The 129,294-nt window shown below is 42.1% G+C and overlaps 1 protein-coding gene across 1 annotated transcript; it reads right to left on the reverse strand.

The window, feature by feature from the left end:
• Positions 1–35,151: 35,151 nt before the first annotated feature.
• Positions 35,152–93,530, reverse strand: LOC121434749 (origin recognition complex subunit 5-like). Its single transcript, XM_041633703.1, has 14 exons — positions 93,336–93,530; positions 90,283–90,375; positions 87,369–87,569; positions 83,250–83,324; positions 78,721–78,832; positions 75,134–75,264; positions 69,272–69,320; positions 69,101–69,191; positions 67,481–67,533; positions 65,716–65,828; positions 64,124–64,171; positions 61,366–61,476; positions 44,252–44,364; positions 35,152–36,004 (listed from the first exon to the last, which is right to left on the reverse strand). The coding sequence occupies exons 1-14, from the start codon at positions 93,405–93,407 to the stop codon at positions 35,959–35,961; spliced, it is 1,308 nt and encodes a 435-aa protein (XP_041489637.1). The 5' UTR covers positions 93,408–93,530; the 3' UTR covers positions 35,152–35,958.
• Positions 93,531–129,294: the final 35,764 nt, after the last annotated feature.

The following is a 129,294-nucleotide window of genomic DNA, read 5'->3' on the forward strand; positions in this document are numbered from 1 at the left end:
ATACCCAAGGGAAGTGGTTTCTGATCACCTCACAAAGAAAATCCCTGACCCCGAAGCCTGGCAACAAGAGAACTCCGAGGTTACTCACAGGCTCCACTCAGCTCCTTGACCCCATTCTGAGAAACAGAATGAACTACAATGCACTTTACTGGGCACACGAATTTGAAGTCAGAAACCAGAGCAGCTGAAAAATATTACTTGTTGGAGCCTCATGTGTTACCTGACCATAAACTCACTTAATCACCCATTCATTCAATAGCTACTTTTAATGCACAGGCCTGGTTCTGTACTCCGGGAATTCATAGGTGAATCAGAGAGAGGCCGGGCTCAGCCCTGATATTCAGCCTGGTGGCAGAAATGAACAAGCTTTCCCAATACCCAGAAAGACCTTAAATGGGAGCTTCTTTCTCAATGTTTAAGTTATATTTTTACTGTAACCTCTTCAGAGAGGCCTTTCCTAGGGATTATATCTAATCGCAGAGTGCTGCTGGTTTCTTCTGAAATACACATTGCTGTCCCTGTGTGTTCATTGATTTGCTCTGATCAATGCCTAAAGTTTTCAGTTGAGAAACTGAAGTCCAGGGCATAGCTGAGCACCCCAGAAATCATCATCGAAATTAAAACTCAAACTACCGAACTAATGAAAGACTTCAGATATTGTCCTTGGAACTCAGTTGACATGTATAAACTGTGGTCAATAATCTTTCCTGATATAGAGAATATGCAAGAAAAAGAAAGAAAGAGCATCCAGACAATGAAACTCTCTGTATGCTATAATGTACAGATAGCATATATATGCAAAGAATCTATATTCAGAAATAAAAACCAATAATTATAAATAATAAGCTCAATAAGATTTCAGGATCCAAGGTCAACTTTCAGAAATCAGCTGTATTCCTATCCACCAGTGAATACTCTGAAAAATAAGTCAGTGAATCATCCCATTTACAAAGTGAAGACATCCTGACCCTTACAATGGAAACGGTCCAGTAAACTGTTAGGCTAAGTTAAGGAAGCCATATACAAAAGGCAGCACAGTATTCACTTCCATGTGTATGCATGGAGATGGGAAACGTGTGATGGGGCCCACAGAGGAAGACCAGCAAGTAACTGCTGAAAGATTTGTCTAGGGAGTGATAAGGGGATCAAGAATGAGCACTTTGATGTTTTCCCGATTCTACAGATACACTAGAATCCATTGAATTACGTGACAGGGTGAGTTTCTGACGTGAAAAGATGGACAGACAGACAGACAGACAGACCCTCCCCGCTGTGATGAATACCCACTTTTCACTCCAGCAGCCTTGATCTTCCTCTCTTCTCCCTCTTATTCTCCACCATCATGGTGGAGCCGGACGGCCACGTCTCTATAAAGCTCTCTTTCCTGGCAGTACTGGTCAATGTTCTCATCCCTGTTACCAAATACAGAGCAAGAAGTGAGGAAAAATCAGGGACAGATTTGCTGGTGCTCTGTTTGAAGGGAACCAGTCCATCATGGCAGGGTTGGCATGGTAGCATATGGCTCCATGGTGAGAAAAACTTGTTACAGCTTCTCTCAGCAGACAAGACACAGAGGACACGGTAGGACCACACAGTAGGACCAGAAATAAACATGAAGGCTTGCTCTCCACAGTGGCTCAAATCATCCAGCCAGGACCCATCTGCCAAAGGGGCCACAACTGCCCCACACAGCCCCCTCAGCCTGGGACCAAGAGTTCAAACAATGGCAGACTTTTTACATCTCACCTTAATAACACCCTCTCTCTCTCTCTGGCCCCCTACACATTTCTGCAAGTCAGTTCTCTCTTACCAGGAGCTCCAGCCTGGTAACAGATGAAGCAGACAGTCTTGCTTCCTGAGGTCTGAAAGAGCAGATGTATCTGGGTCTTTTTCACGAGTTGTACTTTTTGGCCTTTTCTGGGGTTTCAGAAGTCAATGCATCGATTCTCTTTTTATCACGGGCAGATACACTAACAAACTTTAATCATGCAAAGTTTACTTTCAGTAACAAATTAAAAAGCAGCCAGGAACTGGAGCCAAGAGCTGTCTGCTGTCCTCAGTCCTTGTCAGGCTTTTCTCTACCTGTTTTATGTGACAATTCACTTAGCCCTATGGCAGTCCTATGGGGTGTGGATCGTTCTCATTGCTGCCTTCCAAATGAGGCAACTATAGCTCAGAGTGCATAGCAGCTTCTCCGAGACCACAGAGTTAGTTTGTAACCTTGAGTAAGTGGCCATGAAAGCAGCAGGATTTGAGAGGAATTGACCTGGGAAGTTTCTGGTACTGTGATTAAATTCCTATTCTAAGGAGTGAGTTTTCTTTAAAAGGCAATATACTACAGAAACATTGAAGAACCATCCAGTGCATTCAATGCTTTTAATCTCTGATGTCGGTTTTCTGCCTTTAAATACTTCTGTTTATTGCCTGAATCCAAGCTGATGTGCACACTGCCCCCGTTATTCTGGGTGATTGACTACAGCACTTCAGCTCCCACAGTCACGGAGTTAGTTACATACACTGTCTGTCTGTTATGCTCTCACAGGAGAAATGTGCATATTTTGACGTGTTTATCATCAGAATAGTCGGTGAATGGGCCACACAATGTTCACACAAGAGCATTTAGTTTGCAGAATATGATCACATCGTCTGGAGTGCATGTAGGTCAGGTGACTGCAGCTGTAAATCAGAGACATATCTGTACTACCTGGTTCTCTTTGTGAGGAACCTCTAAATTCATGCTAAACCCACACGCTGCTCTCTTGACGTGATTAGAAAGCCAGGGTTGGCTGAATCTCAATGCTTACTCGGTTTATCCCCCGGCTGGAAAGCTGAGTGTTCTCTTCCTGGTCCACCCTCTCTGTGGAAAGATGCACCAACATTTTCTCAGAAGAAAGCGTCAGAGACTGGTGGGTGAAGTTGGGCGGCAGTGTGTTTGCTTGGGGTGCGGAGACCTTGGCTTCAGTCCCCAAACAACAGCAAGCAACAACTCCTAGGGAGAAGTATTTTCCACTAGATTTTTCAGTCCCTCCTGTTTGATTTCCTACGGGGTGCTAATTATTGGTAGAAACCCGAGGGATGAAGCCTATTCACTGGGGAATCTTTGCAGAGCATCAAGAAGTGAAGTTACTATTCCATCACACAGAAAACTCAAGCAGTCACCAGTAGGGAAGATTGCACTTGCAGCTTCAAATACAGACGGGCTGCCTGTAAGGAACCATGCTGACTTTAGATAAAAGCTAAGTGTGTGTTGGGATGGGTGAGGAGTCAGCCTAGCCAGAAAAGACCCAGCCCTCTGGAGCCTCTTAGTTCTACTTCCCCAGATGCTGAACTATAATAAACTTAAAGATAGGAGACTTTTTAAAGCAAGCTACTTGGACCTTGTTGTGAATGAATTTTAGACCTTATCCTGTGAGTTGGGTTTTTAAAATGTATTCTAGATAATTTTCATTGTCCACCTGCCTGGATTTACAATCACCCAGGACACACACCCCAGGCGTCCGGGTGAGGATGTTTCTGGAGAGGCTTACCTAAGGCGGGAGGAATCAGTCTGGATGTGGGTGGTGCCATCCCACAGGCTGTGGTCCCAGACAGAAAAAAAAAAAAAAGGAGACAGCTAAATGCCTGCACTCATCCGCGAGTCCCTGGACACGACATGATCAGCCTCACGTGCCTGCCAACGCTTTTCTGCCATGATGGGTTCTACTTCCTTAAACCCTTAGCCATATAAACTCTCCCTCAGTTAGGGTGCTTCTGTCAAACAGCTCTGAGGAACGTGACTGGCACAGACGGGAAGAAAGAGAGTACAGTCTCGGAAAGAAAGTTGTCCGGGACCCAGCTCTGGTACCTCTTCTGACCCACCAGCCTCTCCCTGGGCTGTTTGTCACCAGAGGCAAGGAGGGCTCATCAGGGCCACTTTAAAGGAGGCACTGGGGAGACTTGCATCATAGAAAGAAATGGTTGGTAACCATTGTCTAGAGGTAACTAATTGTTAAGAGCAAACTTTTGATCAGCCACAGGAACTCATAGCTTGGGGCACAGGTCTATTTGAAGCCCAGAAGAAGCTTGAAAAGAAGCAGAAACAGAAGGGCTGGCTGTCCTCATCCTTTGAAAGTTCAGATTTGATGATACGTTTAATCCTGGCATTCTGGAGGCAAAGTCGGGTGAGTCTCTGAGTTCATAGCTGTGTAAACCAGGCTGGTTTTGAACTCACAGAGTTCAACCTGACTTTGCCACTGGAGTGCTAGGATTAAAGATTTATGCTTCCATATCTGGTTCCGAGAGTTTTGTACCTTACATTTAAGCCTGTCATTATTTTGGGGTGGTTTTTGTATGATGTGTGATGTTCAACTTTTCATCCTTTTGCATATGAATATCCAGAAATCTCAACACTAAGTGTTTGAAAAGATTATTCTTTCCTCGTTGAATTTTCCTGGCACCCTTGCCAAGATCGGTTTTGCAGAGATGTGTGGGTTTATTCCTGGATGCCCAGCTCCGTTGCATTGATTTATATACATCTATATTCGTGCCATTTTATGCTGGTCTTGATTACTGTGGCTTTGCAGCAAGTTTGAAATTCATAAGCGTGTGACCTTCAGGGTTGCTCTGTTTTTTTCGAGACCATTTTGTTATTTATCCCCACATGAATTTTAAGATCAACTTGCCAACTTCCTTTTTAAAGGATTCTGATAAGAACTTTTTGGCATTTTTTAGCTAAGAGCCAGTAGGCTCCTCTACGCAGGGGCCTTCAAGAAACCCACCTGTAACTGCCTGAATTGTTCCGAAGAACTGAATTCAGGCTCTCCATTATCATTTTAAAATAACTTCATTCATTTTTGCAGAAAAAAAATGACATTAAACAGATGCGAAACCGAATTTCAAAGTGTTCATGAATAAAGATGTGGGCTGTCAAGTAATCCATCGCGCTCTTCTCAAGAAACGGGGTTGTTTAATCAGCAAATTGAGAAAAAAAAAATCTTTGCAAGGGAATTTTTTTTCTTTTGAAGAAATCTGATTGCTAATTATTAAACAGAGAACTACACAGAGTAACAACTGAGCTCACGAGGAACAGAAACGATGAATCTTTAGTGAATGAAATTCAAAACGCAGCAACCACACTTCAGGTCGCAGCCCTGACGGCCCTCTGGCCTTTCTCCAGAGAGGCCTGACTGCAAAGGGCTTCAGAAGGATGCTCCCCTTTGTGAGTTTTCATGTCCGATGTTTGCAAATGTTCCCCCTGCCACTGATTTTTCTTCTTATCACTTGCCCTACTTCCTTTTGACACGTTTCTCAGTTACCTTGAGAAAGTGCAGAGACCTGGCTGATGGGTATATGGATGAGATATGATGGGGTACAATGTTTCTACCAACTGTATTCTTACGTAGACTTAGATATATTGTTTTCTAGTAAAAATGAGTCTAAGACACTCATTTCCATCAGAATCAAGATTGAAATAGGCCAAAGGAAATTCTGCTTTGATGATTACCTGACACTAAAGGCACATGGATGAGATAAGATGGGTTGCAATATGTCTACCAACTGTATACTTACATAGACTTAGATGTACAATTTCCTGTTGATGGGTATATGGATGAGATAAGATGGGGTACAATATGTCTACCAACTGTATACTTACATAGACTTAGATGTACAATTCCTGTTGATGGTTATATGGATGAGATAAGATGGGGTACAATATGTCTACCAACTGTATACTTACATAGACTTAGATGTACAATTTCCTGTTGATGAGTATATGGATGAGATAAGATGGGGTACAATATGTCTACCAACTGTATACTTACATAGACTTAGATGTACAATTTCCTGTTGATGGGTATATGGATGAGATAAGATGGGGTGCAATGTGTCTACCAAAAACTGTATACTTACATAGACTTAGATGTACAATTTCCTGTTGATGGGTATATGGATGAGATAAGATGGGGTGCAATATGTCTACTAACAACTGGATACTTACATAGACTTAGATGTACAATTTCCTGTTGATGGGTATATGGATGAGATAAGATGGGGTACAATATGTCTACCAACTGTATACTTACATAGACTTAGATGTACAATTTTCAGTAAAAATGAGTCTAAGACACTCATTTCCATCAGACTCAAGATTGAAATAGGCCAATGGAAATTCTGCTTTGACGATTACCAGACACTAAAGGAGATCACACTGCAATATGTGCACTGTGAATGTGAGTTTTGGCAGCTGCCACATCCCTTAGGAATAATGCCTACTTTGTGTATTATCTTAAGGAGAGTCCAGTACGGCAGTGGCAACCTTCAGTTATCTGGGTCCTTTCTGTGTCAGGCATCTTCCACCACAGAGAATGTGTTCAGAGAAGAACAGCACCCTGATAAAGCTGCATACACATTATAGAGCAAGAAGCATTTTCTAAAGCTAAGATGTGGTGTACAAAAGCTACAAGTTCAACACATGCAGATCTACTGTATTTGAGCTTTCGGAAAGGGTTACATGTGAAGTCAAATACAGTCGCACACAGATGCTTTCTGTCTGAGGTGTAGATCCTAGGAGACCCCAGGGATGAGCCTTCTTGCTTTCCCCATGCAGAATGGTTGGTTTTAAAGTCATATATGTTTGTGCTGTTTGCACAAACAGCAAAAATACACTCAGCATGTTCTATTCATATATATTTGTGCACACACACATAGCAAGTATAATCGAAGAAAAAGATACTATCAACTTGAGGGGACACAGAAGGGGCTTGAGGGAAGGAAATTGGGGGAGGTTGGATAGAGGAAAAAGAGGGTAAAGAGATGTAACTCTAGTTCAACTATATGTATGTATGTATGAATGTATGTATGTGTATATACATATAGCCTTGTGCTTAATGCACACACTTGGATATAAACATACACATAAAATAACAGAAGTTTTATGAAATAATTTGTATTTTACTACCTTCATTTCACTGCAGATGATATTTTCTATTCTGTCTTTTATTTGTATGAGTCGTCTGCCCAACTGCCTTCCTAACTGTGACGGTACGCAAGCTGTAGCTGGACCAACACTGTTCGTATCGGAGGAACTAACGCAAGCAAGGCAATTCAGCTGCCACCTGCTGACCCCGCTTGCACTCAGCTCCACCTTGAGTGAACCCTACACTTTGTATTCCTCTGATTCTTCTTTCCCCCGTGACAGCCACCAATGCCAGCTGTTGCAGACAAGCAGAAGCACACGAAGATAAGACAGCAGCGCTGGAGTATGGTGTGGGCTTTTCAAAACAAAACAAAACAAAAAGCATCTTTTTGAGCACAGCAATCCTTAAATTGGTGGTGGTCAAATCAGCAATCAAAACAAGGGCGAATCTTGGATAAGCAGTTCTACAAAAAGGAAACGCATGCCAAGTTTCCGTTTTACTGCCCCCCTTTCTCTCGACTCTTTCCCCCGTGTCCTCCCTAATGTCAGATTTTATGCTCAGTGGGTGGAATATGGTTGCCTTCTTTACCCAAATGTCTGCTTTCTTTCCCAGAGAGTGGCTTTTCTTTCAGGCCGATGGCAGCCTTCCATGCTGTCTCTCCCATCTTTCTCTAGTCCTCTGAAGAATGGGAGCTCTTTTATTCAACCCTGGGCAGCAGCTCTCTTGACTCCTCACCCACCAATCAATCACCAAGTGCCCAAGGATTCCCAGTAAACTCTGGCTCCCCTTCCTTTCCAGCCAGAACATCTTTTCAGCTTTCATCAAACAAGGACCTAGATACCACAGCCAAGCTAGACAGCGAGGTTTGTACAAAAAAAAATGTCGGCTTCATTTCACACGGCATAGGAGCTGTCGGGTATTGATGTCATTGTATCTACTTAGCATTAGGATAAAGGTTGAGTTTAACTGGAGGTTAGGTGGAATTATTTAGCAACAGGAATCCCCTGCCCTTGCTCTAACTGGAGGAAAGTCCCCTTTAGCAGCCGTGGCCCTTTATCTTTCTGGTTAGCTGCATCTGTGTAGATTTAGTAGCGAGGCGGTGCCACCTCGAACCATCAGTCTTAAAACTTATTGTAAACCACCCCTACCTTTCCTGTGATGCATCTTTCTCCATGTCTCTGTTCAGATGACTGAACTAAATCTGCATTAAATCTGCGGTATCAGGAATAGAACTCCAACACTAGTTTTTTTTAATTTATTTATTTATTAAAGATTTCTGTCTCTTCCCCGCCACTGCCTCCCATTTCCCTCCCCCTCCCCTAATTAAGTCCCCCCCCCTCAGCCCGAAAAGCAATCAGGGTTCCCTGTCCTGTGGGAAGTCCAAGGAACCCCCACCTCCATCCAGGTCTAGTAGGTTGAGCATCCAAACTGCCTAGACTCCCACAAAGCCAGTGCGTGCAGTAGGATCAGAAATCCATTGCCATTGTTCTTGAGTTCTCAGTAGTCCTCATTGTCCGCTATGTTCAGAGAATCCGGTTTTATCCCAGGCTTTTCCAGACCCATGGTTCATCACAGACGCAAAATGACAGTTATGACGTAGCAATGAAAATAATTTCATGGCTGGGGGTCCCCACAACATGAGGAGCTGTATTAAAGGGTCGCAGCAGCAGGGAGGTTGGGAGTCACTGCTCTAGTAGGCTTGTTTACCTGTTGTTACACGTTTCAGGATTTTTACTAAAGTTAGTATTCAAAACACATTGCCAATGCTTTGGTACACAACCATGAAGACTGTCTCTCTCTTTCTCTCTCTCTCTCTCTCTCTCTCTCTCTCTTTCTCTCTCTCTCTCTCTCCGTGTGTGTGTGTGTGTGTGTGTGCATGTGAGTATTCATTTGTGTTACAAACACACTTATTAATGCAATGTTTTTAAAAGCCTTATGAACAGCTGCCTGTAGGTGATTTTAGTAAGCTCTGTCTTTCCATTTTCTTACTTCACTGCTGTGTGTGTGCTGCTGCAGGCCTGTGGAAGTCAGAGGACAACCTTTCCAGAACCAGTTCTCTTTTCTGCCTTCTCTTTTTCATGGCTGTTGCACTGAGTACTCCAGACAAGCAAGCATACTAGCTGCCTCCTGGTGGTGCTCATCTCCCTCTCCTACCTCTCTGTGGTGCTCCTCTCTCCCTCTCCCACCTCTCTGTGGTGCTCCTCTCTCCCTCTCCCACCTCTCTGTGGTGCTCCTCTCTCCATCTCTCACCTCTCTGTGGTGCTCCTCTCTCCACCTCTCACTTCTCTGTGGTGCTCCTCTTGCCACCTCCCACCTCCCTGTGGTGCTCCTCTCTCTGTGGTGCTCCTCTCGCCACCTCCCATCTCTCCGTGGTGCTCCTCTCTCCACCTCCCACATCCCTGTTGTGCTCCTCTCTCCCTCTCCCACCTCTCTGTGGTGCTCCTCTCTCCCTCTCCCACCTCTCTGTGGTGCTCCTCTCTCCACCTCCCACATCCCTGTTGTGCTCCTCTCTCCACCTCCCACATCCCTGTTGTGCTCCTCTCTCCCTCTCCCACCTCTCTGTAGAAGACTGGGATCACAGATGTGAGCACCACATCTTGCATTTTTGCATGGGTCCTAGGAATCAGACTCAGGTCCGTGGCTTGCATGACAATCACTGCTCCTCTCGGGGCTTTCCCTGTTCACCTCCTCCCCATTTGTACCCTCTGTGGTCTATGTCATAGATAATCATCACATTACATGGATGAGGTGCTGGAACATGGGCACAGAAAGGGAAGGGTGGGTGGGGAAGGTTTCCGGAGGAAAAGCCACTGCTAATTGTGCCTAGCTCACAGTGCCGTTGCAGTTCTCTTAGGGCTGCCACGTTTGTGTGCACCCTCATACGCATTTTCAAAGATATGTTTACAAGTTCCTGCGCTTCACCAAGCACTGGTAAAAAGTCACCTAGGCCACATCAAGAAGTGAGGGATAATTTATAGTGATTTCCTTAACTTCCGCTGCTTGGATCATTATGAAAAATCCCACTCATATCTAGGATGTAGCTCGCAGGAAAGATGTTATTACTATCTGAGCTCCTGCCACCAGGCACTGCAAGAAGGAAGTGTGTGTATCTCTGCATGATGAGAACTGACTCCCCACGGACCAGTATTTCAGCCCAACTCTATTAAATTACAGGCCTTGGCCAATCCCAGAAAACTCCCCTCTTCCCAACAAAGCATCTATCACCATCTAGACAAGAAATCTATGGCCCACCCTCTCCTGTACCTTCATATTCCAGCCTATCCATCTCCTCCCTTTGTTTTACTTTGGGAGGGAGGCTTGTTATATATTGTTGGTATCACATTTTAATCACGGGCTATGGCTCACTTTATAGCTCCCCGAATGCCTTGGCGAGGTCTCTATATAAATAAAATGATTATTATTAAAGTCAATTAATCAGAGGCACAATTCACTTTTCAGTACCTGACATCTTGAGTGTTTATTGACTCACAGAAATCTTTTTGTTCTCTCCCAGCATATATTTTAAGGAGTCAATAGCATCCAACATGATACTGTAGATTTCTTTAATTAGACTGTAATTTGTACATGCGTACGAATGTGTTGATCTGTTGAGGATGAATGATTGATGAAGCGTGCAATAAAATGTGCTACGGAGTAATGATGTTTGGGGAATGCTGGTGAGGCTTGTTGCACAATTTGCAAGTGATTTTAATTCATACTCAGCAAAAGAAAAAAGACAGAAGCAACTCCTTATGTAATTAGAATCTCCCATCCACTTCAGTTTCTTTTGGTAGGTCTTGAGTAGCTAATTCTTTTTTTCCTTTCCTTTTTTTCTCTTAGTAACTTTTAATTGAATATATATGTATATATATACATATATGTGTGCACGCATGCGTGTATGTGGATACATATACATCATAAGTATATAGCTCCATAATTTTTCTATAGAAAACAGGCAAAATGGACTTAGGAATCCAGGTGTGTTTTCAGTGATGGGATGGAACCCGGAGGTTCAAATATAAGAGGCAAAGACTTTTCTGTGAAGCTACTTCCCTGGTTCCAAAGGACCACTTAGTTCAAGATACAGAACATTTCTACTCTGAGCACCTACCTCCTGTCAGGTCTCTGTTATCACTTCTGTTCCCCAGACTTATCTAGCCTTTTGTATGTATGCAGTCACAGAAGCTCGGTGTCTCTCTCTACCCAGTGACTTACCTTTTTTTTTTTTTTTTTTCGAGACAGGGTTTCTCCGTAGTTTTTGGTTCCTGTCCTGGAACTAGCTCTTGTAGACCAGGCTGGCCTGGAACTCACAGAGATCTGCCTGCCTCTGCCTCCTGAGTGCTGGGATTAAAGGCGTGCGCCACCACCGCCCGGCCCCCAGTGACTTACTCTATGATACTTTGGTTTTTTATTTACTATCTATGAAGTATTGGCCATGAGGCAGGAATAGAAAGAACTGTTAGAGATGATAGTCTTTCAGTCTAGGGGTAAGAGGAGACAGACAAATGGGAATTGGTAGATGTTAGGGGTTCAGTGTCACTGGGGATTAATAAAAAGACTTCCCAGATGACTACCTTGAAGCCTATTATATATCTTAAAATTCCCTAAGTGCTAAGGACATGGAAATAGGAGAGGATTAGCTGGACCAAATTATTCTTAAACTGTGGTTGAGAGTTTGCATTATTTCCCCATTTTCACTGCTCCCCACCCTTTTTTTTTTGTGACAGTGTTTCTCTGTGTGTCCTGGAACTCACTCTGTAGACCAGGCTGGCCTCGAACTCACAGAGATCTGCCTGCCTCTGCCTCCTTAGTCCTGGATTAAAGGCGTGCACCACCGCTGCCCAACAATTTTCTACTTTTTAATGTTTTCTACCTCTGACCCATCTCTTGTTTCTCCCATTTCCTCCTTCCTTTTCCCCTTTGATCTCCTTTCCCTCTGAAGTTGGAAACCTGCCTGAAATGTGTTCTGGATCCTTCTCTCAGGACAGATTCTTGTTCTAGGGCAGAAGAGATCTGACATGTGGCCCCAACTCCCTTGGGTTTTCTCAGGATTGAAGGGTCCATGACATTCCCAGTAGCTAAGAGTTGATAAAAGAACCCATGGCTGAGGATGGTGATGGACACAGGAGACAGACAAAACCCTTCCAGACAATTAGCTTTGGTGTTCCTCTTTGAGTCCCACAGTTGAACAAATTGATTTTGGTTGAGTTAGTATTTACTGTGCTCCCGGTACCAGTGCCAAGCACTATTATGATGTCGAGGTGGAACGGATACAACTTTGCTCAATTTTGGCTGCAGAAACTCTATCCTTCTATCTGAAAACCCAAAAGGTGGCTTGTGATGATAGACTGTCCACCTAGCACATTGTTCTAGTGAGTTCTGCCAGGAAGGTGCTTTTGTTGTCTCAATAAGAGACCACTAACAACACCAGCAAGGGACTTGGAACCCCTGTTCCGTCATTATGCCAAGAATCCCCAGTTGTATTTCATCTGATTCTGGCAGGGTGATGTTTGTATCTTCCACTTTGGCTGTCCAGATGGGAGATTTGGCTGGAAATTAGCTGTTTGAAGTTCACTGCAGACTGGACAAATTTGCCCAAGGTTGGTCAACTATAGAAACTGGGTAAGATACTCTGTCCTCATCTTTCTTTCCACGGGGTTTTGTACAAGGGGAAGCTGGAAACATGGGAGACAAAATGTGATTATCATTGGGCAAGTTAGACTAAGAGGCAGAGTAGCAAGATGATGAACACCCAAGAGGTTTAGATCCAGCAATTGGAGCTGAAACCCCGCTGAATTGGCCTGGATGACTTGGGCCAGGTGCATAAACTCAACAGTGTTCACCTGACCATCATTTGCAGGCCTCAGGATATTGTGCCAGGGAGCAAGGAGGTACTGCATAAGAAGAGCCCTGAGTTCTGATTTCATGGCTTCTTGATAGAATTACGTTAAGATCAGAGAACCCTCCAGTGCAAAACGCAAGAGCTTGCACACATCAGGGATCAAGAGATAAATGGCGTTCTTAAGTTCAGACTTTGGGGAGGCATAGTTAAAATAAAAGGCGCATTTCTGGTGGAGTGTGGCTCTGTAGGTGTGCTTACTCCCTTGGCTCTTCAGGCAGTTGTTGCTTCAGAACAATTTGGCATCAATCACCAGGGTTTGCCCCTTGAATTATGGGTATTTACTGTTAAATAAGGCGGGCTATGTTTCTGTTATTGGGACACACCTAAAGAAAAACCTTGAACTTCTCAGAAGTGGGTTTTCTAACAAAGTCACAATTAACCAAAAATAATAATTAAATCAGAAGGGCAGGTCAAATTCAAGTCCCACTCTGAGGTAAAAATCAACGGCCAATAATATTATTTATATTGACATAGATATTGAACGGATAGTAAATAGGGTGCTAGAGTTGATTGATGTCCAAGACAACGTATGGGAAGATTATGCACACATCCTGTGTGTAAATGAAGGCATACAATCCCTTTTTATAGCGTGTTTAAAGATTGTCATATATACAGATGTATGTCCTGGGATCAGGCATAGGCAAATTCACAACCTCTGCTCCAAAGAAGGCCACAGTTCATTATTAGAATTCTGGCTTCTTCCATGTACTATTCATACATGACAGAGTATTTTCTCTGAGAAAACACATCTCAGAAGCCGTCAGGATAGAAAATATGACTTGAGCGTCAGTACAGCAGAGGAAATAGCAAACAGTGAAGGGGTGGCGTACAGAAAGAACAGGAGACAAGCTTGGCCAGCTACTCATCTGACGGGGAGCTATTGTCCAGAATATGCAAGAACTCAGAAACTTAACGACCAAAAGAATTAATGGAGTAGAAAATTTGTGAAAGAAGAAACACAAATTTTCAATAAATACATGAAAAAAAGTATTCAACCTCCTTAGACAGCATAGAAATACAAATCAAGGTCTCTGAGACCCCATATCAGCCCTGTTGGATCTATAATAACACAAACTCTCCACAATGCTAGTGAGAGTTCAGGGGTAAGGAACCCTTTATACTGCAGTGGGGACATAGAGCACCACAGCCACATGAAATCAACTGAAAATATAACCATCACGTGGTTAAAAACCCACCCCTATGATAACCCTGGAGGAATCACAGTCAGCATTGCACACTTGCACATCCATGTTTACGGTGACCGTTCGCGACAGCAGAGTCACGAGCAAACGAGATCAGCCCTGATGTTCACCCGCCAATGAGACATGGATGCAGAAAGCATGGCATGTATGGGTTATTTTTCAGCCGGAAAGGAAAACGTAGCAAAACCATTCTCAGGAACAGCGAATGGAGCCCGAGAATGTCATATCAAGCAAAATGAGCCAGACTCAAAGTCAGAATCCCATGATTTATCTCATGCATACGATCAAACCAAACCAAAATCATAAAATTCAAAGAGAAATAACTAGGGAGTAAATTTGCTCCAAGAACTTTGTATGAAAATGCTATCATGAAACCCACTGTATAGAACAATGAATATAACTAAGTATGCATATAAAAGAACATGAGACTCTAGAACAGATTCCTTTCTTTTCCATGTTATATGCAGTGGGTCCTGAAGTCCACTATGAAAACACCCACTCCACCCGCTCCTCACCTCCTGACCATGGTAAATCATACCGTATCACTTCTCTCTCAGAACTAGGCCCCCACCGTCTTATAAAAAGGGCACTTGGAGAGACCATCTTACAGAGACCACCCTGTGCTTAGGCCTCTACTCTCTGGTGCCCTAATTCATTTGGAATAGAGGTCAACTCCTTGCCATGGGAAGTTCTAAGACATCAGGGCTCCTTTTTTGTGTTCTGATTTCATCTCCTCTTGTCTCTTCTTGCTACACTACCTTACCACACTGGCCTCATCTTCCTAGACATGGTGTCCCAGGGCCTTTGCACTGGGCTTTCCTCTTAGCCTGGACTAGTCTTCCTTCATTAAGCCATGTAACTAATCCTTCATGACCGTCAAACTTTTATTCAAAGGTCACTTTTGCTATGAGACCTACCGCAGGATTTGATACCACCGTTTTGTTCTGACTCTGGCACTCTGGTGCTTCTACTGGGTTCTTTAATGTGCTCACCATGGTTTTTACTTATTCTAGGTCTCCTCCTAGAAGAACGTTAATGTTGACTCTGCTGCTTTAGTTACTGAATTCTGCCTCTCCCCCACCCCCTGAACCATTTAATACTACAAATTCATTAAGTAAAGGAGTGGCATAGCGGGCTGGGAAGATAATTTAGAAATGATCTGACCCCCAGTGTAATGTTTCAGAACGTGGAGATGTGTAACATGACATTGGGGTTTATGTCCTGCACAGTTCCCACAGCCAGTAAGCCCCCAAAGAAAATCACACAGAGTCTACATTAGATATAAACTGATTGGCCCATTAGCTCAGGCTTCTTATCAACTCTTGTAACTTATAGTAACCCATTTTTCTTATCTATGTCAGCCACACGGCTCAGTACATTTTTCAGTGGGGTAGGTCACATCTTCCTTCTTCGGTGTCTGGGGAGGACTGGGAGGAATGGGCTTCCTCCTTCCTAGAATTCTCCTGTTCTCATCGCCCCACCTCTACTTTCTGTCTGGTTGACCTGCCTATACTTCCTGCCTGGCCAATCAGTGTTTATTTAAGACATGATTGACAGACTACAGACAATTCTCCCACACCAGAGATGCTTCTGCATGAACTGTGCACTTGCAGGTTGCACTCTTTGTCAGGGCTGCTAAGAGCACACGCTTTGGGTAGAGTTATTTGCATAGCTGCTTAATGTCCCAAAAAGTGAATACAGACGTTATAGTGTTTATTCAATGCTTCTCAACTTATTTATGATGAAGGACAAGTCGGGGCTTTTCCACACTTTTGTAGCAAGCAGTGACTAGAGAAACATATAAATAGACATGCTAAAGAATGAGCAGAAGGGTGTGCTGCGTTCAGCAGAAATGCACTGTTGAACTTCTGTGACAAGTGACACTAGTTCTGTTTTCTATTCTGTGTCCGTATGCCCTGGACTCTCCATGTCCCTCCTAGGTCTGCCTGTTCTTCCTGTCACCCGCATTCTTTGTTACCTTGCTGGTCCCAGCATCCTTCACGGGAAGGCATGCAGAAAGCTCGGCTGTCCACAGGCTCACTGACCTTTGGCACAAGAAATAGAACTCTTCAAAGATCTCTTCAAAGTCTTCTTTCTGCTCTTCCACTGGGGACCAGCAAGACCCCTGCTTTTTAGCTTGTATCTTATATTTATTAAAATGCAACATGGCTAATGAAGTTCATGTGTGTGATAGCTGGGCACATCGGAAACAAATCTAAAATTGTATCAATATGTATGAACACAGTAGAAATATCTCCTTTGCTTCATAGCAATCGAGTCTAGTGCCTGGATATAGGAGCAACAAGTACCATATTCATAGAGTAGATACAGACACCTGATATTTTGTGGGAGGAAAATAAAATATAACTTGGAGAATAAGAAAAGCAGTAAACTCCTATATTTTGTTAAAAATACAGTGCATGGAACAGAGCTCACATTTCGATGTGCTGCAGTTTCCCTATTTACAGCATCCTGCCTGAGCGTCTGTAGAGTTCCCAGGCAGTTGTCAGTTTATGTATGAATTCTCCATGGAGATGCACCCATAAAACGCAGGCATCCGATATAGAAAATGACATGCAATGTCTTTCTTCTTCCAGTTTAATTAGTGATGTGACAACTGACAGGCTCTACAGTGGAGCCGAGGCCTCTGTAGGCACCGCAGGCTACAAGCCATAAGGTAACTGTGAAGCCGCTCCTGGATACAACTTAGCAAAACCCAAAACTGCACAATGGAGTGTGTGCATGGCAGGGAGGTGCTGCAGGCTACAAGCCATAAGGTAACTGTGAAGCTGCTCCTGGATACAACTTAGCAAAACCCAAAACTGCACAATGGAGTGTATGTGTGTGTGTGTGGGGGGGAGCTCTGTAGGTGCTGCAGGCTACAAGCCATAAGGTTACTGTGAAGCTGCTCCTGGATATAACTTAGCAAAGCCCAAAACTGCCTTGCCGCTTCAATGGGGAGAAGACCCAGGAAGAACAGCAACTCAAATGTGGGTTGTTTCACACCAAAATATGCTGGTCATGGCAAAATCTGGGACAGCCAGTATAAAGAAAGTAATCTGGCCATAGCAAACCTGAAATACTGACAAAAAGAAAGGAAGCTGGACATGGATAGCTCTGGAGTATTTTTGTAAATCAACAATATTTTAAGTTTTATTTTTTTATTCATTGTACTGGAATATTTAATGTATCTGAGTATCATAAAAGGTGTTCTCTTCTCTTTAGAGGAAAGTCAGTCTTAGTATCTATCCATGTTATACGTGTTCCTAACATCTTAAATATGTTGTTTGAAGATTTCAAGATTCCTTCCCATCTGAATGGTGATTTATGTGTTGGGGTAGGATAGGTGCTTGTGTGTTTGTGACTCAGAGGTTGACACTGGGTGTCTTAATTGCTCTCCACCATATTTTCTCGTAACACGGTTTATCACTGGACCCAGAACTCACTAATCAGCTAGACTAGCTTGGCAGCAAGTCCTGGGGACCCTCCTGTCTCTGCCCTCCGCCCGCCAGCACTGGGGTGACAGGCACACATTGTTACAGGTGGCTTTTACATGTGGTTGCTCGGAGTCAAACTCAGGTCATCACGTCTGCATGGCAAGTGCTTATTTGACCAGGTCATCTCTTCAGAGCACCACACCTGTGCGTCTACTCTGGGCCTCACGGTGAACAAGGCAAAGTCTTTGCTGTGTGGAGAAAGCCAAGGAGAAAAACAGCAAGTGGCTCTTCAGACTCAGTGCAGACTGTGTGAGAGAAGCTGGGGCGAGGGATGAAGGATTTGAGGCTGGAGAGTGAAGGAGGCATGGGAGAGAGTGGGAGAGGGGTCTGTCAAGTGGAAGGAAAGACTGAGCCCACGAGGAAATCGGTGTTCCAGGCAGGGAACAGTGAGCAAGCAGGACTGAAAAGGGAGCTTGTTTATTTTCTGGGCCTCAGAGGGAGCAAAAGGCCAGTGGGGAGAGGTCGAGGCAGCAGGTGAGAGGGGAAGACTCCTCTGCGCAGGGCCTCAGGGGAACTCCCTGTTCAATGGGACGAGGTCCTTCTAAACAAATATTTTCTAATGGCCCCTTCTTGTCTTGTAATTAAAATGGATAGGTGATATAATCTTCAGCAACAATTTAAATAAAATAATATAATGCCTTAATATATAATATAAAAATAATATAATGCCTTAATTCCAGGAAAAAATAGAAAGGGTTACTATACTATGCGTCTTTCAGCTGTACCAAAAACTTAGGATGGATTAGTTGGATACTTGTATACCGCCACGTAAGATCATTGTATATCAGTAAACCAGTACCTTATTGGCAATTTAAATGGGGACCATCACTGTGGATGTCATAATTTCTGCAATGGTGAGTGGCACTTGAGGAGTTCTGAGCAGAAAAGTACAAGCATCACACAAGGCTGGAAACAGCCGGATGATTCTGTATCTAGTAAAACCTTCAAATATCACTTAACATGTGAAACAGTTATGATTTCATCTGAGGCTACAATGACTAGGTTTCTAGTAATAGAATTACTAAATTTTAGGACTTTGAAAAACCTTGCTGGACATGGGGTAATCCTACGTCATGAGAGACTCCCCCATCCCCATGTGCAGCTCCTGTAAGTCTCAGAAGACAGCCATCCTGTGGTGGTCTCAATGTAACTGACCCTCATAAGCTCATAATCTCAGAGGGAGTGGCACTATTTTGAGGTATGGCTTTGCTGGAGTGGGTGTGGCCTTGTTGGAGGAAGTGCGTCACTGTGGGGGTGGAGTTTGAGGTTTCCTATGCTCAGGATGCTGCCCAGTGTCTCAGCTGACTTCCTGTTGCCTGCAAGATGTAGGACTCTCAGCCATTTCTCCAGTACCACGTCTACCTGCACACCACCATGTTCTCCATCATGATAATAATGGACTCACCCTCTGAAACTGTAAGCAAGTCCCCTCAATTAAATGTTTTCCTTATGAGTTTCCACAGTCACAGTGCCTTTGCACAGCACTAGGAACACTAAGACACACCTCTTCACACTGCCAGGGAGACTGTGACCATGGCAGCTCTGTCTATCAACCCATTTTGTTCTGTGTGTTATGTGCTAATGAAAATGTTTTCCATATACTCTGTCTAATGGAGTTGTGGGGTCCACTGGTCACCAGGCTAGGAGAACACAGTCAGTGTGCAGGGCTTCATGTGGTCTGTGCTTAGGATGGAAATAGCCCTCCAGCAGTCTGCTGTAGTGAGACAGCTCGGCTCTGTTTGGGATCTATAATGGGAATATATAGGATGGGGCAGAAGCTGATTCCTCTAATGTTATCACATTTGAGCAATGGACTTCTTAGAAACGTTGGACTGGAAGTGATGTGTCAAGGCCAAACAAGGTAGCATATAATAGAGGCAGGACCCGTCTGGTCACCATTGAGAAGGAGACTGGTTATACGAGTCAGTTACCCTGAGACCAGGTGTCGGAATGGAAAGGCACGTGTCACCCAAAAGGGGCACTGCAAATGAGAGAAGACACAGCAATTGAGAAAGTTAGAGAGACGAAGAGAGGGATGACACAGAGCAGGGCAGGGGGTGCCTGGAGCATCGCCACAGTAACGTGAGGGGGCATGAGATACAAACCCAGGCAAGGGATGCCCTGAGCGTCTCTACAGTAATGTGAGGGCATGAGATACCAACCGGGGCAAGGGATGTCTTGAGTGTCTCTACAGTAATGTGGGGGCATGAGAGATATGAAACTGGAAACAGAATTCCAGTTGGCAGAAGTTCCCCCTCCCCAAAACCTTCCCTTTACAATTTCTGGACAAGGATACCGTCCTCCACACACTGCTCAACTGCTAGTTCTGGGGAGAAGGCACAATGGTTGAGAGTGTGCACTGTGTGCACTGGTGTTGTCCTCGTCCAGGTCATTGTTCAGGCAGCCACGCTGGTGAGACTTCTAGGAGACACAGTCTCACAGCAAACTCCCTCTTCCGCTGGCTCTTACAGTCTTCCCATCCCTTCTTCTGAAATGACCCCTGAACTTTGGGTGCAGGAGTTATGTTGTAGATGTATTAATCAGAGCGAAGAAAGGAAACACGATGTACCTAGACTATAATCTCAAAAAATTATTTTAAAAAATCAACTAAATAAATATCCTTAGGACATGAAAACAACAATCAAGGGGCACACACTGCTCTACTAAAAGACCCAAGTTCAGATCCCATCACCCGTGTTAGGTGGCTTACAGATGCCTGTGACTCTAGGTCCAGGGGGACCAAACATATTTGAGTTTCTTGAGTGCCTACACTCAGGTACACATACCCACAAACAGAGACAGACACACACACACACACACACACACACACACACACACAGACACACACACAGATACACACACACACACACAGAGACAGAGAAGACAGACACACACAGACACACACATACACAAAGACAGAGAGAGGAGAGAGAGACAGACAGAAACAGACAGACAGACAGACACACACACACAGAAAGAGAGAGGGGGGAGAGAGAGACAGACAGAGAAGACAGACACACAGACACACACAAAGAGAGAGAGAGAGAGAGAGAGAGAGAGAGAGAGAGAGAGAGAGAAGACAGACACACACAGAGACAGAGAGACAGAGACATAAACTCTTACTAGTTCTTCGGTCCTAGGCTGCATGGTACCAAATCCCCATTTCCACACCCCTCAGCCCTGTGTCCCTCTTTCATAGTATTGCCCAACCAGAATCCAACCAGAAGCAACAACGCCCGTCTCCTGGACCACTGGGACTTTGTTTGATGGTGATACAGCACAAGTGTGCACTTCCTGCATCCGCCTCCATCACTAGAAGACTTATCAGGAAAGGACAAAGCTCACTCACCTTGGTATCAAATGCAGAATGCCTTAGGGACCAGGTGAGGTCCTTGACGAACGTTGGTGTTTTAGAAACTAGTTACTTTGCTCTACAAAGAGGGTAGACATCACATTCCCTCACCCCAGGATGAACACAGGGGTTCCCTCACCTGGACAGATGAACTTTGCAGGTGTGACTAAATCAAAGATAGAAAAATAGGGAAAGTACCTTGGGTTATTCAGGTGAGTTCAATATAATTCCGAGTCTTCTAAACAGGTAAAGGAGGCCCAGCGAGGCAGTAAGAAGGAATTTACCTTTTGTAGCAACTGGAGCTTTGAAGATGCTGTGCAGGGGACTTTGAAAATACAAAAAAAGGTGCCAAGGCAAGGGATGCAGGGACCCTCTAGGACACAGAAAAGGAAAGGAAAACAGCTTTCTCCCTAAAGCTCAAAGAACTCAGGTCTACAGACATGTTGATTTTAGCATAGTGTAGTATGGTGCAGATTCCTTCCTGCCATAGTAGCCGATCCCTGTGGCTTTATGCCACTGACTAGTGCATGCTATCTGCTTCTCAGCAGACGGGGCTTGCTCAGGGCACCCTCAAGGAGCACAGTTCTGAATATCCTCACTAGTGTGTGCTGGGCCCTGAAACATGTTTGCATTGGGGTGGGAAGGCTCCTTTTGAGAGTGACAGCCTTTTTCTTACTTGTATCGATGAGACCAGAGACATCTCTTATACCATGTATTGACATAATTGATTTTAACCAGAATTTCACCTTTCTTTTATTTTGTGGAGTATATATTATGTTAAATAGTCATTTGCATTTTCCATTAACTTCCATCTTACTTTTAATTGTATTACAAACAGGAAGAGTAGGTGAAACTTAGTATAAATTATGCACATACAGAGTGCATGCAGCCATGCTGTAACATGCTATCTTACTGAAAGTGCATGAAGCATGCTATCTTACTGGGAGTTGCTGACTATGAGCTTAAGAACCCCTGGCTATAGAGGCTAGACAGATAGACTAGAGGTTAAAAACACCTCGTGCTCCTGCAGAGAACAGGTCCCCAGCATCCACACCATAGCGCACAAACATCTGTAACCCACAAAATACTCATAGTTACCACTCCTGGCTAAAGCTTATTCCCTGCAGCTCCGTGTCCCCTCCACCACCGCGGACTCAGGGTGGTGTGACTATGCTCTGGTCTTCTTTATCCTCCCCTTCTCTTCTTTCATTCTTAAAATGAAAATACATTCAATGTCTTCTCCCTTTGAAGAGACTGGCACTTCTCAACCCTCTGTTTTTCTCAGTATCTTCTTCACCGCTGTATTTATTCCCTGGGACTGCAGGTAAGGTTAAGCAATGGCTCTGCAGCAGGAGTTGCAGTGGGAGTCTGCTGTGGAGCCAGGGCAGGCAGCTCTTTATGGTGCTCTGGGAACATGCCCGGGCCTCCCTCCTTGGGGTGCTGGCTGCCAACTTTACGTTCATACAACATTCCCCTTAATTCTTGCTTATGCCTTAATTTCTCCTTGTATAAAAGCACTAGTCATGTCGGGCTGCACTTCCCTCTAAAGACCTTAACTACTTGTATCTGAATAGCTCAATTTCCAAATAAAGTTATAATTCTGAGGTACTCGGGAATTTGATGTATGACTCGTTTGGATGAGACATGGGAGCTGATAGCAGCTGTGTTCCTCTTGGAGTTAAAATTCTGGAATGTGAAATCAATCTTTACTATTTATTCCCTTATCTGGAATTAATCCTTCAAATCACTGCAGTCTGTCTTTTAACCAACTTAAACTCAGAATGTTCTCAAGTTCCTCTAACCTACTTGCTAGATTTAATATATGCATTTTGTCTTTATTAACACAGAGAGGGGAGGAGGGAAGGAGGAAGGGAGAGACAGACAGGGAGAGGGAGAGGGAAGGGAGGAGGAGTCAGAGACAACAAAGGCAGAAACAGAGACAGACAGGGTATCTGTTTGTAGGCTAGCCTCAAGTTTGGGATATTTCTGCCTAAGCCTTCTGTGGCAGTTTGAGTGAAATTGGCCACCATAAGTTCATAGGGAGTGGTACTATTAGGAGTGGCTCTTTTGAAGTGGGTATGGCCTTGTTTGAGGAAGCAAAGTCACTGTGGGGGTGAGTTTTGAGGTTTTATATATGCCCAAGCTATACCCAGTGCCTCAGACCACTTCCTGATGCCTGTGAATCAAGATGTCTCAACTACCTCTCCAGCACCACGACTACCTGCATACTCCCTTGTTTTCCGCCATAATGATAATAGACCAAACTTCTAAACTGTAAGTGAGCCACCACAATTAAACGTGGTAGCTCACAAGGACTGCCCTATTAGGAGGTGTGGCTTTTGCTGGCGTAAGTATGGCCTTGTTGGAAGTCTGTTACTGAGGGAGTGGGCTTTGAGATGTCATATGTGCCCAAGCCATACCTAGTGCCGTGGTCTACTTCCTGTTGTCTGGATACCACCAAGTAGCAGCTCCCTCTCCAGCACCATGTTGGCCTGCATGCTGCCATTCAAGTTCCACTGTGATGATAAGGGACTGGACCACCAAAACGGTAAGCTACAACCTCAATTTAATGTTTTCCTTTATAAGAGTTTCTGTGGTCGTGGTGTCTCTCCACAACAACAGAAACCCTAAGACAGAAGTTGGTATCAGGAGTGGGGTATTGTTGTGAAAGGCCTTACCATGCTTTTAAATTTGGAGGAATTTGAACTTTGGGACTATGCATTAGGAAAGCAGTGAAATTCTTTAAGCTCTACTTATGGGTCATACTAGTAGAACATGGAAGACGGTAGTGCCAAGTGAGTCTTGAACTGTGGGGGTCTCACTCAAGAGGTTTTAGAGAAGAATTTTAGTACATTGCCTAGAAATTGTTCTTGTGATATTTTGGTGAAGAATGTGGCTACTTTTTGCCTTTGTACAAAATGTTTGTCTGAGGTTAAAGTATAGAGTTTTGGATTAACTCCCTTGGCAGAGGAAATCTCAAAACAGCCTAGTGTAGACTCTGTGCTGTGGTTACCAATGTTACCTCTATTGAGGATACTTAATGAAAAGGAGCAAGCTGAGCAGGGAAAGTATTTCAGGAAAAAAGGAGCACCAGAAAGTAAAATGGTGCTAAGTCCTGTATTCAAGAAGATAAGCAGACTAAGAACTGAAAAATATTGTAAAGAAAGTGGTAACCTCAGGGCAAGATCCCACCCAGCTAAATTTCCAACTTGTAAAAAGGGATTAAAGAGAAGCTTAGAATCAGGTGTGGCGGCACACATGTCTTTAATCCTAGCACTCAGAAGGCAGAGGCTGGTGAATCTCTGAATTGGAGGCCAGCCTGGCCTATAGATCCAGCTGAGGACAGACAAGCTTAGGCAGTGAATGGAGAAAACAGAAAACTGGTGATGTAATTGAATGAGGGGGCCATGTCCCATTCCCAGCAGCAGAACTTGGCAGCTTTGGCCATGTGGTTCTGGCTATAGAGTTAAGAACAGAAGAAAGGGGCTGTGGAGTTTGCCCCCATGACTAAGGAAAGCCACTGAGGCCAAGAAAGGCCATTGCATGAAGCTGGAAGTTGAAGCCTGGGTTGCACTGGAGAACCCAAGAGATGCCAGAGCCACGGAATACCTGCCAAGGAAAGCTGCCAAGAGGGACTGGAACCAGCCCAAGAAAGAAGTGTGCTGCAGTCAACAAAGCTGAACAGAGTAGATCTGAAGAACACTTTGACATCAGACATGAAGATGCAGAGTTTAGAGTTTGCCCAGCTGGTTTTCTGTCTTGGTTTGGTCCAGTGTTTCCTCACTATGCTCCCTTCCCTACATTATGGAATGGTAATGTATGTCCTTGCCATTATATGTTGGAAGTACGTGATAAGCTTTTTGATTTTGATTTTATAGGGGATTACAGTTAAGGGATTGCTTGAATATCAGAAGAGACCTTGAACTTTGCAACATTGTTGAGACTGTGATATACTATGGGGACTTTTCAAGTTGGACTAAATGCATTTTGCATTATGATATTGTTACAAGCTTATGAGGACCAGGGAATGGAGTGTGGTAGTTTGGATGTAATTGGCCCCTATAAGCTCATAGGGAATGGCACTATTAGGAGTATGGCCTTGTTGGAGGAAGTGTGTCACTGTGGAGAGGACTTTAGGGTCTCATATATGCCCAAGCCACACCCAGTGCCTCAGTCTACTTCTGTTGCCTGGATAGCAACATGTAGCAGTTCCCTCTCCAGCACCACGTCTGCCTGCAAGTTGCCCCTTCCCCTGCCAAGGTGGTAATGGATTAAACCTCTGAAACTGTAAACTGCCACCTCAATTCATTGTTTTCCTTTATAAGTGTTGTTGTGATCATGGTATCTATCACCCTATGCAAGAAGCCTTCCAAGTGCTGGGATTACCACCTGTGCACATGCCTGCCTTGAGAGACAGATCTCTTCATTGTTTTCCATGGTCTACCTCTGGAAATACCTTGGTATTTCACGACTTCCTTCTGCAGAATGAAACTGGTGGCCATTACTGTCCTACACCCCACAAATGACAATTCCCCAGTCTATTGCTGGCTCCCAATTTTGCCAGCAGCAATACCACTGTAAAGAAGACACAGTGTGGTAAGGCCAAGTCAAACACAGAGGGACCCAGACCTGACAAATCCCAAATCATAACGGAGCCCTATGCTGTTTGACAATATCAGATTGCTTTCAGGCCCTGTCACCTAATGTGACTGATTTTTCTAAGCAATCCCTAGTTTCCATCAAAATTGCTTGCCATAATTCTGTATTTTGTTTAGGCTTCTATGGGTATAATCAAAAACTGCAAGTAAGCATCCTCATTTAAATCTTTCATCATTGGGCTTGATATACGGTCACCTGACGTGAGATGAAAGCCTGAAGGGAAGAATTGAGTGGGAAGATTATGCACATCCCACTCAAAACTCCATGGCCCTGCTCCATCTACTGAGACAGCCAGTTTGCCCTGGAGGCTGATGTGCGCGAATTTCCCATCCCCCATCATCCAACACACGCGTGTTAGCATTTCGGTTCCTGGGGTCTCTTTCAGCCAATGAAAATACTTAGTAGAACCTGGTTTTTATAAAGACAGTGTCTGTAATTGACATGCCTGAATTCATCAAGGACACAGCTGGATGATACTTAAATTATTCTGTCAGACCTAGAAAGACTGCGAAGAGTACCATTTTTTTCTACTGTTCTTTGGTTTTTCATTGGAGTTTCTGCATTATGGAATCTTCTCTCCTTGTTTGCAATTTCACTGCTGCTGGCCCTGCTTACAATCAGAATGGTCAAGTTACAATACACTGTTTATCTCGGGAAGCATTTACAAACCTACTTCATTCAAGTTCTGCCCTAAACCTTGACCTCCAGAGCACACCTCACCATTCCGTATGCTGACATTGGGGATTCTTTGGTGGACTTTCTATTTTAATCAGTACACTTGTAGATGCATGGATGTACATACTTTATTCCACATGGTTTTATCCTGACACACAAATCTACCAATTCCCACTCATTACATTTGTGAATCTACTGAGAGAAAGCTATGACATCCTGGGCATAATTTTAAGTCTTGCTACGTTGTCAGTAAGTCCATTATGTTCTCTTGGCGTTATGAACCAGAGGTCTTTAAAAGAGTATGTTTAATGAACGTAGTTTCTTCCCATCTCTGTCAGCCTCTGAAAATCGGATTCCCATGACAACTGACTCCCATAGGGTCCCAGATGCTGCTCAGGTCTTACTGGGATGGACACTCAGCTGAGATACACTGCAGGGCTACAAGCTTCATCTGTAGCTGCTCAGCTGATCCATGTGCATGTACAGCAGAAGGAAAAACATGGGCCTGGTGTAAAACAGACCAGCACCTTCCACACTCTTTTCTGTCTTTACTTTTTAAAAACTGACAAGATTTTCTGTTGTTGTTTTTACCCACTATCTCAAGAGGATGATTCAATATTTTGTTGACCACAAAACCATTGCAAAATTTAACGGTTTTTTTTGAAGTCCAATGGAGAATACATAAATTTAAAATGTATAGTTCAACTGAATTTTCAATGGCACCATTCCACTGTACCACCACTTACATAAAGATAAATGATATTTGTATCACTCCAGAAAGCTGTCATCAGATTCCCTTCCATGCAAAATCACCAGCACCAGTACAAAGAAGAACTCTACCTAGACAAAGACCACAGGTTAAACTTTCCAGTTTCTGGCTTCTTTTACTTCTATAGAATGCCTGGGAGACTTAACTTACCTTATCGAACAGCTTGTGAGAAGAGCTTTTAAAATTCATTCTATGCACATTTGATTGTTTTCAGTTCTGAATATGATGAATCAAGGTGCTACGGACAGCTTTTCTTTCTGTGTGTGCTAGGGCAAGAGGACATGTGTGCATGTGTGTATGTGGGCACACTTGTGTGGGCCTGTGTGGAGGCAAGATGCCAGGTGTCTTTAAAGCTCTCCAGCTTACCAGTTTAAAACTCGCAACATGACTTGAAGCACGTGCTCTACTGAGCACATGATTTGGAGAAACAACAGCAACACACGGTGCAACCAGGGGAAGAAGGGTTTGGTAACAAAAATACTCCATGTGAAATCTACTTATAGGGAAACTTTATATTTAATGGCAAAATTTAATGCTTTTATACTTTAAGAATGGGGAGAATGTAAATAGTAGCAAATATTTGGACTTTATTAGCACATTTAACCTATGAACTCAGTATTTAGAAGCTGTCTCACTTAGGTTGAGTATGGTGCACACTGATATATCTAAGAATGTGATCTACTCTTATCTCCACTAACATTTTCCCCTTATTCCACAAGGACTGTTTCAAATGATAGTATTATAATTATAGTATATATTAACTTTATCCTTGAAACTTTTATATTTAAATTTCCAATTGTAGTTGAGTCCTACTTTTCTATGGAAAAGAATAACCACAGGTTTCTTTCAGAGAGAGCAAGGTTTTACTGCTTAGTAAAAGGGTTTCAGAGAGTGCAGGGTTTTACCATTTAGTAAAAGGGTTTCAGAGAGTGCAGGGTTTTACCTGCACCACACTCGACCCTTTCCAGCAAACAGGTGCAACTTTCTAACCAGTGTGGGAGGTCCTTCTGTCTATGTGTTGCTTTTATTAGTTAATGAATAAAAAAGCTGCCTTGGCCTGTGATAGGGCAGAATAGAGCTAGGCAGGGAAAACTAAACTAAATGCTGGGAGAAAGAAGGCGGAGTCGGCGAGAAGCCATTAGCCCCGCCAAAGATAAGATTTCAGATGGAACCTGGCTGGTAAGCCACAATCACTTGGCAATATACAGATTAACAGAAATGGGCTAACCAAAGATATAAGAGCTAGCTAGCAAAACACTTAAGTGATTGGCCAAGCAATGATTTAAATAATATAGTTTCTGTGTGGTTATTTTGAGTCTGGGCAGCCCAGAACAAACAAGCCGTTTCCCCCAAGAGGACCAGTCATTTATGCACGCATTTTCCTTATATATTTCCATTTTAAGTGATGGTAACCCCATGAGTTTCTCTTTCCCATGTGCTTCTCCTCTTCTTCTTCTTCTTCTTCTTCTTCTTCTTCTTCTTCTTCTTCTTCTTCTTCTTTTTTTTTATTTTTGAGACAGGGTTTCTCCATCGCTTTTTGGTTCCTGTCCCATGTGCTTCTCTTCTAAACCTCAAAGTTGTTTTGAGACTCCATTTAGGTGCTCTGTTAAAATTGTTTGTGTTGCTCTAACAAAATACCTGATACTGGGCAGTTATAAATAAGTCTGTTTCTCACCATTTGTGGGGCTGGGAAGTCCAATACCAATGTCCTAGCAGATTTGGTCTTTGGTGGGAGATGCTATCTACTTCCAGGATTTCGTTAGATACTACATCCTTCAAAACAAAGTACTTGTGATCTCTATATTAGAAGTGGCAGAGGGCAGAAGAGATAAGGCCATATCTTCACAAGGCTCAAGGGATGGAAAGTCAACACCGAGTAAGGAGCTTCTTACCCCTTTTCTATAGAGTCACTAATTCACTCATAAGAATGGAGGCCCGGCAACTAACCATTTCCTAAAGGAATACTTTACGTTAACAAAACTCTGCATCAACGCTTGTTCATATTCTGACAAACCCCTTCTTCTCCCACTGTGCCTCATGAATGTATGCCCCTGCTGGAAAATGAGTACCGTGTGTTCAGAGCAGATAACCATAAACCCGAGAGCATTGCTGCTATGGTAACAGGAAAGCTTTCTTGGAGCCCAGCTCACCACACTGGTGATCAGTTTCACGTGTGACTTTGGGAGAGATAAAGCCTCTCCAAGCCCGTATTTAATCCTCTTCTATTTAAACTGATCCTCTAGTCTTCCTCATCTCAGCTAGAGTCAACCAAGCCAAACACTTGGAGCTACCAGTTACTTTTCTTCACAATTAATGGCCAATTATTTAACAAGTTCTATCAAAATTTCATTCAAATTATGTCCGGAATCCAACATCTCACCACAGCCACTGCTTTTATCTCTCCAATTCTCCTGATGCCTTTGTCTCTCTACAGCCCAATCTCTTCACAGCATGTGGTGATCCTTTTCAAAATCTAAGCATGGTGTGACGCCTCTGCTTGTGTTCAGTTCACACAGCTGGACCCCAGACACGAACACTTCACAATCTCACTCACAACCTGCTCTTGGCACTTCTAATTCCTCCTCTGACACCCACTGCCCTCGTTTCTGTGTCCTACCTACACTCAGCCTGTATTCCCTGTGTTTGGGAAGCAGGGAATTTTCCCAACTCTTGGTGATCGTGGTGGGAATTTGCCTCCTCCACATACTAACTGCAATCTTGAGATTACATACTATTTTACGCATTTCTATTTTCAGCATATTATGCAGTAATAACCCCAGTATGTCTACAGATTCACTTATACCCTTTTCATTAAGAAGTTGATCTAATTCTTTTCCTTCCATGCAAGGGTTAAGTCTTAGCTATGGCCTAGGCAAATAGTGCTGAAAGTGTTGCACGCTTCTGAAGTCCCGTTTCTGTGCCAGTTAGCACACAGGCTCACCTAACCCATCTCCCAGTCCTAAGAAAGGTGGGTAAGTATAGGGAGCAAACATATGATCTAAGATTCTCCATGGAACTAAGATCAACTGGGTTTGTTTACTTTGGGGGTCATAACTAGACCTTACTAGTTTATCATTACTTCATGAGTTGAAGGGAACGAGGAATGATACAATCACTACAGAATTATTAGCTCAAAGAGTATCGGTAACAGGCAGTTCTTGAAGGACAGTCATGGCTACCTTCTATATGGTTTCCCCTAAACATAGCATGAGTATTACTTGGAGGAATAACATGTAAATCATGAAATAACTGCATCTAGCTAGTGGTGCCTCCCTGACATAGATCCAAGTACCCACTTCACACAAGACTCTCAATGGTAGCATGCTCTTCTCTACTCCACAGACTTGGGGGTCCCCAAAAAGTCCTGCTCCAAAGAACAGCTCTACCAATACTGGCATCAACTGCTGTTCACAGATATGCACCCATTGCTTACTACTGTTAACACCCTGTGTGGCATGTAGCTGGTAGTTTTATGCATACATGCCACATATGGAAGTTGTCATTATATCGGACCCCCAACTACTTGAAAATGCAATGGAACAGATTAGTTTATCCCAAACCCTAGCAAATCTTTAATGCCTCTAAGCCCAGGCTCTTCCCACTATCCCAAAGCTACTGCTATTTGCTCAAACAGTTGGAATGCCTTTGAAAAGTCCTGCCATTACTGTGCATCAACATGCAGTTAAATGAATGAATTGATTACAATTTTCTCTGCTCTACCAAATCCTGCGTCTCATACTGTGTCTCATGAATGCACGCCACTGTTGGAAAATGAGCACTAACTGTGTATTCAGGGCAGTTAATGGCAAATTTGAGCAAAATGTTGCTATCTTGATAGGAAAGATTTCTCTGAGCTCTACTAAGCATTTTTGAAAGCAAATTGTGTCAGCAGACTGAAATTACATGCAAAATTATCGACACTATTCACATATGATAGGCAGCCACATGTAAAGATGAAAATTTTAAAAACGCAGGAGAGGAAGCTAAATATCAGCTTCTGCCTAACTGGCTCCGCTCCAATGCTCTGCTCACGGGTGGGCTGTGAAGTGCAAACTATTATGGACAGGTAAGGAGAGGCTTTAGGTAGCACCGGAGGAAGGGTCACAGCTGACTGTACACAGCTATTTCTGTGTTCTGTTTACTACTTTGTTGTTGTGGTTGTTTGAGCTAGGGTTTCACTGTATAGCACTGGAGCCTGCCCTGAAACTCACTCTAGATCAGCCTGGCCTCAAACTCAGAGATCCACCTGCCTCTGCCTCCCAAGTGCTGGGATTAAAGGCGTGCGCCACCACCTGGCTTGCATACTTTTAAAACTTACTGGGTGCTTAATAGGATTCGCGCACTCGGTATGTTGTTTTTTTTTTTTTCCCCACACGGCATGAGCAGAGTGGTGCATAGAATAGATTATTCTATGTTAGTTTTTCACATTCTAGAAAATGTTAATTATAGACATCAGTAGTTGGTTAATTCAGTCTGTTGGACATAACACTCCCTAGTTGTTCAGTCATAACACTTAAGGGCAAGCAATGTAAGGTTGTTTGTTCTCTGACTTGATCTCTTAGCTAAACTTCTGACGTTCTCATTGGATCCTGAAAAACAAGTAGAGTCTACACAGGAAGTGAATATCTTCAATTCTAAAAGATACATGATACCATGACCATCTGAGTAACATCCAATTGTTTAGGAAATAATTTCTTGAGGTACAATATTTCCTTGTATGAGGATAGCTAAGCCTTAACTGAATACCTGTCACGTGTCTGGTACTTGCTCAGATCAAGACTTTCCAACCTTAGTACAACCTTTTTATTTTATTGAAAATAGATTTTTTTTCATACAATATATTCTGGTTATGGTTTCTCCTCCCTCAACTCTTTTAGTTCCTATCTAATCTACCCTCTTGCTTTCATTATTAAACACAGGTCTAAGAAAGAAAAGGAAGGGAAGAAGAGAAAATATAAATAAAATAACAACAAATCAATAGAAAAACAAAAATCAAATATAGTCAAAGGAAAAGTGCAAGTCACATTAGTACACGCAGAAATCCCACAAGACACAAAATCGGGAACTCTACTATATAAACAAGACGTGTAAAGCCGTGGGGGCTGGAATGACCAAAGCATTATGAGACAAACAACAACAACCACCCCAAGATCAAAAAACCAACCCTTCCAAAATACCAGTGAGTTTGTTTCTGTTTCGTGTTGGCCATTTAACTATTGAGCTTGGGGCCTGCCCTTAAGTGTGGTTTGTACCCAGTGAGACTCCTTTGAAGAAAAATAAGTTTTCCTTTGTGAGTGGTTATCATTTGGAGATAGTTTCTGGATTGGGGATTGGGGCGTGTGTCAGCTTCCCCTCACAGCACTGAGACCCCATCTGTCTTAGGCCTGTGTAGGCTTTTGCACGCTGCCACAGTCTCTGTGAGTTCATATGTATCGGTTTTGTTGTGTAGAGAAGACCTTGTTTCCTTGGTGTCTTCCATCTCCATTGGCACTTATAATCTTCCCACGTCTAATTTTAGAGAGTCCCCTGAGCCCTGATGGGAGGGATCTGATGGAGACACCAACGTAGGACTGAGTGTTCCAAGGTCTCTCACTCCCTGCTTTGTCCAGTTGTGGATCTCTGTATTTATTCTTATCTACTGCAGGCAGAAGCTTCTCTAATGGGTGAAGAGCCCACTGATCTGACTATAGCAGAATGTCTTTAGAAGTCACTTTATTGCTGTGTTCCTTTAGCAGAACAACAGCATTTCCCCCCTAGATCCACGACCTTTGTAGTCTCTCGTTCTTAACCATACCAGCAGTGTCAGGCACGGGCTCCATCTCATGGGATTGATCTTAAATCCACTCAGACAGTGGTTGGTTACTCCCATAAGCTCTGTGTCACTACAACACCAGTGTATCTCACAGATAACTCAACATTGCAGATTGAAGGGTTTGTAGCTGCGACTGTGTTCGTTTCTCCTCTGGTAGCAAGCAGAATACCTTCCAATACCATGAACACTAGTCGGTAGGAGTGAAGGCTCGAGATAGACAACAGCTCAACTTCTCTGTTTAATGACTGATGTAAATGTTAATTTCAGGAGTAGGGCATTACCATCTGTTTGTGAAGAGCCTTGGCAATAGCCTAGGTTGTTTAGGGTTTCCATGGGGTCTCTTTGGTCAATAACTCAATTAGATGTAACCTTTCCTAGTTTCACGTGGTGGTGAGGTGTCTGGCTAAGGCTCTGTCTCTCCCATTATTTGGTGACAATTCTGCTACAGTAATTGCATCTTACTGCATTTAGCAATATCTCTAGCCTCTCTGCTTCCTACACATGATCCACCTAGACAAACTGAAAAGTCTCCGGAAATGCTAAGTGTTTCCTAGCAGGTAAATTTGCCTCCACTGGAAATAGCTGCTTTAGCGACATCTAGTTATTTAATCATGTGAACCAACTCTGTGAGGTAAACAATATTCTCCAGTCATTATCAGTCAGCTTCGTATAACTGTAACAAAACACCTGAAATGGCCCATCAAAAAGAAAACAAAAACTGTCACAGCACACAGTTTGAGAGTTTGGGCTCAGAGTTCAAGTCATGTGGCCCAACTGCTTTGGGATTTGTGGCTGAGCAGTATACAAAGGAAGGGAATGTGTTGTGAAGGAGGCTACTCACTCATGACAACCAGGACCCCAAAACAGAGAAGGGGTTAGAATCTCAGTATCACCTTCAAGATCACACATTCAGTGACCTAAATTCCTCCTGCTATGCTGAAGGTTAACAGTGCTTCCGGCTGGAGACTAAGCTTCTAAGGCATGCTGTGAGCGAAGGGGTTGGATAACCTAAGGCCACAAAGCCAGTGATAGAATTGGTTTGGCTCAAGGAAGACAGACTTCAGGAGTTCAGGGCAAGTCTTAACTGCTTCATCACTATAGAGACTTGATCCTTTTGTGACTTCCTCATCTCTGAGGGTTGGTCAGGGATTGAAATGACAAGGTGGCCTTTAGCTGTAGGGCCTGGCTCTCCCTAAATTAAGGAATGTGTAAAGTCAAAGATTTCCATGAGAAAATCTGAAAACCCCCAGTTTAGTAACTTCCCTCATGTAGCGTCCACAATACTTTTGGACTGAGGCAGAGCAGACAGTATAGGTGACCTCCTCTCTTAACAGAAATATCCCGCTTACCGGCTAGCATGATTCTCACTGTTAGATTTCTTCCAATAATTGGAGAAATATACATATCTTCCAAAGGGAAGACCTCATTTACAGACGAACCCTGTTAAAATGCTAATATGTGTATTAAGCTCTATTAGTCTTCATTTAAATAAAGTGATCACATTTATTGTGTCATTTAGCAAAGCTATTAGAAAGTAAATGACAAACTAGCAGACTTCTGAGGGGCCAGGCAGGGCAGGGAAATGAAATTAGAGGACTGTGAAGTAAAGCTACCTCTAGGATTGGCAATGTGGTGTCAGATGAATTGGGACAGGAGATGTGCTCTGTAGGAGATAGGTAACCAGCTGCCTTGAAGAGCAATGGTGTCTCCCACCAGAAACTCCGCCCCTTCCTCTTCTTATCCTCAGTTTCTTTCTGCCACTTGCTTCCTTTCTGGTATCTCAGTTTTCACCTCACACTTCAGTTTGATCAGGACAGGTCAGCAAAACCATCTGTCCCCTGGAGGCATTGCTTGGAATGGTTACCTACACGACTGTCAATTCTCCATAGAGCTCTACATCTGGAAACCCAAGTGTGAGTCTGTCCTGGACTCAGCTCTTCCCTGGTCCTGGAAGACGGGTGATGTAGACACACTCACGAGCCGTGGGTGGTAGAGCCCTTCTGACTCCAAAGTTCCCATCTTGCACAGAAAGGCTAAGAGCGATTTCACTCCTCCTCTTTCTCCTCTTTCCCTCAAGAGTGAGAAACGACCAGTTGTCTTTCTCTTCCTCTCTCTCCTCTTTCCCTCAAGAGTGAGTGGGAAACGACTCGTTGTCTCTGAACAAGAGAGTGTAAGAAAATCATTACAGGAAAAGCTTCCTACCTAGGAATGCCGACTGAGAATTTTTTCTTCAAATAAATGGAATGGAGAAAAATGCCACCAAAATTTAAAATAGATATAATTAAGCACTTTAAAGCCATTTAGTTTTCAAGTATTCAACAGTAACAGAAAACTACTTTAAAAATATGAACAGGTAAGGTACTCAGAACTAAAGCACCGGACTCATGTAAGAGGAAGGATTTTATTGTGGAGGTCGCAAAAGCCAACAATTTAAAGAAAAGGAAAAGGAAAGAAAGGAGGGAGAGAGAGAGAGAGAGGAAGGGAGGGAGGGAGGGAGGGAGGGAAGAAGGGAAGAAAAGCAATATGCTGATAAAAAGCCAGTTTGGGTGGTTAACTGAGAGTGAGCAGATATAAGCCTTTCTTACACAAGCACTGTCAAGGTAGCAACAAGCAGACATAAGGCTGGTGTGTGTGCATCTGAACAAGCTGCCTTGGGTTTGAGAAGATCAGGGTAAAAAAGATAAACATAGAGAGCTTACATTTTTAAAAAATAACATATATTTTGCAAGTATGATCTTTGAAAATTGTGGCCTTAGGAAATCTGCTTTGGCAGGAGACTGCAGAGGCTCCCGTGGAGAGGAAGTGAAAAGGGTGGCCGTACAAACAAGGGCTGCTGGCACATTCAGAGCGCAGGGGATACTTCATAGAGCAAAACACAGTTCTAAGTAAATGGGCTTCAGGCAATTTCAGTGTTAAGATAACATCATTAAGAGCAGAACAGATTGTGCTCAGACCCTGCTGTTTATAATTAACACGTTGCTTCCAAATACTCCTGGGCCCCTGGTAAAGAGTCTTCTGCTCACATCTACCCAGACCAATCAGAGTGTTTCCATCAGAGTCCATGCTGGGCCAGCACCTGTTTGGACAAATCCAATAGAGCCAAAGAACTCCTCTCCCTGGCCAGCTAAGTAGGTGGATGAACACAGCTTGGCTTAGTCATTGTCACAGTGTCCATATGGCTTTGAGGTTTGTTTTCACAAGAAATCATACAAGTATTTTATTATGTCAAAGTTCACGGTCCTAGAAACAAAAACAGACAGTACGTTAGCACCCTCGCTCTCTGCTGCTCAGCTCTGTGACTGCAAAGCACGTGGGACGTAATTTACAACTGGACGACGCTGTGGGATGCACCAGGATAGGGGTGGCACGGGTTTTAAAATACAACTAGAAACATAACTTTTAAACCATTTTTGACCACACAGAAAGTTACTTTCCTTTAAAATAACAAAAACAAAGTTAGGCTACTCAACATTTTGTATTTCAACTATATTGCAGAAAGTTTGGATTTTACTTAAAAGCCATTTGCTTTCTTCCTAATAACCGGAATAAAGTAATTAGAGATGCAAAAGTATTTAAATCTTGTTTGCCTCAGAACATTGTCTGTCTCCAACACCTGTGTTATCATCACAGGGCGCACAGCTCCTCTGTCCTCATTTCTGGCTTTCATTATCTTCAGCCTCTAACAGCAGCTGACCTGTATGCACAGCAACTCAATCTGGATGATCCAAGAATATGATACAACAAACAACGTAGATGTATATTTTTATACTCTGATGGCAGGCAGAATAAAATAACAGAGGAAGAGACCTATAATTATTTTCCTTTCTCCAAACTCGTTCTTCACTATAAATACTCAGACTTGGAGGTTTATTATTTGACGAAATGGTCAAAATAATTAGATATAATGATCTAGCAATAAGTATAAAATTAAAGCCTTAAATATTCAGCTCTGCAAAAATAATTACCCATGCGAGAACAGCCTTTTAGAGTTACTAATTGCACATTCTTATATATTAAACTAAAACCAATTATTCTTTGTCTATCATTTTATAATACACTTTCTAAAAAAAGTTTCTGCAGAAATGACTGACATACCAAATATTTTTAAAAAATATGGACAGGAAACTATAGATACTGCTTTTGGAAACACACTTAAAAATAGCTCAAATTGGGGAACGCTCTGGCTCCTGTGGACCCAACATTAGACTGAAGACTGTCTTTCATCAGAACAGCGGCTCCCTGAGAAACACAAAAACCTCCTGAGTAGCATACATAGACCCTGTCAGCGCAGCAGTGACGAGACCACCACGGATGATCACGTCAGTTAAGCTCTCCCAAGCAGAGACACGGCCCTGACATCGTAACACTGCTAGATTCTCACGGCCTTCCCTCACTTACCTCTCAAATCTACTGGTCATAAAGTCCCTATAAAAATGACCCTAGGGGAAAAAAAAAACCCTTTTCAGCCAGTAATCTGACTTACCAAGGGTCTTAAGCTACGTTTTCTCATCACAAACTAGAGTTCTATTAGAATACCTTTCTGAAGACATTCCCTCTGATGGCTTTAATTATAAGATTATGAAGCAACAAAGTCAAATGAACTTAATGCCCTTTCCTTTTTCTTTCTTTCTTTCTTTTTTTTTTTTTTGTTCTATGTGAAAGCAAAAGTACGGAAGACATTAAGTTAAAAACAACTTGAATCCACTGGGAGGCCCTCTATATTCCAAAGCCTTACTCAATAGTAGTAAAAAGTGGTCAATATGAAGACACATCTACACCCTAAGAATGCATAAAGAGAACACAGAATCCACTGGAAAATGTTTGTCTAATGGGCTAGGACTAGAAAAATTCATAAACAAATGAAAACAGATTAACTGGTTAATAGGATTCTTTTTAATGTTTCAGTAATTATTTATATGGCTATAGCACAATTTATGCAATAAAATGTTAATAAATGGAATGGCTTTAAACACCCTAAGCAACTTACAAACATGCAATTATAGAATATTAACTGTATTCCATGTCAGTAAGCCAGCACCAGAAAATCAAATCAGACTGCGACATTTCTTTTCCTCAAAGACTGACTGAGGGATGGGTGACAGCTCAGTGTTAGGAATATGTCCTGTTTGTGCAGAGGACCCGAGTCAGAGCTCCAGGACCCACGCCTGGATTCCCGGTTTCGGGGAGATCCAACATAAAAACAGATTTATATGTAGGATTCACAAAGCCCAGAAGAGGGCACTGAATCCTGTGATCTGCTAGCCATGTGGGTGCTGGGAACTGAAGCTAGGTCCTCTCTCTGCAAGAGCAGCAAATCTCTTAACCACTGAGCCATTGCCCTTGTAGGAACCAAGTGAGTGACCACGGAACTGAATCTCTGTGCAGCATTTACTAACCAAGCTGTGCAAATGCTTCCATGGCTCACCCAGCCCTCAATAAACAGGGGACTGTCAACTGACCCCATTTCACCAGCACAGCCACAGAGGCAGAATCAATCACCATGCTGCAGGTGACCACAGGAACTGCTCACAGGGCAAACAGCCCACTTTAAAGGAAGCCGTCATGCTGCGGGTGACCACAGGAACTGCTCACAGGGCAAACAGCCCACTTTAAAGGAAGCCGCCATGCTGCAGGAGACCACAGGAACTGCTCACAGGGCAAACAGCCCACTTTGCTCTGTGGAACCTGTACTCCTGTACTCGCTTCTGGCCTTTCGTGCGCTTAGACACATACCAGATGCATATAAATACAACTTTGACTCCAGATAATGTTCGGTGAGTGCAGGAGGGTCTGATTCCCATGAAACACAAACTATTAATACAATGTGGATGACGATTTCTCGTAATCCTTTTTGTATGTATGTGGAATACATGTGTATGTAGGCTCGCATGTATACGAGTGCACAAATGCTTGCATGTGTACATGGAAGCTTGAGGTGGACACTGTGTCTCCCTTGATCAGTTTCCACATTACTTACTGAGGTAAAATCACTTGCTAAATCTGGACCTTAGCAATTCCAGCTAGCCTAGCTAGCCAGCTCCACCCAGACGATGTGCCTGCCTCCCAAATGCTGGGATTATAGGCAGCTGTGGCATCTGCCTGAAGGCGTAAGTCACAAACAATGCCACACCAATTTGGGATTATGATTATTAGGGTGGTATTTACTTAAAGGGGAAAAAACTTACAGATCACTGTCCCAGGCAACAGCCCTCTACGCAACCAGGAAAGGAGTCTAGTCGCTGGCGGAGCAGGAAGTGAAGAGAGAGAGGAGAGGGAAGTGGCCGCTTTTTTAAAGGGAGAGAAACCACGCCCCAATGGGCTGGTACCTCAGCGGTGATAGGCTGGAGGAGTGGGAGGACCTCCCGCAACATCTGCCCAACCTTAACTGGGTTCTGGTGGTAACTCTTGTCCTTAACCTTACATAGGAATGCTTTATTTACTGAGCCATCTCCATAGCCTTCCTAGGGGTAATTCTTAAGTCAGAACTGAGAACAGAATCAAACCATATAACATATATTTAAGAATTTAGTTTTATCTGTATTTTATTTCACTTTATCAATTCTTTTTTCACAGAAAAGACTTTTTTCTCATGATTTCAGACTTTGTGTGTATTTTTGAGTTCGCTTCTTTAGAAATAAGTTTCTTAAAAAAAAAAAAGAAGAAAAGAAAAACAACAACAACAACAAAAACCAAAACCAAAACCAAAAAGCAACTTTATTTTACACCCCTGAGGCATCTCACAGTGTCTTCCCACTATGGGAACTGGAAAGCCTGATTTTCACCTCACGGTAAGGCCGCTCCATAGATGGCTCCCACAGGCTCCTTGGAGGTTAGTTCTCTTCATTCTCTACTCCACATTCTAATTCCTTTTTGGAAGCAGTTGGCTTTCCTAACCAAACCTTTCCACTGTTCTGGTCCTTTGTCTTCGATGAATTCCCTTTCTCTCTCATTGTGGGCATTAACTAACACATGGCGCTCCCTGATCGGCAGCTTTCTTTCCAGTCCACCTCTCTCCTACATGCCAGGCGGTTCAGTCAAGCGAAGCTGGTGTCCTTATGTGAGACCCAGACAATCCCAGTCAGCAGCCTTCTCTCTACTTCCTTACCATTCTTCAGCCACTGAATAAATTTAGTACCTAGTTTCCTTTGCTTTGTACCCTGTTACCTAATAAATTGTCTGCATATTGGTCTTTTCATCTCTAATAAATGTACTCGGAGATATTCTACTTCTCAGAACATACCTCTGAGATATTATTTGTTCCATTTCAGGAATCTGGGACACTAGGGATAATTAGGTTACAAACCCCTTCATTTTATTTAGACCTACAGATAATGAGTATTGCCAGACATAAAAGTCTTGGTTCCTGGCTGGTTTGCCTTCCCTTCTGTCCAGCTCAGACTCCATGGTTCATCACGAGCTCATGTGTTAGCACTCAACTCCTCTGGCAAGACCCCAATGTTATGTGATTTCTATTACTATTCTTCCCAGCCCTGGTAGTCCAGCACATGGAGTACTGCTGGACAAGATCGCAGGTCTCACAAACTGACACCACTGGAAACTCAAGGTCAAGAATTTCAAGCCCCCTCAGCATGCTGCTTTTCCCAGCGGGCACTGGCTGCCATGTGCAGGGCCATGGATTCCAACATCACACACTTTTCTCAAGCTGTTTCCAGCTCTGCCTTCAGTCACAATTCCTGCCTCCCCCTCATGGAGAAAGCAGAAGAATCAGGTGAGAATTCCTCAACTTTCCGCTGCCAAAGAGCAGCTGAGTCCACAGTGCTCTGCTCGGAGGCCACAGCATACTGCTGCCCCATCGTGGGCTCTTTCAACTCCCTTCTGCATCCCATCCTTACACAGTACTGCAAAGATTTTTGTGTTTTAAATTATTCTGTTTTGTGTCACTAACTTTCCTATCTTTTTCCTCAGCATTTAAATATATTCGTATCTTCAAAACCACACTGATTACATAAACACACATGCAGCAGCTCCACCATACTTGTCTCTGCATCTCAGAAGAGCCTAGACAATGTTTGCTGACAGTGAGATCACGGATCTTAAGTGCATAAAGAACAGAAGCTAAACCTGTGCTTACAGCATCCACATTTCTCTCTCTCTCTTTCTTTCTGCATGTTTTATTTCCCATGTAGCAACATCACAACATTATGATTTAACTTTATGTATACATAAGCAGACATCTTAATGCACACACACACACACACACACACACACACACATGCACACACACACGCATACACACGGTGAGGGGGACTAAGATAAAGGAGACAGACATCTGATGGGGGAGAAAGAAGGAAGAACAAGAGATGCAATTGAATGAATGTAAATGTATGGAACACAAAAGCAGAAGGCTCATGGTAGCAGTGGGGGGAGGGACTAGCAAATCAGGTTAATGGGGAGGGGGTGGAGGGCGTGGTGAGAGAGTTGGGGAGCAAGAATAAGTATAACAACATATATTAAGGTATATATATGAAAATATCAAAATGAAACCCATTACTTTGTTAATAAAATTTTTATTTGAAAAATCACAATAATAAAAATAATTATAGCAGAAAATAGTTGATTCACTATATTCTATATTAAAGGAAGTAAACAGAGGCAAATTCTATGCAAAAAGAACAGAAGGGATGAAATAATATGAGAAATTAAATTAATAACACTATAGAATTATATATATATATATGTGTGTGTATGTGTGTGTATGTATACTAGTCTTTGGATATGTATTCAAACAAAATGAAAACGGAGCTGGGAATGCTCTTGTAGCTTCATTTTTATGATTAATACACTTGTTTATTTGTCTATATATGTATTCCTGCTGGAGATGGTTTCCTTTCTTTCTTTCTTTCTTTTTTTTTTTTTTTTTTTTTACTGATTTTATTGAGCTATAAATTTTTCTATGCTCCCCTTCCTACCCTTCCCATGGTCCCCATGCTCCCAATTTACTCAGGAGATCTTATCTGGGATTGTGAATTGTGAGCTGGTTTTCTTTGCTTTGTGTCTAAAAGCCACTTATGAGTGAGTACATGTGATATTTGTCTTTCTGGGTCTGAGTTACCTCACTCAATATGATGTTTTCTAGATCCATCCATTTGCCTGCAAATCTCAAGATGTCATCATTTTTTTCTGCTGTGTAGTACTCCACTGTGCAAATGTACCACCACATTTCCCATATCCATTCTTGGGTCGAGGGGTGAGATGGACTGGGGTGACCCCCCCCACCCCCGTACCGCTATCGTGTGCTCTGACTGCTCCCTGCCTTCCTCAGTCTCGCAGGCATGTGGAGGGTCCTCACACGTGTAACTCTACACAACGACCTCATTCACTTAGGCTCTACCACGATCTCTTCCTCACATTTTTTCCTTCGAAAGTAAAATGCTTAATAACTGCACAGTAATTTTCCTAAGAAAATAAATTACTGACCAATCTAATAATTTGTTATTTTGCTGGTTGGCTGTCATTATTTTGCTCAACTGACACAAACTAGAGCGATCTGGGAAAAGGGAACCTCAACTGGTAAGTTTCCATCAGATTGGTCCGTAGGTAAGTATGTAGGATAATTACTTTGACTAATCATCGATTGATCCTGGGTGATATAAAAGCAATAAATGACTCATGGAAAACAGAAACCCCCTCCCCATCTCTGTATGAGTTCCTGCCTCCAAGTTCCTGCCCTGTTTGAGTTCCTGACTTGGTGTCCTTCAGTGATGAACTGTGCTCAGGAGTGTGAGCCAAATAAACCCTTTCCTCCGCAACCTGCTTTATGGTTATGGTGTTCTGTCACAGCAACAGAAACTCTAAGAAGGTAGAAAAGAAAAACTGGTAAGATCACCTTCAAATTCTAGACCTCTGCAACATGGCCAACTACAGGACCATTGCTGAAACGGGAAACACTGGAAGAAAAGCTGAATCCTTTTGTTATTTGTGTGTGGAAACAAGTTAGAGTTTCTGAGTTCAGTCTTGAGTCGGACTGTAAATATCCAATAAAGGTCAGAATGTGACAAAAAAAAAAATGGCCGTAAACAACAGGGGAGTTACTGATGGCTGAGCAGTATGGCTAAAACTGCCTGGGAAGGAAGTAGGTTATGAGGAAGCTGCCAGGATCAGGCCTCAAGGAACGGCTCCATTTAAAGGTCAGGTGGGGAGAACAGGCTGGCAAAGGAGCCTCAGCAAAGGCAGCAGAGAAGAGACAGACACAGCAGCACCACAGAGTCCAGGAACCCAGGAGAAGAGAGCTTTGAGAACTGTCAGTGGTGTCAAGTGAGCCTCTGCACAGGCAGCAGAGGACAGAAAGACAGAGCAGCACCTCAGGATCCAGGAACCCAGGAGAAGAGAGCTTTGAGAACTGTCAGTGGTGGGAGAAATGGAGCACAGAAGAGGGAACGCAGACATTCGCAGGTGTGGTGTACAGAGAATCAAGACTCTAGTAGGCAGGAGACAGTGGTATAAACTGCATGAAACTGCATGCTTTACTCCTCGACAGGAGAACAAGGAGGCAGATGTAGATCCAGGCTCAAAGCCGGGGGCGGTGCAGTATGGATGTGGCATCATGGAGGTCACTGAAATGATCTTGTCAAACAAAACAGTCTTGAAGGACTTGATTTGGAGAGAAGGAACTGCTGCCACTATACAGCTGCAGGGGCAGTGGTATATACCCAAAGTCAGGTTTTAGTAAAGGTGCCCTGGGATGTCCTTCTGTATATATGTTGCTTTTATTGGCGAATGAATAAAGCTGTTTTGGCCAAAGGCTTAGCAGAGTCAAGCCAGATGGAAAATCCAAAGAGAGATACATAAAGAGAGTAGGCAGAGTCAGAGAGACGCCATGTAGCTGCTGAAGGAGAAAGTCACCACCAGAACCTTTCCGGTAAGCCACAGCCCCGAGGCAATACACTGACTGATAGAAATGGGTTAATTTAAGATGTAAGAGCTAGTTAATAAGAAGCCCAAACCATTGCCCAAACTGTTGCAATTAATACAGTTTCTGTGCGATTATTTGGGTCTGAGGAGCCAGGATACAAATGCGCAGTCTCCATTTACATTAAGGAAGTAAGGAAGAGAACTGAAGACAGGTGTCTTAAATGAATGGAAAGAGAAACAGGTCAAGTCAGCATAAAAGAAGCAAAAATGTGACCCAAGAGTAGAAGACGGCAGATGTGGGAAGAGGATGTGCTTAGGGTCTAAAGTGTCATCTTTCATATGAGCTTCTGTACCCAATGATCTCTTAAATCCCACCTTCCAAAGTATTTCAATAATTTCCTTTCTGGCCACCTATCCTACTGTCTACGACTTCTAATTCTACATCACTGCAAACCTCATTAGAGGATGTTATGCTGGAGCTTGTTCATTCCTGGCACTTAAATGATCTTTTCTCTTAAGTGACTTTTTATTACACTAGAAAGGGCATTCTTATTTAGCATATCATATCATCTGCATAATGGTGACATTTTGCATTAATAAATACTCTAAACTTACCGCGCAATGGCTCTGATGAAATCTAGAGAAACTGTGCATTTGTATTTTGGTCCATCAAGCTGATCGTCATGACCAACCAGGGTTAACAGCTGTAGAGTCACCAGGGAAGTAATCTAAAATTGAAAGGATATTTTTATGAGAAATTTAATGACATTAAATGATACCTTTATTTACAATGCTACTAATACAGACATAAATGAATCCACAAAGAATACAAGTAATTTAAAATTTGTATACCTAAATTTGTACATATGTTTAAAAGCCTAGTTCCAATGAAAAGTATTCAACAAGAGCCCAGTTTGTTAAGAGATGATTGAAAATATTTATAGTATTTTCTCATATAAACATCATTTGTGTGTGGGCAGGTTCACGGGTGTATATATATAAGCTAAGGATAAATTCAAGGGTTTTTTGTTCTGTTTTGTTTTTGAGACAGGGTCACTCCTCTTAGCACCCAAGGCTCATCAGTTTGGCTAGGTTGGTAAGTTAGTGAGCTCCAAGAATCTACCTGTTTCTGTCTCCTAGGATCTGAGTTCACAAATGTATGTCATCAGCTCCGCTTTCTATGTGTGTGATGATGATCAAATCCAGGTCTTCATACTAGCAAGAATTTTACTAGAGATAGCTGCAAATCGCAGATGTTTCTACATAGGGAAGTGTCTCTGACTGCTCCAGCATGCATGTACAGGCATGTGTAAGACAAAGGTGATGCATGTATAAGCATGCATAGGACAGAGGTGAGACTTTTCCCATCCAGCTCTTCAGAAGTCAGTGACAAATCTGACACCCAAGAAGGAGATACACAAGAGAGCCATTCCTATCCTTACACCCCTAGACGCAGAAAATGATTTACAGAGCCTCTACTCCAGCAAGGAAAGGTAAAAGAGGAAAGTGCATAGACTATAAATTAGCATCTTAGAAGGATTCGGTCCAGTGGAAGAAAAGCTCCCACAACAACAAACACATACTTGACTTGGACACTGCCAGCTATTTTTACCACAGTCTGGTTCACAGAGGGTTTGTCAATCAATTGAGTTTCGAATTGCCCTGAACATATTTCAGAATCAAATACTAAGAAAGTCTTACAGGGTTTGGAAAATAACCACAGGAGAAGAAACTTCCAGTTTCAACTAGATGACAGATGCAGATACACTGCTTCTCTGTATTGAGCACAACTAACATCCTGAATATAATGTAAGGGTCAATCAAGGAGGCTGGGAAAACAGAAAGGACAGTGGACAATGCAAGGACACCAGGCTGAAGGAGCAACACAAGGGGACAAAGTTGGAAATTCTTTGTCCCAACAGTAGAAATGACGTTGGGTCTAGAACAGCTGGTGGGCAAGCCAGGAACAAGATTCATGGCCAGACTTAATCTCCCCATGGATGGAAGGCAACTGTGAGAAATAAACTGGTAAGTCTGTGTCTGGCAAAGCTATCATTTGCAAATGAAGTGGAAATAGACATTCTTAAACAAGAGGGAATTAAGAGAATCTTCCACTGGGAGACCTACTTTTAAAGAAAGCCAAGGGACGTTCTTTAAACAAAAGTCTAAAAGGAGCATTGAGCATCAAAAAGAAAAAACAATAACAGAGAGCTGATGGTAGGAAAATGCAGCATCTCCTCATGAGACTAATATTGGTTAAAATTGTATAGTTGGAACTTTCTTTGGGCTGCCAACCAACTCCCAAATAATGACACGGAGACTTATTAATTATAAATGCTTGACCTTAGCTTAGGCTTGTCCCACTAACTCTTTTAACTAAATTTAACCTGTTTCTACTTATCCACATTTTGCCTTAATGCCTTTTAAAATCTTTCATTCCACATGTCCTGTTTTCCTGCTTCCTCCAAGTCTGGTTTGCTGGACCCTGGCCTTTTCTTCTCTCCCACCGTCTCCCTCTGTCTCTCTCCAACCTGGATTCCTCCTCCTACTTATTCTCTCAGCCCAGAGGTCTCACCTATACCTCCTGCCTAGCTATTGGCTGCTTAGCTTTTTTTTTTAAGACAGGCAAAGTAAACAAATGCAACACATCTTTACATAGTTAAACAAATATTCCATTCCACAACAAAATGTAACAGTATCATATATTCAAAGCAATGCTATTTAATAGGTGTAAACATAAAGACCTACATGGAAGAGTAAGTGAACTGCTTCATATATGCTGTGAATATGTTTTATTACCATTGGTTAACAAAAAAGCTGCTTTGACCTATGACAGGGCAGAATATAGAAAGGCTGGAATTCCAAGCAGGAATAGAAGAGGAAAGAAGGTGGAGTCAGAGAGACGCCATGTAACTGCCACAGGAGAAAGACACCAAACCCTTACTTGTAAGCCATAGCCTCATGGTGATACACAGATGAATAGAAATAGGTTAATTTAAGAAGCATGCTTGAGCCATTGCCCAAACAGTGCTGTAATTAATATAGTTTTGTGTGATTATTTGGGTCTGAGTGGGTAGGAAACAAAAGGGCAGTCTAGAAAATAAAAGGACAGTCTCCATTTACAAACATAAAACCCTGCACACCAAATTTTGGAGTAGCTTCAGTTACAAGAGCCAAAACAACAACCTCCACCAACCACTTCCAAACTAAAACACTTGAATAACTTGTATGCCCAATAAGCTAATATTTAAACCATGGTCCTGGCACGTCATTGAGTACTAAGCAATAAAAACAAAGAGCTGGGGAGACTGCTCAGTGGGTACAGAAGCTTAACAAGCATAAAGGACCTGAGACCTAGTTAGTATTCTCCAGCACCCACAGAAAAAGCTGGCACAGCAATATGTACCTACAATCCCATCTCTGGGGAATGTAAAGACAGGTGGATCCCAAGAGATCGATGGCCAGCCAGTCCAGTCAACTGGAGAGAGATTTTTGCCTCAGAAAGTAAGAAAGACTGACAGAGGAAGATGCCTAACATTAACTTCTGGCACGCACACCTGCATACATATGCAAAAGCACATACACCTGCACACACTACTGCAGCATGAAAGGGGAATCTCAGCTCCCAAAGACTGGGGAAGAAAAGGAAGACTTAACAGCTATCTGTGGAAAATAGGGTAGGCAGATCCTTATGATGATGAAAATGGTTTGTACCTTGATTGTGGTAATAAATATGCAGAGCTACAGAGGGAAAATTTTCCTTAAGCAATGATACAGAGATGTACATAAAGATGAATGAATAGAGATAAGGGTTGGAGGGGTAGATTGGTGGTAGTGTGCCCAGGGTTTGATCCTTAGTACCCAAACAAAACATATATTTTAAAAAAACAACGCCCCTGCCCCTCAAACAACAGCAACAAGCAAAAACAGCACCAAATACATAGAAAATGATTATATATACATTGGGGAAACTGGAAAAAGATCAGTAGACCGCATCAATGCCAACTTCTTGATTGTAATACTTTCCATTTGTTGTTGTTGTTGTTTTTTGAGACAAGGTTTCTCTCTGTAGCCCTAGCTTTCCTGGAACTCACTCTATAGACCAGGCTGGGCTCAAACTCAGAGATCTGCCTGCCTCTGTCTTCCGAGTTCTAGGATTAAAGGCACCACCACCTGGCCCCCTTTTTTTTTGTTTGTTTGTTTGTTTAGTTTTTTTTGATGAATTGTGATACTTCTGGCTGGATATTTTGCAAAATGTTCCTGTCAGGGGAAATTAATGAAGGGCACATGGGAATACAGGGTCTGGATCACCTTGCACAAATGTAGGTGAATGTATAATTATCCAGAAAAAAAGCGGAACAAACTAAAGATAAATACTGATAAGGTTCTAAGAAACCCTAAAGACCTTTATCTTCATTTCAAAATTTTTAAGTTATCTACAAAGCTATAAAAATCTTTTAAAATTACAACATCTTGTGCCCATATTTATCAGGGTTCTTTAATATTTGGATACAATACAACCTTAAGTGGGAAGTCAGAAATTCCAAGCTGTGAGCCCACACTGGTTTGCACAGATTTGTCAGAGATCTGGAGCAGGTCAAACATTATTTCTTAATACTGTTGGAGGATTACAGTGCAACCCACCCTGACTGGTTTCTCCCCAATTCTTACCTTTTATTTCTAGCCTTCAAAATGACAAAAATTTTATTTTTGTTTAGGGACTATAATCACCACTTACATTTAAGTATATAATAAAAGAAAATTTTCTTGTGAAAAAAATAATTGGAAAAGAAAAATCTGAGCGCTAGAGAGATGGCTTGGAGGTTCAGAGCACATGCTACTCTGACAGAGGATCTGGAGTTCAATTCCCAATACCACCCTGGGTGATGTACAACCTGTAACTCTGGCTATAAAGACCATATTCTCTCTTCTAGTTTCTGTATGCAAAGCAGTGTGTATTCATACAAAATAAACAAGTCTTTCAAAAGAAAAATTTGAACTAGCTCACAGGACATGGAACTCTTAGAAAGAACACCATAAAGGATGATGGGTATTCCCAGTCTCCAATCAGCAATCAGCCCCTCGAGGCTTAACAGAAATTATGTTTCACAATTACATAATGTGCCATCATGGAGGTTTACCAGAAACTTTTTAGAGTTCTTACAACAAAATTTCAAATTAAGCATTTCATGTCAAGACCACTTTAGATATTAACAGTGTTTAGCCAAAGCAATGTCTGGCTCTAGGTGCTGGTGACTACTGAAAAATGGTTCGCTAAGTCATCTAATGTTTGTTTTTAAGGGCCCTGTGTTATTATTAAGCTATATATTTTTCTCTGCTCCTCTCCCTTCTTCTCCCCTCTTCTTCCACCCTCTCCCATGATCCCCATGTTCCCAATTTATTCAGGAGACCTAGTCTTTTTCTACTTTTGGGGAAGTTTTTCTGAGTATGTGTTGCTTTTATTGGTTAATAAAGAAGCTGTTTCTGCCCAATGGCTTAACAGAATATAGCCAGGCTGGAAGAGAAAGATATAGAGAGTAGGCAGAGTCAGGGGGAAGCCATGTAGCCACCAGAGACAGACGTGATGGAACCTTGCTGGTAAGCCACAGCCATGTGGTGACACACAGATTAATGGAGATGGGTTAGTTTAGGATGTAAGAGCTACCCAGTCCAATAAGAAACTAGAGCTGATAGGCTACGGAGTGATTTAATTAATACAGTTTCTGTGTGGTTATTTTGGTTCTGGGCAACCAGGAACAAACAAATGGCCTCTCTTTACATACTTCCCATGTAGATTAGATCCATGTATGCCTCTCTTAGGTTCTCTGGGATTGTAAATTGTAGGCTAGTTTTTCTTTATGTCCAAAAGCCACATATGAGTGAGTACAATTATATTTGTCTTTCTGGGTCTGGGTTACCTCACTCAATATGATTTTTCTAGATCCATTCATTTGCCTGCAAATTTCAAGATGTCATTTTTCTGCTGTGTAGTACTCCATTGTGTAAATGTACCACATTTTCCTTATCCATTAAAAAAGAGAAATATACACATAATTTATGAGTGATTAGAATTTATATTCTTTATTTAGAACTGTTAAGTGCTGAAGAGACTTAAAATTACTTTCTTGAATTATTTATATCTGAAAATAGATACTTTTATGGAATATAAAAATTTATATTCTTTCTGAGGGATAATACTTTAAAAAATCTTCATCTTTATATTTAGGATATATAGATATTGATACATTTTAATACTGCTGAAAGTTATTTTTAATGGGTGTGGAACAAGTATCTTGCAATTTTTAGTTCATATAAAACAAAATAAAAATATAACCTTTGATAGAAATTAAGAAAAAAAATGCCTGTGTTAGCCCATTTCATCTTTTCTTCTCTTTCACTCCTCCTAAAGTAAACGACTCATTCCTCAGGGCCGCATCAAGGGCATGTATAGAGACGCAGAAAGAGCGATGACATCTACCCACTAATACTAGCAACCATGGGACATCGGTGGTGTGGAAAATGGAATGTATCACCTGTCTGGGCTCTCTGTGACCCCTGTGCCAGACACCTAAATTTCTCTAGGCCTCACCATTCCCTTAGTACTTAGGACACAATTTAGTACTAATTAAGTACGAAAAACAGCTCCTTTGTCCAGATTCAGAAACAGACAGCTAGGCTAATTCTGTCTTTTCCCCTCAGTTCAGGGATATACAAAAATTTCTATAAATTAGAAGCATCTTGCTAATAAGATGAATAGTATTCACCTGCCTATTTTGGAATGTGGGCACTGTTCTACTTTATTCTACATTAGCCTAAAATAATCTGATTAAAAACTAAAGTAGTCTATTATTTGCTGTGTCACGGGTAGAACTAAAGAATATTAGGTGAACAGCCAAGCTCAAAAAGACAAATACTGCAAGTTCCTCATCATATATAAAAGCTAGAAATTTGATTTTTGAAAAGTGGAATGTAAAATAAAAGTCACATGATTGTAGGAAGAAAGGCCAGAGAAAGTCATAAGCAAGTACCAGGATCTAATCATCTCACCAGGTCATTCATGGTGAACAAGAGGGGAAGATGTATACAAAGGTTCCCAACACAGATAAATGCCAGCATGTAGGAAATAGCTGCTTACTGCCTGGATTATACACTGTACACATGAATTACTACACTATAGCTCATAAACATGCAGAATTATGTGTCAACTAAACCTAAAATATTTACTATTAAAAAACTAAAATATATAATCTTTCCCTTTAACTAGCTCCTATGAAAATTTAAAAATGAAAATCTCTCTCTGCATATACACAGATATATATATAGACACATGATCATCTTCACTGTGTTATTCCTGTGTTCTTTGTTCTCATCCACGGTGGGCTGATTATTGATATCTTAACAATAGGAGTTCATGGACCACAGTGAGGATTTTTTTTTTTTCATAATCTGAGAGACAGTCACTAACAAGCCTCAGCTGGAAATGCTTAATGTAAAAACAGTGTGAACCTGTTCCTGGGCTAACAAACTCTTCTTTCTGCCAACAAAGGTAAATCAATTTACAACTGTAATTAATTTTTAACAGGCTCATTATTTTTGTACTTTTATAGGATGGTATATAGGTCAACTGATTTACGAAATACTCCATATTCTAGCTGTTCTGGAGAAGCTGTATGATCCACAACATATTAAATTATTTAAATAAACTTAACATGAAGTGTCAGTATGTGAGTTCCACACAACTCAGCAAATACCATAATTGTTGTGGTGGTTTGTGTCCTAAATTAGTTGTTTGGCTTAGACTTTTACACACACATAGGGGGGTAGGGAGAGGGGGTGGATGGAAGCAATAGGAAGAGATGGGCAAATAGCAAATACTATCAGGGCAGTTCAGTTTGAAACTGTCACTGCTGGTTTTGTTTCTTTATTTGTTTTACCTCCAAAAGGAGAAGCATGCTCAGATAACCAAAAAAATGGTGTGTATTTTTATACAAAAGAACTAAAAGAACTTGCTTGCATTTTTGGAAATGGTTGAGAATCTTTAGTGGCTAGAAGGATCCTAAGTCCAGAAAAGGAGAATAGGAAGACATTCATTTAGGGACACTGGGTATGAAAAATTGTACACATTCAGGGAAGCTGGAGAAAAACACACACGAAATGGCAGCAGTTAAGTGGGAGGTGACTGTTCTTTTAATGATCTGAATGAACACGGGTATCTGATTCTAGAGAAGGGGCTAAGTGTGGACTTACTGAGATGTCCCAAAGTAAGGAGACAGACCATGAGGCATCAGCAGTGACGGCACTACATGCAGCAAGACAAAGACTAGGGAAGTTAGTGTGACTTCAGAAACAGTTTACAGTGACAAGGATGGAGGAGAAACAAAGTGGCAAATCCTGGGTTAGACTGAGCAGGGCCTTACACGAAAGGCCATCCAATGGAGAGTTGGTTTGTCAGATAATGTAACTCATTAAAAAGAAAAGAAAAAGAAGAAAAAAAGACCAAACTGGTGCCTTTATGAGAAAGAGCCTCGAGACAAAGAGCCCAGAGAGGAGCTGGTGTAGGGCTAAGATCTGATGAAGCCAATGACCCAAAACAATGGTAACTGTGGTAAAAAGAATAACGTATATTTAATATTTAGGAGAAAAAGCATATTGCATATGATCAATTAAATAGGATAAAAGACCTCAAAAGTTATTTCTCCATTTGCTAAAGTAATATCTAGAAATATCATATTAATTTTTTTTCCTAGCTGTGTGTCACATTAACACACACACACAACACACTTAGTAGGCAGATGGTAAAGAGATTACTAGTTTTACTTTATTTTTTTTAACGTGCAAATGTGGTTATTTTTATGACTAGTTTTAAGATTGAAGGCTGAAACTCCACAGAAAAGCTTTAGGGAATGATCCGATTTGTTATACCAGTATAAGGTATATTTGTGATATTCAGATCAATTCAAATTCAGCCATCATACTGGATGGAGAACTTGAGATGCAGGCATATAAGAAGATAAGGATATAAATACATAGTCCGTACACCATCAATGTGCAAGCCGCATTTATCACCAGGGAATATTTAAGACAATTCTGGAGAAGTCCTCTTTCTTATTCTGAACAATAAGAACCTACCATTCTAAGAACTCAACTTGCTATCAACATGCCAACTGTCTGAAGGTGAGACACCTGACTCGGGCAGAACCTGATCTGCTGCAGTCCCGTGTCTATGAGCACGTGCGGTCGACTACAGATGCCAGGTGCGGCCTCCAAAGAGAGAACGCCAATGAACAGTACACTGAGCTGTCACGAGAGACTCCCTTAAGCAGCACCAATTCTTCAATCACACATTTACAAGCACTTTACAATGTAGCGCACATTTCCACAGCAGAGATTATCACCAGTAATTTTTCCCCTAACTAGTTTCTAATGTAGATTTGCCTATACAGTCACTATAGCAAGAGTGTGGAATCTCTTAAATATGCATTTACAAGAAAATACCCATTCAAACTTTATGTTTTCGGCCAAAAATCTACCATGATCAAAAAATCTATCTTTGTTGCATACATCCCCCACCAGATAAAAATAATGGATACATATTTGGCATATTTATCAGAGGTAATACTATGTTTGGAACAAAGTGGTTATAAAATATCACTTACAAGAAACAAGGCACCAACGGTTAGAGAGTATAATTTATGCGATGCTTCTCTTCCCTTAGGCAGCATTTTACATGATACCCCTGAGCAATGGCTCTATTTTTCTAGGGATCAGTCAGACAGCCGCATCCACAAAGGTTAAGGTGGTTATGCTGAAGGAATGTGAAAGAAGAGTGGAAAAGAGCGGTTCTTTTACAAATGAAGACAAGAAAAGCGGCCTTGTTCCTGCCCAGCAGCATGATGGTAAGAACACCGTTAGCATCTCGCTAGCGGAAATCGTACAGCAGCTCCACCCTTCCAATCACTGCTACCCCAGTGGAGGCAGAAGAGCTGCCTTCTTTCAAACAGCATCCCTGCTGACCTATTCGTCAGCAAAGTGGACAGTTGCTAAGCCTCTCCATTACCTTGTATGAAGTGGAATGCCACACAAATCTACTGGGGCTCGGGGTCGGGGGGGGGGTATAGTAAGATTAGGAAATGTTAGCGTTTAGATTTTTTGTGATTTACGTAAATTCACGTGAATAGCATCGAGCACTTGAGTGAGGTATTCCTGAGACGTGGAATACTGCACGAGTCGGGTGAAGTGGGGCACTGACAAAGAGAGGTGTACAGTCTAGTACCACACAGAATCACTTCCTCAACACAAGTTCCACTTAGAGTCTAAATAGATAGTGCCCTCACCCAAAACAACTTATATGACTATCTGACAGCAAGACTTTAGGATGTTACAGTTTATAAGTATAAGGTCATATTTCATATAACCAATATATGTATTAGACAGCCTTTTAATCAATTATTCCTAGTGTCACCTGACCAGCATTTAATAAATGTATTTATTTGTAGAAATATTCTAAGACCCACCATATAATCTATAAATTAATTTTTCAGGGAAAGTAAATTACTTATAAAAAGTCAATTATTTGGTCAAAGAGCTTCTGGTAAGTTTAAAGACATCTGAAACATTGCCAATGAGGTCGAGGGTCTAAATGTTATTCTGAGCTATGTTAAACAGCAATGCAGCTTTGTAAGGAAAGCTATCAAGTACATAATAGACCATGAAAAACATACTGTTTGTATTTCTATATTGTCTATAATTTATTACATATAATTTAAAAGCTCCGAGTATCAACAGAATTTGTTAGATAATTAAATTTAAAAGAGAATTACCAAAATGTAGCTCTACCAGAGTCCTCAGTCATGCCCCCAGCACTGAATTCAGGGCATGTCAGAGGACAAACCCAGCAGATCTTCACCTCCTGGAGACTCGTAAGTCTAAGTTACAAGTATCGAGGATTACTGAAGTCAGAGGAGAAATTCAGTCCCAAATTCCCCTCAGTGCGTGAGCCCCACAGAGCACGCAGGTGCAGGGCCACACCCTTCAGCTCCACTGTGCCCTCAGATAAACACGACTGTCGCCACTAGACACATACAAGGCTGTGGAAGCCACAGACACACTTATTTCCTCTTTATTGTTTATACAACACAGTGAAGTGTAGCTGTGAGATAGAATTTTAAACAAACAAAATTCAATTACAAGCAGAGGAAAGAACTGACTTTGAAATCTAATTCAATTAAAATAAACTTTACATGCTTCAGGACTGGAAAACGTATTAAACAACTCCCATCTCTAAAAAACGGAAAGCGAAGTAAATACAATGGGTGCCTATCTGTCTTTGAAGGAAAATGTCAAAACTCTGGATTTAGTAAAACAACACGCTAGCTCCTCTAAGCAGCGGAGTCCTCCCTCGCAGTTACGGTGAGCAGAGGAGGGAGCATCTGCTTCACATACGCTGCTGATAAAAAGGAAAACACCACTCTGCTCTCTGAGCTCCTACCTAGCTAATAAAACAAGTCAGATGAGAAGAAATCTTAAGGTTATTTACATACAATTAATCCAACATGTGAGAGAAAAGATTAAGCTTTTAATAAAAAAGCAAATAAATTCAAGTATATTTTATTATATAGGATAATGTCAATTAAAAACAGAGAAAGTAGAAACATCTATTTTAAGAAATAAAATTTGTATAGTAACTTATGCTCCAAAATGTTTTCATTAATATTTCACATAAGTAAAATAAATGTACAGGGGATTTTAAATATTTTTATTAAATTCTGTATAACTAAATATGAAATCACCCAGAAATTGCACATAACTGAAAATAAGGATTATGTTTGCTTCCTTACCTTTCAACAGTTTCTCGCTATTTATTCCTAGCAAATCTTTACAATGATGAAATAATTGTCATGTTAAACAATTACATGAAAGCATCATAATAAGTTCCTTTAATTTTTTTTCTAAAATTATGTAAGCATGTACAATTCAATGTCTCTACTTCTTAAAAAATTTCCTCTCCAAAATCACCTTACAGCTTGGTACCAATGATTTCAGAAGTAAACTAGCAATGCTGTCCTTTGTGGAAAAAACAATGTAACATGGCTTAATATTTTAAAGTAACTGGGACACGTGACAAACGCAAAGAACTGTACTTGAATCCTGCTTTAAAAAACAAAGTATTCAAAATTTTTCAAACAAGTTTATCATTTTTCCTCAAACAAGGGGCAGAAAATAAACACATTAAAGAATCATATGTGGATTTAATATGCTTCTGGAAAAAAGATAAGCATATTTTATCTTTAAAGGTGGTTCCAAAGGTCCCATCTCATCAATTCACAATGTGAAGGTGATGCCTGTAGACTTTACGTGTTTGCTGTGGGAGGCTGCATGCACACACGCGCGCGCACACTCGTGCAGCAGAGAGAAGGAGAATATAAGAAAACACAGCATTCACCCGGGGAAAGCCCACAGACCTTAGAGAAAACTTTAAAACAGACTCATGACAAGGATTAAAGTTATATAAGGATAAAAATTAGGTGTGACTAATGTCTAAAATGTTCTTAAAGTTCAGTCTAGCTAAACTATTGTAAGACGTTCAGGGGCTGCTACTACTGTCTGCTCATCTAGACACGAAAGCATCAGTGAGTGGACCCAGAATACCCAAGACAGTAACTTATTCTCAGATCATCAATTATGAATTTTCCTCAGATCTAAAAAATATCTCCCTTAAGACATTATATTTATAGTTTCGATATAGAAATAATTTAAATGAAATAAAATAAAAATAATTTTTTGTGATAACTTTAAATGTATATACCATAAATGATCAATTGTTATATGAACTTTTTATTAAACCAAGCTACAAAATAGCATCATACTATAAGACAAATCTTGAAGATAAAAAAAAACGAAAAGTAGTATCGTTTCATATAGACAAGCAACCTCATTCCTTACCAATCATACTTACTTTACATGAAAGGGTATTCACACGCATGAGTACACACAGCACATACTAAATTTCTTCAAGTCATTCTGCCTTCACTCAAACAAATCAAATGTGGAAAAAATTTTAAATCACTTTTTTTTTTAAGTATCAGCAGCAATGCTAAGTTAAAGCTGGTTTCCTACTGCAATGAGGCAACACTGCCCTCTAGTGTTATTCACAGCTGTCCTAAGACAGACCTTGGGCCAGGCTGTTTCAAATTGTATTAGTCCCAGTAACGCACACACAAAGACTGGTGTGCACTGGTTAGCACTGTCAAAACCAAGGAAAGTTGATAAATCTTGTATCAGAGACCTCTAACTGTAACTGTTTGATTTTTCCTTAGATAGTAAAAATCTTGAGGAGTCTATTTCTAAACAAGTAAGGTGCCCTAGCATCTTGGGCACAGTCTATGAGGTGTGTGCGGTGTGGGAGGTGGGTGGGGTGGCACTGTGAACAGCAGCACACACCAGGGTTACAGTGATGTAGGAGGTGGGTGGCATTGTGAACAGCACACACACCAGGGTTACAGTGATGTAGGAGGTGGGTGGCACTGTGAACAGCACACACACCAGGGTTACAGTGATGGGGGAGGTGGGGTGGCATTGTGAACAGCACACACCAGGGTTACAGTGATGTGGGAGGTGGCATTGTGAACAGCAGCACACACCAGGGTTACAGTGATGTAGGAGGTGGCATTGTGAACAGCACACACACCAGGGTTACAGTGATGTAGGAGGTGGCACTGTGAACAGCAGCACACACCAGGGTTACAGTGATGTGGGAGGTGGCACTGTGAACAGCACACACCAGGGTTACAGTGATGGGGGAGGTGGCATTGTGAACAGCACACATCAGGGTTACAGTGATGTGGGAGGTGGCATTGTGAACAGCACACACCAGGGTTACAGTGATGTAGGAGGTGGGTGGCACTGTGAACAGCACACACACCAGGGTTACAGTGATGTGGGAGGTGGCACTGTGAACAGCACACACACCAGGGTTACAGTGATGTAGGAGGTGGGTGGCACTGTGAAGAGCAGCACACACCAGGGTTACAGTGATGTAGGAGGTGGCATTGTGAACAGCACACACACCAGGGTTACAGTGATGTGGGAGGTGGCACTGTGAACAGCACACACACCAGGGTTACAGTGATGTAGGAGGTGGCATTGTGAACAGCAGCACACACCAGGGTTACAGTGATGGGGGAGGTGGGTGACATTGTGAACAGCACACACACCAGGGTTACAGTGATGTAGGAGGTGGCACTGTGAACAGCACACACCAGGGTTACAGTGATGGGGGAGGTGGCACTGTGAACAGCAGCACACACCAGGGTTACAGTGATGGGGGAGGTGGCACTGTGAACAGCACACACCAGGGTTACAGTGATGGGGGAGGTGGGTGGCATTGTGAACAGCACACACCAGGGTTACAGTGATGGGGGAGGTGGCATTGTGAACAGCACACACACCAGGGTTACAGTGATGTAGGAGGTGGTACTGTGAACAGCACACACACCAGGGTTACAGTGATGTAGGAGGTGGCACTGTGAACAGCAGCACACACCAGGGTTACAGTGATGGGGGAGGTGGGTGACATTGTGAACAGCACACACCAGGGTTACAGTGATGTGGGAGGTGGCATTGTGAACAGCACACACCAGGGTTACAGTGATGGGGGAGGTGGCACTGTGAACAGCACACACACCAGGGTTACAGTGATGTAGGAGGTGGGTGGCACTGTGAAGAGCAGCACACACCAGGGTTACAGTGATGTAGGAGGTGGCATTGTGAACAGCACACACACCAGGGTTACAGTGATGTGGGAGGTGGCACTGTGAACAGCACACACACCAGGGTTACAGTGATGGGGGAGGTGGCACTGTGAACAGCACACACCAGGGTTACAGTGATGGGGGAGGTGGGTGGCATTGTGAACAGCACACACCAGGGTTACAGTGATGGGGGAGGTGGCATTGTGAACAGCATACACACCAGGGTTACAGTGATGTAGGAGGTGGTACTGTGAACAGCACACACACCAGGGTTACAGTGATGTAGGAGGTGGCACTGTGAACAGCAGCACACACCAGGGTTACAGTGATGGGGGAGGTGGCATTGTGAACAGCACACACCAGGGTTACAGTGATGTAGGAGGTGGCATTGTGAACAGCAGCACACACCAGGGTTACAGTGATGTGCAGAAGTAATTGTTTGCTGCTTTAAGCCTCTCAAAAGCAGTGCCAAGTACTCACTTACAGCCTTTTAATTTTACTTTATGCACCCCCAAGAAAATTTGCAAACTCCCAAAATTTTTTAAATTCAACCTTAATTATCCTTGTTCACTTTTCAAAAGGTAATTTGGGGACATCGAAGAACGATAATCACACACACACACACACACACACATACACACACACCATCGTGATTCTTTTCTGTTTGGAGTCATCGTTCTCCAACCTCTCTTCAATCTAAGGTGAATTTGTTTAAATGTAACAGCTCACAGTGTTCATTTCAGTCACGGTAGCACCTTGTGTGTGTGTTGTGTGCAGTCACTAGCAGTAAGAAAAACTGGGCATGTGCGACACCAGGACGTGTGTAGCACCAGGACGTGTGTGGGGCACCAGGACATGTGTGTGGCACCAGGACGTGTGTGTGGCACCAGGACATGTGTGTGGCACCAGGACGTGTGTGTGGCACCAGGACGTGTGTGTGGCACCAGGACATGTGTGGCAGACACCAGGACGTGTGTGTGGCACTCAGGAAAAGACAACAGGATTGGGGTGCAGACAGCACAGCAAGGCCTCGTCTCCACAGAATATCAAGCAGGAAGGCACTGACCCAAGCCTTTTAAAATTATCAGCACCTGATAATATCCACAGCACATAACACCTTTCTCCTACTGCACACGCACTATACATGCAAACTGTCTATACATGCCGGCTTTATTGCGATGGAACTTTAAGATTCTTTAATGAATTAAAAGCCATCATCACAGGTTCCAAAGTGTGACATCCATTCTGAGATCAAATTTATAGTGAAGTAACTTTGATGTAAATAATTATTTACACATTACCAGCCATAAAACAAACTGACCACCGCATCTCGGATATGACTACTCTGAGACCTAGTTACATCATTTTGCCTTTTCTATTCCTGATACATGCCAAGTCTTTCTGAATCATTTAAGACATCTAGTATGACTATACTTAAGGAATTTTCTTTTCTTTTTTTTTATTTATTTATTCAAGATTTCTGTCTCTTCCCCGCCCCCGCCTCCCATTTCCTTTCCCCTCTCCCAATCAAGTCCCCCTCCCTCATCAGCTCGAAGAGCAATCAGGGTTCCCTGCCCTGTGGGAAGTCCAAGGACCACCCACTTCCATCCAGGACTAGTAAGGTGAGCATCCAAACTGCTTAGGCTCCCCCAAAGCCAGTACGTGCAGTAGGATCAAAAACCCATTGCCATTGTTCTTGAGTTCTCAGTAGTCCTCATTGTCCGCTATGTTCAGCGAGTCCGGTTTTATCCTAGGCTTTTTCAGACCCAGGTCAGCTGGTCTTGGTGAGTTCCCGATAGAACATCCCCATTGTCTCAAAGAAACTAGACCGTAAAAGGCTAACCAACCCAATTATAAAATGGGGCACTGAGCTGAACAGAGAATTCTCAACAGAAGAACTTCAAATGGCCAAAAGACACTTAAGGTCATGCTCAACTTCCTTAGCAATGAGGGAAATGCAAATCAAGACAACTTTAAGATACCATCTAACACCTGTCAGAATGGCTAAAATCAAAAACACCAATGATAGCCTTTGCTGGAGAGGTTGTGGAGAAAGGGGTACACTCATCCATTGCTGGTGGGAATGCAAACTTGTGCAACCACTTTGGAAAGCAGTGTGGCGGTTTCTCAGGAAATTCGGGATCAACCTACCCCTGGACCCAGCAATACTTATGGAATTTTCTTTAAACTTCAATGGAAAAAAGAAAAAAGGACACTATAACTAGTTCCCCAAACCAAAATCCTCAACTTCTACTTCTGGGTTTATTCTGCCACCTGGCGAAATACTAAAAGTTTAGTTAATTCTGGAGAACAGACCCATAAAAAAGGGCATATCAGCCTCAAAATATACTTATGAGAAATAAAGATATTATAGAACACTTTCATACACACTTATAATGTTTTCATTAAACCAATGCTTACATATTATAACTCATCAATTTAATCAGATGCTTGTTTAATCAGCAGTGATTTTTTAAAATTACTTTACTAAAAAGAGAAAAAGAACGAGAAACATTAAATTGCTTTTGACATTAGTTATACTTGTAAATTCTGTGTTACCCCCAAGGGGTCTGGGTTTGGAATTCTCAATACAGCTGCCCCTCAGCATCCTCAGGAGGCTTGGCTGAAAAACCCCATAGTTGTTGAAGCTGAAAACACGCAAGTCCCATGTATGAAGTAGTATGTACGTACATACAAAGAACCCATCTTCAGGATACTCTAAGTCTCTTCTCTATTCCTTATCAAACATAACTTAGTGTCAATGCAAGGATCAGATATTACACTACATTTTGTACTGAGTCAGAACTGCACATGCTCAGTACACAAACAAGTCACTGTCTTCTTTTTCTGACTGTAGCTGGTTGAATCTGTGAACCCCAAACCAGGCCACACGAAGGGGCCAACCGTACTTACTAACAACAATATTCACTGTCCAGCTAAGGACTGGAAATGGCGGGAAGACCCCAGGATGAGGCCTACCTGGGAGAAGATATTTGCGGTTGGAGCCACTCTGCTGTCCACGATGCTATACAGTATTGCTAACAACCTGTCCAGTGGAAATGGCTTGGGTCCAAGGAGGTGATTGCTTGTCTGTAAAGGAAAGAGAGGATGAAACTCTTTCTACCATACCATATGTCTTCTACACTATCAATTCCCAGTAGTAATATACTTTTTCTCTCAAATATACTAACAAATTTAACACTGCCCAATATCTTGATTTATGTTTTTTTTTTTTTTTTTTTTTTAAATTTTCGAGACAGGGTTTCTCCGTAGCTTTTAGGCTCCTGTCCTGGAACTAGCTTTTCTAGACCAGGCTGGCCTCGAACTCACAGAGATTCGTCTGCCTCTGCCTCCCGAGTGCTGGGATTAAAGGCGTGCGCCACCACCGCCCGGCATGATTTATGTTTTTGCTGTGTTTATTAGCACCCATTAACTATACAAAATAATGGGTTTTGTTATGACATTTTAATACTCAGTTAATGCGTGTTAATCATTTTCACACCCTCCCACACCTGCGGGTCCTCTCTTCCTATCTAGCTTCCTTTACACCTGTAATTGTGTTAACTCAGTGACTTCCACTGTTACTACTTACAGGAGCACGGGCAAAGGGTGGCAGCAGGACATGTGCAGGCGTGTAAATGTCTCACTGTTGTTATGTCTGCACCGCATCAGTGAAGACAGGAATTATGTCACTCTTGTTAGGTTCAAGTTTCTTTTTGCACCATTTACCCTTTTGCCATTTTGTAACTGATTTGTAAAAATATTCATACATTCTATCGCCTGCCTATGAGTTCAAGAGAGTAGGGAGTAGAATTGAAGGCTTTGGTGTAGGCCTAGAATTGGATCATGGTATAAACTATGAAGGGGTGGGGGAATAATTGCATTTCTTCAAAACCGAAGAAAAGATGGACTGAAAAGATTACCCTTGGGATAAAGTATTCAAAGACCAAAGGAAACGAAGAATGCAAACGGCTTTGAAAAGGACAATAATGTCTAATGTATCTACGCGGTGGCTTAAGAAGACAGATAAAGGGAGAAGTGGCAACAAGTGAAAAGTTAATGGTCAGAAGCAAAACTAACTCAAGATAAAAAGAAATTTAACCCCAGATACACTCCAGCACAGCTATAACAATAACAAAGGGAGCAAACTGATGAACAGTAGAGAATACAGACATCAAAAAAGAAAAGGGAACAGACCTTTTTATAGCAATAACAATGAAAGGCAAAAGATAGTAAAGTTAGTTTTTGCTTCTTAAAGTCCTGAAAACACCAGTAATTGAGAAGTGTATACTGACTTGTTTTTAAGATTGAAAACAATTCATAGCATTAAGAGTGTGGACTCTAGTCCAAAGTTCTCCACGTCCAGCTGAAAGTCAGGAGCAGTTTGGGCACACCACGTAGCTGGGGCTGTCTACCTTCTAAATCCACTGATTTTTAACCTGGACCACTAACCTACTTTAAAAGTACTCAGTGATTCTCCAGAACTTCTGTCCTTCCATCTGCTTAATGACCTGAATATTCATCTATTCTGCGAAATCTCATAAGGGTTCCCACCTGTGATCCCTTTCTTCACAAAAGACAGACAGGGTCTCACTCTGCAGCCCTCGCTGGCCTGGAACTCACTCTGTAGACCAGGCTGGCCTTGGACTCAAAGAATCTGCCTGCCTCTGCCTTTTGAGTACTGGGATTAAATATATAAAAAAGTACACAAACCATAAATAAACTTATTTTAAAACCATTCTTTGCTGAAATCTTGCCGTTTATTAGAGACAAGTTAATTTGTATACTAATGAGATATTTGTTTACTTAAGTAACTAAATCTTTCGAAGCAAGAGTAGAGCAGCTTCAATGTTCTACAAAGTTGAGCAATATTTTGATTTTATACAAATCAGTGCTGAGATTATCACTTTGCCAACACACATCAGATGGAATGGCGGAAGTAGGCTTAAGGTATTTGCAAAGATTGCTTGAAATTCTGTCCTATCCTAATCTAAACTTCATTTAACTCAAACAAGCATGTCAAACAGTAATTCTGAAAATCAAGTATTTTAAAATGAGACAACCCAAAAATAAACTAACTTGATACTTATATGCTGAGAAATAATGATAAAAAAGAGTAAAGATTTTTATTTCCTTTAATTAAGCTATTATAATTTTAGAGTAGGAAACTTCATATGCGTAGTAAAAACACGGTGACTCACAACAAACAACAGGTGTGCTTCACGTGATGGCATGACCCCTCAGGTCAAGCATGCTTGACTTTAAGTTGGCTCTTGAATGCTTAGAAATCTTTTACTATTGACATACGGGGTCAAGACCCATAGTTCTATAGAAGCACCTCCAAGTTTCATTGCAGAAATCTCTTTCCTGCTTAAGTGTTTATGGGTTTCTCATTTTTATTTCATCAACAGAATTTCTGTAGGTATTTGAGAGTGGAAAAGAAGAAGGTAAAAGAGTATAATCCACTGTGTTTAACTGAACAGTATGGGGAGAGCTTTTTCATTAAGTAAGTTATTAAAAACTCGGTCAACTCAGTTTTATCTCTGGCTCCCACGTCTTCCAGTTTGCTTTCGAACAGTGCACTTAACAAAACATCATTACATTAAAAGGTAACATTACTGAGAGAAAAAGTTCTCATATGCAAATATAATTATTACACATTCATCCATTTCCTTAATTATCCAAAATAATAAGTTTCCCTAAATTCAAAATTTAAGGGAATTTAAAATATAAATACCTTCTCATGTTTCTTTAGAAAGTTGGTTTTCTTGATTTTCCCATGATGCTGCAATTAAGGAAAATAAATTTTTAGATTAAGAAGCTTCGATTAGAAAGGGAAATTTGTTGAAAAGATGCCATACAAAAATGTTAATTATATATCTTTTATATACCTAAATATCACTTTTAGAAATGTTATTTTACTTATTATGATATGTTTTAGGGTAGACTTAGACTGGAAGCAGACTTTTGCACATAAAGATCATAAAATACAATAGACAATAGTGATAATTCTTAAAAGAATTTGTTACACTGACCTTAAAACTACATATTCACGATACAAAAACAGAACTTCCAAAGATAAACAAATGTATATTTATCACTTAAAGGAGGACAGTAATTCATGGATTATACACTGGCTGAGAACATTTGCGCACTCAAGACTCAGTAGCCAGAATGGGGTTGTCCTTGCCCCTCAAAGACTAGTAACAGAAGAAAACAACAAAACAACAGCAACAAAACCTGATTACTAAATATTCTCCCTGAGGGCTGGAGTTCAAACGCCCAGAGCTTATATAAATGCAGACGAGTGTGGCAGCCTGCCTGTAATTCCAGCCTTGGAAAGAGACAGCGATGCCAGACTGGAGAGCTCAGGACTCGATGGAGAGACCCGAGATGATTTCCAACACCAAACTCCACACACATGTGCACACAAAGGCATGCTCACCCTGCCCACACACATGTGCACACACAGGCACGCTCACTCTGCCCACACACATGTGCACACAGGCATGCTCCCCCTGTCCACACACATGTGCACACACAGGCACGCTCACCCTGCCCACACACATGTGCACACACAGGCACGCTCACCCTGCCCACACACATGTGCACACACAGGCACGCTCACCCTGCCCACACACATGTGCACACACAGGCATGCTCACCCTGCCCACACACATGTGCACACACAGGCACGCTCACGTTGCCCACACACATGTGCACACACAGGCACGCTCACGTTGCCCACACACATGTGCACACAGGCACGCTCACCCTGCCCACACACATGTGCACACACAGGCATGCTCACCTTGCCCACACACATGTGCACACAAACATTAAGATGCTCATACACCACACATGAAAATGGAAAAGAAAAAGTGGAAAGGTTCTGGACTAACAATTTATTCCCAATTTCCTGTCTGACTGTGTGTGTAGGGCCCTTAGCAAACAGGTCCTAACTGTGTACTTGGTGATCGTAATCTGTGTCCTGCAGAAGTTTACGGAGAAACTTCAAAGCAGTCATTCCTTGTATCCACAGAGGACTGAGGACCACACAGACAATACCAAACTCCATGGATATTCAAGTTCCTCACTCAAAAATAAGTATAATAGTTGTATAATATACTCTGATCTTTGGATCATCTTAGATTACCTAACATAATTTAAATGCTCTAAAAATCATTAATATATTATTTATGGAATAATGACTATAAAAATGTCTTTACATGTTTAGTACACATACAATATTTTTGAAGCTCATATGTTTGAACCTGCAAGACCAACTGTATTCCTGGGATTTTCTTAAGAGTAAGAAGCTACTGTTACCTTAAGGAAGAACCTCCTGTCAGTTCTGGCTGGGTTATAGGAGGCAAGGTACGCAGCAATAAGAATAAACTTAGAGTAATACGGAAGCTCCATGTGGGTGTACGCCGAGAGACCTAAGTACAGAACACCGCGATTATCTACCAGGCTACTGTTAGGTGATAAGTGTACTCTACAGCCTACCTTTTGACACCACAGCTGTGCCCAGCTACTGCTGCGGACATTGGCACCACAGTGCTGAATATTGTTAATGACATACTTTGCTCTACTTGATCAGCTCCTCCCAATTTGAAGTGTAAACCCGATTATTTTTTACTTTTAAGATTATTGTCTACATTAAACTTTCCCTGAAGGTCTTCTATGACCACAAAATAGGAAATTTTACTTCTACTCTAATTCTTTATTTTTACATATATAGCCCACACATGTAATATTATGTTATGTGTTAAAAGCTACTTAGATAAAGATAAAAACCCCTATTGGAGGACACTCTCCACGGAAGAAACCATATCTAGTGTACAATATACCTACAATTCTATGCACACAAGAAAGTGTGTCACACATTGTCGGAGACCTTACATGAGTATTATTTAAAATCTTTGTAGTAATTTAAAGCTAACTACTCTTTCTCATTTTTTAAATGAACAAAGAGCTCAGTTTGAAGGCACAAAGCAAGTAGTACAGATAAACTACAGTCTGAAGGCTCACAGGAACAGTGCAGGTAAACTGTAGTCTGAAGGCTCACAGGAGCAGTACAGGTAAACTGCAGTCTGAAGGCTCACAGGAGCAGTACAGGTAAACTACAGTCTGAAGGCTCACAGGAGCAGTACAGATAAACTACAGTCTAAAGGAACACAGAAGGAGTACAGATAAACTACAATCTGAAAGGCTCAAAGGAGCAGTACAGATAAACTACCGTCGGAAGGCTCACAGGAGCAGTACAGGTAAACTACAGTCTAAAGGAACACAGGAGTACAGGTAAACTACAGTCTGAAGGCTCACAGGAGCAGTACAGATAAACTACAGTCTGAAGGCTCACAGGAGCAGTACAGGTAAACTGCAGTCTGAAGGCTCACAGGAGCAGTACAGGTAAACTACAGTCTGAAGGCTCACAGGAGTAGTACAGGTAAACTACAGTCTGAAGGCTCACGGGAACAGTACAGGTAAACTACAGTCTGAAGGCTCACGGGAACAGTACAGGTAAACTACAGTCTGAAGGCTCACGGGAACAGTACAGGTAAACCACAGCATTTCTCTAACTCTGGTCATCGTCTTTCTCTCCTGCAGTATAAGACCTGTAAATCAGCTGAAGTGCCCGGAAACCATCACATCATTCCCTTTCTTAAACAGAAATCTTTACATTTTTGAAAAGAAAAAAATTACATTTTAGATATGCTGAGTAATAAAATCTGGTCAGTTTGATAAAAATGCAAAATAATACCTTCTTTAAAGAAAACAAACATACTTTGAAAATATAAGTACTGAAGAGGACCCTTTAAGTTAATATAAAGTTGGATTTTATTTTAGGTAAAGTTGTACCATGTACCTGGATTATTTAGGTAAAAACACTAAAGAAATATTCATTGATTTTTCACATGGTAGAAGCCAATCAAGATAGAATCTAAGGAAACACCAAACTGACATTCAGTTGAAGGAAAAGCATTAATGAAAATATCTAGCTTACATTTGCTGACTGAAGATCCTCTAACCACCATGTCTGTAATAGTTTAAACAGTGTCCTGGTAATTCTCAGGGTTTTCTTTGATACCTTTTAGCTGTCCTGTGTCTGTGTCCTCTTCCTGTAACTTTTTCCACTGGGAACTAAAATAAAATAGGACAGCAAAATTAGACTGAAAATACAAGAAATCAATATCCTGCAATAAGAAGAGCCCTATAGAACACATCATTTTTATTCATTAGGAAATAGAAAAATAATACATACACACAGTATACATGCTGTACCTGTACAAAAACATCTGATATATATCAACAGTGTAACAAATTCCCCGTTGTTAATTTTTTAATTACCTTTTTTTACTCTAATTACAATAAATAAATACCACCATTCACTCAGTAAAGCTCCCAACAGTTCTAATCACTGCATTGGATAAAACTGTACATTAATTCTACTCTGGAATAACTGATTGGTGATCAGATTAGAACACTGAGGCCCAAAGATTAAGTCTTTCAAGGACACACAGTCAAAAGCAGAACTAATAAATGAATCCATATTTTTCAAAAGAGAGAGGGAAGAAAAATCAGAAACTGTACAGATGGTTAGGAACAGGCTAGAAGGATAAGGAAAGGCTTCTCAAGCAAGAGATACAAACTCGCATACTGTTCACTTACGCTCACCTTTACTGTCATTCAGACGTAAAATTAAACTCAGTGTTTACCAACAATCCTTTGCTAGTTTCCTGGGTCATCACTCAGAGACGCCTTATGCATAGTGTTTTCTGTTCAACTCTGCCTAACCTGTTTTCTACAGTTTTGATTACTTGGCTGACAGGTTGAAAAGATAACTATTTGGCTTTACTTCTCTTTGAAAATGCTGATCAATTTTAAGGTTTTATTAACTTTCTTTTGTAAGTAACTTTTTGCTTGGAAGCCTAGAAATGATTTTCTTTTTTTATTTTTAGTCTAAATAGTTTACACGTCTCAATGGTAGACTTAATAATGCTCTGTCAAAGCTGCTAACAAGTTATCAAGTTGTCTTATGTGGGAAAAAACATGCAGCCTAGCCAGACACTGAAATAGAAAGTTTCCGGGTAAAACCAACTGGCTCTTCCAGATGAGGTCAGAGGGGAGAGGCCGTGCTTGGCTGCTGACTTTAGATGTAGTAAGGAGCCGCAGTCTGATGAAGACAGCAACTGCCAGAGCTGCAGGACCGCATTCCGTGGGCTGTTTCAGGCTGGCGAGGTTTTACATCGCTGGTCTGTGGTGATTTACTAGAGCATAGCACACTAGCAGAGTCTCAAATGAACCACGTGCAGAACCCAGGGTTCTATAACCCGGGGCTGTGGGCACTGGCGGTGCAGGAAAGCAGGTCTTCCTTCATTTCCGACATGCTTTCTTTACTCCAGTGTTGCCCTTTGTACAACCCAGGGTTTCCTATCTCATGAGGTCAGTTAGACATGCTGACTCTTCTCTGTCATACTTACATGAAGAAAACACATATACTTTAGCTTAATTGAAGAAAAGCTTAGATAGGAAGTTTAAATAGTTTAGAAATTTGACATATTTTAGAATTTAGATTTTGGATTAGGGTGCTTAATCATCAAATCCTATACAAATATACAAAACAAAAAAAAAATAAAACAACCAAAAAAACTGGTGTTTGTAACACACTTTGGATAAGTGATCTCTAACATGTTAAACACACAATTACCTTGATATCTCCCTGAGATAAACAGTCTGCATTGCTTTCTTCAGGTGAGGCTCAATATTTCTCCACAGTTTGCGAGTATCACGTTCACCTGCTACTCCCAGGAGAAAATTTTAATAATTCAAATCTTGTATAATTTTCTCCAATGAAATATTAATAATTATATTTAGTTACCTTCTCCTTTAACTACAGGTTCACAGTATTTGGGAAAATTAAGCACTGCCTATGAATTTAAAAACACAAACAAAAAGCAGAAATATTAGTTAAGAATTTTTCACATAAATTTTTTATTACAAATTAAGCAATTTTATTTAAAATTGATTTTTGAGTACAGGGTAATTCTAACTTAATACTGCAAAAAACCAACAAAAACATCAATAAAAAGACACACTATTGGCTAAACCTTACCTAATGTATTAGGTACATATAAAATAATAAGGCATAATTTGTACTTAGCCGTAATGCTGAATAAAAAGATCAAGGTCGGACAATTAACTGCTATTTTCCAGCATGTGGACACCACCATAAATGAAGCATCACTTAATTAAGGATGATTTAAAGTATTTGCATCGGTTGCTACACGTGAGTTCTTGGCATTATCCGGGCGTACTAAAATCCATCAGAGAGTAAGTCCTGAAATCTATTACATGTTTTAACAATCTCTCCAGGAATCCTAGCATGAGGAAGTGTGAGAACTAACCAATCCCTACTACTTAGTATTTTCCATGCTAGAACCTACTGAAGTGTGAGAAGAACTAACTAATCCCCACTACTTAGTATTTTCCATGCTAGAACCTACTGAAGTGTGAGAAGAACTAACTAATCCCCACTACTTAGTATTTTCCATGCTAGAACCCTACTGAAATGCAGTTTCAGTTAGTAAACGCACAGAGCTGGCATTTACTAACATGATTCTGATCTCAAGCATTTTATGATTTAATATTGGAGCCCAGAGCAAAGACAGACATAATAATAGTGTAAATTCAAATCCAGAGGACAATAATAAGTATTTCAAGTCACTGCAGAGAGAAAGGACAACAAGAGCTATCTGCCACAGCTGATTCTTACACTGACTTAGAGTCTCACGTTAACCAACTCCGCAGCGTTCTCCAGCATCGCGCCCAATTCTCCTACCCCAGTTCTCAAATAGCTGCACATTTCTACCATTTCTTAACAATGTGACAACGCACCATAATCCAGGCAACAGGAAGCATTTAACTTAGGGATCGTAACCGCAGAGGGTGAGTCCATGACCATCATGGGGAGGTGGCGGCAGGCTCGGCACTGGAGTGGGAGGGAGCTGAGAGCCTACATAGAACTTCAAAGCCTGCCCCCAGCAACAAACCTCTTCCAACAGGACCCCACCTCCTAATCCTTCCCAAACAGTTCTATCAACTGGGGACTAAATATTCAAACATGAACCCACGGGCCATTCTCAGTCAATCCACCACAGATTCACTATGGCATAACAGGAATTCATATTCACTAGAACCTTAAACAATACCGCTAATTTCCAAGAAAAACAAAACTATAAGGCTGATAATAAAAACCACAAAACTGCTCCAAAACCAGGCAAAATCATTTTAGATTGGTTTTGATACTACAAATTTTCACCATAACTGCATATCTCCTCACATGTCCCCATGACAGTTATCAAGTTTAAATATTTTTACAAGTTCCATCAATAAATAGGAAAAGCGAAGGACACGGTGTAACTTTATTAGGAACTGACGACAAGCTCAGTGAACATTCGTGTCCACCACAGCGAGAGAAGCAGAGCTCAGAAAGCACAACTATCGGGGCTCCCGGCTGACCACCTGCTGAGAAGAGAACTTGCTGTGCATGCCCTCTGGTGGGCTGAAGAAACAGACGCCAAGGACTTCCTGCCTACAAGCATAAGATTCTGTTTACCTAAAACTGAATTGTCAATTTGTGAGGTGAGCTGAGAAATTATTTCTAAACCAATAAAGAGCACTTTTATTAAAGCCCGATTCAGGTAAAGAGAATATTTCCCATTGTTCTAAAGGAGGGACTTGTATTACTTTAGGTGGTAAACAATCGATTATAAATACTGACATGGCTGCCAAGCTAAGATGCTTTTCCAACTCTTCCTCAGTGAGATTTCCAGCATGGTTTCACTCTAACAGGCAAGATCATTTGCTGAAAGATAGTCTAAGCCATGCAAAGTGTAGTAAGAATTTCAAGGAGACCCCTTAGCGTGCCCACACCTCCCGGTTCAATCAAACACTAATCTGGGCATTGCCGAGCAGAGATGTTGCAGATGAATTAAGATCCCAAAGAGTTCCAATAGTTCCCTGTCAGGTAGCCAGAGCTACTCATGGGAGAGCCTTCTGTCTGGTTGGTCACAGAAGTCAGTGGGTACAAGGGAACTCAAGCACTGTCCCTTGCTGGTAGATGGAGCTGACCACTGTACCTTCTCTAGGTGGCCTGAGGGAGACATATACCATCTAGTCACCAGGGCCATGAAACTTCATTCTTATAACCCAAAGGAACAGATGTATCCCCATAACCTCAAGAAGAAAATCCATTCTACACAAAATTTTGATTTCAGCTTTAATAAACAATGAAGAGAGAACTTAGCAACACAGTGCCTGGTTTGTGACCTACAGACTAGTAAGCTAATAAATGTATGTTATTTAAGATACTAAATATGACAATTTCACATGTAGCAATAGAAAACCAACATGCACCAGCAGCACAGACACTGAGATCGATAATTAATAAATGGGACCTCCTGAAACAGAAGCTCCTGTAAAGGAAAGGACACATCGGTAAGACAAAATGGCAGTCTTACAGGATGGAAAAAGATCTTCACCAACCCCACATTTGACAGAGGACTGTTCTTCAAAACTTATAAAGAACTCAAGAGACTAGACATCAAAATACCAAATAATCCAATTAAAAATGGGGTACAGACCTAAAGAGAGAATTATCAACAGGAAAATCTCAAATGGCCAAAAGAACTTAAAAGAATTGCTCAGCATCCTTAGTCACCAGGGAAATGCAAATCAAAATGACTCTGAGATACCATCTTACACCTGTCAGAATGGCCAAGATCAAAAACACCAAGGGCAGCTCATGCTGGAAAGGATGCGAAGTTAAGGGGAACACTCCTCCACTGCTGGTGGGCATGCAAACTTATACAACCACTTTGGAAGTCAGTATGGCAGTTTCTCAGAAAATTAAGTCCCAGATATACCACTCTTGGGCATAGACCCAAAGGATGCTCAATCATACCATAAGGACACTGCTCAAGAATGTTCAGAGCAGTGTTATTCATAATAGTCAGAACATGAAAACAACCCAGATGCCCCTCAACCAAAGAATGAATAAAGAAAATGTGGTACATTTACACAATGGAGTATTAACTGAAAAACAAAACAAAACAAAAACAATGACATCATGAAATTTGAAAGCAAATGGATGGAAGTAGGAAAAGTTATCCTGAGTGAGGAAACCCAGACCCAGAAAAACAAACACTGTGTGTACTTACTCGTAAGTGGATACTAAGTGTAAAACAAAGGACAACCAGGCTACAATCCACAGACCTAGAGAAACTAGGTAACAATGAGGGTCCTAAGAGGGGCATAAGGATTGCCCTGTGAACAGGAAATACATGAGATCTCCTGGGTAAACTGGGGGTGGAGGAGTAGAGTGGAGGGAATAGGGGATGGGAACATGAGGGATCAGGATAGTTAAGTTGGGGAAGGATGGAGAATGGAGAATTTGGTCCACATGGGACCAACCTAGGCCTTCTGCATGTAGTGACAGTTGTGTAGCTTGGTTTGTTTGTGGGGCCCTTAGCATATGTCCCTGGCATATGAGCTGGCTTTTTGGAACCGATTCTCGCCCAGCTTTGATGCGGTGGTGAGAAGCTTGGTCCTGTCTCAACTTGATATGCCAAACTTTGCTGACTCCCATGGGAGGCTTTACCCTTTCTGAAGGAGTGGATAATGGGGGACGGGGATTAAAAAGGAGGTGAGGGAGAGAACGGGAAGAGAGGAGGTAGGGGAAATTAAAGTTGGTATACAAAATAAATTTTAAAAAATTAATGAAAAAAGAAAACCAACATACATACTGAAGTATAAAAACAAAAATACTCCAGAGCCAAGTTGATATAATTCTGAATTGTTTTGGTTGTTTAGAATCTCATCTCTTTCTTAAATACTGAAGGAACAAAAATCAGAACTAAGAACGCTTGAATTAACACTCACTAACTCATAGTGATTCCAACAAGCAATAAGTTGTGTGAAGAACTTCTAAATACTTATGTGTATTAACTCCTCAGTCCTTCAAAATATCCAGTGTAACAGACATAACTACTGTGCCCACTTTACAGATGACTTAATCTCCAATAACCACAGAAAACTGCTTTCAAATGCATCAAATATCAGGACAGAAGCAACCCTTTCATGATAATCGACCAATCTTAAAATAGATATCCAGAGACAGCTTGAAATGAGAAAATAAGCTTCAAGTAACCAAGTGCAAAGATACTTCCACAACCAAATACAAATACAAAGGAAAAAAGATGGCACCCTAATCAATGGCAAAAGTAAGCATGACATGACTGACCATCAGTACCTGACAAACCAGAAGAGAACAGTGTCAGAGAAACTGAATTCCTCTGCTACCTGACAGGATGAACAGAAAACAACAGGTCATCCCATATGCCTCAAATGTATGACGTTTTAAAAAATATGCAAAACTCAGGTTAAGCAAATAGGCTACTGTGTTTGGCATTAGTATAAAATACCACCTTTAGCTTTTCTAACAGACTACCAAATGCATTTTCAGAGAAAGCAAAGCTAAATGAATATTCAGAATGGTATTTTATTTCCTCCTGTCTTTGTTGCCCATATAGGCAGTCTCTAAAACATACTTATACAATAGAACCTCCTAATGCAGATTTAAATGCACACACAGAAAAAAAATGCTTGAAAAGAATTTTATGTAGGCTACTTATGACATTTTCATAAATATACCATTTACAAACTTTGAAATAAGTAACACTATGCATCTGATGGAAAGTAAGTGTCTCAACTCCTTCATGGCCTAGGCATGGAGAAAATAAGAACCCTTTGTCCTGTGTAATGCTGTCTTCAGGGTGTGAGGACTTTTACATCTGCTAGCATTGCCAGTGGTAAAGACATTCCCGCCTTCTTCCTTTCACAACTCCAAACCCAAGCAACGGGAAAAAAGTTAGGCATGATCATTTCCCAAACTTCTAGCAAAATATAAACAACTATTCTAGTCTTTGTCAAAGTTAAAGCCTTTTATACAAAAGCACTAACTGGCCAGTGAAGATCTATAATTAAAGCTTCTTGCCATATTCTAATGGCAAGCTCCTAGGCCAGTCACGACATAAATAAAAACTGGAGGAAGGTGATATAAAAATTAGCAGTAGGATACTAAATTGCTTGTTATTACATCTCCTGCTATTTTTCATTTTTACTTTAATGGTTTCCATAGTTTCTGTAACTAGAGAGAGAATCGGTAACTAAAATTACTTGCTTTTCTGAGGACTAGAGCTTGAATGCTAGCTCCTATGTAAGGAACCAGGGTGGGTGCCACACACACCTGTACACCAGTGATGAGGAGGGAAGAGATAAGAGCATCACTGGAGTTTCCTCACTGCCAGTCCAGAAGAGACATGTAAGCTCCAGGTTCCGGAGAGACCCTGCCTCAAAATAGTAAGAGACAGAGCAGGGCACTATCAGCCTCCTCAAGCCTCTGCGCGCACAGCTCGGCACTCATGTGCACCAACAGATACAACACACACACACTCCTAACAATTAAAACATGGACCTGACACTGAATGCAAGGTTTCTCATCAGGTTTAGTATGAACTAACCCACAGACATCAATCCTTTTAAGGTATATTAGCCTTAAAAAGCTTTATCCAAATTTCTGAAGTATTTTCTCAGTTTCTGGCTTGTGCTAAAATTTTCTAAATGGGACAATATTAAAGGACATAAACATGTGTTTGTGTGCGCACACAAAATGCTCACTTACCAGATGTCTGAGCTCTTTCAGATCTCGGCACACAGTGTAGAAAACGCCAAGAAGAATATTAATATAGGCAGCATAAAAATCAGCTGAGTACTCTGGAGGGTGGTCGTGGGACAGGATCTTTTGGAGGTTCCCTGTTCAGAGAATACAGACTCACTCAAATGAACAGCATGGAAACATCATCATTACGTTCCCGGATGTTATAAATATTTTTAAGAAAACAAACATTTAGGTCCAACAATAATTAGAGAAAATAAGTGATTACTAGTTAAAAATGTATAATTCTATGATAGAATAATTTGTATTTCTTTTCTTAATGGCACAAAAATGATGGCTTAATTCCCTCCCAAACATACGTGAGCTTACACTAATGAGGTAACCTGACTGGGACCTCTCCAAGGCTGACAGGTGAGAGACAGCTGCTAGAGCTCCTACTTCCTGGCCTTCAGGAAGAAGAGAAAGGTTGAGGGCCAAGTTCATACCCAGCGGACGATGGTTTAGTCAGCTGTACTGATGTAAAAGACGCTCCATCAACTCCCCAAAACTGGTCTGATTTGTCCTATAATTGCTTTTAGGGCAAGACCTACCACAGAAGGAAAAGCCAATCTAACATAGACTGAACTTTTCTGTAATAAATAATTAACAGTGGATGGATATAATCAAATGTCAAACAACATGCAATAAAGGACTGTGGTACCTGAACAGGGAAAACAGGTGAGTCCGATCATCAACCCAGTTTTCTCTCCCCTGCCCCCTCCATGGAGCCCTGGCTGTCCTGAAACTCTGGATGAACCAGGCTGGCCTTGAATACACAGAAATCTGTCTGCCTCTGCTTCCCAAGTGCTGGGATTAAAGGTGCATGCTATCCCTGCCGGGTCCAACCGGGTTCTCTAACCTGAGTGCAGTACAAAGAGTCCCAAAGGAGCTCAATAATGTTACTGAGTTGAGGAGAAGGAGGATGGGGTAGAGTTAAGATAGCTTCAGTTTACAGATGCGTTTCCAAGAAAGGCCTGCCAAGAGGTCTTGAGTTCATATTAATTTGTATATGCACAGATTAAGGCCAAATAAGAACAAATGGAAATTAGAGAGATGGACAAAAAGCTATTAATGAGAACTAAAAGTCACATGGGTTTATTAATTTATATTAATTTTTAGTCAGAATGCAGAGACCATGATGAGGCATGAGTAGAGAGTGCAAAAGGAGCTAGGTCTTTGGGGAAAAAAGCTAAAACTAGCCCTGGAGTAAAGACAGTTCTAGATCCCTTCTCCCAGATACATCAAACATAGCCTCAAAATGCGCAAATCATAATGTCTAACATTCCATTAACTAAATAAATAAGTAAAGAATAAAAAGGTAGATAAATGAAGCCAGCAGGAAAAACAATGAGAGAAGCAAAGAGTTAGAGTATTATAAACATCAACAAGATAAAGAAAAAGCAAAAAGAGCTCTATGATGAAAAATTCCAGAGGATAGCAAGATTAACTTCAGGAAAAAGGATGGTGAATTTAAAGACAGAGAAATAAAAACTGTATCAAAAAAAGTAAAGGAAAAAATAAATTTAAATAAACCCCAATGGTACACTACCAAGTGACATAAAATAAATAACACAGACCTGGAGGAAATAAAAGTTGTAAGTGGAGACAAAGCCTATGAAGAAATACTGGCTAAAAGTTTTGCTTACATCAGTGGTTTTCAACAGGTGGGTCATGACCTCTTTGGGGTTGAGCAACCCTTTCATGGGGGTTGCCGTATGACCATCAGAAAACACACATATTTACATTATGGTTCATAACAGTAGCAAAATTATAGTTATGAAGTAGCAACAAAAATAATTTTATGGTTGGGGGTCAACACAACATGAGGAACTATATTAAGGGCTCACAGAATCAGGAGGTTGAGAACTGTCTTAGATGAAACTATAAATTTATAGATCTAGAATAACAAAAACACATTAGACTATATAATAAAAGCTATTTTCTTTCTTACATTTCTATTTTATTAAAACCAAAAGAGTATTACAGGTGTCTAATAAACAGTACCTAGGGGCTTACAGGAGGAAGGAAAACACAGGACAGAGGTGGCACACACAGCTTGTGCAGTAGAAAATTGTAAGTCCCTGACTTTTTCATATTGTTATCAGAGCAGGACTTAACTATGCTGACAACTAAGTCACACCTAAGCAGAGGGAGAACAAAGCAAACACGCCCCTAAGAGACGCAGTCTTCTGCAAGTAATAAAGGCTTTCAAATCGGAGCCCTGGCTTCAACTGGGAAGGTGTCCTTGAAACCAAAGCCACATCCCTAAAAATACAGGGCAGTCAGGCTAACATGACGGGGCCCCAGTAGCTGCCAATCCCTTTGCCTTGATTCCATGCTGCACATGATTTGGTTTACCAATTAATGTTTCAATTTTGAATAGAAAATTATGAATATAGTGCTTATGCTATGCATAGAAAGGCCCTAGAACTTAATAAACAGATGTAACATGACTCCATTTATCATACACTTAACAGGTCTGTTTTCCTACAGGACAAAATCGAAAAGATTGCTATATTTAATTTTTTCCTGAAATTCCATCTATGCTGCTTTGTATCTTACAAAAAATCAGATTCTACAATTATATCATACTTTTACCTTCATGATGCAGTAAAACCAGTACAATTTCATAATTTCCTTAACTTTGAAATAGTTTTTCAATATTTGAAACTAAGATGGGAAACAGGAAAGGTCAAAAGCAACTGTTTACTAAAACCCTTTGAATAAGCCTTTCCTTCATCATTTTGTCATTTGTATGGACGAGAAGCTATTAAAAATAAGGTTTTCACCTATTTTGAGTTCCCTTAAATAAAAAACAGTTAATTAGCTAAAGCAGGAGGTGTTATTTGGTTTCCGTTCTTGTGAAAACAGGCAAAGCTGTGTTGCTCTTGGCAATGAATGTTTATAGCCCAGGAGCTGAGAGGAACAGTGTTAACAAGGCCAAGATCACAGCCCGCTACAGCACCTCCCGCTTCACAGCTCTAACCTGAGTCAGCGGTATCCTCTCTGTATAATCACAGCTCAAGTTCATTAACTACAAGGCCAGTAAACAATACAAAAGTATTGTGTTCGTTCAAAGAGATAAATTATTAGACCCTATAAAATTTAAGATTAAACATAAACCCCAAGAAAATACACAAATGAACTAGCAGTAGGCACAGAGTTACAGCAATGACAAAATTTTATAGACTCAAGATACATGGAACTTAATCCAGGTATATGATAAAGATTTCTCTACAGTTCTAACGTGTTACGAATCTCGTATACTTCTTTCTTGTGTAGATGTTATAATCACAGGATACACACAAGAATGAATTAGAGATGATGAAAGTTTACCCTAGCAAACACATGAGACCTGTTCTGCTCATTTAGTGATCATGAGTGAGGACAAACCCTTCACGGTTTCAAAATAAAATTTCTGCAATGCAGGAATACAAGCATTGTGAGACTGGCAACAAAACTAAACAACTGAAGATCCCGAAGTATCTCAGGCTAACCACGGTAGAGTTCTGAAGAAAAGACAAGGGTGATTTGCTCAAACAATTAAAACTTACCTATGCTATAATCAGGGAAATACAAGACAAATGGTTCAAAGCATCCGGTGTTTGGACGAAACTTTTCCCAAATGATCTCACTGAGAAGGATAACAGTCACATTTCTGTCAGTCTGCAAAGAAAAGGGAAGAAAAGTAACATAGTATTTAAGAATCTGAGGGCAGTAATTCCCTTTGATTTATCTTCAACTGAATTCTGCAAAGCTTAACATACACAATAAATTATTTGCATATTAATAAACCATATTTAAAAAACCTAATCAGGGAGCTCAACCACTTGCAAAGTTTCATACATAATTGCTTGGGATTTCCATAAAACTGTAGGTTAATCAACATCTCAGTTACTCACGAATGCCAGAGCAGTCACGCAAGAACCTGTTCTGTAGATACTAAGAAACACATCTGCTTGGAAAAATTAAGACAAAATCCTGTGAGAATTTTCTAAAATCTTGATAGGTATTTCCCATCATTAAAATATTTACAGCAACTCAGAAAAAAAGAAACATAAAATTGGATAAAAGATTTGTCATATTGTATAACTTCGTATTATTAAGAAATACTAAAGCTTTCTGTTCGTTTTCAAATTACTGAGAAACATTAATGGCCACTATATATTAAAAATACAAATAACTGTAACTAATAATATCCCTCTAAATCATCAATGCTAAGTAAAAGAGGTTATCTTTTGAAATATATTTAAAAATTTCCCTTAGTTTACCAAAAGCAGAAATAAAAGCTGAATGTGCCCATTATCCTTTAAGAGACTCGTCACAAATGCCTGTGCACCAGCTAGAACTCATCCTGACACCCCTTCCTTTTCCACACAGGCTTTCATTTTCCAAAATTCTTTTTGGCTAACAATGCAGATGTGGTATCTGCTCTGGTCTATAAGCATCCTTAGAATCCAGTTTCATATGTAAGTTGCACTACATTTTGGGGAAAATCTACTATTTGATTCCTAGCAAATGTGGTTCTTGTATGCTATTTTGTATTACTTAGAAAAATAATTCCTTTGATTAACAAAAACAGCTGAACTTAATGAATAAATAATTCCATAGAGAAACTGATCATCTTTATGAAGGAGCACAGACGTCCTTTTGCTCACAGGGAAGCACTGAAAGAACCAGGAATGTTATCACACAGGGGTCCTGCACTTACACTGAAAGTGCCAGGAATGTTAGCACACAGGGGTGTCTCCTCAGTGGAGGACATAAAATACCTGTAGTCCATCCAGAAAGCTGAGAGTAGATTCCGTTAAGGACATGGTGATCCCTTGCTGTCTGTGGAGGCAGACCTCCCTCAAGTTCCCCAGAATGCTTTTCCCAGACTCTTCCCCCCCAGACCATTACCCACCCTGAGAGGAGACATCACAGGTACTTCATGGCCTGCTGACCTCCATGCTACAGGTCAGAGACCACACTATAGAACCCACTGTCATGGGCCCACGTACTGTGCAAGAGTTTCTCTGTAGTTTACACTATGTGAAGATGTGTCACTGAGACTGGTTTAATAAAGAGCTGAATGGCCAACAGCTAGGCAGGACTTCTGGGGAGACAGAGGAAGAGGAGGCGCCAGGGAGAAGTTGCACATAAGGTACCGAGCAGAGGTAACCAGGCCACGTGGCAGAACATACATGAACAGAAACAGGTTAACTTGACTTATAAGAGCTGGCTGAGGACAAGCCTAAGCTAAGGCCGGGTTTTCATAATTAATAATGATAAGTCTCTGTGTCACTGTCTGGGGGCTGGTGATCCACGGATAGCCTGGCAAGAAAGCTATATCACACTTTAAAGAAGGACTGGACCTTGTTACCTGGAAACCTTTCCCCAGACTGCACTGTTTTAAACATGCTGACAATGACCTGCCTCATTAGACTCCCTGAAGTCTGATCCGGGCAGAGGAAGTCGCTCTGCCTGGGTTTCATTTTTATCTCTTCCCAAAGCGTCACTGCCTGGAGACCTGCAGGGAGCCCTCAGGAAAAGACTTGACTTCTCGTAAGTGCAGGACCAACTTTCTCCCACCGAGCTATACACCAGCCCCAAAGAAGACTTTACCTTAGAAACCCACTGATATAAAACAAATAATTCTGAGTTTATTTAGGCTTAAAAGTATGCTCTAGGGGCCGGAGAGATGGCTCAGAGGTTGAGAGCATTGCCTGCTCTTCCAAAGGTCCTGAGTTCAATTCCCAGCAATCACGTGGTGGCTCACAACCATCTGTAATGGGGTCTGGTGCCCTCTTCTGGCCTTTGGGCATACACACAGACAGAATATTGTATACATAATATATATGGTATGCTCTATCCACATTTCCTGATCATAAAGCTCACGCAAAAATCATCAGATTTACTTCTACTTGTTTAGTGTGTTCACATGCGTATGTCCACTTGAGCACCACAGCATGAGCATGGAGATCAAAGGACAGCATGTGGGGTTGGGTCTCTGTGGTCATCAGGGTTCCAGGCAGCGAATGTGGACCACCAGGCTTGGTGGCAGGTGCGCTTAACTCTGAGCCATCCTGCCAGTTCAAAAAGGCATCTTATAATTTTATAAAAAATTAAACATATATGGAGAAGTTGAAAAAAAAAACAAGATCAATGATTTGAAATCTGTAGTATTTTCAACTGTTCATCTTAAAATACTTCCAGTATACAAGGTTTTATCATAATTTAAATTTCCTTTGACTCAGACACTTAATGTAAAAAATAGGAAATGCTTTTATTAAGTTCCTCTGAAATGGAATATAATTCAAAATCAAGTATCCTCTCAGAAATGTTAAACTGATGGTTCCCTTTCCCAGTAGAGATTATAATAAAACCTCAAATTTTCTCCTAGTAGTTTCTGTAACAAAAACAAACGTGAAAGTCCTTATTATTGTCACGGTATTGTTACTAGGTATGTAGAGAAAACATGAAGGGTGAGAATAAAGTCTAGGTAGTCAGTGTGGGAAGCAATGAGTCAAGGCCTACAGAAACCACAAATAAGCGGAGACTGTGCGTTCGTCCCAGCTGCCCAGACCCAAATAATCACACAGAAACTATATTACAATACTGCTTGGCCGATGTCTCAGGCGTATTTCTAGCTAGCTCTTATATCTTAAATTAACCCATTTCTATCCATCTATGTATCACCACAAGGCTGTGGCCTACCAGGAGGCATCTTTCTCCTTTGGTAGCTACATGGCATCTCCCTGACTCCGCCTACTCTCCCTATGTATCTCTATTCAGATTTCCCACCTGGCTTTACTCTGCTAAGCCATTGGCTGAAACAACTTTATTCATCAATCAATAAAAGTTACACATGTACAGAAGGGCATTCCACATCACACAAACACCTACAAAAACAAAACAGATGAACAAAAACCAAAATGAGGACTGAAAACAGGCAGGCACCTTGTAACAGCAATAATCACTAAGAGTGAGCCTCGGATCCCAAAGCCGACTCACTGATTGCTCTCTCTAGCTCTCCACCCAACTCTTCCTAAACGGGGACCACAGAACCTCGGACCCCAAGGCCGACTCACTGCCTGCTCTCTCTAGCTCTCTACCCAACTCTTCCTAAACGGGGACCACAGAACCTCGGACCCCAAGGCCGACTCACTGCTTGCTCTCTCAAGCTCTCCACCCAACTCTGCCCACCTGCGGGACACAGCATTTCAGTGGCACTGGGAAGTCTCTTAAACCTGCAGCACTCTAACTGCTTAGATCAGAACTACCCCAGTCAGCTCATGTATGTGAACAGCTGGTTGGTCCCCGGCTGTTTTACAGTTGGGAGGGTTATGGAAGATTCTGCCTTGGTTCTCAGAACAATGCTACTAAACACTTTAGTACAAATGAACATATAGCTAGAAAGTATAATCTATTTATGTTCAAACCACTGATAAAATAATAAAACCAAAATAAGCGTACAATCAGCCACAAAATCAATGAGGTCTAAATTACTCTTGATTGAAGAGGACAATGGTACTGTTCTGCTCAGACAGCTCTTTGTCTTGGTGAGTAAAACCCTAGCGGGATATGCATAACTATCCCGAACCCAGCATTCCTGGGTGGATACTAGTGAGAACTGAATTCTCTCATCAATTTTCTTTCTTCAAATTATTCAAATCTCTGTGCTTTTCCCCTGTAACCACTGATAATGTGCATATTCAATATTTCCTACTATCATGACAACTGCAGTTGACTGAAGACAGTTCAGTGAGACCATACTAGCTGAGTGAAGAGCTGCATGCTGACAAGGAGTGGCTAGCAGATAGCAAACCAAACAATCAGAATAACTACACCATGACTTCTGTAGATCAAAATGAGGAACGTGTAGATTTCGATGTCTAGCCCCCTCTCATTAATGACTAAAGACTTGAAATTCTTTAATAGATGGCAACTTACTTTATAATTGAAAGCTAAAATAATTTATTAAGTCTACCAAATCATAAATTAATACCACTATGTGAAAAGACTGAACTTTAATCATAACAACATATTGGGGAGGGAACATATGATCTACCGAGGGAAACCCACTCTGTATATTACTTACCAATTCTTGCAACCTAAGAAAGCCAGGCAAAAGATTTGCTTCCATGTCTCTTAGATATTCAGCTTTATCCAGAACCTTAAAGAGAAGTCTACATGAAAATCAAATTCATTATGTATTTTATAAAGAATAATATACTATAAGATTTTTAAACTTTCCATGTTACAAAGAAAAAAAAATGTAGCGTTTTAAAGTAAGCTTAAATTTACTTTCAAAAGGCTATTTACACATTAAAAACATATTTCAGAGAGATTAAGCTAAAAACAGATTGCTAATAAAATTTTTTAATCCAAATATCCAAAGAGAAAACACGTCATTGCTATGTTTCTAATTGTACTCCCACAAAACAGCGTGTGAGGTACTCTGACTCTATCTCCCCACTTATAAAAATTACAAGTCTTTATTACCCAAGAAAGACAGAAGTATATTCTAAAATTGATCACACAGAACTTTTCTTGATTGAACTTTACAGCTACGCATGCAATGTTTAAACTGCTAGATAACTCTAAGATTAAGTTTTGTTCAAAGTTATAATGCTTTTGCCATAATGTATCCTAAAACATACAGACACTAGATATATACAGTGGACATTTATGAATAACATCATATAAAATAGAACAGCAAAGCCGGGCGGTGGTGGCGCATGCCTTTAATCCCAGCACTCGGGAGGCAGAGGCAGGCCAATCTCTGTGAGTTCGAGGCCAGCCTGGTCTACAAGAGCTAGTTCCAGGACAGGAACCAAAAGCTACGGAGAAACCCTGTCTCGAAAATCCAAAAATAAATAAATAAATAAAATAAAATAAAATAGAACAGCAGAATGGTGATGAGTTTGGTCATGTTAGTAACTATTAAAACTGACCAATGAAGTCATATGAGTACTCCTTAAAAAAAATATAACCAGTCACATTATCATACATTTTAAAATTTGGCAATATTTCCTAATATCATCAAATAGCCAATACTCAAATTTTTCTACACTTGTCCCCCCCAAAAATGCCTCATTAGTAGCATGGATGGGTCAAGATTCATGAATGCATGCGTTCATACAGTACAAAAGGAAAAATACTCGATTTCCCCCAATTACCAATTTCTTATTCTGAGTTTTTGCCCACTTTCTTTTTTGTAATATTACTACAGACCTAATGGCTTAAAATAGATCTAAAATTTATTTCTCACAGTTCTTGGAAGCCAAAAACTTAAAGACAGTTTCACCAAGCCAAATGAAGGTATTAGCAGCACTATGGTAACTCCAGTGGCTCCTGGAGAAAACCCAGCTCCTGCCTTTTCCATCTTCTGGTAGCCTCGATCGCTGTGGTACTGGAATAATGCGGTTTGTTACCCACATCATTGCAGTCCTAAAGGCAAATATCCTCAACCTTCTGATTTCCTGCAGCTTTTACAGTCTGGTCTTGTCCACCTGTGTAGCACACTAAGATATCTCTATCTACTGACATTTAGGATTAGAGTCTGTTTCCTCCCAGATAATCTGGGTGGATCTCTCCACCTTAAGAGTCTTTTTCCAAATGAAGTAGGATTTCCAGGACTCAGGGTCAGGACTTGGTGTCTTCTTGGGGCTATTACTTGAGTACTGCAGTGCAGTGCATAGTAAATTACATCTCCAGGTAATCAATAAATTGGAGCTTTGTGATATTTTTGTTTGTTTGTTTGTTTTTCGAGACAGGGTTTTTCTGTAGCTTTGGTGCCTGTCCTGGAACTAGCTCTTGTAGACCAGGCCGGCCTCGAACTCCCAGAGATCCGCCTGCCTCTGCCTCCCGAGTGCTGGGATTAAAGGCGTGCGCCACCACTGCCCGGCTGTGATATTTTTAAACTATTTATCTAATATGTTCCTAACTTCATGTCTTTTTTCTTCTTGTCTTGTTAACTGACCCACTGAGTGCAGTTAGGGCTGCCTGTGTGTATGAGAGTGAAGGCATCCATCGGAGCACGGGCAATCTCACAAGGGCCACACCCTGCAGAAAACCAACTCTTCCTTCCTTAGTGGTCACCAACTGCCAGCAGCTCGCAAGGAGGGATAGCGACCTCATGAGCTCCTCCTCAAACAAGAAATACTGGCTGGCTTGATCTTTGCAGACAGCCACAGCTGATCCTAGTTCATGCCTTCATAACCTGGTTTGCCCAATCTCTGTCCTCTCTTCCCTTGTTCTCTGAGGCTTGCCTGGAGGTATACTGATACAGATGTTGTATTTAGGGCTGAGATTCCCTAGTCACTTATTCTCTGTACTTCTGACCAACTCTAAGTGCCTGTATTCATAGTTATCTACTGGGGAAAAAAGAAGCTTCTCTAGTGAGCTCTTAGCTGTGCTAATCTATGGGTAGGAAGACAAGCATTTATTTAGAAGGCAGTTTGATACTATGTCCATTCAGCAAAGGAACAATACCAGGTTCTCCCTTTGGGCCTTTGACTTCTCAGGCCACAGGTTCTGACCAAGCTTACAGAAGTTTCCTCCTAAGGAATAGGCCTTAAGTCTAACCAGAAAGTGACTGGATCCCCCCCAAGACATTACTATTGCACCAATGGCCATATCCTGCCAGGCTACTTGTTACTGGAGCTCAGAGGGTTCACAGCGAGGTAAGATGGTTGATGACTTTTCTCCCCCAGCACCCTGCGAGCACATGACACTGGGAGAGCCAGGCAGAGGGGAAGCTTCCAGGTCAGTACCAGCTTGACTTAACTCATCCTTAAAGAGGGGAAGCTTCCAGGTCAATACCAGCTTGATTTAACTCATCCTTAAAGAGGGGAAGCTCCCAGGTCAGTACCAGCTTGACTTAACTCATCCTTAAGTAGTCAAATTGTCTTATATCTGGGCAGTATGAGCCTCTTCAAATTGGCTCCCATGCTCTCCATAACAAACCCAGTAGTCAGTGAGAGTCTCCTAACTTTAAAATGTGACAAGATGTTCTGTGTTATCTAGTGCATTACCTGTGGGAACTAAAGTTCTCTTCCCCCGCAAAAAAGAACCCATTTTAAACCATAAACATTCATACTTTAATAATAAATCTTCTTGCAAATTATATAATCATTTAAATAAGGAATAAAATTAAGAAGCAGAATAGTTTCCCTGAATAATCTAGATATTTTATCTTGCAACAACGTATGAGAATAATTATATTTAAATATTCAATTCTTAGTTCTGGCAAACTAAAGGTAAAATTTACTACAATAAGGATATAACGTAGTCTTTCGATGATACATTCTCATTAGGAAATTTCTCAACAATCTCCGTTTAAATAACTCTCTAAGCTAGAACACTAACTCAAAAGAATTGGTCCACTTTAGTGAAAAAATACAAAGCAGAAATAGCAAATTAAGAGTCTATTCTTTTAATCTGATAATGATTAACTGTTATAACTCATGACTTCATTATTCTAATTTATGATCCTTCTTCAAAAGCTATTATCAGATAACTATAATTCAAATGAAAACTGAGAAGTAAATATTATTCTTAATGATTTATAGTAAGGTATTCTAGTAGATTCTCAATTTGTAAGCCACAATAAGCAGAAAAATTTTAATAAACAGAAAAATTCTTAACCAACTTTCTACATTATTTTCTAAGTAGTAAAGGTTACAGATTTTTAGTTACAGACCAGTCTAAACTTGTTCTTCACCAAATATCTGTATACTTTTCTACCCTAATGTTTAGCCAATAACAAATGCTTCTTGGGTACTTACCTCAGAGTATGGCCTAGCGCGCTCTCTCTCTCTCTCTCCCTCTCTCTCTCTCTCTCTCTTTCTCTCTCTCCCTCTCTCTCTCCTAATCTCACTAAGCCTACAAATTCTGTGTTTGCCAAAGGCAGCCACGTATTCTCGAACCAATCCTTCTCGTCTTCCATAAGTTACATCGTGGAACCACCCTTCCCTGAGACAACTTCTATACACTATATTTAGATATTTCAACTTCTACAGAGATGGCCCTCTGTGGATATAAATTTCTGTTAAGCAAAGGCCCCTTTTGGCAGTCGTTATAACACGTTTGTATCACTAAAGCACCTTCCACGGAGCACTATACAAAATAAGACTCAAAATAAATATATGGAAGTGGATCTACGGCACAATCAGTTTTCAAATGAAAGATGATATAATCACGTTAAATTACTTACAATATATACAGTCTGATCCTTGAGATTTTCAGTACTGGTCACTTGCTTAAACAATCGAACAAAGTCATTAAATGTTTCACAGGTGATTTCTGTAGAACAATCTGCCTCAGAAGAATTGAGACGACTCAACTTGTTTAGAATTTGTTCCAAAAGTAGCTTCAAAGTAAAGCACTCAACACAGTTCACAAAGGCATGCGGGAGCTGAAAACCAAAACCGAAACAGAGTAAACAAAAGCATATAGTTTCTGCTGATCGTCCCTGGTCACCCCCGTCCATCTGCACCCTGGGCTCTCCACCACCCTGGGCCCCAGGATCCTCCTGGCCAGTATAAATGACATCATCACGCTGGGGCTGGAAAAGCCAACAGGAAGAGGCAGCTAGGGACTGAAGCAGAGCTGCTGAGGAAAGAAGTTCAGCATGTCTTCTCTCCACACTGCACGCTGGCAGTGTCTGCATTCTGCTACCAAAGGCCCGAGCTACGGCTACTGCGCTTCCTAGGTTCTGGCAACAGTGCTCTCTAAGGTTCCTCGAGGTCTCGGGGTGATAAAGGCCATGATGAATAACTGTCCCTTAAAACATCCTTACACTCACTTCTCTGATTTGAGTTTCTCATCTGTCTTCCTCTAAGACGCAAAGTAAACTTGTATTTCCCTCTTTAAGTATGAGTATAAAGAAACCAATTACTTTTGAAAGTTAAAATTCCTAGTGGGAACTTTCCTTCCTGAAGAACTTCCTTCCTAGCAGGTTACATTTATTGACTAGAGAGGTACCATCAATATTTCCTTAGGTAGAGCACTCATAATATCTTGCTTACTTTCGTGCTATTCTTGACTCAAATAACAGCATTTTTTTCTAAGCACATGTTTTGGTATCTATAACAGAAGCAGTAATAGTCATGTCTAACATTGATTAAGTTATTGCAAAAGTAACAAATGGTAAAATCATAATTCATTCCTTTAACATAAAACTTCCTTACATGCTTTTATTCAACATGTATTCTCTGGATACGTCATACACAAGCTTTCAAAAACAAATTGGTGACCAAACATCTTGTATGTTCAGATTCTAAAGTCAGATATGAAACGCAACATCTTTGTGTTTAAAATGTCAGTTGATCTTTGGGATCAAAGAGTAGTATCTACAACTTAAAATGTGCCAAGCACTGTGCTTGTGGGAATGATACATGTGTGTGTGTATCTATATGTATGTACGTTTTTTAAAAAAAATCACATCCAGGAAACACAATACAAAAAAGAAATTACAGCTGAGAAGACTGAATATCGTGATGAGTCACAAAACAGGGGCATATTTTAACAGCACTGGAAGTCAGGAAGCACTTCCCAGAGAAGTAGAAAAAAACACAGCTAAATAAATAATCATTTGTCAATCAACAGGATATTAAAAGGAGAGCAAGAGAGTAGAGGACGGTCATTCCAAGACATGGGAGCAAGGCAGGCCAAAGCTGAAACAGAGCAAAAACTCAGCATTTCAGGAGGCCATCTCAAACACGCATCCTCGGAGCTGAGGTGAGACCAAAGCCTGTGGCCTGCACATCTGTTTCTCTGCTTTCAGTTGCTCAAGATCACAGCCATGCCCATTCCAATAGATACCGCTTACTGTCAGCTTAGGATATGAAAGTTGTGTGATAATATTCATAAACAGCATCTAAGCGTTACTAGCTGCTTATGATACTATACAGGAATGCATTCTTCATGGGTTAACATTTACTTATCCCAAAGGTTGTCTACTTGCCCCAGTTTGCAGCCAGGGAAGCCACTGTGCAGAAACCCTAGGAACAACAAAGGGAAGTGGAACTGGGAGGGGCCATGAGTAAACACAGAAGAAGGCCTGTCTCTACAAGGGAATGTGCTTATCCAACTGTTTAAGGATAAGAAGGAGTTTTTGTTTTTAAATCCAGTATCAATGGTGAAGGTCATTCAGACAGGAAATAGGAAAAGGGCAGGTTGAGGGTATGTGCGGCTTTACACATGCAAAAATCAGAAAGATGAGAATCAATACTACGAGTAAAGAGTGAAAAGGAGACATCTTATGTTAAAAAGTAAATTTTACTTTTGTTGTATGATAGGGCATGTCTTGGGTATATTCCCAAGAGTGGTATTGCTGGGTCCAGGGGTAGGTTGATCCCGAATTTCCTGAGAAACCACCACACTGCTTTCCAAAGTGGTTGCACAAGTTTGCATTCCCACCAGCAATGGATGAGTGTACCCCTTTCTCCACAACCTCTCCAGCAAAGACTATCATTGGTGTTTTTGATTTTAGCCATTCTGACAGGTGTTAGATGGTATCTTGATTTGCATTTCCCTGATCGCTAAGGAAGTTGAGCATGACCTTAAGTGTCTTTTGGCCATTTGAACTTCTTCTGTTGAGAATTGTTTTTGATCCTACTGCACATACTGGCTTTGTGGGAGCCTAGGCAGTTTGGATGCTCACCTTACTAGACCTGGAAGGAGGTGGGGGGTCCTTGGACTTCCCACAGGGCAGGGAACCCTGATTGCTCTTTGGGCTGACGAGGGAGGAGGACTTGATTGGGGGAGGGGGAGTGAAATGGTAGGTGGTGGCAGGGAAGAGACAGAAATCTTTAATAAATAAATAAAGTAAATTTTAATGTTTTTAAAAGCTATTACTTGTTTATCCAACTACTAACTACTAGGCACCAAAGAGAGAAAAATTCATCTCAACTTAGAAGTTTTTACTGTCAGGATGTATGTTAGTAACTAATAGCTTTTGAGGCTTATACTCATCCAAAGTATCCCAACAAGATTTGGGTAGAGATGCTTTCTATAGCTGATGATACTCTAGAGAAGGAAAATCAGAGTAAGTCATCTGATCCATCCCCTCTCCAGCAGCGCAGGAATGAAGGTCCATCAACATCAGGCTCCGGGGGCAGCCTTACCTCTAACGCCTTCAGTAAAGTTTGTGTCACATAGGTCTTCCCGCTGGCAGTATGTCCGTAAATAAAGATGGATGGAAAGCTGAAATGATGTCTCTAGGAAAGAAAGGCCCAGTTTATGTCTGCGTGAACCCAGAAATGAGCATTTACCCACGGGTAAGAAAGGTCTATTATTGGTACAGTATAATACTAAACCCAAGTTATTTCAATGATGCATACAGGTAAAGTCTTAGTATTCTCAACTTTCTAAGAGATTTAAGAGATTTTTTTTTTCACGGGCAATTTCACCTATACTATATTTTAAATATTTTTCAAAGAATCTAATGTCCTTATAGGCTACAATTTCACTATACATTTTATTGTTTAAAACTAAAACAATGAAACACGAGACATTTTTGAAGTCTTATTCCTAGGAAATCTTAAATACTTCTGATTACGCATAATCATTTATCTTGGCATAAGTGTATGTATTTCCTCAAATCAAACATTGATGAAATCTAGATAGCAATATCAGATACAGGGGTATAGTTCAGTGGTATATCACTTGCTTAGAGTGTGCAAGGTCCTAGATTTGATCCCTAGCACCACGAAAAAGTTAAAATGCATATGCAGAGATGGCTTTGTCAGAAGCAAACTGTCAAAGGTTCTACTGGTCTATCCAATAATATCAATATTTATGAGATAGCCATTAATTGCCGATACCTATAAGATACTGAACAGTGCAGACATCAGTTAAAGACAGGTGAGACTCTGGAGGGTTAAGATTTAATGGGGAGACCTAAATTATAGAAATTATTTCAGCTACCATCTCATAAGCAGAAAGGAAGCTGATGGTCACCTTCGACAGTTTTTTTTTTTTAAGCTAGAAATCTGCTTTATGTTTCTACACTTATTTATATCTGCTACTTGGTGCCTAATACAATATTCCCTGCCCTACTGGGTTTCTATCGCTGTCATAGCACGACTATAAGCACTTGGGGAGGAAAGGGTTTGTTTCAGCTTCAGTCATAGTTCATCATGAAGAGAAGTCAGGGCAGAAACTCAAGGCAGGGACCCGGGATGAGGCCGTGGAGGAAGGCTGCTTATTGGATTGCTCCCCGTAGCTTGCTCAGTTTCATTTCTTTACGGCTCAGACCACCTTCCCCAGTGGGCTGGGCCCTCCCACATCAATCACTAATCAAGAAAATGTCGCCTACTGCCGGGCGGTGGTGGCGCACGCCTTTAATCCCAGCACTCGGGAGGCAGAGGCAGGCGGATCTCTGTGAGTTCGAGGCCAGCCTGGTCTACAAGAGCTAGTGCCAGGACAGGCTCCAAAGCTACAGAGAAACCCTGTCTCGAAAAACTGAAAAAAAAAAAAAAAGAAAGAAAATGTCGCCTACAGATAATCTGTTGCAGGCATTTTCTCAATTGTTGAGGTTCTCTCTTCCCAGATGACAACAGTAACCAGCACATTCCCCCTTAATAACAATGTTTATATTGTTACCTAGAGTTAAAAAGAACCCTTACACTGTTACTGTTACTTTTCACCTTCACAAACCTCCCCAACATTTGTAACAAGCCAGAATCTGGCACAGTGCCTTCCACTTCATCCACAATGAAGGTGCTCAGAAAATATACACTTGCTAAACAAACGATCATCACCTAAGAATCATGGGCTAGTTTTTGTTGTTGTTATTTTGGGATTGTTATTGTTGTTTAGTATTTATTTGCTACAGTGACTCTTTGTATTTTCCACATGCAAACTTCCTTGAAGAAAAACACTGCTTTTGTTCAACATAATTTGCTAAAAGTACTCCTCTTTCTGAGTACTTTTGGTTAGAGTAATCTGGGTGTATCAAGTCTAGTGAAGGAATGTATAGGGCACAGCCAAGTATGTATTTCAATAATATGGGTAACTCTAACTGAATGCACAACTAGAAAGGTCGATGCAGCTGATCTCTAGCTTAATTGATGTGACCCTTTTAGATGGTGGTACTTTTATAGGTCACTTTAGCCTCCATCCAACACTCAGCTGGATGAAAGTACATTTTAAAAAACAAACTAAATAGATATTTGCATTAACTCACATTCCAGATAAGATCTGTAGTGGCATTCCAACTGTATTTTAATAAAGCCTGCCTGGGGATTGCGAAAATAAAACAGCCACACTGGTCAGCCTTACAGCTAGGCAGTAGTAACACACACCTTTAATCCCAGTAGCCACACTAGTTACCACAGAAAACGGGCGGTGCGTGCCTTCAATCCCAGAGGTGCACACCTTTAATACCAGCCCTAGAGAGGATTATAAGACAGAAGGAGACAGCTCTCACACACAGTCTCATTCTGAGATTCCTGGAGGCAGGATCGCCATTTCGGACTGAGGTAGAGTTAAGAGCCAGTGGCTGACTGCTTTGCTTTTTGGATCTTCAGGTTGAACCCCATTTTCTCTCTCTGATTTTTTTTTTTATTAATCGTGCTTCAAAGATCCAAGTGAAATTAATTCCGACTAATGAGAACAATGCAAAAGGCACGTGAGAAATGAACGGTATCCCTGTCTATGAAAAGCAATCTCTAACTGTGTTCCTTGCAGAGGAGTTCTCCCATCTAAAGCATCTCATCTGCTAGTCAGGGAGAGAGAAATTCAGATGAGACCGCTCCTGGATTTTATAATTCTGAAAAAACTGCAGGACTTTAAAGGCTAAAATACAGCATTATCCTAAGTGGTCTTGAAGCCAACCACCTCTCTGTATTTGACTTAATCTATACCTCACTGCAAGGGGTGAATTTGCACTTTATAAACACTCTGCAAACAGACTTCTTCCATAAAGCTTGTGCAGTAGCAACCTGCAAAAGCTATCTGGGGCTCACATAATCGGCAAAGCACGGCCCCATTGAAAGGACCTCTTAGGCAAGGTCCCGGGGAGCAGCCAGCCCTTCCCCTGCGGTCTCTGAAACGGACTGAGAAGTTTCTCTGGGTAAGAGATGATGGTCTGCCGCCTCGCCATCCACACACTACCCCGCAACAGACCCAGGACGCGCTGGACTCTGGAATTGGGGAAACGGTCTGACCACAATACCTCTCCAAACAGGGACTGCAAGGTGGACACCTGAGCCTCTCGACAGAGCACCAGGCTCTCCAAGTGGGACATTCTGGCGGGCACCACCCGAAACCGCAGGGTGGGTAGCCGCCAGTCAGCATGCACCGGAGTCTATTCCGGCCGATTTCACGATGCTCAACCAGCAGCTTTCCTCCCGGAAGCGCGGAGGCTGGGATGCAGGCGGCGCCGGCGCGATGCAGTGACGTCACGAGCCCGCGCAGCGAGGCCACCGCTCTAGCCTCCCGCGCGGCCGTTATCGGTGGTCGGCGCCCTGCGGGTGCTCAGCTGTGCAGCTTTTTGCTCATCACCCTAATCCTCAGAGGACGGGGTTAACGGCGGGGGCCTCTCACGACACTCTTCTGGTGGCTTCGGCAAAAAGTACCCTGAGGCTTACCACTGGTGGAAACTGAATGACGTTCGGCTCGAAAGGGGGAGCTCTGTGGGATTTAATAAATTTAATTTTTCGTTTGTTTTTGCAAGCTTGGAACGAGATGTAGAAGTATAAGAGTGTTAGTTACGGCAATAGGAGTCAACATAACGCTGTCTTCAGCATATGCCTTCTTTACATTTGTATTTATCTGTAGGAAACCTAGAAGCAAGATATTAGAAGAACCTTGAAATTAAAGGAAAGGATGTATAGAAATAGGAGAATTCGCCTTAGACAGGGCTTTGGGATCCTGAAAAAAAAAATTGGCCTGGGAACATTGACTCAACTATTTATGAACGTTGAGACGTTAGGAGGTCTTTGAACTTTCATTTAAACGTCCTTATAGATTATTTCTAAAACTAAAAGATAACGTTCACAGTGACGTCTGTTACATATAGATTTTAATTGCCAGTGCAAAAAGACAAAAAAAAAATGCACCCAGATTAGAAAGAGGCCCTCTGTATTACTGAACAGTACAGCTGCCTACGGAGGAAATAATCTAGTTGCTTCTTCAAAAGAGACGCTACCTTAGCTCTAACAAGTCAACTTGCAAGGCCTCCGGTGTAAGACAGCTGTCCTCACACAGTGGTGACGAAGAACTATGAAGTACTTAGAAATGAAGTAGACCAAATAAAATGGACATATAGTAAGGCCTGCACACACACACACAAAAACACTAAAAGACAATAAAAAAAGACATATCTAAAAACAACTGTATTGCATTGTAAGAATAATGTTTGTTAAAATTAACCTGATTTTCTCAAAATGATAATGTAGACTCAATAAATAAAAAAATTGAGGTTTTGTTTTTTGGAGTTTGGGGGTGGGCTATTTTTCTAGGTTTTTTTTTGTTGTTGTTGTTGTTGCTTGACTGAAAATGTCCTCCACAGACTCAGGGAGTGGCACTATTAGGAGGTGTGCCCTGTGGGAGGAAGTGTGTCACTACAAGTAGGCTTTTAGGTTTTATTGTTCCTAGGAATAGCTGGCTTCCTGCATTCCTGGATCCCCTCTTTTTCTCTCCTCGTCCACCCCTTATACAAGGCAGTTCTCAGCTCTCTGCATGAGCCCCTTCATCCCATTACTAAACCCTTCCAGAGACTCCAGCAAGCCCTCAGACCCCAGTTCTTCTTCTCCCAGATTTAATTCACCCTTCTCCTTCTATGGAACAGAGAAGGAGGGATATGCCCTTGGGGTCCTAGGACATCAGCTGGGACCTTTCTTTGCACCTGTAGCATGCCTGTCAAAGAAGCTGAACCTCACCACTCAGGGCTAAGCACCCTGCATACGTGCTTTAGTAGGCACTGAGCTTCTTATTCATGAGTCAAAGAAACTAACCTTTGGATCACCCACTACTGTCTTCTCCCACCACAATTTGTCCCATCTCTTAACTTGCAAACCTTACCTCCTTCCTGAGTTCTTTCCCTCCAGGTGGCACTAGTTGAAGATGCCACACTCACTTTCCAATCCTGCCCAACCCTTAATATCTCAAATCTCCTACCTCAACCCAACGTTAATGATTCCCCATTTCACTCCTGCATTGAGGTCCTAGAGGACCTACTACCCGACCCCTCACATATACAGGAGAACAAACTGTCCCAGGCCACTTATACCTGGTACACAGATGGCAGCTCCTTTTCATGTGAAGGGACCTGTAGAGCATATGCATAGCCATATTGTCAGATACTGGGGTGGTGGAGGCACAGGCACTCCCTGCCCATACCACTAATCAGCAGGTTGAGTTAATAGCCCTTACCCATGCCTTCCAGTTAGCAAAGGAACAATCTTTAAATGTTTACACAGACTCCAAATATGCCTTTCATATCCTCCTGTACCACACAGCTATCTAGAAGGAATGTGGGCTTCTTACAATGAAAGGAGGATCCATAACTAACTCAGGTTACATTATGGACCTGTTAAAAGCCTCCCATCTCCCCAAAGCTATAGGAATTATTCACTGTCGGTCTCATCAGACTGACAATTCCATTATGCCCAAGGGAAATAACCAGGCTGACCAAGCAGTTAGAACAGCATCATTCCAGAGCCCAAACCTACCTCAGTCACCTCAGGGGTTCATACAATACAGCCCACATTCTCGCAGACATCTCCTGACACCCAGTGAATTCTGTCCTACCTACATAAGCTCTTTCATCCTAATAGCAAAGCTCTGTTTCATTTTGTCAAGGCTCACCTCCAACTCACCCCTGAGGACTTAGAGTTCTTAAAAGCTATCACTACCTCTTGTAAAATCTGTCAAAAGTCAGATCCCAAGACCAAATATTGTAGCTTCCCTTTTCCCACCCACCAGGCCAGGGGCTCCCTACCAGAAACTGACTGGCAGCTTGATTTTACTCATATGCCCACAGTCAGATGAGTTAATTATCTCCTGGTTTTGGTGAACACCATGTTTGGGTGGATTAAAACGTTTCCCACCACTAACAAGAGGGCCCAGGCAGTTTCCAATGTTCTTCTCTGAGAAATTAGCTCTCAGTTTGGAATCCCAACCTCTCTTCAGCTGGATAATGGCCCAGAGTTTAACTCCCAGATCTCTCAAACTTTATCTAAGGCTCTTAATATTCCCTGGCATTTTCATATCCCATACCGTCCTTAGTCTTCAGGGAAGGTAGAATGAACTAACCATTCCTTAAAAATTGTTCTTGTTAAGATGTCACAGGAGCTTCACCTTGACTGGGTAAAACTTTTGCCTCTGGCCCTTCTTAGGCTTAGAGCTCTCCCCCAAATCCCCCTTTTTATCTCACCCTTTGAGCTCATGTATGGGCAACCAGTTGTAACCCCCGGCCTCTCACCTAAAACCTTTCCCTCTTCTGATCACCTCTTTACTCCACTGTTATCCCATCTTCGCTCCTTATTACAGGATTTTACCAACTACTCATTACCTCAACCATGTGCTAATTCATGCCCACCACCGATTAAAATAGGAGATCAGGTACTATTCTCCCCCAGACCAATGCCCCTCACCCCTTCCCTCTAAATGGCAGGGCCCCTTTAAATCAATTCTTGTAACTCCCACAGCTGCCAAGCTTGAAGGACTCTCATTGGATCCACCTGTCTCACCTTAAACCTTTTACTCTTCCAGGTCAAGATACTCCCTCATATACAGTAACTCAAACAGAGCCCTGTTCCCTTAAGTTTCAAGATCAGCCATTTTTTCTCCAGTTACAGAAAAATAAAAGTTTCATCACCATACTCAACCCTCCTGTGCCAAAAACTCCATATACTCTTCCTTCTAACTGCTTTACCAACTTCTCTATATCTCCAATGTCATACTTAAATTTCCAGTTAACCACTCAACTATTATTACAGGGACCATCATCAAACACAGAGCTGGAGGTACAAAGATTGCCAAAAGCCCAGGTGGTAAGAAACAATAACGAGTTTGGGGACATTCACAGCCCCAAAAACTCACAAAACAGACTTTAACATAACAGGTTTATTCCTGGCTGCAGCAGTGTCTCTTGGATCCTAAAGTAATACCATGATGCTAAGGAGAACAAGTGCCTTAAGATTTGCTTCAGGTAAAACGTTGAGGGGTCTAATATTTCTCTCTTCTTTTCCTCTCTCCTCCCCACTGTCTTCTATTCCAACACTATACCATCATTATTATAAGCTTTTAATATGTCTAAAATTTATTTCTTTTCAAATATTTTTTCATAAGCTCCAGGGAGCCAATTGGACCTATCTACATGAACTAGACTCGCCCAGAATAATTATCATTTAATGTTTCCCTTATCATTTCTAGTCTCGGCAACCCCTGGAAGTTCCCTCCTCCACCCCTCAAGAAAAAAAAACCCTCTATCTTCCATCTTGGGACTCTCCTCCCTTAATCACCAGGATCTAAAATGTTTTCCAGACATAATTTTCTGCCTTTCCAGCATCTTGCGAGGTCCAAGCTGCCAGCCAGCCAGTTCCATAGACCCCAGAAAAAAAATATAAAAGTAATCAACGACCCCAGGATGTGATCAAGCATCTCAACTCTGCGATGCCCACAGAATCAGCAAAAAGCAGTTTTGAGGGAGGGGCTGGAGAGATGGCTCAGCGGTTAAGAGCATTGCTTGCTCTTCCAAAGGTTCTGAGTTCAATTCCCAGCAACCACATGGTGGCTCACAACCATCTGTGGTGAGGTCTGGTGCCCTCTTCTGGCCTGCAGTCATACAAGCAGACAGAATACTGTATACATAATAAATAAATAAGTAAATATTAAAAAAGAGCAGTCTTGAGAGACCTGATGACGCCCATAAAATCAGCAGGAAGCAGTCATGAGAGACCTTACAGCACCCTATTCCCACCCATTAAAGACCCCCAAACGCCCCAAATTTTTAAAATCAACAAAAGCGTGGCATGTTACGATTCAGCCACAACATGGCTGACACTTCTGAGTTCCAGGGCTACACATGTGCACACAAGCCCTCGGACATGACCCACATGCAGCATGGTTGCATCACTTACCTTTGCCGCAGCTGTGTGAGCCCTTGCGTGCATGCATGAGCTCCGTCATCTGTGTATAACGTAACCACGTCATCCCCCTGTGCACATGCACTGGGCAGGCCTTAAAAGCTGGACGCGCTATCTTCAGGCCCGCCCTCCCCCGTCACCAGGCCTGTACACACACACCCATGAACTCCTAAACGGGTTTGTTGCGTGTTCCGTGTTTTCTTCTCACTCACACCAGGTAATTTCAATTCTCTCTTTGAATATGTTTTTCCATCAGTTTTGTCAAATCTACTGGTAAAACTAACAAATACCTTCACTGTTTGCTATTGTGTATGCACACGTTAATCTTCTTACTGTAACCACACACCTAGCAGGAAGCACCTTTAAAACATGTTTGTTTTGGCTTGTGGTTGTGGGTGCATTCCAAAATGGGGGTAACACATGGCAGCAGAGGCAGCTCTTAGCTGTGGAAGCAGGAGCCCGAGGTTGTTTGTTTATATCCTCTCCCAAAGGAACCCTATATTAGCCTGTCTCCTGCTTAGTTCCTTGATGTTTCTCACCCAAAGAGAGGCAACCACCGTCTTGAGTCTCTCCCAATAAATCTCTTGTGTGGAGTTTGTTGTGCAGTGTGACTGTGGTACTCCTTGGCTCCCTACTGCAAGGTTACTTTTGCCTTCAGACCCATAACGCACCAATAATGAATGCTTCTCCAGCGAGTGGCTGAGGAAAGCAGCTCTATGTGCAATCAAACTCTGTGGGTATAATCCGGCTCTTGCTTCTTTGGGGAGGGGAGTGGTGAGCCCATAACTCATGTCTCTGTTTTCACAGCTTTTACATGTGAGACTGACAGGATGACTGAGTATAAAATTTTCTTATTATTTGGGACTGGTAAGTTTTGAACCCCCAGTTCATGGGAATCTATTGCCACCGATGTAATAAACCAATCAAGCCAAATTAATAAATCCAAATTTAATGAACAGAGCAAAGTACTCCTGGGTTACCCTCAGGAGGGCAGGAGAGGTATCACATGGCAAATATGGCTGCCATGTCTTAAGCAGCCTATAGTCGTGGTCTTGAGCAGCTCCAATGACTGATTTTTAGTGGGCTTTCTCAGGGGCAGAGTTTGGAGAGGATAGCTACTAGGGAGGGGCTTCAGCGCGACACACTGAGAAGTTTGGAATGGGAGGAGTAAGACCTGAATGTGGAATGGGACCCCAACACGGAGATTCCAAACAGAAACACTAAGTGGTGCTTCCTCCAACCCTTTTAAAAGTAAAAAACAAAATAAACAAGAGTGCAAAAAGTTCCATGACTAAGCGAGTTAAAAAGATTCTGAAGAACATCCATTTAGGACTGTCTTTTGTTTACATTTATTTATCAATTATTTCTTGGGAAGAGGATAATGCAGGCTCTTCAATATTTTGTTCTTAGGTTTTGGTTTATCAAGTCATCTTGTCAGATAAAAGTAAAATTCTTTAAAAAAAACTTATACATTACATTTGATTATTTACTATATGCGTGTACACAAGTATATAACACATTCGTGCTTTTGGAGGTCAGAGGAGAGCTTGCAGGAATTGGTCTCCTCCACCAACTGAGATCTGGCATGGTTGTCAGGCTTGACAGCAAGCGACTTCACCTGCTGCACCCTCTTGCTGGCCTCACATGAAGGTAATATTCTTACGTGACAATCAGTCAAAGAAGTGGGAATTCCTTAGGGCTCCACACTCTGCCAGCCATGCAGTGTAGCTGTTATTCAATAATCCAGCACCAGGAAGAGATTGGAAATGAAGAGAAATGCATTTCAGAAAGCTATTTAAAAAGGCAGAAGTGACAGATTTATTTAGAGAGGAACCCAGAATGATGTCTGAGACTCTGAGAGGAATAGTGGCTGTAGAACCCAGCCATGACAAGCTCACCAGAGGCCGGAGGCAATACCTGGTTCCCATAAAGACCACAAACTGAGACTGTCCAGGCACCAGCCAGTAACAGATCATCCAGAGGAAATTCCTAATGTTCCAACCATTGTAGATAGGATCACCTGCCAGCACACACCCTGATAATGTAACTTTTCTGGTTTTTACCTTTACATAATGCCCTCTAGAAGGGCAGGGTACCTTCTCTGCACTGACAAGCTCCCTGACAGCTAGTATCGTGCACACAATAAACCTTGCTTTTGCATTTCGGTGAGTCGGTCTCTCTGGTGGCCTTTCGGGGTCCCCACGGACTGGGCATAACAGTGGCTATCACTGGATGAGCCAATGCCAGCGAACACTTTGGGGAGGACAAGGTTGAAAGAGTTCGGTTTCTGGTGGGCAGAATTTTAGGGACCTGGACGCCATCCAAATGGTAATGCTTCCTTGGCTAAACAGTTCTGGAGCTCGGGGAGAGCCATTTAAACTGAACACTCAGATCTGAGTCATTTACATTTAGGTGGTTATTAAATTCATGCAGGTTAATTCGCTCAAGGAGAGTGGATGCAAAGAGAAGTTAGAAGGACAGCATGGAATCAATATGACAGTTAAACCTGGAACTTCTGCTTTGCATTGGGCAGCCTCAAATGTGGTGAGGGGTCCCAAGTCCATAATGCTGTCTGATTCCAGTTAGAAGTGAGTAGATAGCCTCTCGGAATAAAAGCCTGCAAGATGGCTCGACAGGTAGAAGCATTTGCTGCGTAAGCCTAATAACCCAAACTCCATCCCCAGAATCCACATACCATAAGCACTCATACAATAAAGTTTTTTTTTTTTAAAATTAAAACCATCTGACAATGTCCTTTATTTATGGCTAGAAACCAAAGATGAGTGAGTACATCCCATGTTCCTCTTTTTGGGTCTGGCTTACCTCACTCAGGATAGTGTTTTCTATTTCCGTCCATTTGCATGCAAAATTCAAGAAGTCCTTGTTTTTTAACTGCTGAGTAGTACTCTAATATGTACGTATTCCATACTTTCTTCATCCATTCTTCCATTGAAGGGCATCTAGAAAAAAGCCTGGGATAAAACCGGACTCGCTGAACATAGCGGACAATGAGGACTACTGAGAACTCAAAAACAATGGCAATGGGTTTTTGATCCTACTGCACGTACTGGCTTTGTGGGAGCCTAGGCAGTTTGGATGCTCACCTTACTAGACCTGGATGGAAGTGGGTGGTCCTTGGACTTTCCACTGGGCAGGGAACCCTGATTGCTCTTTGGGCTGACGAGGGAGGGGGACTTGATTGGGGGAGGGGGAGGGATATGGGAGGCGGTGGCGGGGAAGAGACAGAAATCTTTAATAAGTAAATGAATTAATTAATAAATTAATAAAAAACCCATCTGACAAGTACTTAATAGATTAGCACCAACCGATTTCAGAGAGTGCCATCACAACACAAATTGTTAGACTGACCAAAGCAGACTTGCAGGCACACCCTCCCAGTTTCAAAGCAGAGGAACCTTTCAGCCTGAGGTTGGAAGACCACAGCAGCCTGTGGAGGAGGAAAATCCCTCTGCCAAGCTGATTGTTGAAAACAGTGGTGAGTTTCTGGCCCTGACCCGAATTATTTGGATATTTCCAGGCTGCTACAGCTGTAGCAAAGAGAAGGAAAGCTTGAAAGGGTTGAGAGATGTCTGTGGGCAGATCCACAGGTGCTGCTGGACTGGAGAAATGAGAGAGACAAAAGCTAGTTTTTACAAAGCAAATCAACCCTTTAGAAGGAGGAAAGAAAGCCAAGCCTGAGAAAGAGCTTCACAAGGAGGTCAAGGAGACCGAAAAATTCTGTTTCTATTGGCTTAGGGCACATTGTTCTGGCTTCCCAAAGAACTGCCTCCTACTCCAGGAAGATGGCAGTCACCCCGATCTGTAGTGCTGTTTTGCAAACTACTCCTAGCAGGCAGCCAGAGAATTTCTATCTTGTTCAGGTCTGTTCAGACTGGAGAAAGACAAGGGTGGGACCTGGTAGCCTGCCCTCCCCACTTCCATCCCTAAGATTCTGATGTTCTCTTCCTGGAAGTAATACTAACTTCACTAGCGGATTTAGTTTGGAGTCCTTTAGTTGAACTGTGACAGCGCACCGTGTGGTTCCTTGACAATGTCTGTTAGAACGGAGGGCCAAGTCTGGATGAAATGCAGTCTGAAATGTGAAGAAGTCAGAACCTGGCCTCTGGTCACTGTATTCGGGTTCCTGTCACCTGGGAAAGAGGAGTTTTAAGCTTGAGTAGCCTCGCAGCTGCACTTTTCCGTCTCTAGATGGCGCTCTTGGAATCAAAATATCAATTCCTGGATCCAGGACGCTTTCCTTACTCCAAGACAAGGTCCTGGAAGCTCACCCCCTGGAAAGAGAAAATCCTAAACGCAAATGATTGTTTTCTTTTCTTCCTAAGTCGGATATTTGACAAGAAAAGTTAGCGAGGGGAAATCCTGCACAGTACTTAGCTGTGACTCTGGGAATCTGTCTCATCTGCCCCAGTTTGACCGGGCGCTACCTCCAACGTGAGAGGAAAGATCTTTGGGCCCAAGAGCATTCAAAGTGTTAGGCTTCTCAGAGAACACCTGTAAACAGCCCGTGTGTGAATGTTATGCCCAGATCCGTGAAGTCCCCCCAAAACCAACAAGGAGACTGAGTCTCATATGTAAAAGCAAAGAGCCTTTATTTTATATAAGTTTGCAAACTTGGTCTCTCCGCATGTCCAATGTATTGGAATAATCAGAGAGCCCCCGAGCTCAGTTAGAATTGTGTTTTTAGCCATAAACAAGGGTCACGGAGTCTACAATTGGTGATCCCAAAGAAGCTAAGTAAGAAGGTGAACCAAAGGAAAAACATATAGTTGTCCTCTTGGCTATGGGAAGTAGACAAAATTGCCGGGGAGAAAATTGAGATCTTGGGGGTGGGGTGGGATGGGGGTAAGGGGAGATGGGGAGAGAAAAGGGAGAAGGGGAGAATGGGGGGAACTTGGGGAAAAAGGAGGATTGGGATAAAGGAAGGTTAGATAGGAGAGCACGGAAGCACAATTCTTAGTTAAGGGAGCCACCTTAGGGTTGGCAAGAGACTTGAACCTAGAGTGGCTCCCAGATGCCCAAGCCGAGGTCCCCAGTTAGTTCCTTGGGCAGCTGAGGATAGGGAACCTGAAATGACCCTATCCTATAGCAATACTGACGAATGAATATCTTGCATATCATCATAGAACCTTCATCTGGTGATGGGTGGAGATAGAGACAGAGACCCACACTGGAGCACTGGACTGAGCTCCCAAGGTCCCAGTGAGGAGCAGAAGGAGGGAGAACATGAGCAAAGAAGTCGGGACCACGAGGGGTGCACCCACCCACTGAGACAGTGGAGCTGATCTACTGGGAGCTCACCAAGGCCAGCTGGACTGTGACTGAAAAAGCATGGGATAAAACCGGACTCTCTGAGCATGGCGAACAATGAGGGCTGATGAGAAGCCAAGGACAATGGCACGGGGTTTTGAACCTACGTAATGTGCTGGCTTTGTGGGAGCCTAGCCAGTTTGGATGTTCACCTTCCTAGGAATGGACGGAAAGGGGAGGACCTAGGACTTACCACAGGGCAGGGAACCCTGACTGCTCTTTGGACTGGAGAGGGAGGGGGAGAGGAGTGGGGGGAGGGGGAGAAGGGTGGGAGGAGGGAGAGAGAAATGGGATGCTGGGAGGAGGTGGAAACTTGTTTTTTTTTTTTCTCCTTTTCTCAATTAAAAAAATGGAAAAAAAACACAAAAAAAGCATTATTTAACAGAAAAAAAAGAATTGGGTTTTTATAGTAGTAAAAGGGGTGTGTGTGTGAGGGATTTCTAAGGTTGAGGTCCTCTGCTTGGCTGACTTTTGTCTAGGGGTGTCCTGGTGAGTGTGTGCTAGAAAGTGATCCTATCTACAATGGTTGGAACGTTAGGCATTTCCTTTGGATGGTCTGTTCTTGGGTGGTGCTCGGGTAATCTCAGTTTGTGGTCCTTCCTGCAACCAGGTATTGCTTCAGGGTCAACTACTGAGACTCAGGCCTCCATTAAACTTACTGTGGCTGAGTCCTACACTGGCAGATGATAACGGTTGGGAGTAAAGAACTTCCTTTGGGTGCTCTGTTTCTATTAAGCTCATCATGGTTGGCTGAGTCCTACACTTCCCCCTTCACAAGCACCGATGACAGGACCTAGTTATGCTTGCCCATGGTTTTAAGGAGATGATATTATTGGGACATAAGAACTATTTTAGTTAATAAATTCATTAATTGACAACTCTGGGCCTATTTTTCTGGTATATCAATGGGCTCTGTATGTAGTTATTTGTCCCCCATGCCAGGGAGTTCCCCCTTGTTCCAGCCTTTCAACTTATTCTGGGCAGGGAGCATGGGACGACGTGTTCCATTCTGCAACGACTTCAAACTGACATTGCACCATCACACAAAACCTCGTCCTGTGCTAAGGACTGCCCCATGGATGCAGGGAGTGAGCCCCAAAGTGCAAGCCCACCATCCAGCAGATGCCGAATAGAGGGTGTCATTTTGTATACTGATGGTCTGGTTACATAAACCTGTGGGGGCTCGCCTTCCAGGGGGCACTACACAGGTCCCCGTACCTGTCAATGGATGTAGTGAAATTTTTCCTTGTTTTCCCCAAGGGCAGGATTTTGGGGAGACTGAGGTGCAGTACCAGCTATTGCAACTCTGACTTAGAAATGGGGTTGTGTATTCAGGCAAAGTCAGCATTCTTTCGTCAAATCCAGTTTCGAGGCATTTATCACCTAGAAGGTTTTTAGAAATCAAGTCCCATAAAGGGTGTTGACTATATAAGGAATATTGGCCCTGAGGGGTGGTTCCTAAGTGGACTACTGGTGTCTGGTTCCCTCCTGGGGTGTGGTGACTAGAGCCTCCTGAGGTCCCAAGACTGGATTATGTCCTATTGCCACTGGGTGGTTTGTCTGAACCTCTAATTTAACAGTGAAGAGGGCCCCTGGGATTGGCCCAAGATAAGGCCCAGGGCCATCATAGATTTGAATACCCCAGGTTTGTCAGAGTCTGTTCTCCTTGATCCGTAAATTCTATCTCCCACAGGACCCACAACCCATATCATATTTACCCCACTGGACAATGATCAGATCATCTCTTACCAATGGTGACCACCAGATAGGTCCAGAACTCACACATTTCCAAGATGCACAGAAGTAAGACTCGGCTCCCCCACATTGCCGGCTCCAGGGCTTCTCAAGTCTTGTGTCCTGGGAAGACATCAAAACTGCACTCTCTCTCTCTCAGCTGGCACCTGTCTCGGTTGGCCAGAAATAAATCCTGCACCTCAAATTCTAGAGGAGGGTACCAGGCCCCAGGAGGAGCCGCGGCTGATTCTTGCTTGAGGATAGGCCAAGTGTGATCTGCAGGTTGGTGTGGATTAGCAGGAAATGTAGGATGGCAAAGGAGGAACAGTGCCAGCGAGTATAGGACCTTCATGGAGGGTGACGGCTAAGTTTAAACTTAAGCAGGTTATCTTGATATTCAACTCCCCCTGAGGGGCCTTTTTTTCTGGAATGAGTCTGTGGGGTCCTCTATCCCTGGATCTGCCAGCCTGGTGTGGGTGTAATGAATCGAGGTGGCAATGCCATCTATTTTTAAGGCCGTTGGAGTTGTCAGGATCATGGTATATGGTCCTTTCCAGTGCAGCTCTTTACAAAGACTCAATCTCCTGGCTGAAACTTGTGTGGTGTGGGGGGGTGGAGCTGTCTCATAAGTGGCCCTCACCTAGACTATATGCCCTTGTGCACAAGAGTCACAGCCTCAAGGAAAACAAGCCAGGTTTGCATCATCAAACTCAGCAATAAGCTCAGATTTTAAGTTGAGCAAAATAGGAGGGGGTCTCCCAAACATGATTTCAGAGGGGGCTAATCCCAAGGTATAGGGTGAATTTCGAACCCTATAAAGGGCGAAGGGGAGGAGAGTCACCCAGTCACCGCCAATTTCCAATGTTAATTTGGTAAGGGTCTCTTTTAGGGTCCTGTTCTTGCTCTCAACCTGACCTAAACTCTGGGGCCTCTAAGCCCAATGTAATTTCCAACTTGCCCCCAGTGCCCTTACCAGGAGCTGCATTACCTGAGAGATAAAGGCTGGTCCATTGTCTGAGCTTAAGAGGATAAGAACATCATACCTTGAAATGATGTCTTCAAGTAGCTTTTTGATGACTGTCTAGGCAGTTTCATGTCTGGTTGGAAAAGCCTCTGACCATCCAGAGAAAGAATCTATAAATACCAGAAGATATTTGTAACCATATTTGCCCGGTTTCTACCTCAGTGAAGTCTATCTCCCAGTGGGAACTGGATTTGGTGCCCCTACGTCTGATTCCAGGATTTTTAGGTTGATTGTCTTCATTGGTGAGTTGGCAGGCCTGACATTTTTTCATCTATCTTTTGTAACTTGTGCCTGATTAATAAAAGCCATAACCATGACTAACCTATTCTTCTTGGCCTCAGGATCTAAAGGGGAGTATGCCCCCAAATGCCTCTATAATCCATTCTAAGAAGGCCGATGGAACTGACTTTTGCCAACTTGGTGAGCCAATGAGCAGCTTCACGGAGACCTCTCGTCAGAACCTGGCGATAGACCAGAAGCCTCTCCTTACCTTCTGCCAAGTTGAAATTCCAGTTAGGATGGGTCAGGGGGAAGGCTTGGTCTATTAGGGCAGGATTGACAGTTGGGTTCCCTTCAGGTCCTGGCCCTAAATTTTGGGCCTCTTTTAGAATTCTCTCTCTCTTTCTTCCATGGTAAACATCACCTGTAACAACTGATTGCAATCTTCCCAGGTGGGCTGATGGGTAAATATAACAGAATCTAAAAGGTTAATAAGGGCCCTTGGGTTGTCTGAGAAACTAGGGTTCTGTTTTTTCCACTTATAGAGATCACTGGAGAAAAACTTGGGGTAAAGTTATAAGTTAACAACTCAGGGATACCACTAACATCAAATTCAAAGAAATCTTGTATAACTTACCCACATTCAACATAATAAATAAGTCACAGACAGATGACAAAGAAACAGGTACTCGTGTGTCTCAGACTTCAAAACACTGCAGGGTTAAGTGAAGACCCTTTCTGAAGATTCCCAGTTACCAGTGCTAGTGATGCCAAGATCTCAGCAGACAATTGGTCAAAGCTAGTGACATCACCCATCACCACACCTGGCGCTGGTCAGCAGCGCCTTAGTAGCTACTATGTTTTCATACAGGCCAACAGTAACAACAATAAACAACAACAAGCTCTGAAAACTGAAACTTTCTGTAATTTGCAAGAAATGTTAACGTGAATTAAAACAATTAATGTTCTTTATTTGATTTATGGCGTGTGACTGATTTTCTACGTTGCTGAAGAAAAGAAAGAGTAGTCTGCTTTGTTATCACCCAGACTTGCTAGGACTATGAAATCAAGTATGGTTTATGTCCTATATTTTCTTTATAAAATCTTCAAAATTCCAAATTCCAAAAGAGTTAACTGTAAGGGTTTTAGAAAGGTGATTGTGGAGTCATACTTTTTATCCTATTAGTTACACAGAATAATTGTTCCAGATAAACGTAAACAATTTTTTCCAACTAGAGAAAACAAAACATACAAGCAGAGATGAAGGATCATCACTCTGGTGGTTAGTTAATTCGTCAGCCTGGGACAAATGCTTGTGACGGGAAGTAATATGTTGTTGCGCAACCTGGACTTTCTAGGGAGCAATATATTCAGGAGAGTGGTAGCTGTATGTTTGTTAGGCACTGGGGACAGAAACGGAAACTGAGGTAATATTCCGTGACTTTTAAGAGGAAGGCAAGGAGAGGAAAAGCAAGCATTCAGTCACTGTGACCCAGCCTGCAGCTTATTAGTAGAAAGTAATATTTCAAGACTTGGAACAAAAATCTAGGTCTTGCAGCTTCCCACACAGCCTCTTAGTGAGCAGACCACAGGTTACTATGTATGAAAAAGAAGTAGTAGTTAGAAGAAAAAAATCTGTAAGAAAATTGAGTAGGATTGCAATTCTGTCAGAAATGGTTTACTCTTTATAGAGAATACTAGAGCTAACACTCAAGAGAGATGTTTCAAGATGTAGACAAGAATCCAAGAAAATCAAGAAGGAAGATGCTGATAGAGTGGTCCTTCTCACGGCTGTATCACAACATGGAAAGACATCTGGGGATTAGTTTCACAGTTTGAGCATACATGTACCATGTGAAGACTGTTTTATGAGAAAGTTTTTAGCTCTACTGGTTCCAAGGTCCTGGGGAACAGGGCATAATAAATAGATAACAAATATTATTTAAAAATATCTGGAAAATTTTAGTATGTTTCTTATGTAACAACATTGCAATGATCTGTAAAAATTCACCACAGAGTTTACTAGCTTAGAGTCTTTCATCACCATTTAGTGCTGGAAATCCGTCTGCCCTTTAGAGATTCTTGTTAATTCTGTATTCTAGATGAGTATTTGTTCCATGAAGCCCATTGAAACAGGCAGAGAAAGAAGTGGAACCATTGCAGGCTTGCTTGCTAAACAGACCAGAGTAAGACTTGGGTAAGGTTTCCATTTTCCTACCTAGGATGTGTTTGCCCTACCACCTCCCCAGAGGCCACTGACAGGTTTCCAGGACAAGCTGTAGAATGGGCCCTTGACCTATTTTCTCATGCTGCTGGTCTCTATTGGAGAAGGCCGCTTGTTCTTCCTGGCCAGCTAGCTTAGACCTGAAATAATCACAGAGAAAATGTATTAATTAAATCACTGCTTGGTCCATTGGCTTGAGCTTCTTATTGGCTAACTCTTACATCTTAATTTATCCCATTTCTAGCAATCTGTGCATCACCACATGGTTGTGGCTTACCAGCTAAAGTTCCAGCACATCTATCACCAGGGTGGCTCCATGGTGTCTCCCCAACTCCACCTTCCTCGTCCCATGCTATAAGCCAAGCCAGTTCTTTATTCATTAACCAATAAAAGCAACACACAGACAGAAGGACCTTCCACACCGAGGCTCTTAGCTGACACTACTTCCAGCATCTTGCTAATGTCATTACTTTCTGCTTCCAGCTGTTCTGTCGCTCTTTCTTGACTGTCTAGACCCTGAGGTCTGTCCACCTTTGTTTTGTGTTTTGCTCTCTGGCAATGGGACATCTTACATTCCTCTTACAACCTTGGTTCTTATCCAGGGTCATCTCTGCATAGATTGAGTATACCCCAGCCCCCTAGTCATCATTCTGAGAGATACTGCATTTTAGGTTTTTCTCTGATTAGCATTCTGTGCTGTTCTCACCTGCCCAGTATCTCCTGACTTACTTATATACCCAGAGACCAGAGAGTGACATAGAATTCATTTTAAAATCTGTATAATACATATTAGACAACTCGGTGAGTTTTTGACAAATTGAAAATCTTATCAGCCAAATCAGATCTCACACTGTTCCCAGTTACAGGTATTGAAAATGCTTTAATGATTGAGGGCTGTGAATTTTTATTTTTTTAACAAAATGAAGTAGGATGTGATAGAGTGAAAAAATATTACCATGTAGCATAAAACAGACTATTTTATGAAACTCGTGACAAACGTCAAGAGTCATAGGATGGAACTATTTTTAATAACGCAGATCATAAAAGAAACTTTTGAGGGCTGCGACAGTTAATTTTGATTGTCAACTTGATGGGATCAGTCTTCAGCTAAGAGGCACATCTCTAGGTGGTTGTCCAAAGGTTTGCAGAAAGGATGAACAGAATGAAGAAAAATTCCTTGAGAAATAAACACTTCCAAATGTGTGGTATATATAGAGATAGGGAGAGTTCCAAGGAAACATTTATTGTTTTTTTGATGGTGAACGATCTATCTCTGTTGTTGCTGCTGCTCCGCTTTGCAGACATCAGACTCCAGTTTCTTCAGCTTTCTCGTGTGAACCAAACACTAGCAGCCTCTCTGACCTCTCCCAAGTCTTCCGTCTTAGGCTGGCGTGGCTGAGACATCTGGTTTTTTGGACTAAGCAGCTCCTAAGGTTTCAGATCTTCTAGAGTGTAGGTAGATATTGTTAAGCTACCTAGTCTCTGTCACATCAGTCAATCTAATACCACCCTTTTATAAAAGTGTGTTTACACACTCTCTATCAATTTCATTTCTCTGGAACCCTTACTAATATAAAGGCCATGAATTAGATTGCAGCATTGATTACACATTAAGTATATATCATGTTGTATATCTAATTTCTTACCTACTTTATTCCTGGTAATAGAACCACTTATGAGCATAGTTCATTGGACCATAATCATCATCTGAGGAAGCTACCAGTCTGTCCAGTCACAGTCCTTCTTCAGATTTTATGTGCATTGAGTACGAGAGGAATAGGACCAACCCCTTCCTTTCACCAGAGTGACTTAGATGATAACACATGAGTTTTAGGGTAAATTTAAGGCTCTCATGGATATATTGGAGAGATCTTCGCAAGAAGGGTGATAACCCATGTCCTAAGTATTATCCTTCTCCTCTTCCTCCTCCTCCTCCTCCTCCTCCTCCTCTCTCTCTCTCTCTCTCTCTCTGTCTCTCTCTCTGTCTCTGTCTCTCTCTCTCTCTGTCTGTCTGTCTGTCTCTCTCTCTCATATATAGTTATATATATTTCTAACTTTCCATGGTTTACTTTGGATCCTTTCCCCTTTGCAACCAAAGAACATGGATGAAGGAGTTGAAAAATCTAGATTTAGGCCTAACTGCCACACAATGGACAAATGATCCATGAAAAGCCTTTGTGACCCTCAGTTTATTTCTTGTCTGAAACAAGGGAAGGGGCTCAGGTTGGTAGTCCACTGTCCTCATTCTCAGAGTTACCTGTTAAACCAAAATGAAGGTGGGAAGAACAGAGATGCTAAACCCCATAGTGGCCTTTTCTGAATCAATGGTTATGTGGGTGTAGAAAGCAGGTTCCTGCAGTAATTTTTTATTTTAAACATGTGGGCATTTTTCTCACATGTATGTCTCTGTACCATGTGTGTGCCTTTTGCTCTTAGAGACCAGAAGAAGGTTACAGCTCTCCTAAAACTGGAGTTGCATATGGTTGTCAACCGCCATGTAGGTGCTTGGAATGGAACCCAGAATTGAACCCACTGGAAGAGAATCCAGTGCTGTTAACCACTGAGCCATCTTACGGTCCCCAGGCACTTGTAATTTTAAAAATGATTTTAGGTGATTCTGACTAATAGCCAAGCTGGGCAAGTCTGAGCTGTATCATTTCTGTAGAGTTTTTCTATCTAATAATGTTCAGTACTGTGTTCCTAGAGACCACAGAGTTGGTTGAGTTCTTAGCAACTGATAAAATGAACTCATGTAGAACATGAACTCTTTTTATTGACTGGCTTCAGTGGTGAAATAGAGATGGGGATGATGACTGATAAGGATATGTGCTATTACTACCAAATTAGGCTTCTAGGAAAGGAACATTAATGAATGAATTAAAATTTCTCAGTGTAGGTAGCCACCGGTAGGATGGTCTGTACAAAAACAAACTTTTATTCAAGTAGTACGGGTGTTTAAAGAGAATAGTGCAGATGCAAAGGGGGAAAGGGCAGGGAACTTGCATGGCTACATTTGCAAAGATTTATAGCAGCCAGATGTGTCACATTTCCTGTGTCAGAGCATAAATACAAATTAGAAATACAAGACAAGAGATAATACAAAGCATGCTGATCTTTCTTAAGTAATTTTCTCCTGCCCAAAACTTTCATTGTGTGTGAAAGATCACGTATTTCTGTCGTTAACTTAAGAAAACTTACAGAGATGTTTCATTACCCCTGCGGATCTGTGTCTGTCTCCCTCTTTATATGCTTCAGTATACTTTACTAGTGTGTTCATTGTTTTCACAAAAACAGTAACATGGCAGGCAGACTTGAAAGCCTTTGTCTGGAAGATGGTCTCTGAATATATTGTCATTCTGCTTCTACTGCTCCCCTGGTGGAAACTGCAGCGGTTCCGGGGTAGCCACAGAGACAAACACTGCCCTCAAGTGTTTGTCTGCACTCATCTCTTCTGGGTACTGGGGCTCTGAGGCAGTGGCCACAGAGGCAAGAAAGATGTGTAGTCTCTGTTTGTGAACAGTTAGGAAAGACCTTTGTGGAGAAGAGGCAGGAGCATGGGGACAATCAAGCAGGCAGTCTAGACAGGGGCGGGGACTGAGGGACGCTTTTACACCCAAGGAAATAACTATTTTTGAAATATTACTGTAACTTGTCAGCCTTGACTATTCTTTTTTTTTTTTTTTTTTTTTTTTTTTTTAGATTCCCAGGAAACTAGGATGAGTAATTACAGGCAATGACTGTCATTGTCAAGATAGCTCCATAATTAGAGAAATATAAAATATGTCTCACTTGGAGGCACCTCGCTGTCAATTACGAAAGGTTAATAAAGTCAGAACAGTCAGACGGTGGGGACATTGACAACGGTAGGTGTTCTGTCCTTAAAACAGGGGCTCTTTGCTTCAGCAACTGTTGATTGCCTTTGGGTGGGCTACTCAGTCTAGGGGTTGTAACCCACCCGGCAGTCAGTTATTCCAGGGTCACGGAGAGGCACTACCTGGAAGATATGGGCTAGGAAAGCGGAAGGAGGCTAAGCGAGAATTCTTGTCAAAGCCTCAGTTTATTAGAGACGGGGTACAACTTTTATAGGGTAAAGAGTTGGGGGGTGGGCACAGGGGCCTGGGCTCTTGCCGCATGGTTCACGTTGGTCACATGGTCCGAGTTGGTCACATAGGCAGGAGGTTGTCTTCGGTCAGGTCACTGTAGGCCAAGAAGTCACGAGTTGACACACCTAGATCCCTAGATAGTTTGGAATGTGGGGTGGGTTCCGCTAACAGATAGCTCTCCATAAACAGCCAATTTGGGTGTGGGGTAGGCTCTGTCAATAGAACGATTCCTAACACAATTAAGGGTGTGGGGTTCTCTGCAGACTCCCCAGAGTGATGGTTCCTGTAATGATTTTAGGAGGAAATTGGCTCCTGACAAGCAGCCCCAGCAGGAGAAATGGGTCCTGAATTCTGCAGTGAAGCTGATGGGATAGTTTTCTCTTTAGACCCTCTCTATAGTTGGGATCCATCTTCACTTGTGTAAATGTTACAGAATGGCTTAAACAAGGCACCTTACTGTCTTAGCTGCTCCTGACGCTGCAATGAAACACTCTAACAAAGCAACTCCAGGTAGAATGGGTTTGTCATGACTCCCAGTTCTAGGTAAATTCCACCATGGAGGGGAAATCTGTCTGTCAAACTCTGCAAGGAGGTTAGGGAGCTGGGGCATTGCATCTACAGCTACAAAGCGGAGAGCAGTGAATGCTGGGACTGTTTTCTCTTTTTTGTGCAACCTAGAAACCACATCCAAAAGGTGTTACCCACTATTTGGGTGGGTCTCTCACCTCAACTAACTTACTGAAGATTATTTCTTACCGTCATGGCTGCAGGCTGACATAATCTAGGGTGTACCCAGCACTTCGTTGCCTAGGTAATCCTCGACACTGTCTAGTGGATAATTGATACTAGCAATCACATTGTCTAAATAGCTTTAATAAGCTGGATGTTAAAAAAAATCCGTTTCGTGGTTTGAAAAATAAACCAGGGACCTTTGTCCAATAAAGTAAATCTGTGTGAACCAAAGTGCTGTGTGGAGTTACATAGTTGTTTATTTCACAAACAGGAGAAGCGGCTGAATACAGCCGCCTTCAGGTACTGGGTTCAAATTTACTGATGCACAAACAGACCTTCTGAATGCTAGTAAATGACACAGTCAGAGTTATGGGTTACATAGTCCATGTGTAGTTTGTTTTATTTCAAAACCTAGCAAAATATCTCTCCCCCAAATCTCTCTCTCTCTCTCTCTCTCTCTCTCTCTCTCTCTCTCTCTGATGAGAGAGGGTTTTGTTATGTAGCCTTGACTGTCCTGAAGCTCACTCTGTAGTCTAGGCTGACCTCGAACTCACAGAGAACTGCCTGCGTCTCTCAAGTGCTGGGATTAAAGGTGTGCACCACCATTGCCTGGCCACTTCTTTTCTTTTTTAATTATACAAACTAGCATATCTTTAGCTTTGGGCTCCAGAGATGGCTCAGAGTTTAAGAGCCCTGGCTGCTCTTCCAGAGGTCCTGAGTTCAACTCCCAGCAACCCCTTGGTGGCTCACAACCAACTCTAAAGAGGATCTTGTGCTGTCTTCTTACATGTAGGTGTACATAAATCTTTTTTTTAAAAGATAGCTTGTCTTTAGCTTTTAATATACTCAAATGCTTAAACATTTCAGAATATTTGAAGATTCCACAGCAGCTGAAGCTTGCTGCACAGCCTGTGTGGTAGTTGACACTCATCCTCCCTCCTCTACTATTCTCTTCCACCCTCCCTCCTCCACCCTCCCTTCCCTCTGCCTTCCTCTACCCTTCCTCCCACAGCCCTTCTCCACCTTCCCTCCCACTGCCCTTCTCCACCCTCCCTCCCCACTGCCCTCCTCCACCCTCCCTCCCCACTGCCCTCCTCCACCCTCCCTCCCCACTGCCCTCCTCCACCCTCCCTCCCCACTGCCCTCCACCACCCTCCCTCCCCACTGCCCTCCTCCACCCTCCCTCCCCCCTGCTCTCCTCCATCCTCCCTCCCCACTGCCCTCCTCCACCCTCTCTCCCCCCTGCTCTCCTCCATCCTCCCTCCCCACTGCCCTCCTCCATCCTCCCTCCCCCCTGCTCTCCTCCATCCTCCTTCCTCACTGCTCTCCTCCCTCCCCACTGGTCTCCTCCCCATCCTCCTTTCCCACTGCTCTCTTCCCCCCCCCACTGCTCTCCCCCACCCTCCCTCCCTCCCCACTGCCTTCCTCCACCCTCCCTCCCTACTGCCCTCCTCCACCCTCCTTCTCCACTGCCCTCCCCGCTCTCCCTCTCCACTGCTCTACTCCATCCTCCCTCTCCACTGCCCTCCTCCATCCCCCCTTCCACTGCCCTCCTCCATCCCCCCTTCCACTGCCCTCCTCCATCCTCCCTCCCCACTGCTCTCCTCCACCCTCCCTCCCCACTGCTCTCCTCCACCCTCCCTCTCCACTGCCCTCCTCCCCCTCCTCCCCACTGCTCTCCTCCCTCCTCCCTCCTCACTGCCCTCCTCCATCCTCCCTTCTCCCCTGCCCTCCTCCCCCTCCCTCCCCACTGCCCTCCTCCACCCTCCCTCCCCACTGCCCTCCTCCACCCTCCTTCCCCACTGCTCTCCTTTACTGTGTATTGTATATTTAGGATATGAAGTCTCTATTAGTAAAGTGTGAGAACTCTGTGAAAATTATACTAAAATAAATTCTAGCTCAAGGTAGCTTTATTCATCAGCTACAAATAGATGTGATATTTAAGCACTAACAATCATTTGTAGTTTGCACATAAGAATAATTTTAGAAGTTATGTTTTAAACGGAAACCAAATTGTCAAGATTTCAGTAGATGAAAAGCGTCTGCCCATGGGCGCGACTTTTCCCTTCCTCTTTAATACGCAGTGTGACAGCGTCCATGTCCATTCTGTACTTTGTCAATGGCGACAACACTCGGCTTCAGCAGGGGATCACGCTACCTGCCAGGAGGTCCCTGCAGGGCTAGATGGATTTTTACTAAAGGTCAGTTTGTAATTGTTGTTGTGATTTTTAAAAAAGTAGCTAGTATTTACATTGCTGTGGCCTAGTAAGCTGATAAAGTTTAGCATCTCTGGTTCAAACAGAAATGTTAATTATTTGTAAAAAAAAGAAAGTGAAAATGGCCTGCTTCGTAATTACAAACTTCCATTTGAAAGCCTTTGGCGTGAAGTACCTTTGGATATGTTCTATTTCTGCTGATTGACCTTCTCCACTCAGAGGCTGGAAAATTACCTCTCCAGATAGCTAAATATAATTTCAAGCCATTTCTATCTGCAAACATGTGGGACCTGCTCTTTATTCCTCGGGTGTACATTGAGTACTGGGGTAGAGGGAAGAAAATACATTGGTCTCTCTTGTCAAGAAGTCCCAAATTTAGTGAAAAAAGACATTTACAAACACATGCGTGCAGAGTTCATATATGGAAATAGATCTGAATGCCAAAGAATTCTGATTCTACAAAGACAGCCCAAATAAACCCCAGAGGGCATCCCAGGTTCACACTGGGGGGCAGGGAGTGGTCAGAGGTCTCATAAGCAGATAGAAGTGTTCTAGAAATGTGTAGGGTAAAGACATGAGCATTCGAGAGTGGCAAGAAATTAAGTTTGGTTAGAATGGGGTTGGAGGATTAGAGAGGAGCCAGAGACAAGAGAAAGATGGCTGGAAAATGAAGTAACAGCCAGCACCTATACCCCACCACACACACAAGAGCAATACTACTCATGGGCCCCCTTCAACTTCTCCCTGTCTGCCAAAGTCTTCAGGATACCAATGCTAAACTGTGAAAGGCAAGAGAGACTGCTGAAGCATTTTAAGGCATGGTGAAGAACAAACCTGCCCCTTTCACAATGCAGGGAGTGTTCGATAATAACCTCTCACATATCAGGTTTGAAGAGGGAGAGACTAGAGACTACAGATGCACCAATACCTCATCCAGCTCAGTATTTTAAAATCTCATTTTTCACAGGCAATTAGAACGCATGAGCGGAACATCTAGCTTTACAGGTGACCTTGTGTGTCTTTGTTTTTGCACGCAACATCCTCAGTGTGTCACACCAAGTGACTGTCCTCCCAACCCTTGACCTTTTGATCCACTACCACTCTGATGAAGACTTCTCCTGTGGCAGGAAGCTGCAGAGTAATAACCAGTTACAAGCTGCATTTTGGCCCAGTCTCAAGACATTTCGCACCAATGTGTATATTTCTCACATCAGATTTCTCTACTCCTTTGATCTGGTTTCAGATAGTAAAGAGGAGAATCTCACCCGTGGGTAAAAGCTTCCACAAGAAGAAACAGGCAGCAGTGCTGTAGTTTCTGCCTGTACAACAGGTAAAGCAAGACTCGGTCACTAATCCGATAGAGTTTGAAGGTGATAATGGAGAGGCTTGATGACTTCCAGGTTTCCAACATGACAGCCTGAGGGGCTTGGCAAATGATCAAAAGAAGGAGTTCATCTAAGCAGAATTTAGTATTTCTTTTCATGCTGAATTTGAGCCTTCTTCAGTGATCAGGTTAAGGAGGTGTGCACTACTTGTTTGTTAAATATTTCTGATTCCTAGGGTCAGATTTGCTTGTCTTTCCTCATCCTTACATCTAGAGTTTGTACAATTATCATCCACTCTTGTAGCTCCAATCCGTGCTTGTATGCCTGTCTCTTTGCTGCTAGAATTTCCCCTCTTCATCTAGCAAGTTAGTAAGAATTCAATGAATATTTACTAAATAAATGTGCTGTGCTTTTATGACTCCATCTTCTGCATTTTTCCAATAGTTTCTTTTCTAACACGCATAAACATTAGCCTATTTTTCTAACACACAGAAATTCGAGATTATAGTCACTTTTGAGGTGAGATTCATTGGTGGTAAGTTGATGAATGAAAGGTCAGCAATGGGTAAGTTCACTCATGAAGAATACAAGAAGAAGAAAGAAAGGAGAATATCAACAGGAAGGACGAAGAAGTGAAAAAAGTAGGAGGGTAAGTTCTCAAGAAAAGAGTAATGGAAGCAAGATAAAACCAAAAAATAATTAATAATAAAAATAATAATAATAATAATAATGGAAACAATTTAGATGAGAGTTTATATGTGACAAGCATATCCACTGGATCACTCCAAACCCCAGGGTGTTATAGTGCTAATGTGAAACATAGGATCATGTACGTGTTCGAACACTTAGTCTACAGCTGGTATCACTGATTTGAAAAAGTAGATGATCTTTTAAGAGTTGGAAACTTATTGGAAAAGACCCTCATTAGGGATCAGTCTTGAGGTCATATAACATTCTCTCTCTTCCTGTTTACACTCTGCTTTGCTCTAGTGCAATGTGACAACCCACCACAGCTTATTCCTACTGCCATGTCTTCCTGGTCACAACACACTGTATATCTTCTCAAATCACAAGCTCCTTTGGTTGCCTTTGTCAGGTATTTTGAACAGCAATGAGAAAAGTAACCAATGAAAAGGCTAGCGACACAGAAACTCGGAGACAGTATTTTACAATGAATCTGTGAATGGTAGAATTTCAGAAGGTGCTGTGTTCCCAGAAGGAAGAATAGGTGGTTTAACCAATCAAAGGTGAGAATAGGAGTGTGTTGCAGGGAGCTGTTTGTTCTTTCCGGCCTCCCGGCTAGCTTACACCCCAAAAAATCACACAGAAACTGTATTAACTAAATCACTGCTTGTCCCATTAGCTCTAGCTTCTTATTGGCTAATTCTTACATATTAATTTAGCCCATCCATTAATCTGTACATCACCACGAGGTTGTGGCCTACCAGCAAAGTTTCAGCACATCTATCTCTGGTGGCAGTGGGTCCATGGTGTCTCTCTCTGACTCTGCCTTCTTCCTCCCAGAATTCCATTTAGTTTTCCACACCTAGCTCTGTTCCCCTACAGCTCTGCTATAGGCCCAAAGCAGTTCCTTGGTTAACCAATGAAAGCAACACATAGACAGAAGGACCTCCTACACCAGGAGTGAATATGTTTGGCCCAAAGCAGTTCCTTGGTTAACCAATGAAAGCAACACATAGACAGAAGGACCTCCTACACCAGGAGTGAATGTGTTTGGCCCAAAGCAGTTCCTTGGTTAACCAATGAAAGCAACACATAGACAGAAGGACCTCCTACACCAGGAGTGAATGTGTTTGGCCCAAAGCAGTTCCTTGGTTAACCAATGAAAGCAACACATAGACAGAAGACCTCCTACACCAGGAGTGAATGTGTTTGGCACCAGTCCATAGAGAGGGTCACTTTTCATGTGAGTTATTTGGTATGTTGCATCTTTACAACCATACTCTTTGTAGAATCAGAGATACTGATTCTAAGAGGGAAAATACATCCACTACAAATGAATTGTAATGTTTCACTGTAAGCTAATGCATGCTGTTTGGGCACTTCTGGGAATGCCTATGATGGGGAATCACCATCTTGGCAGTGGCAGTTGACTCTAATTTTCTAGAAAAAAAAAGCTGAGAGGAATATATAAATGTATAAATGGAGATGACCCACTCTGATATCATTTGGTGCTTCCATGCCCAATTCTAATGGTGAATGAAAATCTGTAGTGCACCCTCAAGCAGAGCGATATGACATCAAGAACTTCAAATGGAGCATGAGAAGCTAGAATGGGTAGTGAGGAGAGGCTATGATGGTATCATTTGTTATAATTGAAGCAACAATGTCATAATTCATTGGGCTGGTGGTCTTGATAAATTTTCCCGGGGATCACCGTCCATCAGAACCTGGAAGAGCTTCATTCTAAAACATATGAAGGAGATCAAAGTGGCAAAAACTGTCTAATGGATTAAATGCTTGGAGGCACTTCCCAGATTTCTCTTTAGTGAAAGTTTGTTGACCTACCTGCTGGGAATCTTCACCTTTAGACTCTATCAAGGATCGGCTCAGCTACCCACAGGAGCTTCACTCAAGGTTATGACTCTTTCCAGGCCAGTTAATAATTAATTGACTTTGGGTATATAAAGGCCTGTGCATCTTAACCCATTCCAGGTCACATTGAAGATCTGTTCCAGCCTCAATAATGCTTGTGCAATCAGTCAAAGTTGATCCTAGGCCTTCACTGCACCCCCAGTCTCATTCATTCCTGACCTGCTTCCTGCCTTTCCCTTCCACAGCTACTATTATCAAGGATTCTTCCTAATAAACCTATGAGATAACCTCAGATTCTGTCCCGAGGATCTCAACTGATGACATTTCTGTAATAAATGTATGTGGTTATTTCTGCACCACTGCTCCTCCTATCCTCAGGGCTGGGATCTGTGTTCTGCTTAGCGATCTCAAGCTGTTGGCTTCAACTCACTTTGCTCATGGGATCATCTTCTAGGTAGAGGTCACATGGAATTATAGGTAGCTCCTTGGGGGAGGAGAGGAAAGGGGAAAGGGTTAAGTTAGGAACATGGCTAACTAGGAGGAAGAGGAGGGGGCAGATGACAGGGCCATAAAGTATACCCTAGCTCCTGGAGAGAGAGAGAGAGGGAGAGAGAGGAAGAGAGAGGGAGGGAGGGAGGGAGGGAGAGGGAGAGAGAGAGAGAGAGAGAGAGAGAGAGAGAGAGAGAGGAGGAGAGGAGAGGGGAGAGAGAAAGAGAGAAGGGAGACAGAGAAAAGAGATGAGAGAGAGATGGGAGAGAAGAGAGAGAGAAGAGAAGGAAAAGAGGGGGAGAGAGAGAAGAGAGAGGAGAGGGGAGGAGGAAGAGGAAAGAGGGAAGAGAGAAAGAGAGATGAGAAGGGAAAGGGGGGAGAGAGAGAAGAGAGAGGGGAGAAGGGAGGAGGGGAGAGGGAAGAGAGAGAAGAGGAGAGAGAGAGAGAGAGAGAGAGAGAGAGAGAGAGAGAGACAGAGATAGGAGAAGTCAAGGAAAGGGTAGCTGGTAAATACCAGTTTGGTTCAGAGAGGCCTCTGAGAGTGTGCATTGACTCCCTGTTGGGTTGAGTCTTGCAGAGTAGGTGGACTCAGGTGGAAGCAAAGGTGGGTAATTTGGCTTTAGAATGATCAGATGGAGCAGAAGCAGCTGCCAGTAGAGGCTGCCCACCGATGCAGAGGAACCAGGGTGACCAGCAGCTGCGGATGGCCACGGGATGTGGTTTCAGGACCAGCGGGGGCCAGCTTTGGCAAGCTCTAGTGGTGGGCTGAAAGGAGGGGACCTTAGCAGTTTTGCACACCAAAGGGGACCTAGGAGAGGCCGCAGATGGGTTCTGGTGGAGGTTTTGGTGGCCAATGGGAGACTAGAAAGTGTAAGGCAAAGCTTCAAGCAGAGTCAGAAGCAGGTAGGGACAAGCGGAGACGGGATATCCTAGAGATGGCTTTCTTTAAGGGATTTATTGATTTCTTTCAATTTTTTGTCTTTTCCTCCATTATTTAAGGATATTTTTAATTTCCTCTTTAAGGGTTTCTATCATTTCCATCAAGTTATATTTAAGGTCATATTCTTCTGCTTCTTCCAGGTTAAGATGTTCAGGTCTTCCTGCTGTAGAGAACCACTAGTTTCTGGTGGGTGCCATATTACTCTTTATGTTGTTGAGTGTGTTTTTACACTGCCATCTGCTCATCTCTTCTTCCAGTGGGTGCAGGTGGGGACCTATGCTTTGGGGGTATCTTTTCCTCCAATTGGTGCAGGTGGGGCCTGTGGCTTAGGTGGTTGCTCTTCTTCCAGGTGCAGGCAGTTCCGTGCCTCTAGTAAATGCTGATATGGTTCTGGAGCTCCTCTAGGTGTAGGCTGGGCCAAGGCTCGGGTGGGCGCAGATGGAGTGGGGGCACGCATGCACCTTTCCAGGAGCAGTCTGGACCAAGGCTCCAGTGGGCGCAGACGCAATGGGGGGATGATTGTGTGTTTCAGGAGGCTACTCTGGGCTCTCTAGGGTTTGGTGGTTAGGGGTGAGGTACGGGATGTGCCTCCTAGGGCCAGGGCACAAGAGCAGAGCCCTCCAACCAGGAACCCAAACACAGATCACTTCTGTACATTTTATTTTCACTCTGACTCTGGCTGGCTGAGTGTCTGGGTGCCTGGCCTCTAGAGCCCTCTCTCCTAGCTTTCTTGCTCCTTTTTCTCCCAGGTTTCTCCTTCTATTTATCTGCTCTGCCTGCCAGCCCCACCTATGCTTTCCCCCACCTCCCCTTTGGCCATTCAGCTCTTTATTAGACAATCAGGTGTTTTAGACAAAGAATCACAGCTTCACAGAGTTAAACAAATGCAACATAAACAAAAGCAACGCATGTTCACATCATTGAAACAAATGTTCCACAGCATAAACAAAAGTAACACAGCTTAAAATAATATTCTACAACAGTTTTTATTTTGTTTGGTTTTCTAGGGAGTATTACGGCTATTTTTAGTGTTAAGATGCACCAGCAATGCTGGGTGAGAGTTTAAGTTTTCAGTTGGGTTGGAGAGAGCAGATTCCCTTTGCTAGTGTTGGTGGGCAGCCAGGGTCAAAAGCAGAGGGCTTTCCTAGGGGTCTCGAATGACAAATAGATAGCACCAAAGTTCAATCATCAAGACTGGGACAGTGGATCCAAGAAGAAACCCAAGACCTCTCCACAGGATGTTTGAACAAATTTGTTAAAAAAGCCCCATTTGCTGGAGAAAGTCCAGTGGGGGTAACTCTGGAGAGACAGGTAGCTCCTTGAAGCTAACTGGCCACCCAGCCTGGCCAGTGATACCCTTCACCTATGGAGGCCCCCTATCAAGGCTAGCTAACGCCCCTCTATTCCTTGCTCCCACTCATCTCCATGCCGTGGATAATAAATATCCTGAGGTTTCAGAATGTTGGTGCTCTCCATCATAGCAAACACCGCCCATCTGATCCCACGTTTTCGGTACTTGTGCCTGTGTCTCTGTTCTTTCTGCATTACCTAGTTGTCCCTGTCAGGTTCCCAGGACTAAATCCATGCAGGTCAGGGTAGTGGAGAGCAATAGAGGCAGACATGTGATAGTCATCTCTAGCCTCTTCATGTACCCGTGCGCATGTCTATACACAGACAAACACACAGGCAGAAAGATGGACAGACACACTTGCAGGTCCACACACAAAGAGACACAGATACACACACACAAGTCCGCACAGGTTCACACACATACATTGACACAGACACACACAGGTCCACACACATACATAGACACACATATACATGGACACACACACACACACACAAGTCCACACACATGAGTCCACACAAGTCCACACATATACACAGACACACATACAGTTCCACACACATGTATACAGACACACACACAGTTACACACAAACACATGTACACAGACACACACACATATAGACACACACAGGTACACACACAGACACATAAACACACAGATACACACAGATGAGTCCACACAGGCCCACACATATACACAGACACACATACAGTTACACACACATGTACACAGACACACACACAGTTACACACACAGACACATACACATGTACACAGATACACACATATAGACACACACAGGTACACACACAGATACACACAGACACATACATACACAGACACACACACACACATAGACACACTGGTCCACACACATACACACACACACACACACACACACACACACACACATATATATATAGATTCACACAGACAGGTCCACACACATGTACACAGCCACTCACACACACACATACAGACACACATACAGAGTACCACACACACACACAAACACACAAACACAGTACCTCTGATCCTCACTTCTGTGTGGGGTTGCCTGGTCTGGAAGTCTGCTGCTCAGTTCTACACTCGAGTTTCTATGGACAAAGGACCCTGGAAACACCTGAACTGTGTGTGAAGAATCAGAAGCGCACTTTCTTCCTGCACACTCCTCGATCTTAGCAGCGGTCCCTTGTGTCATCACCACACACCAGAGCATGCTGGGTACCGAGAGATAGGGGCACAGGCAGCCCAGGGAAAACACTTTCTGCTTTTCTGAAGGAATCACTTAAAATGCAATGTTTCCATATACACGGTATAAATATCACGGGAGAAAACTTAGAAACTGAGGAGGAATAGGAAGAAGAAACAGGAAAATTTGTGCGTGCCATTTTAGTTGCCGGGTGGCTGTGGTTAAAAGCACAGCTTCCTCACTTTCAAAACGGGCAAGCTAACAGCATCTATCTCTCTATCCCATATGGCACTGCTTCTGCACTTGGCAGAGTCTGCTGCATGGCTGGCATGCAATGCATTAACTATATCTTACACGCCTGGGTTCCTCTGCCTATACAGTTGGGACGCTTTCCCATTATTTGAATATCATTCATTACTCGGTACTTTCCCCCATGTAAACGTTAACTTACAAAATGAGTCCTTAAGAATTAAGAGCCACTGGTAGGGCTTTAAATATGAAAGGGTCTCAATCTAAAGTTTTACATACAGCGACCCCAAGCCCAGATACCTGAAGGACTAGGTAAATATTAGTACTAAAAATGCCTGGTGAGGTAGTCTCTGAGCCAGAGTACAGAAACCAGCTTTGCTGATGGTGCCAGATTTAAAGGCTGGACTTCTCAATCTCTTTCTGAGGTGAGTAACGAGTAAATTGCTCCTCTCCCTGTCATCTAAGTACGGTTTTAGGGTGAAAAGTAGAGAAATGTTCGTGCTTAGGGATGAAGGGTTTTCTTAACCGAGATGCTCAGAGTCCTACTCCTTACACATATTACAAAAATACCCCGAGAAACTGAGCTGCCTGGTGAGCTCCACCCATGGAACGGAACACCTCCTACCTCCTTCCCCTGCCTCCACTTGCCAATCCAATCAACCTTCTAGAAGCTAACAAGGCTGAGGGCACAGGTTGCTCGTTGTCTACAGCCCCATCCCTACTTCTCATAGGCCAGCATCTCAGAATTCAGACCCAATTGTGAAGGGTCATGAGGAAATGCTATTCCAATCCAGCTGCCCGATGCATCAGACCCGACATAAAAGAGAAAACTGCCAAGACTGCACATGCCAGCAACCCGTGGTCTTGCTGAGTTTGGAGGGCTTTCTATTTGCTTGGCTTTTATAGCTCTTTCAGTACTTGACCTCTCTTGTCCCTTCTTCTCTATCTCCCTTTCTCTCTGCCAGCATGGCTCTCTCTTCTCTAGTTAAGGTGCTTTTCTTTCCTCTTTAGCTTCTTTGGTGTTCTCCTTGCCTATAATACCCATTTGCTTATGCATGTTGTCATAGTTTTTCTATGTAGAGTTTTCTCTAGCAGAGTCCTTAACTTGCTAGTTTTAAGATATACTATCTCACAATTCTAGAAGAAGTATCACAGAATCCTAGCTCTGTCTCTTGCTTCACCTTTTACACTGTTTATTTTTTTCTTACTTTTTAGTATTCCTTTATTTTTTTTTCTTGGAATCAAGGCATTTTGCATCAGTTATATAGGCCTTCAGTGTGAGATTCCGTGTCAGTCTGGCTAGAAACTGAACTGTGTTTAATGGTCTCTGTAACTGTCCATGCCAAAGGCTTCAATTTAGTTTCATCCTTGTGGGGTTTTTTTTCTTTTTGTTGTTGTCTGTTATCTTCCCTGGTTATCTTTTGTCCTTATTAAGAACTAATGTGTGAGTGTGTGTGTGTGTGTGTGTGTGTGTGTGTGTGTGTGTGTGGTGTACATGGTGGATGTGCACATGGGTTTTGGGTGCATGTGACTAGGTGCACACAGAGGCCACAGGAGGCCATCAGGTGTCATGCTTTATCATCCTTTTTCTTATTCTCTGGAGACAGAGTCTCTTCCTGGACCCAGAGCTAGGCTGGGGGCCAATAAGTCTAGGGATTTTCTTGTCTCCTCCTCTGAAGATTCTGTAATGACAGGTGGGATACACACTCCCGACTTTCCTTTTTAATAATTGTGTTTTCATGCAGGATATTCTGACCACAGTTCCCCCACTTTCTCTTCCCAGATCCTACCCATCTCCTTACCTACCCAACTCCACATCTTCTTTCTCTCTCTTTTTAGAAAACAATCAGGCCAATTAAAAAGCCAAACAAACCAGAAAAAAAAATCCCAAGGTAAACAGAGGAAAAGCAACAGCAACAAAGAAAAAAGGACAGCACACACACACACACACACACACACACACACACACCCTTATAAATAAAAAAATCAGTAACCATAACCAATAAGAGAAGCCTATTCTTTACTTGCTTGTTTGAAATTAATTAATTAATTGCCCAGGCCAGCCTGGAACTTATGGCTCCATCTATTAAATAAGTGATACTTTCTATCCTACTTTAGGCTCCAAATATCTTAAACATTGGTTATTGGATTAGTGTTTGAAAACATGCTTAATCCAGCCTCTTCTTTTTGTTCTACATTTACAAATACATGCAGTGATGGCTAGATTTGGTTGTAAACTTGACAAACCTGCAAAGAGGAAAAGAATCTCAGTTGAGAGTGACCTCTGTCAGATTGGCTTGTGGGCATGTCTGAGATGTTTTGATTAATGATTGATATGGGAAGGCCCAGCCCACGAGGGGAGGTGCCACCTCTGGGCAGCTGGGCCTGGGCTGCAAAAGAAAGGTAGCTGAGTACGTCAATGCAGCATCCTTGAGGTCTCTGCTTCAGCTCCTGCCTCCAGGTCCCCACCTTGAGCCCCTACCCTGGCTTCCCCAGATGACATAGGCTGTAAGCCAAATAAGCACTCTCCTTCCCCAAGTTGCTTTTGGTTAGTGTTTCATAACATTAACAGGAATATAACTAGAACACATTCATTTACTTCTTTCTCTATTTCTATCCTAAGAATATACTTTTTTTTTTTTAATTGAGCAAGTGTTCTTGTAGTATGATTGGTCATCTTTTGGCTACTAAAAAGAGTACAGCTAGGTCTTGAGATGGATCATTTTCTAATTTTCTGAAGACCCATCACATTGATTTCCATAGTGTCTTTTTCATAGCGGACAATGAGGACTACTGAGAACTCAAGAACAATGGCAATGGGTTTTTGATCCTACTGCATGTACTGGCTTTGGGGGAGCCTAGGCAGTTTGGACGCTCACCTTACTAGACCTGGATGGAGGTGGGCGGTCCTTGGACTTCCCACAGGTCAGGGAACCCTGATTGCTCTTTGAGCTGATGAGGGAGGGAGGGGGACTTGATCAGGGGAGGGGGAGGGAAATGGGAGGCAGTGGCGGGGAGGAGGCAGAAATCCTTAATAAATAAATAAATTTTTTTTAAAAAAGAAAGAATATACTTTTTAACAAGAAAATTATAGTCTTGTTGAGTTTAATTTTTTATTTTAATTTTTCCTTTTATTGAAAAAATGTATATGCAAAGGACCTGATGCAGCCCTCAGTGTCCATGAGTTCACATGAGCTTTGGTCATGTTGATTTAGAAGACCTTGTTTTCTTGGTGTCTTTCATCCCCCCAGCTCTTACACTCTTTCTGTTTGCTCTTCCCCAGGGCTTCCTGAACTTTGAGAAGAGGGATTTGATGGAGACTTCCTTTGAGGGTTGAGTGTTCCAAGACTCTCTTTCTCAGAACAATGTCTGGCTTTGGCTCTCTGTATTCATTCCATCTACTGCAGGAGGAAGCTTCTCTGATCATGGCTGAGCAAGGCATTGATTTATGGGTAGAGTAGAATATCATTAGGAGTCATTTTATTGCTATGATTTTTGCTTGTTTTTTCTTTTTCTTTTTGTTTTGTTGTTATTGCTGTAGAATAGTAGCATTTGGTTTCTTAACTATCTGTCCTTAGGATCTTGGTTACCTAAGCAGTGTTGGGTATGGGTTTCATTTCCTGGAGTGACCCTTAAGTTACTTCAGACATTGATTTGTTACTTCTACAAGCTTTGTGCCACCATTGCCCAAGCATGTCTTGTAAGTAGGACACCTTTGTCAATCCAAGGGTTTGTGCCTGTGTTAGTGCTTTCTGTTCTCTTTTGGTAACATCCAGAGTAGCTCCCTTCCTGTACTAAAGATCTTAGAACATAAGGGTAAGGAAGAAAATGGAAAGACAAATACAGGTATAATTTATAGGTTAACCAGACTACAAGGTTAGTATTAAGAGTGTCTAGTTAAGGAACTAACTGGTATGTGATTTTCTAGATCCTGGACATATAAAGAGCAAGGTCTCAAAAGGTAAAGCAAAACATAGGATTAAGGATCTAGTTAATCATTATTTTTGTACGTCAACTAAGAGGTTTTTTTTTCCAATTTGTTAGTTTCTATATACACTTATAATGACTGTAAGTTTCTATGTATCAAATAAAATAAAAACTTACTGAATACAACTTTTTGTATTTTTTATCTTTCCAAGGAAGTGTTTTGATGGAATGAATCTTCCTAAAAACATGGAGTTAAATTAGAGCTAAAGTCAAGTCCAACTACCACACATTATCTGTGTAATATTAGATAATTATGGTTAAAAGTATAGGTGCTTGAGCCGGGTGGTGGTGGCGCACGCCTTTAATCCCAGCACTTGGGAGGCAGAGGCAGGCGGATCTCTGTGAGTTCGAGGCCAGCCTGGTCTACAAGAGCTAGCTCCAGGACAGGAACCAAAAGCTAAGGAGAAACCCTGTCTCGAAAATCAAAAAAAAAAAAAAAAAAAAAAGTATAGGTGCTTGTTTTGAAGTCTCTTCCTCCCCACCCCCCGTTGTTTTCCTTACCCTCATGATCAGCCACTAATCTCCCTCTTCCCTGACAATCCATCTTTTCTCTTCTTCCTTCTCCCTCCACCTCTTCCCTTCAGCTCTTTTCCCTTTTCCCCCCACAATCGTCTTCCTTTGTCTTAGGCCTTTCTGTTGCTGTGAGACATTCACAAACCATGCTGTTTCCAACCACTCATGAAATGTTAATACAGTAGCTAACTATACGCAATTTCATTACTATTATTTCCATGATTGTGATGGACATTTTTCATGCTTTCCATCTGGCCAACATATATACTTTTTTTTTTTTTAGCAATCTGCACATTTGATTAATTTCAGTTACTAATTCATTGATTCCTTCCCTGCTTACTTACCAGCCAAATCCTAGGCATTTGATTTAGATTTCAAAAGACTCAAATGTAATTCAGATTTTCATGAGAGCAGCTTGAACTATGAGCAACAGCAGGTTGCTAATGCAAGATGGCAGATGTGTGTGCAGCACTGAGCAGGGTGACTGATGGCAGGGTCCCAGCTGCTGTCCTTGAAAACCAATGTAACACTTTCAGATGTAACATTCTCCTTATGAAGGCTACAGGAAACCAATGTAACACTTTCAGATGTAACATTCTCCTTATAAATGCTACAGGAAACCAGTGTAACACTTTCAGATGTAACATTCTTCATATGAATGCTACAGGAAACCAGTGTAACACTTTCAGATGTAACATTCTCCTTATGAATGCTACAGGAAACCAGTGTAACACTTTCAGATGTAACATTCTTCATATGAATGCTACAGGATACTTAGGCAGGTCTATTCTTGTGCTCTGATGAATGGTTTCGGCAAATGGACCACCTAGAACTCTCCTAGAGGGTGTGGTAAGTTA

Source organism: Microtus oregoni, unplaced genomic scaffold (genome assembly GCF_018167655.1).
Source record: "Microtus oregoni isolate MIOR12 unplaced genomic scaffold, Mior012 000044F_ref0000062, whole genome shotgun sequence".
Lineage (NCBI taxonomy): Eukaryota > Metazoa > Chordata > Mammalia > Rodentia > Cricetidae > Microtus > Microtus oregoni.

Coding starts and splice junctions, on each gene's coding strand:
- LOC121434749 (XM_041633703.1), bottom strand. CDS start 93,407: ATGTCCCACTTGGAGAGCCTGGTGCTCTGTCGAGAGGCTCAGGTGTCC. Junction 64,172..65,715: donor ACAGGAGGTTCTTCCTTAAG/GTAACAGTAGCT, acceptor CCTTAATTGCAG/CATCATGGGAAAATCAAGAA. Junction 61,477..64,123: donor TTCTAAAGAAACATGAGAAG/GTATTTATATTT, acceptor TTTCCTTTACAG/ACAAGCAATCACCTCCTTGG.